Source organism: Chlorocebus sabaeus, chromosome 11 (genome assembly GCF_047675955.1).
Source record: "Chlorocebus sabaeus isolate Y175 chromosome 11, mChlSab1.0.hap1, whole genome shotgun sequence".
Taxonomy (NCBI): domain Eukaryota; kingdom Metazoa; phylum Chordata; class Mammalia; order Primates; family Cercopithecidae; genus Chlorocebus; species Chlorocebus sabaeus.
This window is the reverse complement of record NC_132914.1, coordinates 31,703,631-31,846,573: the sequence shown is the minus strand read 5'-3', so window position 1 is coordinate 31,846,573 and position 142,943 is coordinate 31,703,631. Positions and strand designations below refer to the sequence as shown.

Genomic DNA, 142,943 nt, shown 5'->3' with positions numbered 1-142,943 from the left:
TTAAGCATCACTATTCACAGTAGCCAAAAGGCAGAAACAACCCAATGCCCATCATCTGATGAATAGATAAACAAAATGTGGTAGTATAGCCATACGGTGGAATAATAATTCAGGCATAAAAAATAATTCAGCCAAAAAGGAATGAAGCACTGATACGTGCCACAACATGGATGCATTTTGGAAATACTATATACTAAGTGAAACAGGCCAGACACAAAAGAACACATGTGATATGATCCCATTTATATGAAATGTCCGGAATAGGCAAATCCATAGAGACGGAAACTAGAGTAGTGGTTGCCAGGCAATGGTGGTAGGGAGGAATTGGGAACAACTGCTGATAGGTATGGAGTTTCTTTATGGGGCGATGGCAATGTTCTGGAATTAGGTAGTGGTGATGTTTGTACAGCTTTATGAGTATGCACAAAACATTGAACTGTACATTTGAACATGGTTAAAATGTTAAATTTTGTGTTTTATGCATTTTATCTCAAAATATTGCAAAAAAAGATTTAGCTACAAGGGTGTTCACTGAATTGTTTCTCATATCGAAAAAAAAGGAAGAGAAAAAATTTAAAGCGTTCAGTAGGGTACTACTTGAATAAATTGTGCTAGAGTTGTATGTACACATTTGTAGAAATGAACTTATCGATGTGAAAAGACGTTTATGATATCAAGTGAAGAAAAACCAGTTCTAAGATAATATTTAAGGAATGATCCTATTTTTTGGAAAACAAAAAACAAAAAACAAAATACACTAGAGAGGAGTGAGTGGAAGTCCATACACTAATGTGTTAGGGAGGCCAGGCACGGTGGCTCATGCCTGTAATCCCAGCACTTTGGAAAGCTGAGGTGGGTAGATTACTTGAGGTCAGGAGTTCAAGTCCACCCAGGACAACCTGGCGAAACCCTGTCTCTACTAAAACTACAACAATTAGCCAGGCGTGGTGGCAGGTGCCTGTAATCTCAGCTACTCAGGAGGCGGAGGCAGGAGAATCACTTGAACCTGGGAGCCAGAGGTTGCAGTGAGCCGAGATGGTGCCACTGCACTCCATTCCAAACGACAGAGTGAGACTCCATCTCAAAATAAATAAAAAATAAATGTAATGTTAGGGAGCCCTGGATGGTGGATCTCCTTTTCTTTCTGCCTTAGTGTTTTCTGATTTTTCTACAATAAACTTAAATTGTATTTTTAAAACATTATGTTAAAAACAAACTTTTTAAGGATCCAGAAGGATTATTTATCATGCAATGGAAAGGTGATTCCAACTGTAGCTCTAAGACTTCCCTCCCCAGGTTTCCTCTCCTCTTCTTTTCCATACAGATAATAGTGAAATAATTGGCTAGCATGGAGGAGATGAGAACTGCTGAAGGTCTGTGCCACCTCAACTCTCTGCTTGTTCAAAGCTGTGTTTTCTTATGTGTCAGGAAAGGTGAAAATTAACAGGAAGGAGAAAGATCTCTAAGTAATAAAGAAATCAATTTAGAAAACATCATCAGGCAAATAGTACCTAAACTGCTCGACCACTTGCTGCTTGACTATTTCCTGAAGGTTCTTCTACTTCCCCTGGTGAAAGAGGTGCAAAGGGACAGCGTGTCGGTAATAAAATTGTTATGGCCACAGCTGGGAATGCTACTGTAATTGGAGGTCTCTGAGCACTTTCCTACAATTCCAGTTCTAACATGTTTAAAACTATGTTGTAAACTCTGCACCAACATTGAAACTTAGCACCTTTAACTGCAGTCCAGAGATTAAACCGTTAAAAATAACACCTTTTGATTAGAAGAGAAAAATAAGGCTAAACATTTCTGGAACTTGGGATATATTCTCCCATATCATTTTGCTTTTTAAAATGAGAACTTTTACATGATAGATTTTCTTTTTTTCATGGTATACTTAGCACACTTAAAAACAATGTAAAACACTTACTATTTTAAAAAAGCATTTTTAAATGACGTATTGATGAAAGCTGAACTTTTTTTTTTTTTTTTTTTTTGGATGGAGTCTCACTCTGTCGCCCAGGCTGGAGTGCAGTGGCACAATCTCGGCTCACTGCAAGCTCCGCCTCCCGGGTTCACGCCATTCTCCTGCCTCAGCCTCCCGAGTAGCTGGGACTACAGGCCATGCCCGACTAATTTTTTGTATTTTCAGTAGAGACGGGGTTTCACTGTGTTAGCCAGCATGGTCTGGATCTCCTGACCTCGTGATCTGCCCTTCTCGGCCTCCCAAAGTGCTGGAATTACAGGCGTGAGCCACCGCGCCTGGCCTGAAAGCTGAACATTTCTAAAAACTCCTAATCAATTAGAAAGTTACTTTTACGGCTGGGGACGTTGGCTCACGCTTGTGATCTCAGCTCTTTGGGAGGTCGAGGCGGGCGGATCACCTGAGGTTAGGAGTTTGAGACCAGCCTGGCCAACAGGGTGAAACCCCGTCTCTACTAAATATACAAAAATTAGCCCGGCCTGGTGGCCTGTAATCCCAGCTGCGTGGGAGGTTGAGGCAGGAGAATCACTTGAACCCGGGAGGCGGAGGTTGCAGTGAGCCGAGATCATGCCACTGCTCTCCAGCCTGGGAAACAAGAGTGAAACTTCATCTTAAAAAAAAAAAAAAAAGAAAAAAAAAAGTGACTTTTACTATCAGCTGCAAGGCAAATAGGAGACATTTATCAGCTCTTTACTAGCTGTGTAACTTTGGGAAATTTACATAACTTTTGTGCCTCTTTTGTTTTCTGAAAAATGGGAATCATAATAAAACCTCCCTTACTGAGGTAGCCATGGAGGAGCAGCACTCAGATTTCCCTTCAAGAAAGGGCTTGCTGTTCAGCCATTAAGGAGTGCAGTGAGCAGATGCCTTCAGCCATTAGCACCTTTGAATCTTACTCACCTTTGGAGGTGAGACCTTGATCTCCTGAGGTAGCCCCCAGCTAGTGACTGAGCTCAGTGGCTTCCGGGCATGGGCACTGCAGCCTGTGAAGAGACTCCTCTACTGGCCAGCTCTTGTCCAGAGTTGCTGATCACATTGGCCCAGGCTTTGTCAGGTCTGCAGTGCCGTCTGAGGCTCTCCCTGCCCAAACCCACTTCCCCTCCTTTCCTTTAATAGGTGTCAGATCTGCAGCAGGGTCTGAAGAATTTCCCTGCCTAGACTTGCTTTTTCCGACTTCTATGTTTCACCAGTGCCGTCCCACAGTTAACCTCTTGTACTCCTAGCTCCATCTGCTTTCAGAGGACCCAACTGACACGCTCAGGTGTGTCATAAGCCACAAGTGTGACAGCACATGAAAATGCTGGATGGTACCTGGCACACAGTAAGGCTTCAGTGACTACTATCACTGGCATTATGTGACTGATCGGCTTTTTATTATAAAATGAGGTTTTGTTTTTGGTCACTGCTATTTTCTCACTTATTCCTGATTTGGTTTCCACTATTCTTTTCTACTGGCATATAAATGTAAGACTGTGTATATACTGATTACAAATTTTAAATAAAAGTTTTATTGTTGATGTACATCTATGAAGGAAAAATTTAAACACATATTGGCTAGCATTTGGCAAAGAAGTTAGAGAAAAGAAACCGAAGAGAATAGAAAGTATACCGTGAAGATAGTACATTCTGTGAGGACAATTTTATTTAGTATTTAAACAGTGTTATATGTGGTCTCCTCTTAACCACGCATTCACACACACATCCCCCTCCATAAGAATTCTTCGTCAGTATTTTTTTTTTTTTTTTTTTTTTGAGACAAGGTCTGGCTCCGTCACCCTGGCTGGAGTGCAGTGGCACAAGCAGGGCTCACTGCAGCCTCGATCTCTCAGGCTCAAGCAATCCTCTCGCCTCAGCCCTCCAAGTAGCTGGGACTACAGGCACGCACCACCACGCCTGACTATTTTTTTTTTTTTTTAGTTTTACTAGAGATTAGGTCTTGCTATGTTGCCCAGGCTGGTCTCAAACTCCTGAGCTCAAGTGATCCTTCCACTTCGGCCTCCCAAAGTGCTAGGATTACAGGCGTGAGCCACCGCAGCCTGCCTTGTCGGTATCTAAAAGTTCCATTTTTAAAATTATTGGGTTGGTAGCTTAAATCCATCTCCTGCTAGAGTAGGCATGCTTTTTATTCCTTAGAAGGTTTCAAACTTGGGCTTTTTCAGCCTGTTTACTTTTCTAAGATATTAAGTAGATTGACTAGATTTTTCTATGTCATTGCCAAGTTTATTGACTAGTTATAGAAGTCATTTAAAAAATACCTCCCGTGACATGATTCCCATCATTTTCCAAATTGGGAGCACCTAATGGATACTGATGGATGACGCCAGCCATCAGAGGCTTTAGAAATCTCTTGTGCTTTTTGGCAAATCTGACGCAATATAAACAATGCAAATTGCTTGTTGGATATCAATGTATGCATTTGAATCTGTCTCTTTTTGATGGTGGAACACACTTTGTTTGCATAAGATCTACCAGAGAAGCTGGCCAGCAGGTTTTTACCTGAACATCCCTGGTAATGGTAACTAGCTGGAATTTAAGAAATTCAACTTTGTCAGAAATTATTCTTTTCAAAAATACGACCCTAGAGACCATCGGATAATATTTTGGCTCTTTGAGTCTTTGTGACTAATATTAAGCATGGCAGGCATTTTCACATCAGGTCAGTCTAAACAGAGGGTCAACCCTTTTATTCTTGCCTCTAATTTTTTTTTTTTTTCCTTTCTTGAGACAGGTTCTTGCTCTGTTGCCCAGGCTGGAGTGCACTGGGGTGATCCTGGCTCACTGCAAGCTCCACCTCCTGGGTTCAGGTGATTCTTTTGCCTCAACCTCCCGAGTAGCTGGGAATACAGGTGCCCACCACCACGCCTAGATAATTTTTGTATTTTTAGTAGACATGGGGTCCGCTGCCTCGGCCTCCCAGGGTGCTGGGATGACAGGAGTGAGCCACCGCTCCCGGCTCCTCTTTTTCTATAACACGCTGGTTCTTCCTTGCCACCAGGCATCCTGGCTAGAAAAGCAAAGAGGATGAGGCATATTCTTATTCAGTTTCCTTCTTAGTCACAGAGCAAAAGTTCCTCGTGTATGGGAAAGGCACAATACTAAGTTTCTCAAGAGCAGTTATTGTAAATGTAATTGCATTTTTCACCATTCTTAGCATTGGTGAGGTACACATTACACTTTCTGAAAAATTTAGGGAGTGTGTTAAAATTATATATATATGTATATGTATATGTGTATGTGTGTAAATTGTGGAGTGAGCTATAGTAGTTTATTAATTTTTGTGTGTTCATTGTGTGGTTAAATAAAATGTATACAACCATAAAATGTGGATTTGATTATCTTAAACATGGAGAACTCCTGACTCTTTTTTTTTTGGAGGTAGAGTTTTGCTCTTGTTGCCCAGGCTGGAGTGCAATGGTGTGATCTCGACTCACCACAACCTCCACCTCCCGGGTTCAAGCGATTCTCCTGCCTCAGCCTCCCGAGTAGCTGAGATTATAGGCATTCACCGCCATGCCCAGCTGATTTTGTATTTTTAGTAGAGACAGCGTTTCTCCATGTTGGTCAGGCTCATCTCCTGATCTCAGGTGATCTGCCTGCCTCGGCCTCCCAAAGTGCTGGGATTACAGGCCTGAGCAACCGCACCCGGCTAGAACTCCTGACTCTTTAGTATTATCTGATTTATAATTTTTATGAAATCTTTTAGAGACAAGGTCTTGCTGTGTCACCCAGGCTGGTGTGCAATGTTGCAACTCTGGCTTGTTTCACCCTTAAACTCCAAGGCTCAAACGATCCTCCTGCTTCAGCCTCTCCAGTAGCTGGGACTACAGGCACATGCCACCACACCTGGCTGGTATTTTAATTTTTTGTAGAGACAGGGTCTCATTATGTTGCCCAGGCTGGTCCTGAACACCAGGACACAAGCAAGTCTCCTGCCTTGGCCTCCCAAAGTGCTAGGATTACAGGTGTGAGCCACTGTGCCCAGTCATGTACCTTCCTTTAAAAATTTTTTTACTTTGAGAAAAAATTTAAACCTGGTTGGATGAAGCCCACCTAGGTTATAAAAGATTATCTCCTTTATTTAAAGTCAATTAAGTGTAGCTGTTAACCATATCGACAGAATACCTTCACCTAGATTGGTGTTTAAGTGAATAAATTGGGTACTATGACTTCGCCAATCTGACATACAAAATTAACCATCACAAAGCATATTCAGTTTCTTCTCGTTGTCAAGGAACAACAGCCATTTGCACTTTCTATTTGTTCATTCATTTATTCAAGAACTGTTTTTTGAACACCAGCTATGTGCCAGATACTGTGATAGATGTGTGGATACATGTTCTAAGATCCAGACAGCTGACTTACAGATAACTGTTACAACAGAACCTATTTATAAGTTAGGACCCTATTATATATAAGGTTATACCTTCTTTTTGAGTTACTTTATCTTCCTGCAAGACATAGACAGAAATGTATTCATTTTCATGACTTTCATCAGTCTCCTTGCTTAGTTCTTTGTCAAGTACATGTAAATATCTGCCAAATAGCTATCAAAAACAACATTTGGCCAGGTGCGGTGGCTCACACGTGTAATTCCGACATGGGATAGGTGGGGGCGGGAGGATTGCTTGAGACCCGGAGTTCTGGCTGTAGTGAGCCAGGATTGCACCACTGAACTGGGTGACAGAGCAAGACTCTGTTTCTTTAAAAAAAAAAAAAAAGTTTAATTTAAACCAATAGTTTTACCAGGACGATTGAACTCAAGGGTAATTGAAGTGGAAGAAAAATCTCTGCCCCATGTGGCAGCTGATTTCCAAAAGGGGCAAGAAAGGACAAGCCCCATTGCATAAATGTTTTTCAGGCCTCTGCTTGCATCTCATTTGCTAATGTCCCATTGTCCAAAGCAAGTCACAAGGCCAGTCTAGGTTCAAGGGGTGGGGAAATAGAGTTCATATCCTGGTGGAAATTGCTACAGATAATTTGTGACCATTTATTCTTTGCCATCTACTGCAATGGTTTGAAAGAAATATGAAGCACATGACAGCAGGTTGGCAGATGGTCAGAGGGTCACATCAATGGAGCCCCGCCGGGCATATTCTAACATATATGGATGGTGCTTTCTAGGCCATACTGTGGTACCTGGCCACTTTTTAACATAAAGGGGGAAAGCTGCTGATTATATAATTAAATCAGACAAACCACATCATTTAAGCATTAAAAAATCTCCTTTGAAGCCTGAATTATTGGTTTTCCCATTATATCAGCCAGACACCTTGCCAAACGGTGCCTTTTGTTTTATAGGCATTATATCTACAATTTAGATTACTGCATTTTCCCTTTATTCCTGTGCTTATAAGCATACCCTGAATCCCTAAAAACAAAAAAACAAAAACCCGATTTTCTTCTTTTTCTTGATTATACACCTTCTAAAAGATTGCTTTGGGCTGGGCGCAGTGGCTCATGCCTGTAAACCCAGCACTTTGGGAGGCCGAGGTGGGCGGATCACCTGACATCAGGAGTTCAAGACCAGCCCGGCCAACATGGTGAAACCCCATTTCTACTAAAAATACAAAAATTAGCTGGGTGTAGTGGCGGGTGCCTGTAATCCCAGCTACTTGGGAGGCTGAGGCCGGTGAATCACTTGAATCCAGGAGGCTGAGGCTGCAGTGAGCCGAGATCGCGCCATTGTACTCCAGCCTGGGCAACAAGAATGAAACGCTATCTAAAAAAAGAAAAAATTTAGATTCAGAACAATGCATTCTATTCTTCCAGTAATAGCTTTTTATGTTTTCTTAAATAAGTAAAGTGGAAGGTATGTAATAGCCACTACTGCTTCCTCCCCCTGGGAGAATTACTTAGTTTTAGTAACTTAACATGTCATGCTTTAAAAATCTGGCAAGAAATGATGAAAATATACCCTTCAACAAAGTTCCACTGACGTGAACTGAGTTGCTAAGATACTTAGCCAGGCAAATTCAATTATAAACTTAGTGACTCAACTGCACACTGATTTTCAGGATCTTGCAATGTCACCCTACTGACCTGGAAGAATGAATGCACCTTTAATGAAGGGGGAGATTACTTGCTTCCCATTAGCAGGCTCAAGCTCAGTATTTTCATAGCATGTGTAATAAAGCTTTGGAAAGAACACAGTTAAAGTGATGACCATTAGCTGGAGTAGGAAAAGATTCAACTCAAACATATTTCGGTTATCTTAAACAAATTATTCCCTGAAGTGTACACACATGCAATTAGTTGCCTTTCCCAGTGAATGTTGTACAGCCATATGCCCCAGAAGAATTTGCCTCCATTCAGTTACAATTTACAAAAGGCATTTTTCAAACATCTCGAGCGATATACATAGCTGGGAAGAGTGTTAATTGCAGAAGTACTCTGATTTATCAAGCAAATAACCATGTGAATGTGCTTTGTAAACTACAAGATACTCTGAAAATATCTGTTGTCATTCTGTTTGGGTTTTTTTTTTTTTTTTTTTTTGAGACAGAGTCTCGTTCTGTCGCCCAGGCTGCAGTGCAATGGGGAGATCTTGGCTCACTGCCGAGATCGAGGCTCTGCCTCTTGGGTTCAAGTGGTTCTCATGCTCGGCTTCCTGTGTAGCTGGGACCATAGGCATGTGCCAACATGACTGCCTAATTTTTGTGGTTTTTGGTAGAAACGGAGTTTTGTCATGTTGGCCAGGTTGGTCTCGAACTCCTGACTTTGAGTGATCTGCCTGCCTTGGCCTCCCAAAGTGCTGGGATTACAGGCATGAGCCACTGTGCCCAGCTGTCATTCTGTTTTTTAACTCATGTATGTAATACATACAGATTAATATGTTACACCTTCTTCAAAATGACTTTGCAATTGGTTAGACTGAAAAATGAAATAATTTTGGTAACACTCTTCCAAGATCAGTGAGTTTTTCTGTTGTTTTCTTTCTTCTTACCATTAGACTATAGGCACAATGTCTCGATCGTATTTACAATTCCTTGGAAGAATTATTTCTAATTATCTATGTAATATACACCTATTTTAGAAAAGTTTAAAAATGGAGAAAAGTATGAAAAGTAAAGTAAATAATAATGAATTATTCCATCACCCAGAGGTAGTAGTCATTAATATTTAGTCCATTTTCTTCTCATCCTTTTTCTGCACACATAACTATATATGGAAATATGAAAATGACATGTATTTTTGATGTGATTGTATAAGAGGCAATATAGAATACAATTGAATATTGGAGAGATGTGCCATGATTTACTTAACCAGCTCCATTGCTGAGTATTGTTTACAAATTGTTACTATTACAAATATTATAATGAATATCTTAATGCATAAAGTTTTATCTGCATTTCAGATTATTTGGTTAAATTAGATTCCTACAAAGAGATTCTGTTAACCATTCTCCAACAGTATGGTCCCCTTTTCTGTTATTACTGCTGTTGTGCGAGTACCATCCCCTGAGCCGCCATTCCCACTTCCCACTGAACGGAACTTTTTTGTGTTATCTGTATGATATTGCAAAAATGATGAAGTGTGATTTCTGCGGCCGGCCATTGTGGCTTTCGCCTTGATCTCTCTGTGCTGGTTCCCTTGTTCTGGCAGAAGACTTCAGCATTCCTTTGGAGAGGTCCATGTGGTAAGGACGTGAGGCATCCGCCAACTACTATGTGAATGAGCTGCCTTGGGAGTAGATCTTCCAGCCCTGGCTAAGCCTTCAGACATCCGAAGCCTTGGCCACCAGCTGGAATGAAACCTCATGAAAAACCCTGAGCCAGAACCATCTAGGCCAATATGCTCCCAGATTACTGTCTGGTAGAAACTATGTGAGATAATAAATGTTATGGTCCTTTAACATATTTAAATTGCTAAATATTAGGGTTCTTTATTATGTAGCAATATATTAGTAATATATAGATAAACTGGGTCAAAAAGTAGAGTATTTAAATATGCTTGATTGTGTTAAATGACTTTCCAGAAATGTTATACTGATTAACTCTTAATAGAAGTATGTCTATTACAGTCATGCCTGTAATCCCAGCACTTTGGGAAGCCAAGGCAAGAGGATTGCTAGAGCCTAGGAGTTCAAGACCAGCCTGGGCAACATAGTGAGGCCACATCTATACAAAAAATAAAAAAATTAGCCAGGTGAGGTGGCACACACCTACAGTCCTAGCTATTTGAGAGGTTGAAGTGGGAGGATCACTTGTAACTGAGAGGTCAAGGCTGCAGTTAGCTGTGATTGTGCCTGGGTGACAGAGCAAGACCCTGTCTCAAAGAAAGAAAGGAAGGAAGGAAGGGAGGGAGGGAGGGAGGGAGGGAGGAAGGAAGAGAAAGAGAAAGAGAGAGAAAGAAAGAGAGAGAGAGAGAGAGAGAAAGAAAAGTATTATGTTTACAGTGAATGTTTATAGTTTTACACCTTCATTACCGTTGAGTATTTATATTTGCAATCTTTATAATTTCATAGAAAAAGTTAGGACATTTTGCCATTTAAAAGTTTTGCTTGTATTTGTTTTGTAGTGAGGTTAATTTTTTTTTCATGTTTCTTTTTATTTATATTTCCTCTTCTGGGAAACCTCTTTATATATAATTTGCTCAACTTTCTGTTGGGGTCTTAGTGTTTTTCTTAGTGATTTGCATAAGCTGTTTATATATAAAAGGCATTAATCATTTGTCATGTTTGTTATAGATATTGTTTTCCAATTGGTTATTGTTTTTTGGTGTCACGTTTATATACAGGTGTGTGTCATGTTTATATACAGGTGTTTTAAATTTTTATGCAGTTCAGTGGATTATGATATATATATATATATATTTTTTGAGACAGAGTCTGGCTCTGTCACCCAGGCTGGAGTGCAGTGGCGCGATCTCGGCTCACTGCAAGCTCCGCCTTCCTGGTTCACGCCATTCTCCTGCCTCAGTCTCCCGAGTAGCTCGGACTACAGGCGCCTGGCACCTCGCCCGGCTAATTTTTTGTGTTTTTAGTAGAGATGGGGTTTCACTGTGTTAGTCAGGACGGTCTCCATCTCCTGACCTTGTGATCCACCCGCCTCGGCCTCCCGAAGTGCTGGGATTCCAGGCGTGAGCCACCGCACCGGGCCGTATCTTCTTTTGTGTTTAAGCTTGAAGGTGCTTTCTTTTGAAGAGAAGATAAATGCTCATAGTTTTTGGTTTTATTTTATATTCGGATCTTTAATTCATCTGGAATTTATTTATTTATCTTTAGAGACAGAGTCTTACTGTATTTTCTAGGCTGGAATGCAGCAACTATTCACAGGTGTGATCATGGCACACTACAGCCTTGAATTCCTGGGCTCAAGCGATCCTCCTGCCTCAGCTACCGAGTAGCTGGGACTACAAGCATGCACCACCGTACTCGACTTATTATTTATTTTATCACCAAATAGCAAGCCAATTTCTGCAATGCTATTTATGAAATAAATGGAATAATTTCCTTCTTTCCTGTTGATTGGTAATTATTATATATTAAGTTGTTTTAAAATCTTGTGACTTTCTGTGCTCTCTATTCTATTTCACTGAAAGCTATTCTTGTGTCAATGTGACTCTATTTTAATTACTGCAGATTTATAATTTGTAATAACTGGAAGGACTAGTTAGTAGAATGACTTTAAGAAATATAATCTTTCAGCCTGGGCAACATTGCAAAACCCCGTCTCTCCAAAAAATACCAAAAAATTAGCGGGGTGTGGTGCGTGCCTGTAGTCCCAGCTTCTCAGGAGGCTGAAGTGGGAGGATTGCTTCAGCCCAGGAGGTTGAGACTGCAGTGAGCTGTGATTGGGCCACTGCACTCCAGCTTGGGCAATAGGGTGAGACTCTGTCAAAAAAGAAAAAAAGAAAGAAGGAAGAAAGGAAGGAAGGAAGGAAGGAAGGAAGGAAGGAAGGAAGGAAGAAAGGAAGGAATGAAGGAAAATAAATAGAGAAAGAAAGAAAGAAAGAAGAGAAGGGAAGAGAAGGGAAAGAAAGGAGGGAGGGCCGGGCGCGGTGGCTTACGCCTGTAATCCCAGCACTTTGGGAGGCCGAGGCGGGTGGATCACGAGGTCAGAAGATCGAGACCATCCTGGCTAATACGGTGAAACCCCGTCTCTACTAAAAATGCAAAAAATTAGCCGTGCGTGGCAGCGGGCGCCTGTAGTCCCAGCTACTCGGGAGGCTGAGGCAGGAGAATGGTGTGGACCCTGGAGGTGGAGCTTGCAGTGAGCTGAGATCCGGCCACTGCACTCCAGCCTGGGCGACAGAGCGAGACTCCGTCTCAAAAAAAAAAAAAAAAAAAAAAAAAAAGAAAGGAGGGAGGGAGGGAAGAAGGACGGGAGGGAGGGAGGGAAGAAGGAAGGAGGGAGGAAGCAAGGAAAGAAGGAAGGAAAGAAAGAAAGGAGGGAGGGAGGAAGCAAGGAAAGAAGGAAGGAAGAAAGGAAAGAAAGGAAAGAAAGGAAGAAAGGAAGAAAGGAAGAAAGAAAGAAAGAAAAAGGAAGGAAGATCTCATGGTCTCTCAGAGCCACAGAGCTTTCCAGAATGCAATCAGATGTTTAAGAGTTGGGTGGCCCGTCACTAAAAAATATGAGAGAAGGCAAAATTTCATCAAAATCAGTTTTGTGGAGCCGGCCAGAGAAAAACATTTTAATATTCGAAGAGGCAAAGAAATGAAAAATCCAATCAAGTGTTCTATCAGAGGCAGGTTAGAGGCCGACTTCTAACAATAAATGGAAGAAAGAGGGAATTATATGATGTAAATGAGTTCTGCTGCATAAACAATGTTTGGTCCACAAATTAGTCTTCATATTTTTGTGTATTTTTGTCCACATATGGAAAGTTTAAAATAATTGAACAGTAAAATTATCTGAGCCTGGGAAATGCCTAATAAACATTTCTTTGATAACTTAAACATTTTTTTCTTTGGCCGTAAGTTTTAGATTTTCCAATTCTTGAGTCAATTTTGGCCATTATATCTTTCTGTTAATCATCTAGTTTACTGAGATTTCTGTTTTATCTGCATATATGAATAATTGTTATTTTATCATTAAAAATTTCCAGACTATGCTGATTTCTTATTTTACCTATGTTTTTTTCCCCCGTCCCAAAACGTCTGCTATTGGGTTTATCATTTTTACTGCTTTTATTTTCTTTAAATTTATTTTCATTTTCTCTCTTCTTAGATTTGTTTTAGCTATTCTAATTTTTTGAGTTGAAGAGTTAGATTTTTTTTTAAAGAAGAAAAACATTTAAGGTTATGAGTTACACTGTAGCTTGACTATAACCCCTAACTAAGTTTTCTATGCATTGTTCTCATTTTCATTATTATTGTGATTTTCTTGAGACAGGGCTGGACTGCAGTGGCATGCTCATGGCTCACTGCAGCCTCAACTTCCCAGGCTCACGAGGTCTTTCCACCTCAGCCTCTCTAGTAGCTGGGACTACAGGTGTGTACCACCATATCCCACAAATTTTTTGTAGAGATGAGGTCCCTCTATGTTGCCTAGGCCAGTCCTGAACTCTTGGGCTCAGGTGATTCACCTGCCGCAGCCTCCCAAAGTGAGCCACTGCGCCCAGCCAATTTTCATTATTTTGCAAATAGTTTGATGTTATATTTATTTTCCTCTTTGACTTAATATTATTTTATTTTTTAAAAAAGAAGCTCTGACCAAGCAAATGACTAGTCTCTCTCTTTATTTGTTTTAGTAGAACTTTTTTTTGGTTCTTTTTTGTCCTAAAATAGTTTCTGAAAATTAGGCCATAGAATAATTTTAGGAAAAACAACAGAAGTCATTGCATTTGAATCATTTACTTCACTTATTTGATCCTAGTCTTATGTGTCCCAGATTAAATCAACCGGCTTTGAAAATCTGAGTTTTATGCCATTTAACTCTGAATGAAGAGTACAAAGTGAAAGACTTGGGAAAAGGGACGAACTTACCCCAAGAAGCCAGGGGCTCCTTGCCTGGCAGATGGCCAGAGAGAACTGCACCACCCTCCATTTCCAAGTCCCTAAAGGAGAGGCTCAGGGGCAGAATGAGAAGTCTTCCATGAAGTTCAACCCAAGTTGAACAATTACATGTAGAAGAGAGCGAGCAAATAGAGAGCGTACTGAGTGAAAACTGATTCTGAATTCTACAAAAATGCAAGGTCTTCAATCTGGACCCTACTCTAGGAATTGTGCGGGCTGCACTAAAACACCCTGGTGATCTGATGTTTAGGAAGAAAGTTAAAGAGTTGATCAGATGGATGGTTCATGGTGGGTGATTCCATTCCAAGAGCCCATTGACCAGCTTTGGTTTTGGTTGTATCATAATCTCCAATTGTTAATCCTATTGACAGAGTGGAATATTTCAGTTAATAACACAATATAATTAATAGAGCTATCATTGAGCCCCAAAATGGATTACCAATTTTAACATAATTATTACAAAATATATGCTAACCCTCAAATAATACTATGCATGATGTGACCTCTCTTTGATTTGGAAGAACCTGTAAAACCTCAGAGGGTGTCAAGACATCACTTAGAGTATCAGTTGTGATTATTTGGAAGTATAGATGTATCAGATGATAGAAATGACAAGCAGTACTGCTCAGAAGGGAGTTCCAAAGAGGATGACCCCCAAACGGAACCTCCTGCAGCTGCATTTAAAGAATTCTGTGTTCATGTGTGGTACATGCATTTTAAATTCCCAACATTATTGACATCTGGTCACCTCATCTTTGCATATCGTCCATTTTATTCCAAAAGCCCTTGGCATTTTATCTGGGATAGCATGGGTAAACTGAAACATTTGACCTCGACTTTCTCCTTTTGTCTTTCATCTGTTTCTGGTTCATTGGCTGGGACTTGCACCTACGGGAGGATGTCTCATGCAGACTTGCACATATGTAGGGAGTGTTGCATTGAAGGTCTTTGCTGGACCTTCTGTTCAGAAGGTGATTTTCAAAAGGGAGCAATGCTGCCAATGCAGCTTGCTTCTCTTGACAGATTGAGAAGCCCAGATTCAAAAGTTACCTGTCATTTAAGCAAGGAGTTTGTCAAGCGATCATGGTTCATTTTATTGAAAAGACCTTAAGAAGTTGTAGGATTTATTCATAGATTGCTGAGAACAATGGCAATATTTTTATTTTTACAGATTTTGCACTTCTGATTTTAGGTTAAAGGCTAACTTGTTTTTAGTCTGCTTAGGGGATTGTGACTTGAAAATTTTTATATTCTGATGAGCTTTTTGGTAGTGTCCACAATGTTTAAAATATTTCCTAGATAAGATCCATGTTCTCCATTTATTGATGCATTGCAGACCAATTGGAGTGATGTGTTTAAGGAAAATTCTTCCTAGTTTAATAAGTAAGCTAAAAGCTTTATTTTATTTTAATTAAAATTAGTCTGCAGATACTTTCCTTCACTTCTGTAGGCTCTTGGAAGATAAACATTCAAATAGTGAAACAAACAATAAATTAAATAAAAAATAAGCATGTTGTATTGTCTTAATTTCTGCCTCAGAATTTGTGTTTTGTCTTTCTGTCTTTTTTTTTTTTTTGATGTCAAAATAGATGAGATCGTATACTCTATGGAGTATAAATTGTTACTGAAGGCTTTATTTTTGGTAATGAATAGGGGTAAGAATATCTCTGTGATGATTAAAAAACATGGAATTATCCAGGAAATTTTCCTTACAAGGAATTAAAAGACTCCTGTATTTAAAAAAAAAAGAAAGAAAACAAAAAAGAAAAATATTAAAAAAGTATTTATTTGTAACTAGTTCCATCTGGTGAGAATTGTTTAAAATTACATGATTCATTTATGAATCTCCTTTGAACTAGTAACATTTTTTTGAGAGCCGTTTTCCATTTTAAAGAACTATAAATCCTGTAATTTTATGTTTTATAGAGTACCTGATTATAGACTAGAAGATTTCTAGTTATTATAGATCCTGTTTTAGAAATTAATTTATGGTGAAAAACAACTCAAAGATATACCTAATGAATTAGTCACTTCTCAACATCATCACTGCAACTTTTTGGAGAAGCAGTAAAGTGGACAGTAAAGCTAAATCCTGGTAAAATACTGACTCTTCTTGAGACGAGAAGTGGGCGTGGGGCATAATAGAAAGATGGTGATGAGATTGCTCCAGACTTTAGGATGAAAAGAATAACCTTGTTAACAGTTCACAAATTGCTTGCATTTGCTTTTTAATTTGCTTTTTTGGACATCTTTGAGGTAGCTATTTCAGTCGACTATTGAACAACACGAGTTTGAACTGTGAGTCCACTTTTACAGGGATTTTTTTCTCTTTTTTTTTTTTGAGACAGGATCTCCCTTTGTCCCCCTGGCTGGAGTGCAGTGGCGTAATCACCGTTTACTGCAGCCTTGACCTTCTGGGCTCAAGCGATCCTCCTGTCTCAACCTCTCCAGTAGCTGGGACTATAGGTGCACACCACCACACCCAGCTAATTTTTGTATCTTTTGTGGAGAGGTTTTGCATTGTTGCCTAGGCTGTGCGGATTTTTTTCAACAAATGTTACCCTAAGTGTGCCTGCCTCTCCTGCCTCCCCTTCCACCTCCTCCACCTCTTCTACCTTTACCACCCCGAGACAGCAAGACCAACTCCTCCTCTTCCTCCTCCTCAGCCTACTCAGTGTGAAGATGATTACGATGAAGACCTTTATGATTATCTACTTCCACGTAATGAATAACAAATATATATTTTTTGTTTCTTGTCTTTTTTCCTTTTTTTTTTGAAACAGAGTCTCTGTTGCCCAGGCTGGAGTGCGGTGCCATGATCTGAACTCATTGCAATCTCTGCCTCCCGGGTTCAAGTGATTCTCCTGCCTCAGCCTCCCGAGTAGCTGGGATTACAGGGGCCCACCACCACACCTGGCTGATTTTTGCATGTTTAATAGAGATGGGGTGTCACCATGTTGGCCAGGCTGGTCTCAAACTCCAGACCTCAGGCGATCGGCCCTCCTTGGCCTCCCAAAGTGCTGGGATTACAGACGTGAGCCACTGTGCCCAGTGTAAACATATATTTTCTTCCTTATAATTTCCTTTTCTCTAGCTTACTTTATTATAAGGATACAGGATACACATCACATACAAAATATGTGTTAATCGACTGTTTCTGTGGGAAGGCTTCTGGTCAACAATAGGTTCTTAGGTTTTTTGGGAGTGCCCTCTAGCCACCACACTGCTCAAGAACCAACTGTTTTCCCTTATTTTGCAGGTCAGGAAACAGTCTCAGAAAGGTGAGGGCTGCTCTCAGTGCCGCCGGACATTGTGGATGCTGTGGGTGCTGCCTGGATTCCCCTCCAGGACTGAGACACTGCTCATTCTCCAGCCGCTGGGGGAGCCGCTGTCTGGCACCTCTCACCTGTGCTATTTTCCCAGTGTTGCTTTTAGCCAAAGAAAGACACTGCCCAAGATTAAGCTCCCTCCCTAGGGACCTTGCACGTCCAATGACTGGCTCCTGTGAGGTACCGAGACTTGTCCACCACGCCTCAGTTTGCAATATCTCAGAAGGGCCATCCCAGATCCAGAGCTCCTCATGGACCTACTGAGGCTCAGCTCAACTTTTCTATCTGCCAAATTCTTCGTCTTTCACCGCTTACAGGTGCTATTTCTGTGATTACTCTCCAATAACTTCCGTATAGAAATCTCAGTGTCTCAGAGTGTGTTTCAGTGAACTCCACCTGTGACAGCTGGTACTGGATGTGGTCCTAGGAACCGACTCTAAAATAGGATGTTGTTGCTGCACCTGGCTGGTTGTAATAAGGACCCCATCACCAGTAGTAGGTGGAGCACTAGTTGTCCCCGGCATCCATGCCAGTGCCAGTGTTCACATGTTTACAGTTGGCAAACTGGGACGTGATACTGGTGGAAGGGGATATGCTGGCAAGTGTCACATCTAGGAGGTTGAGAGTTTCAGGGGAAATTAAGTAAATACAAGACTTTTGGAATTAGATGGCTGTTGTTGGAGGCTATCCATGCACTGGAGAAAGACAATGACTGCCTGGGTTGGTTACTCAATCATGTGAGGGGAAGTATGAAGCCAGAACTTGGCTGCATATAAATAGAATCTCATCTCCGGTAGCCTAGGGGCAGTAAAGCTAAGAAATTATATGAATAGCAAAGTTCCAGAAATTGTTGAATTCTTAATTCTCAACTCCAGCCAGTTCTGCTATGTGGAGGTCAGGGTACTGATTTGGAAGCAGTAAGATTCTGAGACTTTGGATGGGGATACTTGGGTCCAAGCACTAAAAAATCTTGAATTATCAGGTTCCACTGGACCTGTGGGCCTGCAGAAGTGACCCACTCCTCTCTGTTAAAGGCTAGAGCCTCTGACTTATTTGACGATCACATGGAGGATCCTATCTTGCAAGAAAATCCTAGTTTGTTTAGGATGGACCGTAGAATTGCGTAGGCGAGTAAAAAGTAGCGCTCCGGTTTGATATGGGGCGGAGTGCTGAGGGGGTTTGCTGGGGGGTAGTTGTGTGGGTCTCCTAGGAGGTCAGCAGAATTGATAAGAGCAAGAGAAGTAGAATTAAGCCTAGAATCTCTTTAATTGTGTAATAAGGGTGAAAAGGGATTTTGTCAGAATCTGATGAAATTCCTGAGGGGTTAATAGACCCCGTTTCATGTAGGAATAAGAGGTGAATGGCTACTAGGGCTGTAATAATGAAAGGTAAGATGAAATGAAAAGTGAAGAATTATGTAGAAGTCGCTTTGTCCAATGAGAATCCACCTCAGATTCACTGTACAAGGTCGGTTCCAATATATGGGATGGTCAATAGATTTGTAATTACCGTTGCACCTCAGAATGATGTTTGGCCTCATGAAAGTATGTAACCTATTAATGTTGTTGCTATAACTGCTAATAGAAGAATACTGGCAGTATTCCAAGTTTCTAGGAAAGTAAGTGATGCCTAGTATAAGCCTCGACCTACATGTAAAATTAGGCAGATGAAGACTATCAAAGCCCCATTAGCATGTAGCATAATTATAATTCAACAATAATTTACATCTCAGCAGAAGTGAGTGACCGAGAAGGCGGTTAGAGTATCTGACGTGTAGTGTATAGCTAAGAAAACCCTGTGATGCTTTGAAGGGCCAGTCAAATACCTAGAAGCAAGCTGAGACTTTACCATGCTGAGATGTTTGATCATGCAGGTGGCTCAATAAGTGATTGATAATAGAGAATGTGTTTTTCAGATGTTAGTCATTAGAGTTCTTAGAGTTGAAGCACGACAAAGATTTCTGATGTCATTAGTTATGGTTATATCCCATGTAAGAATTATGACATACACTGTATTCTTATTAAGTATTATTCTTATTACAGGCTTTATGGGGTTTTCTTCAAAGCCTTCTCCTACATAGGGAGGCTTGGGATTAATTATTAGCGGAGGTGTGGGTTGCAGTACTGTGTTAAATTTTGGTGGAATTTTCGTAGGTTTAATAGTTTTTTTGTTTTTGTTTTTGTTTTGTTTTTTTTTTTGAGACGTAGTCTCGCTCTGTTGCCCAGGCTGGAGTGCAGTGGCACGATCTCAGCTCACTGCAACCTCCGCCTTCTGGATTCAAGCAATTCTCCTGCCTCAGCCTCCTGAGTAGCTGGGATTACAGGCATGCGCCATCATGCCTGGCTAATTTTTGTATTTTTAGTAGAGATGGGGTTTCACCATGTTGGTCAGGCTGGTCTCAAACTCCTGACCTCATGATCCGCCCATCTCGGCCTCCCAAAGTGCTGGGATTACAGGCGTGAGCCACAGTGCCCAGCCTGGTTTAATAGTTTTAAATTTTTTTTTTAGGGGGAATAATGGTTGTTTTTGGTTATACAATGGCAATGGCTACTGAGGAGTATCCTGAGACCTGAAGGTCAAGTGTGGTTATTTGGGGTGCCTTATTATTATGGCTGCTGTAAGAGTTGGTGATAATTATGTGATTAATTGATTATAATGGGCTGGAAATTGTAACTGATCTTAAGAATATGGAAAACTGGGTGACTTTTGAGGTTGAGGAAATAGCATTACTTCGTGAGATTTCTATGGATGTAGCTGCCTTGTGCAGTGATGGGTGTTGGTGGGTGGTGGTTGCTGGTTGATTTCTGTTAGTGTCTTTACTGCGATTGCGATTATGTGAGGGAATAGGGTTAAATAATTAAGAATAGAGTTAGAGATGGAATAAGGAAGGAGAAAAAGTAGAGCATAATTAGATCTTTCTAGGTAGATACAATGGTGGAGGCTATCATTCGAACCTGGGCAGTATTTTTTGGTATCGATTTTTCTAATCAAATCAGGTCTAGTAGAAGAGAGGTTAGGTTTTGACTTGCATGTAAATTTGAGTGCGGTGTTGTGCAATGTATTGTGATTGGATAAAATCCTACTATGTTGGAGAAATTAAACATTTGTGATGGGTGCTTGAGTTTGAGGTTGTTAGTTATAAGGTTAAGTTCTATTTCTAGTGAGAAGCTTAAAATAGTTACGCTGAGGGTTGTGAGTTTGAGGTGAAGGGTCATAGTCATTTGGGGAATTGATATTGGAATAATATTGTTGGAGATGGAAAAACCCGGCAAAAATAGTACCAATTGTTAGGCATTTGATTGAATTGATTAGGAGCGGGTTGTTTTTGTTGATGAAAATTACAGCCATGAAGCGAGGTTGTCCTAACAGTGCAAAGAAAATAATTTGGGTGCTGTAGACAGCTGTTAGGGAGGCGGCAATGACGGTAATTAAAAGGGCTCAGACGTTGGTATACGACATATTTGCGGTTTCGATAATAAGATCTTTGGAGTGGAAGCCTGTTAAGAAAGGCATTCCTGTGAGTGCAAGGCTGCCGGTAACAAGTGAGGAAGAGGGCCTGCAGACATGACCCACTTCTTTCTGTTAAAGGCTAGAGCCTCCGGCTTATTTGAAGATCATGCGGAGGATCCTGTCTTGCAAGAAAACCCGTGCTCTGCTCAGCATTCAGCTCTACCTCCTGCCTTGGCCATCAGACCCGAAACTAAGGTCAAGTTACAACATAACCCAGCCACAAAAGTGCTAGGCCTGCTAAGAAAAAAAGAAAACCTTGTCCTAAAGTAGTCGTAGGCCTGGTCAATGTGAACCATCAGGAACTGGGGGATTATGTACGGGACTGGATCCTGAGGGTGCTGAACCAAAGGAAACAAAATACTAATTGGAAAAGGGAGAACTTTCTTTTACGGTACGGAATTTACACCCTGACACGTTCCCCGGGAGTGGGCGCCAATGCACTACTACACTACAACCTCTAAGAGGTTGCCTCTGAGAGGCTTGAAAAAGTATTGACCCACGTTAAGTGAGGTAGAATTGGAAGAACTGCCACAGCAAATGGTGAAGGAAGGAATCAGAATGTCCAGAGCAGTGGGCATGCCAAACTGGTTAGACTGTAGAGGCCAGAAAACCCACCCTCCACAGTGTTCCCTGGGAGGGCCCAGAGCATACTCCGTTTACTGGTGTGCTAAGGTGTGGCCTGGTGAGGAGGGCACCAGCATCACTGAGAAGACCTGGAGTTGCCGTCCAGCATTCCGAAGGGCAGGCTGATGGCAGGAGATGCTGTTACAGCACTGGGCTCGCTGCCAGCAATGGGGATGACAGGGTCCTGAAATAACAGAGGCTGGGGGCAAAGCCCAATGCTGCAAGCCAGGTAGGTACAGCTGAGAGTGCATTGGCTGTGAACACTCATGACAGGATATCTGGATCAGGAAGGGCTTTCACCCCACCCCAGAATCACACCACATTGCCTCAGTGAAGCTTGAGAGTCCCTGGGTGAGATCTCTATTTTTATTTTAAATTTCAGTTGTTGATTCTGGTTTTCTGGTATTATGATTTTTTATCAGACAGACGTCTTTACAGCAGGCCTTTTAACATCTGGATTTGAAGCCCCAGTGCCCTGTGTCATCTATCGCATAGAACTGATCAACTTCACCCTCCATGCATCTAGATCAATGCCATCCTTCTGGATTCTAGATTTGCCATTATTTTATTTATTTATTTATTTATTTATTTATTTATTTATTTATTTTGAGACAGGTCTTGCTCTGTCACCCAGGCTGGAGTGCAATGGCAAGATCTCATCTCACTGCAGCCTCCGCCTCCTGGGTTCAAGGGATTCTCTTGCTTCAGCCTCCTGGGTAGCTAGGATTACAGGCGCCCACCACCACACCTGGCTAATTTTTGTAGTTTTAGTAGAGACAGGGTTTTGCCATGTTGGCCAGGCTGGTCTTGAACTCCTGGCCTCAAGTGATCTGCCCGCCTCAGCCTCCCAAAGTGCTGGGATTACAAGTGTGAGCCACTGCGCCCAGCTGATTTGCCATTCTTATGGGAATTAAGAAATAGTCTCTCAAATTAAGTCGTGTGTTCTGGGTCAGATGAGGAAGCCCAGTTGAGAAGAGTTGCAAGCTACCTATATCCTTAACCTTTCAAACGATTACTTTGCCTTCTTTCCTCTGAAGACTCAGTTTCCCTTCAAATCTCAGGTTTAGTTTTTATTGTTGTTGCCATTCTCATTTACCTTCGGTTTCTCAAGCTTTAAATTGCGCTGTTGTCCCTTCCATAGCTTTCATCTGTCTATTCTCTCAACCTTTGACAAAAATCCTTCCTCCCTTTAGGATCACAAGAACTCTCTTGAACTGTCTTCTGTTTACGAAACCTTCTTTTTTATTTTTTTCAAGTCTCGGATATGTATTGATTAGTATAATCTCCAAAATAATACATCAAGATGATTTCATGTATTTAGAGGAGAAATGTTTCCTGGTTAAGTGGGAAATTGTGCGGATGGCTCCTGGAAGACCTTCATTCTAAGCAGCTTTAGAGTGAAACATTTCATTTAGAAATCTGGGCCTTCTTGCTTCAGTTTGCTGTAATCCACATTCACTGAGTTGAACTTGTGCTGATCATGGGCACCCAGTTTGTCTCAGGGTTTTGGGTTATTCTTTCTGCCCCTACTAACATCTGATTGAACAGTGCCAGATGCAAGACATACAGTGCTGCTCCAGGACCTCCAGCTCCAATAAATATTAAGAGGAGGATCACGCTTGGAAGCTTCTTGGCCTGGCCGAGGATCTGGTGGAGCATGTTTGCAGCAGAGGTCTGACTGGAAAGGAGAAATGCTATGAAGGCTTCTTAAGAGACGCTTTCCTTGAAGGCTGTATCTCGACTGAGCCCCTTCCCATTCTCTTTCCTAGTTCTTTCTTTGCCTTCAGGGCACTGATTATTTTGTAACACTCATATAATGACATATACATAACCTGGTTAATTATGCCTATATAAAATTTTATGTAATTATTTTTATGAGTAGTGGATATAAATCTCATTCCTCAGACTCAGGTAAGCAAGAAGTGCAACTTAAAGTTTTTTTTAAGGCCAGGCATGGTGGCTCACACCTGTAATCCCAGCACTTTGGGAGGCTGAGGCAGGTGGATCACCTGAGGTCAGGAGTTCGAGACCAGCCTGGCCAACATGGTGAAACCCCATCTCTACTAAAAATACAAAAATTAGCTGGGCATGGTGGCGGGTGCTTGTGGTCCCAGCTACTCGGGAGGCTGAGTCAGGAGGATGGCGTGAACCCGGGAGGTGGAGCTTGCAGTGAGCCGAGATCGCACCACTGCACTCCAGCCTGGGTGACAGAGTGAGACTCCGTCTCAAAACAAATATTTTTTTAAAAAATTTATTATTTTTTCGAAACAGGGCCTTGATCTGTTGCCCAGGCTGGAGTGCAGTGGCATGATCACATCTTAATGAAGCTTTGACTTTCCGGGCACAAGCGATCCTCCGACCTCAGCCTCCTAAGCAGCTGGGACCACAGGTGTGCACCACCACAGCCAGCTAATTTTAAAATTTTTTGTAGAGTCAGGGTCTCCCTATGTTGCCTAGGCAGTTCTTGAACTTCTGGGCTCAGGCATTTCTCCTACTTTGGCCTCTCAAAGTGTGGAATCATAGGCCTGAGCCACCACACCTAGCCAAGAAGTACAAATTTAACATTTTTCTGTAACAGGGAACATTTCTGACTCTAAGCCTTCGTTCAGCCCAGGCATGAAGCTTAATCCCAGTCATATCTGTGGTTCTCTACTGCTGCCTCTGCGGTTTCATCAAGTTAAGACAGTTTTGTAGAGCTGCCACGGTGGCAACTGCTCCTCCACTTCCGCCAGGCCCTCCATCTGGGCTCAGGCCTGGGTCCTCTTTCCCACCTGCACTCCCTCCCTGGCTAATCTTCTGCAAGTCTTGGACACTAAGTGTCATCTTTGCGTAGATTTGCCCCTAGCCTCTAGGGCAGACTTCTCCCCAGAACTCAGGATGGGTGTATCCATCTGTCCACTTGGCATTTCCACCTCAACATCTAATTTCTCTTTTCTTTTCTTTTCCTTCTTCTCTTCGGCGTGTTGTCCAGACATCTAATTTCATCTTGGATTTACCTGAACAAAAGAGAACTCTTGATTTCTACCCTTTGCCTTGCCCCTCTCCCATTTTCTTCCGTAGCTCCAGCTGGACACTCATGAGCTCTCCCTGGTGCCTGTTTTCCCCATCCAGGCATTCGGCAAATTCTTTTGGCCCTACTCCCAAAATATATCCCCAGTCCATCCACTATTCTTTATTACCAGTGCTTTCAATCTAGTGTAGAGTATCACCCCTCACCTAGAATACAGGAGGATTTTTCTTGTCTTTTAAAAAAATTTTTTTTTGAGACAAGGTTTTGCTCTGTGGCCCAGGCTGGAGTGCAGTGGCGTGAATATGGCTCAATGCAACTTCAACCTTCTGGGCTCAAGCAATTCTCCCACCTCAGCCTCCTCACTACAGGCACGCATCACCACATGTAGCTAACTTTTAAGTTTTTTGTAGAGACGTGGTCCCACCATGTTGTCTAGGCTGGTCTCGAACTCCTGGGCTCAAGCAATCCTCCCACCATGGCTTCTCAAAGTGCTGGGATTATAGGCATGAACCACCGCGCCCAGCCCCTTACTTCTCTTTCAGCTTCTTATAATCATTATTCCACACAGCAGCCAAAGCGTTTTGCTAGGACTAAGAGTGGGACTGAAATGATGAGACTATGTTGTAACTCAGCTTAATAGCCTCTACTTCCTGCTAAACTCAGAATACAAACCTAAGCTCTTCCTCACGGCCTTCTGTTACAGTGAACTGGGGTCTGCTTGCCTGGTGCAGTAAAACCAGATATCTACACTGAGGTTTTGCAGTGACAGAAGAGTGTTCATTTGCAGGGCACCAAGCAAAGAGGACCAATCAGTTAAATGCCCAAATCCTGACCTCCCCAGTGGCTTGCAGGCAAGGGTTTTTAAAGGCAGGAGTAAATTTCAGGAAAGCAGAAGCTACAGGCAAAATCATAAATCAATGCATGGAGATTACACATTGGCTTAGGCCTAAAAGGGTACGATATTTTGAGGGGGGCTTACAGGTCACAGGTAGATCTGAAGATTTTCTGATTTGCAACTGGTTAAAGAAGAGAAGCTTTGTTTAAAAATCTGGGGTCTGTAGAAAAATGTTAACTGGCTGGGATGGGGTGTGACTTTCTCTAAGCCCCATCAGGAAGAAGTTTAATGTTCAGTTTCCCTCTTATCTGAGGTCTAAATGCCACTGGATCTGTTCAGTGTGGGTCCTCAGTGGGGGTTTCTGAAAGACAACTCAAGGACGTATGTTAAGATGTTGTCTTTAGTTCCTACAGGGAAAGCAAACATCTCTGAAACTCGAACGTCTTTGGCTCTTGTTTTAGGCTGTATTACCTTCTTATTTACTTCTAGGGCTAGTGAGGTGCCTGGAATTTCTCTTGAAGGAACTCAGGGTTTTTCTTTATTTTCATGCTTGGGGTTGTCAGGCTTCTAAAAAAGGGGTCCCTGTTGCAGCTCAATTCTTTCCTTGTCACTCCACAATCCTGAAGGGTATAGGGGAACAGACCACTCTGGCTACTTCCTGCTGAATCAGAGCAAAGACTGGGGACTAGGATACGGAGAGAGAAAGTTTCTATAATAGCATGGAGTTCAGAATATTCACGAGTCCCAGGCATGGCACCGTGGTGCTGAACTGCCATTGTATTAGTTGCTTTAGTCATAGCTTCACTACATTTTAATGCACATTTGGTCATAATAGAAGGCATAAGCACAATTAACAAGACTGACATGCCTAATTTTAGCAACCCAGAAAACATAGACTGTTTTCCACGAGGAATCCAAGAAAACAAAAAAGAAAACCAGTCTTCAGAGACAGTCCGGGAGGGCTGTTGTACCCATGTGGCTGGCTCTCTAACTTTTTCTAGATGAGTTTCTACCTCCACAGATTCGTTTATGTAAATATAGCACGTGGTATTTGCAGCCATACATACTCCTCCCTGCTCCGCTAAGATGTAATCTAGGGCCATCCTATTATCTAAGACAACCTGACCGAATACATTAATTCCTTTCTGCTGGGCTGTGATTGCAATTTCCTTGGCAAGAATTCATGAAGTGAGAGATTTTGAATTCTGTGCTCATAGGGCACCGTTCTCCGCCAAGGTAAGTTTATCTGAAGAAATACCCAGCTCCATCTTCTTGGTACTGGGCAAGTATGAATCTATGTATCTCCAAAGTGAGTTGTGGACCATGTAGTTTTACCAAGTAATTTTAGGGAGGTTTTCCAGTGCTTGGTTTCAGCAGTTTTGTTCGTAGAAAACTGGGATAAATGAGTATCCTTACAGGTGAGTTCCTCCTATATGCTAGCTGTCAATACATTCATATGTCCAGAGGGTTTCTTGTTATCCCCTACAAACAAATAGATATTCTGAGGATGCACAGAGGGACCCAGAAAGATTGTACAGATTAAGTTTAGAATCTTGTAGCAGGGCTTCGTGGATTGGATTAAACCAAGGATCTGGTAGGTCTATTTCTGAGTGTTGCTTTGTAGTAAGGAGTTGCTGAATTTAACTCAATCCAAGATAAAGCTTGGAGGCATTCCCGAACAGGCTGTTAGGGAATGACAGTAATAAGAGTAAGGGCTTCTAGAATTCCCGTCAATCTGATAGTAAACTAAACAAAGGGGAGGCATATGATTCCTTCTTCAGCAAACTTGATCAAGGTAGCTCCTAGAAGCAAAGACATGTAATGGTATTTTTCTCTTATGGGATATTTTGTAGTTGAGTCAGAAAATGAGAAATTAGACAGTGAGTTAATTATAGTGAAATCAACAGACTTGGGGTGGCTGAGGCTGGAGGATTGCTTGACCCCAGTAATTTGAGACCAGCCTGGGCAGCATAGTGAGACCTCATTTCTATTAAAAAAAAAAAAATTAGCCAGGCATGGTATGTGCCTATAGCCCCAGCTACTTGGGAGGTTGAGGTGGGTGGATCCCTTGAGCCCAGGAGGTCGAGGCTGCTGTGAGCTGTGATGGTACCACTGTACTCCAGCCTGGGTGACAGAGTGGGACACTGTCTCAAAAAAAGTGGCAATAAAGGCACTTTTGTTATCACTGTGTGTGGGGAATGGAACCCCAAATCTGAGGACAATTTCTTTCAGTAAAGCTTTTATTTCTTTTGAAACCCTCTCAGTGTGGCAGGGAAATGCTTGCACCTGTCCAATAAATGTGTCCACCATGACTAACAACTGAAATTTTCTTTAGCTCTTGGCTTTACATTTGCCTGTGTGGAAAGAGCAGGTGCCAATCTGATGAGCTCTGGGGTTGCAGGGGAGGGCGGGTTGGCCCAGCTGCCTGCAACAGCACTTAATTTGGGAGAGCCCAGCCGATCCTCTCAAATGGAGACTTGCTGAGGCCATGACTCGTGTTTCTGAGGCAGCTGCTGAAGCTGAGGAGGGGTGGAGGTGCCTGACCCAAGCTCCCACAGCTACTCTGTCCCTGTGACTTGAGGCTGCAAACTTCCCCAGAGCTGAGGGCACGCTCTGCTGCTCTGTCTGAACCCCCAGCTCTGCCTCCCGTGCAGATACTGTGTGAATCTGAACCAGTTGCTTAATGTGTCTGAGCGTCACCCTCCTCATTGGTAGAGAGAAGACAATAACACCTACCTGGAGAGATTGGTATGATAATTTAATGTTAATTACCGTTTATCGAGTACTTTCTAAGAGTGCAAACACTTTATAAACACTTTACAAACATGATTTCAACAGTAAACCTGAGAGAGGCGGTATACATGCCATTTTACAGCTGAAGCAGCTGAAGCTCAGAGAGGCTAGGTAGCTTGCTCTGGGCGGCACAGCCGGTAGGTTGCAGAGCCCATTCATACCAGCTGTCTTCCTCTTTGCTGCCCTCAGGTTGCTTCCTGCAGTAGATGAGACGAGATGTGAAGAGCACTCGGCCTGCAGTTGACTGGATCTGAATCTGACAGATCCTGTGGAATTTGCTGAGAGATTGGTTGGGGCTTTCTGGGCACTAGAAAAAATGGGGATGGGGGAGAGAGGAGATTAGTAAGGCTGGGACTGTGCTCCCCAGCTTTTGTAGGGGAATCGTCCAAGAGTCCGGACCATGGAGGATTTTTGGTAGCAGGCTGTTGACTCTTTTCCAGATTCAGTCAAATCTGAATCTGGGGGAGGGTAGGTAATGGCGCCAAAGGACACAGCTTGTTCTGCAAGTTTGTGAAAAGCTCTGCAGGCTCAGATCCCGACGTCACTGGATGTGCTCTGGTTCCTTGTACTGTAGGGAACATTTGAGAAATGTCATACGGACATGCTCCTACCATTAGGGAGTGCCCAGTTGTCAGACAGACATGGGCACACATGTGATTGGGAGCAGCAGCCAAGGCAGCGAGCAGTGCGGTGTGAGGATCTGCAGGACAGGCGGTTGCTGCAGGTGACTCATCAGGGAGGGCTTCCTGGAGTAGGTGGGGCTGTGCCTGAAGCATGGGTAGAAGTGACCAGGAGAGGGATGGCAGCTGAGGTAGTGAAATACATCGAAAGGGAGGGCCCTTCCCAAATTTGGGCCAAGGGCTCATTGTATTATCCTAATCAACGTCTCCTTCTTCACATTTTTAAGTATCCTATGTTGGCTGCTGCGATAGGAAGCCACTGACACATAGTCCTGGGTCCTGCCTCCTGATGTCACCAGACAGACAGGCTGGTGACCACTTATGTGAAATGTCACCTGCAAAGCATTTTACGAAGCCATAAGCAGCAGAGAAGTTTCTGGTGCCTGTATTTTCCACCTTCTCCTTGTACGAGGGCTACCTGTTGGCCTCGGAACAGAGGGTCTCTCTGGCCGAGAGACCTCAGAAGTGGCTTTGCCAAATCCCTTCCTTCCTCCCTCACCAAGGACACTTCCAGTGGACAGCCAGAGCCGCTGCAGCCTGTCCCGCAGGCTGCCGTAGAAGGGCTCGTACACTTAGCCCACTCTTCTTTCTCTGAGCTTGGCCCGCCCTCCTGGTTGGGCTGGAATGGAAAAACTGGCTTTTCTCTCTGGAACAAATGGCAGTTTTATGGTTTAGGGTTTCACCTCTCTGCAAATCTCCCCCATCCCCAGGCACAGAGAGGGCAGAGTCAGCTTGCCCCCGCCTTCCAAAGCTGGGAGAGGGCATTAGCACAACTCCCTCCAGCTGTCCCTGAGTCCACACAGCCAGCTGCTGCCTGCTGCGAAAGGACATTGATGCCGCCGCCATCTGCAGCTCATTTCCCTGGAATCAACTTTGCAAACAACCTTTTTAATCACGTTTATGACCTCAGCATACATTTACTGCAGGTTGAGTTTCCAGTGATGATGAAAAGCTTGGCTATAAAGCCAGCAGGTTGGGTTTCAAAATCTCAGCCTCATTGTGGATCCTTCTCTACCTTCTTCTCTTCCTTCCCTCCTCTTCCCTCCCCATCTCATCCTCAAGAGGACTAGGATATTCCCTCATTTTCCCATGCTGTTTATGGTTTACAAAGCACTTCTATCGTTCCTGTAGAGAAGATGCATTATGTCCACTCTATAGGTAGAAAAACTGAGGGTCAGAGAGGCCAAGTGATCTGTCCAAGGCTCCTGGTTAGAAGCAGCTGAGCTGAGCCTGGAAACCCGGTCCTGGGTCTGCATCCTTTGCTGCCCTCATTCTGTGGAGCAGCCTTGGTCTGGTGGCATGCCAAACGTCCTTCCTGGGCATCTCAGAGTCCGCTCCTGCCCCACCCCTGGGACATACTGGGCTGATCAGTCTGCAGCTGCCAGGAGCCAGCATGCTTTGTGCTGAATTGTGGTTTGCGGCTTTTATTTGTTCCCATGATGCCCTTTGTGAATGTCATTGAGTTTGTCAGGGCCGGCTCCTTCTCCTTGGCAAGCTAGGAAAACCGAACCCTAGATGGTGCTCTTCCCCGGAAAACTTGGCCAACTCTCCCCCTTCTCATGGGGAGAGCCCTGGCTGGGAGTCGGGACTCCTAGGTTTAGATCCCAAGGCCAACTAGTCTATATTCCCTGTTTTAGGGTAAAATCCCTTGCCTCATTTCCTCATTCAAGAATGGAGGTAAAGGTTACCTCTTCAAATCACAGTCCCTAGTGGGGCAGCGTGAGGTCCACTGGGAGAGTTAGCAGGGGTCATCTGAGAGCAGCAGCGGATGCACTGTTTAGTGCTGAGCTGTTAGGGAGCAGGGGCCGCCGAAGGCCTTTCACCCACGGGCATGCTGGCTGTGCCTAGCAAACATGAGTGACTGGTGGGACTGGCCCGGTGTCCGTACAGCACCTTCATCCCCAAGCTGTTTCCTCACTTCAGGTTCTCTCTGGTTTCCCCCAAAACATGACTGCCCCAAAGGAATGACCTCCCAAAGGAGGTCGGGTGGCCGTCTTCTCAGCCTGGAGAGCGGTGGCGGATTCTGCAGGCAGCCAGTATGGCAGGATATGGCTGGCATTAGACCGGAGGGCACATGGATTTGTCCCTTGATCCTGCCTTCTGTTTTCCAGGCCTGACTCTGTCATCCTGGGAGAGAAGAGGGCAAGCACACTCTCCTCCCTCATGAAAAAGAGGGAGAAAGGCAAGGCATGGAGGGGTGCGGGTGGAAAGAACGTGGCAGGGCTGTTTTCACATCCTTGCTGGGAACGCGCGGCGGGAGACTGTCTGGCTGGGATGTGGCCCCTGTCTGAGCCAGGCCTGCTTGTGCATGCTGCCTTCCTGACTTCAGCCTCTACTGTCTGTGAAAGGCACACACTTGTACACATGTGCAGAGGGGACATCCCCTATTGGCCTAATTTTTACCCTCATTAATATAATCATGATGGCATCTATATTCCCATTTCCCCAGCCCTCCGTGGTGCCCTGCCAGGCCACCATGTCCCCGCTCTGCTACCTGAGGTGGATCCTAGCAAACAGGTTCTGAGGGACGGGGGCTCTCCTTTTTTGCCTTGTAGAAGTAGTAGCAGCAGTGGCTTCTGAACATCTCTTTCCTGGCTCTGCTGGGCTTTCATGTGATGTGAACTGGGCAGGGGTTAGTTGCATAGGTGCAGACAGAGGCGTCGCTGGGGCCGAAACCCAGGAGTCCTGGTTCCCGGTCTGCTCTTCTGGACTTGGTCTTCTTGGAGGGTTATCAGAGCTTCTGACAGGGTTTTGACAGGGAGGGTGAGGAAGAAGGAGATAAGCAAGGAGCTGAGTGGGAGTGAGGAAAACAGCCAAGGGTGTGGAAATTTTGAAATGGAATAAAGGCAAAAGAACGCAGCCATAGCTATAGGGCAGGAACAGGGAGGGCATCGCCAAGATGAGAGGTACAGAGAAGTTTGACAAAGAGGGACAGGCATCGTGATCTTATGTAGTCCCCCGGTTTCTATTACTCCCCTTTTTCCTCTTATCTTTTTTTTTGTGTGGGAATTTTTAAACATGCACAAAAATGTGGTGAATAACGTAGTGAACCCTTTTGTCACCCTCACCTGGCTGCCACATTCTACTGCGACTTTATTCCATCTGCTCTCACTCCTTTTTTCCCTCCTGGGGCATTTTATTTATTTGAGCTGAGCTCCTGGAGATGAGCTCATTCTGTTTCCCAGTTTGGAGTGCAGTGGTGCGATCTCAGCTCACTGCCACTTCCACCTCCTGGGTTCAAGTGATTCTTGTGTCTCAGTCTCCCAAGTAGCTGCGATTACGGGCACGACACCACACCTGGTATTAGCCAGCTCTCATTTTCGGAGGAATATACACTCCCCACTGCCAGCCCTCGGAGAAGGGAAGCAAGAAGGATCTAAGCCACGAAGCTGCTCACTGTGTTTTGGGATTTTTCTGAATGACTTTCTTCTCTCAGTCCTGTAGCTGCAGCCAGAGCCAGCCACCACTGAGAGCACCAGCCTTTTCCCTGGTGGGGCATGCTAATCCCTCCCAGCATCTCTCCTTTCCCCAGCTCTGCATTAGGATGGAACCTCTTACAAAGCAGGAGGGGTGTTAGACAGCCTTCGGCATAGGGGGATGCTGAGCGTATCCCTGGTCTCCTGGGGAGGAAAAGCCAGGGTCTTTGGGTCCAGTTCCCTGCCTTCCCACGGTCAGCCCTCAGAGGAGAGGCCCTCTGTAACGTATACTCAACGGCAGTCATAGTATGCTGTTTTTGCCTTTCTTTTTTCTTTATTATTATTATTTTTATAGAGATAGGATCTCACCTGGTGTAGGGAAAAGAGAGATCAGACTGTTACTGTGTCTATGTGGAAAAGGAAGACATAAGAAACTCCATTTTGATCTGTACCCTGAACAAATGTTTTGCCTTGAGATGCAGTTAATCTGTAACTTTAGCCCCAACCTTGTGCTCACAGAAACATGAGTTGTATGGAATCAAGCTTTAAGGGATCTAGGGCTGTGCAGGATGTGCCTTGTTAACAAAATGTTTACAGGCAGTATGCTTCGTAAAAGTCATTGCCATTCTCCGTTCTCCATTAACCAGGGGCACAATGCACTGTGGAAAGCTGCAGGGACCTCTGCCCTGGAAAGCCGAGTATTGTCCAAAGTTTCTCCCCACGGAGACAGCCTGAGATATGGCCTTGTGGGATGGGAAAGACCTGACTGTCCCCCAGCCCGACACCCATGAAGGGTCTGTGCTGCGGAGAATTAGTAAAAGAGGAAGGCCCCTTGCAGGTGAGAAAAGAGGAAGGCCTCTGTCTCCTGCAAGCCCCTGGGAACGGAGTGTCTCAGTATAAAACCCGATTGTACATTCGTTCTATTCAGAGGTAAGAGAAAACTGCCCTGTGGCCGGAGGCGAGACACGCTGGCAGCAATGCTGCTCTATTACTCTTTACTGCACTAAAATGTTTGGGTGGAGAGAAGCATAAATCTAGCCTACGTGCACATCCAGGCATAGTACCTTCCCTTGAACTTATTTGTGACACAGATTCCTTTGCTGACATGTTTTCTTGCTGACCTTCTCCCCGCTATCACCCTGTTCTCCTGCCGCATTCCCCTTGCTGAGATAGTGAAAATGGTGATCAATAAATACTGAGGAATTCAGAGACCGGTGCTGGTGCGGGTCCTCCGTATGCTGAGCGCCAGTCCCCTGGGCCCACTGTTCTTTTTCTATACTTTGTCTCTGTGTCTTATTTCTTTTCTCAGTCTCTCGTCCCACCTGACGAGAAATACCCACAGGTGTGGAGGGGCTGGCCCCCTTCAACCTTGTTGCTCAGGCTGGAGTGCAGTGGTGCAATCACAGCTACTGCAGGCTCAAATTCCTGGCCTCAAGTGATTCTTCTGCCTCAGCCTCCCTAGTAGCTGGGACTATAGGTGCACGCCATCTCGCTTTCCAAATGCGCACGGATTTTTAAGCTGATAACTGCTAATATGATGCAGCCCTCTACTCCAGCACTGGTGGAGTATAGCTTGTCAAAAGGTTTCAGGAAAACCTCTTTGCAGAGGGTACTAAAAGCCTAAAGAACTAAGGCTCAGGGTACTAAAGGCCTATCCTCAGATCAGTAACTGCACTTCTAAAACTCCATATTAAGAAAATAATAAGAAAAGCTATCAAATATCTTATGTGTTAGAGTGCTCATTAAGGAGGAATTTATAATAAAGGAAAATTAAAAACAAATATCTTACATTAGGGGAACATTTTATTTATTCATTTACTTTTTATTTTTTGGGACACAGTCTCACTATGTTGCCCAGGCTAAAGTGCAATGGTGTTATCTCAGCTCACTGCAACCTCTGCCTCCCAGGTTCAAGCAATTCTCCTGTCTCAGCCTCTTGAGTAGCTAGGATTACATGTGCATGAAAGCATGCCCAGCTAATTTTTGTATTTTTAGTAGGGATGGGGTTTCACCATGTTGGCCGGGCTGGTCTTGAACTCCTGACCACGTGATCCATCCACCTTGGCCTCCCAAAGTGCTGGGATTACAGGCATGAGCCACCGCACCTGGCCCATTGGGGAACATTTTAAATATAGTATGTGCATGGATGAGTGGGTTTGGGAAACTATTCAACAATACAGGGAAAATGTTCTCAATTCACTGTGAAGTTTACATACTGTGTATATATATGTATAATTAGGTTATGTATTACCAACATACATGCCTTATAGTTTGCTCTTTTTATTGATTGATTGATTGATTGAGACAGGGTCTGGCTCTGTTGCCCGGGCTGTAGTGCAGTGGCTCCATCTCGGCTCACTGCAGCCTCAATCTCCTGGGCTCAAGCCTCAGCCTCTCCAGTAGCTGGGGTTACAGGTGCGCACCACCACACCTAGCTAATTTTTGTGTTTTTTGTAGAGACAGGTTTCTTCATGTTGTCCAGGCTTGTCTCAGACTCCTGGGCTTAAGCGACTCACCCACCTCAGCCTCCCAAAGTGCTGGGATTATAGGTGTGAGCCACAACTCCCAGCTTTAAGTTTGCTCTTTTTGGTGTACAGTTCTTGGAGTTTTAAAAAATACATACGGTTGCAGGTGTTTCAATGTAATTTCAAGTGAGGAAAAATAGAATACAGTATGTTCCTAAGTTTTGAAAACATACATGTTTTCTTCATATGGCTGGAAGGAGAGCACTAAAGAGTGATCAAAGTAAGTGGGCCTGGCTTAGTGGCCCTGGAGAAATGGCGTGCAAATTTTTAAACAAACATTTTCCTTCTGGGCCTCAGTTTTTTTCCCTGAGATACCATGAGTGCCCTCAGTCCTGCTGTAATCAGTGTGGTGGGTGTGGGCTCCAGGCCACGATAGGTCCTGACTATGGGCAGAGGCCCCGGACTTGCCAGTGTGCCCCATGGGGCTGGAAGGTGGTGGGGCATGGCCAGCCTGGGGCTCTGGTGTGTGTCCCTTGGCTCAGTATAGAATAAAAGGCTGCCAGCCGGGCCTGTGTCCTGGCTGGAGAGCAGTGGAGGGCGAAGTCCTCTCCCTGCACGCTCCTCACCGTCTCTGCCAGGCAGCTGCTTCAGAGCCGGGGCTCCGGGAGGCAGGGGGCTCCTACAGAAGGAGAAGTCTGCCCGTTCCCCTAAAGAACTAGAATCCTCCCTCTTCTTCTGGGTGGGGTCAGCTAATCAGGGGAGCGAACAGTCTGTTGCCCAGTCCTCTTGCTGCCTCCGCCTCCTCTGGTTCCCGAGGCCGGCTTCATGGATCCCCTCTCAGAGCTTCGTTGGCCCCGTGAGGGTGGCGTTATTCTTACTTTGCTCCCAGCAGGGAGAAGCCTTCGTGTGTAGTTGGCTAAGCATCTAGAAGCTGCTCTTTCAAAGTCGCTAGCTGGGGTGGGATGGGATGGGCTGCTTTAGGGCAAGGATGCCCCTGCCAGCAGCCTGGGAAGGCTGCTTGCCCTGCTCTAGGTTGTTGTGGGCATGACCCAGGCCCTGGACATGCCTTCTGTCCAATGCCTGGAGCCCTGGGATGCCACCCAGCCTGCCCGCTGTCCCCTCCTCCATCCACCAGTGAGCATGGCTCCCATTCTGCAGATAAGGAGCCACAGCCTAGACATGCAACACAGCCTGCCCAGGCTCCCATGGCCAGTTCTGGAAAGAGCCCCGAGTAGAATCTGGGTGCCCTGATGGCCAGGAGTTTTCTTTCCCCTTTGCCTACCAGCAGAGGACGTAACAGACGAACAAGGAGCTCCAGCAGTCACTGGGCTTGACCCAGGCCCAGGGCCCTTCCCTCTATGGCGGCTACTCCCTTACCTCACACACATTCCCAACTGTGCAGAAGTGAAGTGTGGGCCTGTCCTAGAGGGACTATGAGGCAGGGCATTCAGCCAGGAGTTCTGTGGGAGAACTGGGACCCCAGAGGCCTCCTTGCACAGCCTCTGAATCAGCCTGAGAAAGCTGGGGTGTGGGTGGTGTATTTGGGGGAATGAAGGAGGCTATCATTGATGAGCCTTAAAAACCAAAGCAGAGGGCAGGCACATTGGCTCACACCTGTAACCCTAGCATTTTGGGAGGCTGAGGCAGGCAGATCACCTGAGGTCAGGAGTTCGAGACCAGCCTGACCAACATGGAGAAACCCCATCTCTACTAAAAATACAAAATTAGTCGGGTGTGGTGGCATGTGCCTGTAACCCCAGCTACTCGGGAGGCTGAGGCAGGAGAATTGCTTGAACCTGGGAGGCGGAGGTTGTGGTGAGCTGAGATTGCGCCACTGCACTCCAGCCTGGGCAACAAGAGTGAAACCCTGTCTCAGAAAAGCAAACAAACAAACAAAAGCAGAAAAAAATAACTGAATACAGAGGCATCCCTGCAAGCCTGTCATAAGGATGCTTGTTTCTCATGAGCTTTTCCACCTTCTTCCTTGTTGTGAGTGACTGCACAGGGGTTGATTTCCACGTCTTGTTGTCTGCTGGGCTCAGCCATCATGTGGTGATGACCCCGCTGCCGTGGCAGTTCCCATTTGTGGAGCATCTCTCATAGGCCAGGCGTGGAGCGGGGTGCTTTACTACCTCACTGAATTTCCAGTAAAACCCCAGGAGGTGGGGGCTCCTGTTTGCTGTTCCTATTTTGCACATAAGGGGGCTCAGAGAAGTGGAGTAACTTACTCGGGTTTCACAGCAGTTTGCGGGGCACCAGCTCTGGCTGAGGCCCTCACTCTTCCCTCAGGGCTGCATTGATCCCTTCATCCTCACATGGCTGAGCCCTGAGCCCAGGAGAGAGAGCTGTTGGCTAAGCAGCTTAGTGTGCACCCAGATCACAGCAGAAGCAGCCAGGCCTCTGCCCCTCCATTGTCACCCTTCCTGGCTCCCTTTCCATGGGCTGGCCTTGCCCGGGTTTGGCTGAGGAAGTCAATGAAGGCCCCATTGGTTTCCTGTTTCCTCTGAAACGAGCTGTTGGGCAGACGGAGAGCCTGAGCTGGGTGCCAGTGATGGGCGGCAGAGGGGCGAGAGGTGACTGAGCTTAAGGGCACGGCCTTTGAGAAGCCAGCTCTAATAGTGCTGTCCTGAGGCTCCACTGTGCTCACAGGCCCTCTCGCTGGGAACCAAAGGCTCATCAGTCAGCCTTGGCTCTCAGTCATAGCTCTCTGGTGCAGGCACCTGGGGTGAGGCTGTCCTTTCAGCTTGCCCACTGGGACAGCTGGGTGTAAGTGTTACAGGGCCTGTCGGGGGTCCCCTTGCCCCAAACAGTGCACTCCAAGGGGAGGGTGCTTACACGATGCTGTTTTTGACCCCAACGGTCTGTGCAGAGGCAGGGAGATGACTATGTCTGGGACTTAGCCTTCTTGACCCAGACTCCTGTCCCCTCCCCAGGAGACTATCAGCTACATGGACCCTGGTCCCTGTGGGTGAACAAGTCCAGGCTGGCCTTATCCTCTTCCTGGGCCTCCTTTTCTTTCCCTGGAACTTCCAAAGCCCCTCAACCATTTCCTCAAACCTGTGGACATCTCGGGAGGTGAGGAAGGTAGAAGTCCCACCCACTACCTCTCTGTCCCGGTGGGCAGGAGGCCAGGTCCTTCTCTGCCAGCCACAGCCCTAGAGCTGGGTGCCAGTCCTCCCTCAATGGCACGAGGTGCACAGATGGGAGGAGGGGAGGCAGCTGGTGGTGTGGGCTGGGAACTCTGGGAAGTGATCTGGCGAGCTCTGCTTTGGGAAAACATGTCCTCCAGTCACCTCCTGCCCACCAGACCTTGTGCTCACAGATAGCGCCAGTGGCAGCAGGTCCTTCCAGAGGGCGAGGCCCCAGCCGCCCCTGTAGCCGGGACTGTGTGGTGGCTGGTCTCTTTAGTCACAGCGTGAGAGCCGAGTAATGCGGGCAGAGGGTTCACAGGGGCCAGTTCCTGCTGGAGTAGCAGAGAAAGGAGGGCGCGTGGTTCACTAGGCTTGCACCACCCCAGCCAGGCTCAGGAAACGATTCCTGCGGAGTCAGGAGCCTCCAGGGCTTCCTTGCCAGGGCTCTCCCTCCCCTTCCCCTCCTAGGGCAGTTGACCTGGCCTCATCTCTCAGCATCCAGCAGTCTGCCGTGGGAGCTTAGGGGCCTCTTTGGCCGAGCCGCTCTCCCTCTCTGCGCCTTACTTCTTGACCCTAAGAAGACGGGCACTGGGTCTTTCCAAGGACTCTGGTAGCTCAGCTCACCTAGGTGCTCAGTGATCCTGGGAAGAACAGGAACCACCACCCGCGCCCCTGGCCCTGCTCCCCTCCAGCACCCGCGCCCCCGGCCCTGCTCCCCTCCAGCACCCGCGCCCCTGGCCCTGCTCCCCTCCAGCACCCGCGCCCCCGGCCCTGCTCCCCTCCAGCCTAGGCCGTTGCTTCTGCGGCTCTCTGGCAGCCCCTGGTTCTGGAACTCAGCACACACAAGGGCAGGGCTGGCTTAAAAGTTTTCATTTTAAGTCTTTTAAAATTAAAGCATTTTATTTTAAAGAAATTAAAATTTCTTTCATTTCTCTGAAGGAATGAGGCCTACCCACGCTGGGTAGGCAGCTCCATCGGGCCCTGTTGGCATGGGCCGTCTGTGGAGGTCAGGAGCGCCCCCGTGTGTCTGCTCCCGTCCACAGCACATTGTCGTTCTCCCCTGAGTTTATCTGAGCTCTCCTGGTCTCAGCCATGTTTTATCCTGTGTCACCTGCATAGTAAGGAGCTCCTTGCCTTTGCCCATTGTGTAAAACTCAACTGCCCTTTATTTGTCCTCAGATCATTCTTTTGAGCTTCAAGGGATGCCTGGGGTCCTGTTTCAGGATCTTAGACAGGTCTGTGTCAGTTCTCTTTATTGTCCTCTGTGATTTTGCAGACTTGATTCAATGCCATCAGTCCTGTTTGTCCAGAATGGAGTTCCTGGCTTTTTAGTATTCACCTGTCATGTCTCACCATTTCATATGCCTCTTGGGTGTCTGGTGTGTTTCATGTGTCAGAGCGAGTCTCCCCAGTAGAGTTGGGGTGCCCTGAAGGGAGGGCCATTATCCCCCCTTTCTAGATCTGCCCATAGCCACACATACAGGAAGACCTTCCCAACCGCACAGATAGACTCGAGAAGCCCCGTCTCTGCTCCCATGCTAGTCCCAGCCGGACCACGCTGAGGTCAGCTTCTCAGTGGCCACAGACATTGCCCGTCCCAGGTTGACTCAAGGCGCCACGTCGGTGACACCAGAACCCTTTCCCGCTGCTGTGGCAGGAGTGCTGGAGGTGTGCGGAGCTGGGCTCTTGGACTTCTGTGTGATGGCTGGCTGCCAGGCTCAGGGAGCAGCCAGGTTAGTGGCCGTGATAGGCATAGCAGCCCTGAAGAAGGGCCTCGGATGCTGGGAGGGACTGAGGCGATAGGGTGGCCTATGGGGATGGCACCGGGCTCTCTTCCAGGTACCACCTCATCTCCTGTCTGCCTCCCTTCCCTTCTCAGCTCCCTTTCTTCCTCATCGTTCTCCTCTTCCTTTCCCGCTGTGCTTTGGGAGTTATCTCAGTGGCAGGCATGCCCTCCTGCCACGCCATCTCTAGGGGAGAGCTTGGAAGAAATTCCTCATTGTTGGCTTCATACTGCCACAGGTTACTTAGAGGCTGGGGCATTTCTGAGATCAAACGCTGTCTTTAGAGGTGGTCAGAGCACATTGGTGGCATGCAGAGCCACAGCAGAGACCACCTCCAGGACTAAGGAAGGGAGATGACAGTCAGTGTGCACTTGCTGTGTGACACACGCTGTCTACAGGGCCCGGAATCTGGCAGCACAGGGAGCTGGGTGCTGTGGCCTTCCCAGCAATGAGCTGCCCTGGAGATGAAACCCCTGCGCTGTGACACCCTCTCTGGTGTGACTGTACCACGGGGTCTGAAGGAGGAGGGGGCAAGGTCGAGGGCTCTGAGTGGCTGATCTTGACAGATGATGGATGTGTCTGAGAGGGGAGAAGGCAGTTAGTGTTTAAAAATAAAGTTTATTTGTACAGGGCATGGTGGCTCATGCCTATAACCCCAGTACTTTGGGAGGCCAAGGCATGTGGATCACTTGAGATCAGGAGTTCAAGACCAGCCTGGCCAACATGGTGAAACCCCATCTCTACTAAAAATACAAAAAATAGCCTGGCATGGTGGCGAGCACCTGTAATCCCAGCTACTTGGGAGGCTGAGGTAGGAGAATCACTTTAACCCAGGAGGTGGAGGTTGCGGTGAGCCTAGATTGTGCCATTGCACTCCAGCCTGGGCAACAACAGTGAGACTCCGTCTCAAAAAAAAAGTTTATTTGATTTATAAAACTAGCTATAGTCATCAGAGAGTACATGAAAGAACAGCAAGGCATGAAAATTACATGAATTAAAACCACTTACAACGCCATCATCCGGGGTAACCAGTGTTTATCTTTTGTTGAGTTTCCTAGGCGTGTGGGGGAGGAAGTTCTTTCATTGCACCTTTAGTGTAAAGGACACCTTTACTTTACACAGAGAATGCTGGGTTCTTAGCCTTCCTCCCTCTGACGGTACCAGCTGTCCACCCCTGGGGACTGGGCAGCCTATCAGCGCCATGCTTGAACTCAGAGCTGGGAGGGGAGGCCAACCTGGAAAGGGGACCCTGCTCCCGGGAGGGAGCTCCTAGTGCAGTGTGGGAGCCAGTAGTGAGGCAAGGCTGGGACTGAAGCTCACAGGACAGCCCTTCCCGGAGCAGAGGTCTGGCAGAGGGCCAGGCAGTTTCCACCCAGACTTCTCATGGCAGGGACCTCACTGCTCAGCCATCATGTTAGCCCGCTCTGAGTCCCTGGGTGAGTGAGCTTGAGGGATAGGTTTTTACCTTGTAGTTTCTAGCACTTGGTCCCTGTTCTGCCCCCCAGAGCCTCATGGAGTAAGCCCAGACACTGTAAACCTGGCCATCCTCTCACACTTAAAACTCTGCATTCTTCTGCGTTCCTTGCCAAAACCCTCTCAGGCCAGGCACCTCTAGTTCCCACCCAGTTCCTGTGGGGAATATGATTTCCACACGCCTGGATGCTGGTGCAGCCAGAGAGAGGTGAAGCCTGTAGCCAGGCTTTGTGGAGTAGGTGAGACTGGAATGGCGTTTGGAGGGCATGGTGAAGGCAGTGACACAGGGAAGCTCATTCCAGGCCACAGAATGGCGCAGGAATGGCCGTTCATCTGTGGCAAGTGTATGCACAGGCCTGTGTGAGCAGGGGCTTACCCTGGGGCCAGGGAGAAATCCCAGCTCCTGGGCTCCCCCAGCCCTATGCCCTTATCTAGCCATTCCTGCCCTCCCAGAGCTCTGGGGGTGGGGACAGAGCCCTCATGCTGTACACATGTGGAGAGCCTGCCACCAACTGGGTCCTGACCGACTCGTGCAGGATCTTCTTGTCACCATGGCCAGAGGCAGCTGCTGATTTGGGACGCATCCCTCGTCCAGCATCTTATGGTGTGCAACCAGAAACAGAACCCTCCTGTTTGGCAAGAGCATGGGTCTTGGACAGCAGCGACCACCTGTGTGAGCCACTGGTGTGAGGTTAAATGGAATAGAGCATTGGGAGCACCCAGCGCAGAGCCTAGAGCCCAGGCCTGGTTCTGGAAAGGGCAGTAGTGGGAGTCATGTCCTTCCCTTTGAAGTGCAGGCTGGGCAGGGGCCTGCTTCTCTGCTAGGCCCAGCCTTGCATTCTTGGGAGCAGGTGCTGACTGCCTCCAGGGCTCCAGCCTCCTTTCCCAGCCCTTTCAATGCTCAGAGGCTCTCTTCCTTACCCTCACCCCTGCTCTTCCCACATCCTCAAAGCTGAGGGAGTCTGCTTATTCTGGAGGTGAGGAGCAGTCAGGGAGAACTGCCTATACGTCAGCAGAGAACTGGACAAGAGTGCCTAGCCTTGCCCCTGGGTCAGGCCTGCTGGTGCCTTCTACACCAACCTTGTGCCTGAGTGCCAGGTTTCCAGCTAAATGCTCAACACACTTCTTCACGAAAAAGAGAGCTGAAATGAGTGACTGTGGGGTTCTGTCTTGTCCATTCTGATAATGATGACAATGATGACAACAGCATCCAACACCTGTAGAACATTCACTAGCCACCAGGCACTGTTTCTTATGTTAACTTAATTTTTCTTTGCAATGATCTTGAAGGGATATATTTAACAATATAAGAAAAATGAGTTGCAGATGAACTTTGAGTCACCAAGGGCTCTGTTTACAAGCATGCCTCCCCACCATCCTGTCCTTAAAATAGTGATTCCAAGTCAGTTTTCATTAGTGATCCATGAGTGATGGCCAGCATGCAGCACATAGTTTCATGTGGACATTTCTCTCTCTGGTTTATGACCACTGCACGGGGTGGATGCATCATGCACCATGTGTGTTGACTATTGAGTGAAATGTATTTGTTGCTTTCCAGGGGACAGAGGAGAGGCTGGAGGGAGGGCAGCAGCTGTCCCACCACCAGGAGAGCTGTTCTGGCGCCAGCCTCCCCATCCTGGGGGTTCCCTGCTGCAGTCTTCAGCTCCCCTTTGTCCCCCAGAGGCCAAAATAGCGGTGCACAGTCAGGAGAGACAATGAGGAGCAAGGCATGTGGCTGGGCTGGAGGGCTGATGGTGCAGGAACAGTCAGCCTTGGGCCCTCTAGCCTGGCTCTGTCTGTCCCGCCAGCTCCAGGCTTTTTATAAAGAGGCTGCGTTAGGTGAGCCTGGAGTGAGCTGTGCATGGACCTCATCTGACTATGGCGTGCTGACCCTTCGCAGAGGTAGTCTAAGGAGACAGGGACCCTGGGCCGACCTGGATTTGAATCTCCCCAGCAGCTGACTGGCCCTGCCCACGGCCCACATCAAGTAACGGGAGAAACTGATCAGGGTAACTGAAAAAGGAGCCCAACTCAGCTCTGTTAAACTTTTCTCTAGCGCTTTCTTCCCTCTCAAGCCTTTGCCACCACATACCTGAGATTGTCCCTGTGCCACCCCAAAGGCATGTGGCCTTTGTAAGCTGGTATAGGGAGGGCAGCACGGGGGCCTGTGTTAGTTTCATGGAATCACCAATGGGGTTTCCTTTTTTTTTTTTTTTGGTGGCACAGGGGTCCTGTGCAGGTGTGGGCAGCGTGACAGAGTCCCTGAGGCCAAGGCCATAGGCCTGGTGCCTGGCGTGCGCTGTGATGGGAGGTGTCGGGTTCCTGCGGGAGGCAAGTGGGTTGTCAGTAGTTAATGCCGGGCGGCGGTGAGAGTCGCCTCCAGTGTAATTGCTGATTTTGGGAGTGCCTTGGCTAGGGCTGGGAGGGATGGAAGCGGTTAAATGTGGCCTCATTGGCTGATTGGCATTTCTTGAGTTGGATACTAATTCCTTCAGGAGGTCAGAGAAGCTCCCCAGCAGCACCCCTGATCTTGACTTTGGAGGCCAGGTTCAGTCTTTCAGAGGGACTACAGAAAAACCCCTAAGTTATGACTATTCCGCGTTGCTTAAAAGACAGCCTCCTGAGTGGCTGGGATGACAGGCATGCATCACCACACCTGGCTAATTTTTGTATTTTCAGTAGAGACGGGATTTCACCATGTTGGCCAGGCTGGTCTCAAATTCCTGACCTCAGGTGATCTGCCCTCCTCATCCTCCCAAAGTGCTGGCATTACAGGGGTGAGCCACACCACACCCGGCCTGGTTGTTTCTGTTGAATAAACAAGAGCAAGAACAAATTTATTGCTCAGATCTCATAGGAAAATGCACAGTGTTTCTTTTTGCTGTTCTCAATCTGTTTCTGTTGTGTTCATTGAACTTTGTTCTTAGCTTCTCTTGCCAGCTCACACCTTGACATAGGTGCCCTCCTGACCCCTCTGTTCATCTTTCTAACACGACCTTGTTTCCCGCTGCCAGGTCTTGGTGGTGGGAGTGCTTATCTTTATCATGAAGAGTTGGAGGAGTGGAGGGAGGGCCTGTTGGGATCTACTTTGATTTTATTTATTTTTTTGAGACAGAGTCTCACTCTGCCACCCAGGCTGGAGTGCATTGGCACAATCATGGCTCATTGCAACCTCGACCTCCCAGGTTTAAGTGATCCTTCCACCTCAGCCTCTCATGTAGCTGGGACTGCAGGCACGTGTCACCACACCCAGTAAATTAAAAAAAAAAATTTCTTTTTAGAGATGGGGTCTCACTATGTTGCCCAGCCTGGTTTCAAACACCTGAACTCAAGTGATCCTCCTGCCTCAGCCTCCTAAAGTGCTGAGATTATAGGTGTGAGCCACCGTGCCCAGCCAGAGATCTGCTTTAAAGCTGCCCACCCTGAGCCTACCCCAGCCTACACCTGACCAAAGGCCTCACATGACTCTGTTCAGTCTACCTATGGGAAGTGCCTGAACTCAGAAGTAATTGATTCTGATTTATAGCCAGGTTGGGGTATAATTAGCAGTTGTGATTTAATGTCGCTGTGGCCTGAAACTTTGCCATCTTCTCCCTCTCTGTTTGTGTGTATTTAAAGCAAGACTGTTTACAAGCATGCCTCCTCGCCATCCTGTCCTTAAAAGAGTGATTCCAAGTCGGTTTTCATGAGTGATCCATGAGTGATGGCCAGCATGCAGCACACAGTTTCATGTGGACATTTCTGTCTCTGGTTTATGACCACCAGCTCCCAAGGTAGGGTGGGGAATTGGCACCAGACCTTGACCCCGGGGTCCCTGAGCAAGTCACATCTCTGAGCCTTGGTTTCCCACACCAGGGGATTTGGATCATGATGTCATCTCACAAGGGGATGAGGGGCAAGTAACAGCACTTCTCAGGCCCAGCTCACATAGCACTTGGTGGATATCATTTCTTTCCTGCGCTCTTCCCTGAGAGAAGTGGGGCCACTCTCACGGAGGCAGAGGTGCCTCGTTCCAGCTTCTAGCTCTGTGGGCAAGTCACTTAGAGAGGCCTCAGCCTGCTCATCTGTAAAATAAACTAATAGCAGTTGTCTTATGTATCTCATACAGCTAGAGGGAGAACTAAATAGAAGAGCAGTTATAGGCTCTTAGGGCTGGAAAGGGCTTTGGATATTATTAGTTTCAACTTTTTGTTTTATGGATGGAAAAACCGAGGCTGAAAGGAGTGAATGATGCCCAGGATGACGCGTCCCGTTAGCAACGTGTGGTCAGGGTGCTGTGCTGTTTGGCCTCATGACACTGCTTCATCTAAAGGCCTACTTGTCTGTGAACTCATAAGCATATGCAGAGAGGCTCACCTCTCTGTGTGTGGCGGTGGATGGACAGATGGCCCCTCTCCTGCCATCTGCTCTGGCCTGTACAAGCCGGGCTGAAGGAGGTCGTGTATCATCGCACCAAGGTGGGGAGGCACTTCTGTTGCTGGGCTGAAAACATGTCTTGCTTGCTGCTTCCCTCCTGCGTGGCTCACACAGCCCATATCTGGCTGTTTATGAACGAGATTCCCTCTGTGCCCAGCATCGTGCTTGATGCTAGGACACTGCACAGAGAAGTCTGAACAGAGGCTCCTGTCCTCGTGCGGCCATTTGTAGCCAGAACAGGCGCCCGGCAAAAGGTCAGTGCTCACAGGGCGGGAGAAGGCTCTAAGGCTGATGAGGGTACAGCCACTGCGGAGCAATAGGGGGTGGGCAGGTCCAGAGGAGGAGGTGGAGCTTCAGCCGGCCGTGAAGGCCCCAGATTGGATTGAGAACAGGGCAGAGAAGACAAGGAAGGCTTTCTGGGTGAGAAGACGTGCTGTGAGCAGGGTCTGGAGGCAGAGGTGTGGAAGGCGCATTTGCGAGAACCATGGGTCATGCTGAAGAGCGAGGAGGCTCCGGGGGAAGAGCATTTTGATTTGCGGGGAGGTTTTAAAGTGTTAGTCATTGGGCAGGCAGTGTCTGAGTGACTTAGCTCGTCTAACACAGTGATTGGGGTCATTGTTTTGGCTCAGAGCATTGCTGAAAGCCTGGCTTACCTGTCACTGTGGCCCTTGGCTTACCCACCTCAAGGATGTAATGGGGCCAGAAGGAGGCAGGTGACCTTCCGAGTCGCTCCTCCTCTTAGAAGCCTGGGTCGAATGGCGCACAGGAAACTCAGGGAAGTGCGTGGGAACCCAGTCTTGCTTTAGATTCGCATTGGCCCCTTCTGTGTTGCAGTGACTTCCCATCTCAGTCACTATCTTAATTTATTGATGAAAACTTGTTTCACAGTCCAGAGCACAGATGGCAGCAGCTCCCTGCCAAAAGAAAACATGCCTGCAAATTGGAAAAGCAGGCTGCCTCCCGGGAGGGTGGTGGAGGGAGGAGAGCCTGTCTAGCCAGACGCTGCTGCTGGTCCTGGGCGGATGGGGCTCCGGGAGGCCAGCAGAGTGGCCCCCTCATGGGCGGACTGGGGCCGGAGCAGCTGGGGCAGTGGCAGGACGTCCTCACCTCTCTCCACTACCAGCTCCTGACTCATGGCTGCCCTGCTTCAGCCTGGTCTCCTTAGCCTGGGGCATTTAGCCTGGGGCTGCAGGCACCATCCACAGCAGCACAGCACCAAGGAGGAAGGACAGGGAAGGGGCTCTGCGTGCTGGGAGCAGGCATGACTGGACTAGGAGGAGCTCCGTGACCTTGGACATGTTTCTCTGGGGAAACTGTGGACAGGCAGCTTTCAGCAGAGGAACCTGAATTGTTCCATGCATAGCTTCAAATATTTAAAGGCCTGTTTTACTTGTTCTTGGTAGATTTCTTGAGCAAAACTAGGACTGATGTGTGTTAGCCACAGGGAAGTAGACTCTTGAGTTAATAAGAAAGAATTCTTGACTAAAGTTAAGCAAAAAAAAAAAAAAAAAAAAAAAAAAAAAAAACGGAATAAGTTGTTGGAGGGTGAACACTCAGATCCTGGGGGACTCTGTGTGACCGCCTCCCCCTCTGTGGTTCTAGGGAGCTGTGGCCCTTCTGCCTACTGGGTAACTTTGACCAAGATGTCTCTGCCCCTCCATGTGCCTCCATGCGGAAGTGGAAGCACCTTCCGGTTCTCCCTCCTCCCTGGCCCCTGCCTCTACGGCTGTGAGAATGACGACAGAGCTGCGGGGTCCCTGGAGGCAAGGGGTGCTGAAATACAAAGCAGGGCCACTCCTGAAACTGACATGTTGTCCCTGCTCCCTGAGACGAAGTTCTTGGCAGGTTTTCTTCTCCCAGGGCTGGGCAGGTTCATTACTAGCAGGCATGTCAGGCTGTGAAATTAAAGCCTTAAAAAACAAAAAGTCTTCCCATCCACTCATTTATTAAATGTTATTAAATGTTGAGCCTGGCCCTAGCTCGCAGAAAGCATCGGGGAGTGCTGAGCCCTAGCATTTGAAAATCTCCTGGAAGCAAAGAGGGGATGAGGGTGGCAGAGGGGCCGAGGGGTCGGGGTGGGGGCCACCAGAGACACCAGACTGGGTGTCTCTGCAGAGAGGCATGAGGCAGTGGGGATTAAAATAGCCAGGGGATGTGATGGGCTGTGATGCAGGCTGGGGCAGGTAGGGCAGGCGACCTACCCCCGGTCAGTGAGGAGCCAAGGGTGGCTGAAAGGGGAGTAACTTGGGGACCCTGGGGTTTCTGGGAGTGGGGAAGGTAGGGTGCACAGAGGGCTTTCTCTGGGTTTGTGGGTCTGGGTGTGGCCCAGTTCCTGTGCTGTGGTCTGCTCAGGACCCCCACCTGTCCCCATCATTCATTTATTCATTCCTCAAGCAAATATTTATCTGGTATTCAGGCATGTTCTAGACCTTACAGTGGGGGGAAAAAAATGGGTAAGATACGAACCCAGGTCTTGGAAATGCTCTTGTTTTTAGAGAAGGTGGGCAGCGAGTCTACACAGAAGCCTAGGAGGGTTCCTAATGTGCTGCTCTGGGCCCAGCCCCAGCACAAGAGGTCACCCCTGGGGAGGGGCCACCCCTACACCAATGGGAGACTGGTGGCAGCTATGAACGGCTATGGGCAGTGGTTGTCCATGGGTCCTAAGCAGCGTGCAAGTGAGGGTAGAAGCTCAGGAGGGAGGGCAGCTTGAGGGGAAATTGTGGGCCCCACCCCCAGAGAGATGGGATGTCTGCATGACATATACATATGGCAGAAACATATATTAAAACTACAAGTCAATATGGTTCAAACAAAAGAAGAAAAAAATGCCATAGGGATATTGGGCTAATTAAAAGAATTAATAAATGACGAGTCTGAAGCGCGGGCTCACTATACAGTCATGGCCTGACTGGCCTCAGTTTACCTGCTGTGCATGTGTTGAATGGGCCTGTGATGATGAGGGAGACCTGAGATGCCCGTTGGCTCAGGACTCCTCTCTACGCCAGGGGTCTGCACTTTCTCCCTCCTGCAGAGTCAGGGCAGGGCCCAGACAGGATCACCCTAGGAGGAGGACCCAAAGGAATTGCCAAGGGTGAGGCCCCAGTCTGGGGATTTAACCACAAGCACAACAGACCCAAATCCTGGCCCTTGAGGAGGCCATTGGCAAATCTTCTCAATGTCATCTTCTCAAATTTCAACGTGGGTTTATTTGGATCCCTGAATTAAAGTTAGTTTGAAAATGCCCTCAGCTGGTGAAGGCGGCAGGGGAGGCTTGATACTCAGGCTGGCCCCTAGGCCTGCCCCTGCTTGTAGAAGGGCACTGATCAGGCCTGGACCACACTGGGATGGTTGGCGACTTCTGGCTGGTTGGTGCTGACATTGGCTGGGGTCTGATCCTCTGAGTCACCCTGCCTCGCCCTAGATTCTCCTGCTGTGGACTAGATGATAGCTTTGGCCATGTCCACTGAGACAACTCTGTGATTTTGAAAGGGAATTTTCCCGAATGCCACCAGCTAAGCTCTCTGGCTCTGAGCTTTGGCTGTGCTACCACAGGCCTTGCCTCCTTCCTGTACTGGGCGTCCTCCTGCCCTGTTCCTCCCTCTTCCTTCCTGCCACACCCAGGGTGACCTCTGCTCACCATCTTCTCCATTCCAGGGACATTTTCCCACCACACCAGTGGCTATCCCCACATGCACTAGGAGCCCTGTGACACCCCGACTTGTGGGGCGGAGGTCAGACCCAGAGTGCTGAAGTTCCTGTCGAAGGCCCTTCCGTGTGTCTTTCAGATCCTGGGCATGGCCTTCTCCATAACCATTGCCCAGCACATCCACAGGACTGGTAAGAAGTAGGATGTGTGTGTGGGCTGGCCGGAGTGTCCCCACAAGCCACTCCCCACTCTCCACTCCCCACTCCTCTGCTGGATGCTCTGTGGAGGGAGAGGATTTGAGCTTTGTGTCACTGGTCTACACTCTCCAGATATGACCCCTGCGCCCACCCACCCCTGCCTCAGCCTCAGCCTTCTCAGTGGTGGAGGAGGAGGTGTCAGCACATGGAGACCTGGGCATGGGACACCTGGATGCCTGCATCTGTGTCTGCGTATTTGCCAGAGATGATGGGGTGGGCGGGGGGTGTGCTCTGGAGGAACCACCCCCACTGATGGGTGTCTGTCCCCTGCCTTTCCTCACACTGACACTTTGTCCCCCCATGGGGCAGGGAGCACAGTGCTTCCACCTGCGGAGGCTGCTGCCATCCGTGGCCGCCGTGGGGGAGTTGGCGGGGCGGCGTCTGCCTGCCACCGGGCAAGATCCCTGGAGCACCTCACCAGGTTTTTTATACCTTACAGTGTAATTTGTTAACTTTACTTTATTGTGATTAATTGTTCAGGAATACTACCTCTGAGGTAAGTTAAGGGTTAGCTTTCTGATTGATAACTTTTTACTGTGTTGATTTCTTTAATGGCTTAATTTCTTTCTTCCCTAAGTGTGGGGGATGGGTGGGAATACAGGACGTCCGTTCAGTCTCAGTCAGGCCAAATCACTGTGCAACCCCCACAAGGCTCTCTGATGAGACTCACCAGCCTTTGCTCAGAATGCATGGAGAGGACCCAGGGGTCCTGCCAGGCCTGGCATCTGCAGACAGGAGCCTGGGAGAGGCAGGTGGAGAGAGGAGTGGGAAGGAGGCTGGAGGCAACTAATCACAGGGTGATGGTGTTTGCTAACACAGCTCAGATGCCACAGCAGTGGGGGTCCCCTGGGGGCTGGTGAAGCACTTTGCCAGAAATGCAGCAGAGCTGGCAGGGTCCCTATGCTTTTCACTGAGGAGCAGTTGCTGGGTTTTTCCTTCTTCCTTCCTCCTGCCCTCCACTGGCATGGGAGGCCGCCTCTTCCACCACATGCGGGCCTTCTCGAGACAGGCTCTGCACACCTTTCAAATTTCTCTCTAGTGTGGATGCTACTCACTTTCTCCCCTTGCTTCTGGGTGGGGAAACTGTTCTTAAGTTTTACTACTCAGACAGCGACAGAGGACCCATCAGGAGGGCAAGTGGGAGTGGCGCCCCTGATTGTTTCTGCCAGCTTCACCCAGCCACAGGTTACCTTGCTGGGAGGGAGGGAAAGATGTCCAGTTTGGTCCTAGGATCCCTATCTCCTTCCCAGGGCTCATTGACATCATCAGTGGGTGGGTGACAATCACATCCTCTGTGATCTCAAAGAGAAGAAATACAGAAAGCCCAAGAGAGATCGGACTGGCCCTAGGCTACCATAGCCCCAGAAAGAAAGAGCTGGAGTCATGGCATGCACACACCCGGATGTGTGAGATGAACAGACAGGGTTGGGTATTCAATGGCAGGATGCACCCCTCAGAACTGAGGCTGGTCTAGTGTAATGTCTTGCAGTTAAGAAAAAGTCAAGAATCTATGGGACTCAGCGTGCAAAGGTTATCCACTAACCAGGATCCAGTGCACGTCACTGGGTGGGGCCTTGGTGGGTGGCTGCCCTTCTTCCTACAGTTTGGCTCCTTACCCTGGTTTCCCAACCAGACGAGGTCTCTTCTCCATCCTCCGCCTGCCCGTCTGCTCTCAGGGCTGAGTCATGGCCACCCAGCTTCTTGTCACTCCTCTGTTCATCTTTAAGTAATACATAACTTGGGACCAGGAGGCTATAACTTTTGATGTGTTCAGGATTCATATTTTTGGCAGATGGGAACGGATAGTAGGCTGGTCTTAGGGTGCTGGATGGGGTAAAGACAGTGTCTCTGAGGCAGGAGCCATGGTGCTGATGCAATATGAGAGAGGCACACATTTGGGCAACACTAGCCTTCCCTAGTCCTCTGGCTGGTCTTCCTGGTCAGGAGTCCTCCCCGGGAGCCCCAAAGTGCAGATTCCAGAGCAAACACGCTCTTGTAGACAGATGCTCACCAAACAAGTGCTCAAGTCACCTAGTGGGACCTGGAGCATCATGTGTTTCTGATGTGGGTGTGTGTGGGGGGGTAGGTTTGTTTAAGCCATTTTTAGCTTTTGTTAATATCAACAGCAACAGTCCAGTGCATTGGGAGACGTGTGTCCTCCCTGAAAATCTTGTCTCTGGAGTGCTTTAGGGGCATCCTCTGGCCCTGGAGCCTTTGCTGCAGTGTCTGCCCCCCCAGCCAACCCCCACCTCATCTGTCCATTTGCAGAGCCTTGTTCACAGGTCCTTAAACTGCCTTCTTGGCTCACCCGGTGCTTGGCCGTTTCATCATTTGGCTGAGTCTACATTCGGTGGAAGTCTCCATGCATAGAGTAGATGTTCCTCCAAGCCCCTTGCCTGTCCTGCGGAGCGGTCCCCACACCTCCCAGAGGGCCACATCCTGTGAAGCCAGTGAAGGTGGCTCAGTGTCCCTCCTCAGTGTCCCTCGTCAGTGTCTCCTGACTATGATCTCACTGGGGCAGAATTCCCCTGAGTGAATTCCCTCAGTCTCTGCTTCCCTTGCCAACATCAGAGTTAGTTCAATCAGGTCTGATGCAACCAATTTACAGACTTGTCTCAGAAAGTCCCCGTGAGTTTGTCGATGATTACAGGGGGATGTCTGATGTGGACTCAGCCTTTCTTTGCAGTCATCTCACAGAGGGGGTGAGCAGGCCGGGGGTGAGAACTGCCTCCGGGAGGCTGGCAGTGGGCGTCAGGGTGTAAGTCTCTTCCCCGCAGCCCCCAGCTGGAGCGGTGTCACCCTCCCTCCTTCTAACATGGGCCTGCATCTTGGGCTCTCTGGAGAGGTTGCTGCCCTGCTCTAGAACCTCTTGTAGATGTTCTGGTTTGACTTGAAACCAGATGGCCATCCCTCCAGGTTTTGGTGGCCAAAGAGCAGTTCAGGTGGATGGAAGTGACTGTCCCTTCCTCTCCGGCCCCTGTATAGGTGGAGATGCTAACTAGCAGGGACATGGCACAGGATGGGAGCTGGGTGCCAGTTGCATGGGGTCCATTCTTTGTCTTGCAGACCCTCAGAGTCCGGTGTGCCCCTCTGCTGCAGTGAGGCAGTAGTCCAGGATGGGTTCCTGCTCCAAATGGGCACTCTGAAGAGGCGGGGCCTGAGGGGCATCCCGCTGTCCTACTGCAGTAGAAGTCTCGCAGTGGCCTTGGTTGGGTCCTGGTGTATGGGGTTTCCTTGGCTGTCACAGTCACAGTGACACATGGTAGACGACAGCAGCTGAGAATTCCCCTTGCCCTGGGTCATTGCTGAACCACATGTCCCCGGAGAGGAGGCAGGCATAAAGAACGAGTGTGCACGTGGGTCTGACAGCAGTTGGAGGTGGGCATCTTGAAACCCCTCTGCACATGGAGCTCTACCTCCTTCTCTCCTCAAGGGGGTGGCCAGGTCCACATGGAATTGTCCCAAGGCATCAGCTTCCAGGGCCCCATCCTGCAGCTGCCGTGTCCCAAAGCCTGCAGAGACCACTCTGTGTCTGAGGGGACCCTCTGACACAGGCCCAGCTGGAGCAGGGTCCCTGAGAGCCTCCCCAGGGGATTTGCTGAGACAGACTCAGTGGCTGCAGGATGTGGACTGGTCATGGCAGAGGGGCAGGTGGCCCCCATCATCTGTGGAGGACCAACCAAGTCATGGGAATTTTGATGGAAGCCACCTCATCTCTGCTTGTTCTTGCTCTGGCTCCTGCCCCCAGGTCTGTGGACCCACTTGTGTGCTTGTGGCTCACAGGGCAGTGGAACGCACTGGCCTCTCTCTTAGCACTGGGCCCCAGTCACACAAGCAGAGCCGTAGAAGGCAGGCCGTCCTGGCTGTGTATGAGAGGGTCATCTTCCTTCCCTGGGGACGTCTGGTGACTGGGCTAGAGTCTTCTGGGATGCGTCCATGGGAGTGGCTGGGATGACTCTGGGAGCCCTCTCACTGTTGTGCGATGTGGTGGGGGAACTGCCTCCCCATTGGTGCTCAGCAAAGCACGGTTGAGAAAGGTCAGCTTACGAGCTGCAGCAGAACCCTGCCAGCCCTTCATGTGGCTAACACTGGTGCCTGCACACACAAATGTCTATTGGCTCAGACTTACTGAATACTCAAGTAACTCATGCCAAGCACCTAGACAACAGTCAAGGAAGATGCAGACACAGTCCCTGTAGCTTGCAGGGCCAACCGTCCAGTGGGGACCCCAGAAGAGTGAACGTGATTGCAGGTCAGTGCTGATGGTTATATCCACAGGCTACTGGCTGGCCATGTGGGAGAGGCCGTGACCCAACCTGAGGAGGAGGAGGCCCTCCAGAGGAGGTGATGTTGATGCTAAGAGCTGAAGACAGGATATGTTAGTTAACCTGGCAAGGAGTGGAAGGAGATGTGTCCTGTGGATGGATGTGGTCCACAGAGTTGAAGCACAGAGGGTGAAGGTGGACGGTCTGGAGACACTGCCAGATCACAACCTTGAAAACCTGGCCAAGGAGCTTGACGTTTAGGCTGAGAGCAATGGGAGCCATGGAAAGGCTTTCAGCCCAAATGTGATGGGCTCAGATCTGGCCTTTAGAAAGTTGGCTGAAGCTACAGTGTGAAGAGTAGTCAGAGGGACAGGGGAGGCTGCAGGGAGATCAGGCACAGGCACTGCAGTGATTTAGGTGAGAGATGATAGAGCTGCAGGGAAGGGCAGTGGGGTGGAGACAAAGCCAGCAGATCTGAGAGATGCACAGCCTTTGTGGTTAACTAGATTTATTGGTGGGAGAGGAAGCATTTTTGCCATTCATCCAGCATAAATGGGAAGATGACTCATTGTTCATACAAATGGACGGATGAACGGATTTTCTGGGCTCGGTGCTCCTGTGCAGGAGAGGACAGAGACCAGCATGGTGTAATTAAACCTCTTCTTTTGTGTGTATTGAGCTTCATAGCCCGCAAAACATTATCAAGGTTCCTCCAGACCAAAACTATCTTATCAGCCATCACCACACTTGAACTTTCACCATTAGACATGTACTGTGGCACGGATGGAAAGGGCACTGGTTTGGGAGTTGGAGACCCTGGGTTAAATTCCCACTCTGCATTTGGTGTCCATGTGAACCTTGGGCAGTCATTGAACTTGTCTTGGTTTTGTCATCCGCAAAATGAGAATAATGCCTGTTTTACAGAGCTGCTGTGGGGATTGAATGAAAGTATGTGTCTAGAGGCATCCAGCTTGTTCCTAGACCAGGATAGGAACTTGGCAAGAAATTGGTTGGACACGAGTCCCTAAAAAATTAAAGTCAGGTCTTCAAGGAAGAGCATCCTCCAGGCCGAAAGCCGGGGATACAGGAGAGTGGTGTGGGAAGGGGGTAGTCGGGGAAGGGGAGTTGGTGTATTGAGGTGGGTGAGCTGCTGCCTGCAGGAGCTCAGGGAACAAGCTTCCCTAGGCCTCAGTTTGCTCTGGGTTAGCTCAGCAGCAGCACTCAATATTCCACAGAAGCAAGAGGGAAGCCAGATTAAATAAATGCCATTTTGGACTCAAAGATATTGGCATTGGGATGGCCCCTTCTTAAAGCATTCATCAATTGGGAGGCTATTGATTTAGCCATCTTGCTTTTGCTGAGTTTAATGACAGCCATGAGACAGCCTAGTGTCTCCTCAAGCTAACAGAAAGAGTAACAACACTCCACAGGGCACACTTGAGCCAGGCTCTCCTGACTGAGGCTGCTATTCGGGACTTCCCCTTTGTGGCCCCAGAGACCATCAGATAGCTGAGAACCAGCGGGGACAGACCTGGACACTAGTTTCCCTTGGCCCTGTGAGAGGAGAGAGGTGAACTGGTAGAGGAAGGCTGCACACTGGCCTGTGGTTAGTACCTGTTGCCTAGAAATGTTTCTTCTGGTTACTGAATTCTGGAACTTACCCATGTCCAACATCCAGAGCAGGGCCAATCCACCAGTGGGCAAATTTCTGGAATCCCAAGACAGACGGTCCCCTATTAATGATGGTTCAAATGGTGATTTTTTTCGACTTTATGATGGTGTGAAAGTCACATACATTCAGTAGAAACCGTACTTTAAGTACCCATACAAAAACCATTTCTGCTTTTCACTTTCAAACTAGTATTTAATAAATTACGTGAGACATTCAACACTTTGTTATAAAACAGGCTTTGCGTTAGATGACTTCGCTGAAACGTAGGCTAATTTAAGTGTTCTGAGCACATTTAAGGTAGGCCAGGCTAAGCTAAGATGTTTGGTAGGTTAGGTGTATTTAACATGCATTTTTGACTTTTCTTTCTTGATATTTTCTTTTCTCCTTTCTTTCTTTTCTTTTCTTTCCTTTCTTTCCTCTTTTTGTTTCTTTTTCTTTTTCCTTTTTTTTGGTTGACAGGGTCTTGCTCTGTCATCCAGACTGGAGTACAGTGGTGCAACCATGGCTCACTGCAGTCTTGAACTCCTGGGCTCAAGCAATCCTCCTACCTCAGCCTCCATAGCAGCTGGGACCACAGGTGTGTGCCACCATGCCCAGCCAATTTTGTTTATTTTTTGTAGAGGCGGGGTCTCTGTATGTTGCCCAGGCTAGAACTCCTGGACTCAAGCAATCCTCCCACCTCAGCTTCCCAAAGTGTTGGGATTACAGATGTGAGCCACCACACCTAACTTAGTTACAATATTTTTAACTTACAATGTATTTATCAAGATGTAGCCCCATCATATGTTGAGGAGCATCTGTATATTCTCAATATATTTCTTTTCTTTGGTGAGAGACCCCAGTTCCTAAAATGACCCAACCTTCTTATTTACCAATAGGAAACTTGGGGAGAGGATGTTGAATTTGACCTCTGGCCCCTAACTCAGGGTTCTCTAAAGTAGAATTTGGGCTTCGTGAACTACAGTGTGTTTTAAAAGCCCAGTGGAAGTTGCTCCTTGTCCCCATCATGGGAACATTAATGTTCTTGCCTCTGGCTGGCTTTGTTATGCCCTTAGTGCAGTGACGTTGTTTGTACCTTGCTGATGGAAAGGGCTGGATTCCTGTTTCACTCTTTCCCTCTTGTCCTCTGGCCTGATGCAAAGGCTCCCACCAGGTTCCTGGAAGGATTCTCCCCTTTCTGCTCAAGTCACTGCCAGACAGGGTTTCAGCTAGAGACAGAAGCCAGAGGGTGGCAGGCCAGCCAGCAGCCACCAAAGGCACAGCTTCAACAATGGCATCATGCTGCCTGCCTGGCTGACATGGCTCTTATTGGCTGTTGGGGCTGTTAGGCAGCAGTTGTAAGCCAGTAACAGCGCTGCCTACTTGCAGCAGGAAACAGCCTGGAGGGCACCTGTCCCTCCTTAGTACATTTGCGTTGGATGATTTGCACACACACATGCACACACTCATAGTGATGGTGGAGGGGAGCAGGTAACTCACTCCAGTGGGACAGATGACCGTAAGCATGCCCTAGGCTGGCTCCATTCCCCTGCTCAACATCTAAACAGTCAGGCGGCCACTGCTATGACCGTTCAGTGAACAACTGGACCTTGAGCAAAGAGGCCCTGTGGACACAGGAGAGCGACTGGAGCTCCCCTGCAAAGTGGGTCCCTGCCTGGGGACCTCCCCAGGTGGATCAATGTGCTTACACCGCAAGTGGCAGAGCCCTGCTGGGTTCTCAGCTGCCTCCCTGACCACCCCCATCCCTGTGTCTGGGGATCCCCCTGAGCCCAGACTACCTGGGTACTCTTCAGGTTCCTCACTGCCTGATGTGGTTTGGCTCTGTGTCCCCCAAATCTCATGTCAAATTGTAATTCTCAATGTTGGGGCAGGAGCCTGGTGGGAGGTGATTGGATCATGGGGGCGGATTCCCCCTTGTTGTTCTCATGATGGTGAGTTCTCATGAGATCTGGTTGTTTAAAAGTGTGGCACCTATCCCCTCACTCTCCTTCTCCTGCCACCATGTGAAGAAGGTGCCTGCTTCCCCTTCGTCTTTGCCTTCTGTCATGATTGTAAGTTTCCTGAGGCCTCCCAGCCACGCTTCCTGGCAAGCCTGTGAAACTGTGAGTCAATTAAACCTCTTCTCTTTATAAATTACCCACTCTCAGGTAGTTCTTTTTAGCAGTGTGAATACAGATGAATACACCACCTCTCAAGCAAGTTTTCTAGACAGAATAGTGAATGAAATAATATGACCATTTTATGTCATAGAAGACAAAAACACGTACTTTCTTGTAGCTCTGGACTAGGCAACTATTAGTCCCCTCAGCAAAGATTCATCTTTCTGCATTTGCAATGAAAATGTGTCCAACTCCAGGTTTGGGGATGAGGACAAATCAGCTGGTCAATGGTGGAGAAACCCTGTCCCAGTGGAGTGAGTTGGTCTGGGGGTGCGGCTTGCAGGAGTGTGTGTCTCACCAGACCGAGCCCCCTGCTCCTGACTTTTTGCCACACTCTGCATCTGCTGCAGCCAAGCAGAGGGTGCCGCCTGCAGTGGAAGGAGCTCACTGCAGGTTCATGAACAGATGCTGGTTGTGCGTCATGGTAAATGGTATGAAAACATGACTGACCGAAGGGAGGAAGCCTGAGGAGGAATACAATTTAAGTACATGTGTTTGAGCCGGGCTCTCTGTTGCAGCCAGGAGTTAATGACACTTGTGAGCAGGAGAAGTCAGTTCAAACACAACAGTGATGCGGGCTGACAAAAGAAGGGTAAGCAGGACCCTATCCAATGTGGCCAGTGGCTTACTCATAGGGAAGCCGTGGCTAACATAGCAGCTTCACGATGTAGCAGTGGGTCACAGTACATTTGATGAACTGATGGCCTGGGGCTTCCTTGCAGAGGAGAAAAACAACCAACAGAAGGTAGTCCTAGATACAATTCCTTTATTATCATTATCATGCCCTGTAGCACACGAAGCTGGGCTTCCACCGAGTTCAGGTAAGAACAGGGGTATGTTTACAACGAGAACAATTTATTTATACACCTAGGTTAAGACATCTGTTTCTAGAATACTGTGATGACCCACATCCATGGGCCAGCTGGTTCCAGGAGTCCATCCGGCCTCACCAACATTGGGCTGTCTGGAATAATGGCTGGCACTTGCACAGGGCAGGGCATGGGGAGCAAGCCTCAGGTTTATAAGCAGGGCTGGGCACTGCTGAAATAGGGGAAGGGAGCAGCCAGAATGTAGCAGGTTCTCCCAAGGCACATAGAAGTTGGTGGGAAAATGGGGCTGGGGTGTGTAGCTTGTCCCCTTCCAGGAAGGGACCCAGGCACCTGGTCTCCTGGCCAAGATTACAGGCCATCCAAGAGTCCTCCAGGGAAGAGCAAGCACTGCACAGACACACAGCAGAGAGGCTTTCCTGGCTGGCCATGAGCTGACCATGATGACATGCTTCACTCCCAGCCCCTAGTGGTGGAGCGAGTCGGGAATCTCGGCTGCTGCAGGTGGAGCTCAGCTGGATAGCCTGAGGTACTCGTGAACCCCGAGCGTTGTGACACATAAAGGAGGGTGCCTGCATCTTCCTTTAGGGTTTGGTCTAAAGCAGTCGTTCTCAAAGTGTTTGGTTCCAGGGCCAGCAGCTGCAGCTCCTGGGAACTTGTTAGAAATGCAAAGGATTGGTCTTGCCCCCTCCTGATGAGAAATTCTGGGGGTGGGGCCAGCAATGTTTGGAAAAGCCCTTCCAGGTGATTCTGATACTCACTGAAGTTTGAGAACGACTGGTTTAGACGCTTGGTCACCATACCCTCAGTGGATGTGAGCCTGGCCCAGCAGCCATGCAAAACACTGGCATTCCCTCCTCAGCCCCAGAGTGGCCAGTATCTCAGAATGTTTTCCAGGTGGGTGACAGGGTGGGCGGTGATGACAGCGACTGTTCCCACTCACTTCTCCAGCCTCAAAACCCTGAAGAGGGCCCAAGTAGCAGATTCTGAAACCAAAGCTGGCTCCAGGGCAGGAGGGCCCCGAGGCACATCACAGTGATCTGCCATGTTCCCCCCATACCCCACAGGGCCGTGCTGAGCCCTGCTGGATGTAAACACCTCTGGCCGTCCACGGCACAGGCTCGCTGAGAGAAATCACACAGGGTCCACCCCAAAGCCCCAGCAACAGCAGGTGCTCCACGCAGGGGGCTAGAAAGAAGGCAGAAAAGGGCCTCACCTGAAGGGGAGGTGGTCAATGCATCCCGAGAGTGCCCCTTCCTGCCTGCCCAGGGTGGCTCTGGGAGTGGGTGTGACCTGAGGGGTGACCTCCATGTGGACATGAGATTCTGCACTCTGCATGAAGGCCCTGAGGGCTGAGGGACAGTCCCTGCTATTGCTTTGGGGTTAGTGTTGGTACTTGGGGTGATGGGCTGGGTGGTCGTCATGAGCCTTGGCCCTTTGGGCTCCTGGCTGCTGCCTGAGCCCCTGTACCCGGAGGGCCCAGCTGTCAGCCTGAAATGAGCCAGGCTTCCGCATCTCCGGCACATGTGCCGCAGGTGCTGCTTTGTGACGGTGCCCCCCGAGTGACACTCTGTTCCTTACTGACAGCCTGATGGCTCATTATGGAGATGGAGAACTGGGGGACACTGAGGAGAGGGGTTCCCGGCCCAGCTTTCCTTCCTTCTCCCTGGCTGGGGGTGGCAAGAGAACAGCCATGACCACTGACACACAAGTCTTAACTTTGCCCAGCCTTAATTTCCTCATTTATAAAATGGGGGAAGTAACGCCCTCTTACTGGGGTAACTGCAAGATAAGTATTTATGGTGACAGATTCTTAGTGCACGGCAGGACCTTGGTAAACACAAAAACATGCCTGGACACACTCCTCACTTACTGTGCCTGAGGGGCCCTGGACATGGGGCTAGGGTTAGGGAAGCAGGAGGGAGAAAGAGAAGAATGGGCACAAACATTCCACTCCCTCAGCCACGGCCACGTTTCATTCTCACCGGCTGTCCTGACACAGGTCACCCGGGGGACTCGGGGACGCGCCCTTCTCCCTTAGTGTCTGCCCCTGCAAGCTTAGGGAAGGGCAGCATGGTGTGCGCAGGGCAAGGATGTGCCCGGGCCAGCTGGGTGGGATCCCAGCTCCTGATGCTGCTTTCCTGGGGCCCTGGCGTGCAGGGGCCTTTTGCCCACACAGGACTGATGGTGACATTCCACAGGCATGTCCTCTCTCTCCAAGGAACTCAAGGCTGTACCAGCCTCCAAACAGGGGCCCGGGAGGAACTGAACTGGACATGAAGCTGTACCCTGGTCAGCAGGAAGGGCACACCCCACTGGGGACCACATGGTTGGCTCTGGACTCCAGCCGCTGTACACTCCCAGGCAGAACCTGCCCTATCATGGGCCTCCGTTTCCTCTAACCCTGTCTGATCTCCCAGGCTGTTGGCATGGCCCAGGAGGTCAGATTTCCAGGCCCTGGGTTGTTCTACCACTGTCTGCAGCTTGGACAAGCCATTCTCTAAGAGGCAGTCTGGCTGGACGACACACAGGGCAGGAATCACAGCTAATCCTGCCCCAGTAAGGCTGGACCAACTATCCCATGGGGCTGGGGCAGATGGGGCAGGCTCTCCTGGGCCTGCCTTCAGTGACAAGGCTGCGCACAGGGCACCTGCCTGCCACCTGTCTTTCATCTCCACTAGGGCAGACAGGTAAGGCCCCAGCACCCATGCCCACTGCCGCCTCCCCTTGGCACCCCGGCAGGAAGAACATGGCTCTAGCCCAGTACCCCCTCTCTCTCTCCACTCTCCCTCTGTAGTAAGATTTGTCAGTTGTGAGCTCATCCTTCAGGGAGCCTGGGAGTCACAGCCAGTTTTCGATTATCTGCACGAATTCCAGGAGGTTGGAAAGCAGCGCGAATCATGCACTACACCATTTCTCTCTGCCTCTGTGCAGTCTGGGATATCTGGTCTTCCTTTTAATGAATTTGCATTGGCAACTCCAGGGCCTTTTGGGCAGGGGAGATAAACCAGCCTAGGCTCCAAGAAGCCACTGGAGAACACCCAGAGAAGAGGCAACCGGCCCCGAGGCTGGGTTTCCCTCTGTCCATGCGGGTACTTCCTGTGCTGAGGATGCAGCTTCTGGACAGTTCAGGGCTCTGTTGGGGTCAGCACTGCGTGGCCTTGAGGCCACTCCTATGTATGGGAGAGAGAGCACCCCTGCCCCAGCACTGGCCTAGGTCAGCAATGCGCTCACCACAGTGCAATCTGGATCAAGCAGGGAGGCGAGCTGGGACCTCTCTCTGTCTTGGCCTTAGCACAAGGTGCCCCCCTTCGTAGAGGGGAAGAGGGTCCCGCTCTGGGGAGAAGTGTAGGACCTGGGGAGGGTGGAAGCCAGGTATGGTGTTCTTGTGTAGTGAATGGCCTGCCCCCTTGTAATAGCCATTTGGGGTTCCCTATGGGTGTTGTACAAAAAGCTGCCAGCATGGAAACTCTGTATTTTCTAGGATTTTCTTTCTGTTCTCCCTTATTACTGGGGAAAGTTCTTCCTGAAAATTCCCTGCTGAATTTAGTGATGCAAGAGAGAACCTGGGGAAAAAACTCTGTCCACTCTAGGATGGGTGGGAAGGGAAGCAGAGCGGGACCCCCTGGAGGCAGTGCGGTGGCCACGGGGTCAAGGAGAGGGCCCCAGGAAAAGTGAGGTTCAGGCAGATGCCCCTCTATTCAGAGCTGCTGCTTCTCAGCGGCTCCGACTTTGCAGGGTTGCGAGTTGGTCCACTCCAGATGTTTGCCACCCACCAACATTAGGAACTGAAGATGGTCTGCAAACCTGGTGTTCCTGAGAATCAGGCCTCGGAACAGGAGATCCCTGGGGGGCATATCACTAGAGGCCAGAGCTTGGGGCCATGGTCTCCCAGGGGGTTTCTCCCGGGAAGGCTGCTAGGCAGGTGCAGGGCTCTGCTCCTAGTGCAGCATGTGCTGGTGTGGCCACCTTACCCCCTGCTTCCTGCCAGGGCGGCTCTACCCAGCCTGTGGCTGCCCTACCCAGGCCTCCCCACTCCCAGGCCCTGCAGGAAGGAGTGAGGCCAGCAGGACATGGCTTTCCAGGTGAGGCAGTGTGGAGAGCGGGCAGGTCAAAGGGCAAGGTCTTCCGGAGGGGGGTGTGGGGGGGAGTCAGCCCTCCCTGCCCCACCCATGCATTTTTCAGAAACAACAAGGTCAGGGCTTCTGAGCTTGGGTGGGGGAAGCCCCTGCTGAATGCAGGAGTGCCAGGGTTCCTGGGTTTTCTGCCCATTGTTCCAGGTTCAGGGGTTGGGAGGGAGCAGAGAACCCAACTGCCACCATCCCGTAGTCCACGGGTGCCCCTGTGCCTGGTGAGGGGCTCTGGTTGTCTCCTGAAAGGATCATTTCCCTGCCCAGGATCTGGCCATGGGGGCTGAAAACGGAGGAGAGGGGGCCGAGGGTCCCTGCCTGGGTGGGCACAGTAGAAGCTATGGTCTCAGGCACTTGGTGGATTTGCAGGAGCTGGGCACAAAAGAGGGGGCATCTATGGTCCTAGTGGAGCTGGTGCTAACTCTGCAGGCCTTGCAGACGGCATGTGGCCACCTGTCGTCCTGAGGGGCAGTTGGAAGAGGAGGTGGTTGGCCGTTAGTAAAAATGCCGCTGGAGCCTCCGGTGCAAGCAGCAGGTGAGAACCATCCCGCAGATCTGCCAGGTGGAGAGAGCAGAGGAGCAAAGAGAAGTCAGAACTCATGGAAGCTGCTGGCCCCCAGGGCCCTGGAGCAGTGCTGCTCACTGGAATCCCCTGGGGCCTGGACAAAGGGCAGATTCCTGCTCAAAAGGTCAGGGTGGGGCCTGAGATTCTGCATTTCTGACAAGCTCCCAGGTGATGGCGGTGTGCATGGGGGAACCACATTCTGTCATCTACTATCCAAGAGCAGGGCTTTGCACACTTTAATGGGCATGAATCATCTGGGGACCTCCTTATTACAATTCTGCAGGCCTGGTGGCAGCCTGAGGGTCTGCATTCCTAGCAAGCTCCCAGTTGATGCTGCTGGTCTGTGGTCCTAGATCTCCAGAGACGGCCTGATTTAATTAGGCCCTGAGAGTAACATTTCCACTCCCTCACCAGAGCTGTCTGAAGTGGACTGTCTCTCTAGGAAAGAGTCTGCCTGCGTTTTGCTGTCCTTGGACTCCAGAGCAAAACTCAGGTCCATCTTCGATGCTCTGGCTGGTGTACAGGAACCATGGGGGAAACTGAGACTCTGGGAGGAGCCCGCTGAGCTGTCACCCTGTCAGTCAGCATAAAATGATAAGAGCCGGTGAGCTCACCCTGTCAATCAGTGTCGAATGCAGCACCAAGCCCAGGCCCCGGGAGTCCTGTCTGCCAGCCCTTCTGTCCGTATCCACAGGCTAAACAAGAAGGGGCTGGATCATCTGGTCCAAAGCAGACACAGGCCTGGGAGGATCACCCTGCACACCCCTTCTCACTTCTCCCACTTCCAGAATGCAGAGGAGCTTTATTCTCCCTCCTTGCTCTTCATGGCCCCCCTCTGCCTTCTTCCTCCTCTTCCTCTCCTCCCTCCCACCCAAGGACGCATTGAGGGTCATGTGATTATGATCCTGATAATGACGATGGCATGTTGTTGGATCTCGGCTGTCTGCACACAGGAGGGGGCACTGGACTACAGCAACCCCATGACTGTCCCATGGTACCTGGGGTGAAGGTGGCTCCCCTAAGTATTGAAACAGTGTCCTGACTTTGCTAGCAGCTGCTGCTGCCCTGACCTTGCTGGTGCAAACCTGGACGCAGGTGGAGCTCTATCCAGCGGGAGGAGAGCAGGCTGGTGGAGATGTGCGTGTCCCATACCCAGTCTCTGACAGGCTAGCTGGGGGAGGTAGTATGGAAGGGGTCCATCTCCTTCCCCTCCTTCCTCCTCTCCATCCCTCCCAACCTGGAGGACACTGTGGAGCCTGAACACTGCTTTCAGCCTGCAGACTTGGTGTTAATCCACCTGGGGCCTCAGGCTGAAAGGCGGCTTAGGAGGTTATCTCATTTCCCGCTAGCTTTACGCAGGCAGCTGTCATGCCGTTCCACCCATGCAGGTGTCCCTACCTCATGGTTTGATGATTTTCCTGTGGGGTTTTCTGGATCTTTCTTATCTGTGCTAAGAGGGAGGCCAGAAGGGAGCTGTTTGGCTGGCACGGGTTTGTGCTGGAAACCATGTCTGCATTGCCTGCAGTGTATGTCTCCTGCTGGGGGAGGGCTGGAGGGGCTGTGCTCCCGGGCAGACAGGGTCCTGCATGAGCTGGGTGTTCCCAGGGAGCCTCCCAGGACAGGCACAGTAAGGGGCAGAGGTGTGTGGGCCAGACTCTCATCACTGCATCCACATGCACACACACACATGTGCACACCACGCCGAAGCATCTGGAGGGGTACAGGATGCCACTCAGTCTGGTTCCTGAAAAAGGATTGCCATCTCCCTCCTGACAGAGGACACTAAGAAACCATCACGGGCCGGGCGCGGTGGCTCAAGCCTGTAATCCCAGCACTTTGGGAGGCCGAGACGGGCGGATCACAAGGTCAGGAGATCGAGACCATCCTGGCTATCACGGTGAAACCCCGTCTCTACTAAAAATACAAAAAAAAATTAGCCGGGCGCGGTGGTGGGCGCCTGTAGTCCCAGCTACTCGGGAGGCTGAGGCAGGAGAATGGCGTGAACCCGGGAGGCGGAGCTTGCAGTGAGCTGAGATCCGGCCACTGCACTCCAGCCTGGGCGGCAGAGCGAGACTCCTTCTCAAAAAAAAAAAAAAAAAGAAACCATCACGGATGGCTCCAGCAGCCAGCAGGGGGCACGCAGAGACAACACAGGGCCAGCTAACCGCAAGCGCTGGAAGTGGCAGATGGGGTCGGGCCCAGCTTGGACGCCCAGCCACACGGTGCCTGGTGCTGTCTTCTGGCAGCTGCCTGTGTGTGACACTTGGCCACACATGGGACATTTTTAACAGGGAGGCCGTCCTGCCTTCAGCTTCCTCTGAGGCTTCTGAGTCAGCACCTGGCTGTCAGCAGAGAGCATGAAGGAAGGGCCAGGGAGCGTCCAGGAAGTCATTCCAAAATGATCATTCGGTTTCCCTTTTAATGACCTGCAGATCCCAGTCTTGACTGTCTTGTGAGTTTTCTATGCTCTGAGACACGTTTGCATTTGCAAGGTGAGCATGTTGGAGGTGGGCTAGGTTCTACTCGAGGCTACACCAGTGGCCTGTGTCATCTTGGGTACAGTTACCTCCCTCTCTGAGCCTCAAATCCCCCTCTGCCAATAGGAAAATATCCAGTCTGTACACTGGTTTAGGGTCTTCCTTGGCAAGATTCTTTAAAAACTAGAATAACAGAAACCAACAGCACAACACCCAGTCCTTCCAACACCCCAATCCTTTGAGAGGCCAGGCAGGGTAAAGACCCCCGATCCCCCCCTGCAAGCCAGGGCTTTGCACATGCCATTCCCTCACCCTGGCTCTTTCCCCTCTATGGGGCTTCTTCAGGACTTAATGAGATATCACTTCCTCCAGGAAGCCTTCCCTGACCTCCCATGACTGGTTAGGGCCACTGATGTTTGCTTCCTAAACCCCAGGGCTCCTGCTAACACAGCACTTAGCACTGCACTGTGACTGCCACACACTTATCTGTCCCCTTCCTTCAAGTAAAATCTCCCTGGAAGAAGGGACGGTACCCTGCCTGCAATGGGGCCCAGGCACTGGGCACAGCTCCTGGCACACAGAAGCTCTGTTCCAAAGTAAACACAGCCTCCTCTGCTGGCTGCCTGGGCGGAGGCTCCTAGGACGCTGATGTGAGGAGGGCTGCAGGAAAAGGCCTGGGCTACTCTGACATTTTCAGTGAAATGTTCCCCAGCCAGAATATTCTAGAAATTAGCTTCTAAAATTACCTCAAAGTGGAGTGCCTCCAGAGTCTACCCACAAGAGGGGAAGCTGGTGCAGAGGAAGCAGGCCCATGAGCTGGAGACCTGGCCAGCTCTGCCACAGCGGCTGTCACCTTCAGCAGGTGACTTTCTGGTGAGGCTTGATGTCTTCACATGTGTATGAATGAGATGAGCCCAGGGACTCTGAACCCTAAATGCACGTTTGACCCAGCTGGGAGGCTTAAAAATACCTGTGCACAGACCCCAGCCCAGACAATCCAAGCCAGTCTGTGGAGAGGGGGCCAGAGCAATGTGTTTTGTTTGTTTTGTTTTGTTTTAGACCGAGTCTTGCTCTGTCACCCAGGCTGGAGTGTAGCGGCACAATCTTGGCTCACTGCAACCTCCGTCTCCCTGGTTCAAGGGATTCTCCTGCCTCAGCCTCCCGAGTAGCTGCGATTACAGGTGCATACCACCATGCCCAGCTAATTTTTTGTATTTTTTAGTAGAGACAGGGTTTCACCGTGTTAGCCAGGATGGTCTCGATCTCCTGACCTCGTGATCCGCCCGTCTCGGCCTCCCAAAGTGCTGGGATTACAGGCGTGAGCCACTGCGCCTGGCCGCAGCGGTATTTAAAAACCCGATTCTAGCATGCCACCAGGACCGGTGGCACTGGTCCAGGTAGTCTGTAAGGCCTTTCCAGGCAGAAGAGTCTGATCGGGGAGTATCTCAGCGCTGTGATGATCCTGTCCAGGTCTGAAACTGCCTCTGGTGTGCCGCTCCATGACTGACGTGGGTGAGAAGCCTGGGAGGTCCCTGCTGAGGGGATAGGTGCACTCCCAGAATACAGAACCTCAGCGTGGAGGGGCCTCTGCCCCTCCTCTCTGCAGGGGATCCTCCCTTCAGCATCCCTGCCCCCAGCCTCTGCCCTAACCTGCAGCCACAGGGAGTTCAGTACTCTGCAAGGGCCACTGTTTAGCAATTCAAATTGTTAAAAAGTTCTTGAATGTGTCTCCTTGAAACTAATTCCACCTACTGTTCCCCTTCTGCCCTCTGGAACCTCCCAGGAACAGTCCCTCCATTCCCCACATGACTGCCTTGGGCATTTCAAGACCACGAGGGTGCTGCGTCTGCTCCCCATCTCCTGACCTCTCACACACCTGACTTCCGGGCCCCACACACCCCTTGCCACTCCCTCTGCATCTGCCCACACAGTGGCATCACTAGAGCGCTTCACGAGTACACTGATGCCCCGGTGCCAGCCCCAGACCATTTTGTTTCATTTTGCTGCGGGTAGCCCAGGCCTGGGGTAGTCTTGTCTTGTTTTGTTTGAGACGGAGTGTGTCACCCTAGAGTGCAATGGCGCGATCTCGGCTCACCGCAACCTCCGCCTCCTGGGTTCAAGCATTTCTCCTGCCTCAGTCTCCCGATTAGCTGGGATTACAGGTGCCTGCCTCCACGCCCGGCTAATTTTTGCATTTTTACTAGAGATGGGGTTTCACCATGTTGGCCAGGATGGTCTTGATCTCTTGACTTTGTGATCCGCCCGCCTCAGCCTCCCAAAGTGCTGGGATGACAGGCCTGGGGTAGTTTTAAAGCTTGTCAGGTGATCCCAATGTGCAGCCGAGGTTGAGGTCCCTGCCTTGGGGGCTCTGTGGAGGTCTGCTCCTACCTGGAGGGTGGCCCGAGCTGGCACTGCCCACACCCCGGCTCTCTCCACGATTTGTACCAGTGCCGTTCCAGGCCACATCTTTGGGGGCAGCACCCTATCACGTAACTCAGGCAGATGCCCTCTCTCTGTTACAGGCTTAAATGCAAAACAAAACAAAGCTCAAGTGCAAGGACTTTAACTCTGTTAAGTGTTTCAGTCTTCATTTCAGCACATCTTCACATCCAACAAGCTCTTTTTTCAATACTAGCTTTATCATACAACAGACCGGAAACGCTAGGTAAATAGTTTAGCATGCTTCCTGGGTCTTTGTTGAGGTCACCAAGAAAAATGAAGAGACAGGTCTGAGGCTGAAGGGCCACAGCCCACTCCTGGAGACTTTCTGCCAAGCTGACGTGAACTCTCTCATCTCCCTCTCACAGCGTGGTCAGTCAGCCTGCCCTGATTTCTCCTGAGCATACAAGTGTCTGGTCCACATGTCCACAAGGCAACAAGTGATGCACTGCCAAATACCTGGCTGAAATCAAGGTGTGCTCCCTGCGTTAAATAAATATTCTGTTTAGTTTTCAGTGTTCACAAACTATCTGCTTTAACACTCCAGGTATTGCAGGACATCAGTCTCAAGGTCACTGGTTCCTAAGATGAGAACCTCACTGAAAAATCATAGAATGCTAGATCCAGAAGGTCCCACAAAACAGGCTAGACCCACAGCTTGCAAGCTGTATTGGAAACGCTTGCGTAGCTCAGGGCCACCAAGGGCTGTGAGGGGAGGTCCTGATGCTAGGCTTGTGTCTGCCTGGAACGGCTCCACCTCCTGTGGTTTATGTACTGGGCTCCTACATAAGATTTCCATTGAAAAGAGGATGCCGCTGCTTTGAAAAGGCTCACAAATATCCAATCTGTCCATTTTACAGGTAAGGACACTAAGGGTTCAGAGAGGGAATGAGATTTCCCTGAGGTCACACAGCAAGAGGTGGGGCTATGTTTAGAAATCAGGCCTTGTAACTCCCAAGCAAGATTTCTTGCAGTAGCTGGGAGCTGGGGAACATTATGACACCATGTTGGGGTGATATTTCCCGAGCCTTGGGGGGTCTTGGAAGTGCCAGGCTGGGCATGTAGGGGAGATAAATGCCTGGCGTCTGCTCACTGGGAGGGAAACTATGACCCTGGGGAAGAGACTGGTATGAGCCCTTTCTCAAGGCTTATGACCCACCTGGGACGTGAGCAGTGTAGTGCCCAGCGTCGGCTGGCAGAGGGAGCCCTAACCCGAGGCTTGGCTGCTGCAGGGCTGGCTCAGCGGGCCACAGCGGAGAAAACTGGGCAAGAGGTTGAGAGCCACCAAAAGCCATTCCACAGCAACGGCGAAGGAACACAGGCTGCGCAGTGGGGGTTGTGAGTGGGCAGGAGGCGTGGCAGGCCTGCAGGTCCACTGCTCAACAACCTGACCTTTTCAACATCAGACCTCCACCAGTATGGTCGACCTTGACGGCCGGCCCTGGGCATCCGCAGCCCCACTCCCTGCCCTCGGCCTCACTGACCTCGTCTGCAGCTTCTACAGGTTCTTGAGGCCAGAGAGGTGAGGAAGAAATAGACAGAGTGGCCCAGGCCTGGTCAGTGTCCACACAGAGCAGGACCCCTCAACACCTGGAGTTCACAGGTTTCTGGAAGGTTCAGCTGCTCTGTGCTGCTGAGCATCCCTTCCCCTGTTCCCACTGATGACTTCCCTGGGGTTCAGCACAGGGGACAGGAGGCCTGGGGAAGTGCAATAGAGGGGCAATGCTCATGCTACCTGGGCTCCCTGGCCCTGCAGCTGCGTGAGGATGACGAGGAGCAGGCTGGTCTGGCCAAGGAACAACAAGAGCTTTTTTTTGAGAGATGATGTGCTTATGCAGAAATCACAGAAATGATGGGTATCATTTATTGAACACCTGCTATCTGCTCAGCCATGAGCTGAGTGACTTACATGGATATCGCTAATTCCCACCACCAGACAGCAGATAAGGTATAACTAGCCCCATTTTACAAATGAGGCTCAGAGATGAAAGAACCGGCCCTAGGTCACACAGTTGTAGGTGGCAGAACCAAGATGGGTGTCCCTCCAGAGGCGACGGACCCTCCTCCCCGTGTGTGAGGCTGCAGCTAAGGCCCTCCAGGCCCACAGATGATGTGGGTAGGTGGCACCATGGTCTCCAAGGACCCTGCACTGGAAGTCTCTCCAAGCCAGTCAAGGCCACTGTCCCCTGCTCTCTTTCCCACAGACCTCTGTGTCATGGTAGGGAGTTCGGGAAAGCAAAGAACCAAAGCCAGGAGACCTGGGTGCTGGTTCAGGGTGTGAGGCCCTGGGTAACTCACCTCTCTGGGTCTCAACTTTCTGATCTGTAAAATGTGGAGAGCAGCTGGGTGCCATGGCTCATGCCTGTAATCCCAGCACTTTGGGAGACCAAGGCGGGCAGATCACCTGAGGTCAAGAGTTGGAGACCAGCCTGGCCAACATGATGAAACCTCAGCCTCTGCTAAAAATACAAAACTAGCCGGCATGGTGGCGTGCACCTGTAATCCCAGCTACTTGGGAGGCTGAGGCAGGAGAATCGCTTGAACCTGGGAGGTGGAGGTTGCAATGAGCTGAGATTGCACCACTGCACTCCAGCCTCGGTGACAGAGTGAGACTCTGTCGCAAAAAAACAAAAAACCAAAAAAACGAAGAACACTACTCCTTTTCTGGCCTGAGTCTCAGGCTGTTGTGTGGGTTCAATGAGAGGAAGTATCAGAAATCCTCTGAAGTCTACATAAAACTGCAGAAAGACAGTTTCCACTTCTGGAGGCCTTCCTATGTGCCAGGTACTTCGTAAGTGGGTCACAGGCATCGCCTCATTCAAGAGCTGGGGAAATGGTCCGCATTTTGCAGATGAAGAAGTCAATGGACAGGGAAGTTAAATAGCTCAAGGTTATCTAGGAGCAAAGCCAGGACTGGACCCGGGCCTTCTGAGACCAAAGCCTCTGTTCCTCCCCTTCTCTAGACGGTGCTTAACTGTGGAGTGGCAAGGGCTGCGCAGGACAGCAGCACTCCTAGAAGGACAGCCCGCACTCAGCTCCTGCTGAGCTGAAGCAGCCATGCACATGAGGTGGGGACTGCAGGGGCCCTTGCTGCTGAGGAGGCCTTCCTGGCTCCCCTCCTTCGGACCCTTGACTAGAGCAACCTGAGAGAGTCACCCTGACTTCCTGGGTAGCAGCTAGGGGAGAGGGTACAGGGAGAAATGGGAGCCAAGGACATTGCTCATCCTAAGAGAGACAGCTGGATGCGGCACACACACACACACACACACACGCACACACGCGCACACACACACACAGTCACCACCCTGGACACCAAAATCCATGGATGCTCAATTCCTGATATAAAATGGTGCAATATTTGCATATAACCTCTGCACATTCTCCCCTATATAATACCTGAACCTCATCTCTAGACTACTTATACTACCTCATACAGTGTAAATGCTATGTAAATAGTCGGTATATTGCATTACTCAGGGAATGGTGCCAAGGTTTGTTCAGTACAGATGCAATCATCCATTTTTTGGAATATTTTTGATCTACAGTTGGTTGAATTCATGGATGCAGAACCCATGGACATGGAGGACTGACTATACACACACAAACACACATGCACACACAAAGGAATGAATGCAGATACATGCACACTCACACACACATGCACAAGCACCCCTAAACACATATACGTGCATACAACCCCAACCCCATGGACCCAGAAGCATGCAGACACACGCCCACAGATGGCTTGCACACTCGCCCCTCCGTGCACACCCATGGGGTGCATGCACATACCTGAGCCCACACTCACACTCCTCCCAGGTCCCTGTTCCCGACAAGTTCATGTTGTCCCCCAGCTATTTTCCTTCATGTTCTCTGGGGGAGATACTGACTGTGGGATTCAGCCTTGGTTGCAGAGGGAGGGGGAGAGAAGAAGAGAGCGGAGTAGGGTGCGGGTGTGCAAAGGGTCAGTTATTTCAGCCCGGGTGGTTACTGAAGACCTGTGTCAATGCGAGACGGGTTCAGAGCCCTTCCACCCCCGCCCGTCCCTGCACTGCAACTCACCTGCAGGCAGGCCACCCCGATGCCCACAGCCCCCATGAGCAGCAGGTGGTCGGCCAGGAACTGCTCCAGCTTGGTGAGGCAGCCTCCCTGTAAGAGAAGGGCAGGTGACGCGGCCATGGCCCAGGAGCAGGAGCTGGTGGGGAGGGAGGGCGGGCGGTCACTGCCGCAGAGGCTGAGGACAAGCCAGAGGACTCACAGGCTGGACCCAGCCTTGAACTGCCCACAGGCTACTTGAGTGGACCCAGGGGCATCCGTGGTGTCCTAGACTCTCCGGTATGAGCTGCTTGTCCCAGGGCTTTGTAGAGACTCTGGAAAGCCCCAGGCACTGTGGGCTCGTGGCCAAGGAGCACATGTGTCCTGCTTTCCCACACCCACTTGCCTGATCCAGCCTTTCTGGGGCTCCTGAACGGCCAGGCCGGGGCCCTCTCCTCACCCCCACCCTGAGCTTGGGTGCTCACCTCCACCTTATAGATGTTGGAGGGGTGGACCCGCTGGCCGCAGCGCGTCACTGCTGTCTTGCAGCAGCTGTCGGGCACCCGGCGGCCCTCGGCCTCCCGCGACAGGATGTACGTGCTGTGCTGCCAGTCGGCTGAGCTGTTGCTTCCACAGCACTTGAACTGGAGGCAGAGGCAGAGGCAGAGGCTGGAGGTGAGAGGCCTGCGTAGGGTTCCAGGCTGCAGGACACATTATTCAAATACTAACCCAACCCCTACTTGTCTATCTGAACCATGGTTAGTTAGTATGTGTATAATGTGTTTTCCCTTCCCATGCTTTGAGAAGAGAGCTGGTCGCTCTAGGGCCCTTCTCAGACTCAGTGCTGAACTGCCTGCAGGACACCTGCTTCCCAACTTTTTAGCCACCCAAGTCCTTCAAGGAGGCTATGCTAGGTGTCTTGGGGGCAGGCCGGGTCTGCAAGGTGGGTCCCCAGAGAGTGAGGCTGTGGACCACTGGGTGGCGGAGCCCAGGGTGGGGACACAACCACAAGGCAGGGGAGTTTCCTGGTCATCCAGGGGTCAGGATGTGGGGACAGGGATCTAGCCTGGCCAGAGGCTCCCAGGCCCCCATTCAGGCTTTGAAGTCTCAGAGCCCCAGATCTGCTCATGGCACTAGGAGACTAGTGTCAACCAGAGGGGCTGTCATGAGTGCTAAGACCTGGGGTCATCTGCACCACCCCAGGGCAGGAAAGCGCCTACCCGGATATAAAATGATTCCAAGACAGCAGACACTGGTTGCTTCTCGCCTTTCCCAGTTATGGCACTGAGATTCAAAGTTCCCACACGGGACAGAGGACAGGGCTGCTGTGGGGCTGCTGCTGGTGTGTGTCTGGAGTTGGGGGGTGGAGGTACGTTTAGTCCAGCTACCAAGAGTTTGCTAGGCAGCTACTATGTGCCTGGAGTGAAGCAACCTGAGTAAGGCATGGGGCCTACCCTTGGGTAGCTTAGCATCCACTGTCCGTAGTAGGAGATGACAGAAGCTTGTGTGTGGCACAGAGGCTCTGTCCAGGGCCAGGAACAATCCACAGGGATGAAGAGGGGCCCCAGGAGTTGAGGAGAGCATGACAGCACACAGACAGAGCAGGGACCGGCACAGCGTGCAGGAGTCACGTGGGAACTGCACATTCCACGTGACTGCCTGTCTGTGCTGGTGCCACCTGATGGCTGTCATTTGTAAAATGCTGACAACAAAAGTACCTCCATGCCATGCTGTTGTGAGGACTGAAAGAGGTGATTCACATAAAGCACCTAGAAGAGAGCCCGGCGCTGAGTCAGCGGTGAAGGAGAGACACCTGCTTCCACCATCACGCTTGTGTGAATACAGCTTCGTGTGTCTCTGTCATTTACATCCACGTGGTGGTGGATGCTGACCTGGGTGCTGGCCCTGGCTCTGCAGCCACTGCTTTCTTGGGCTCAGTCTCCTGCCTGAGATGTAGCCTGGGGTTCTAAGTGTTCCCAGCTTATGTGAGGGCTGTGTCCGCACGCACAGCCACCCTGCAAGTCTTCGTCAGCGACACAGCCTTCGCTCTCAGCTGTGCCTTTCCTTATCTGCCCCTGGCCCTGACCTGCCGCTTCCACCCTCTTCACTTAAGCAAACCCTGCCTCTGCCCCATGAAGCCCTCCCTGCCTTGGCTGCTCTCTCTTCTGAGGCTCCTGCCTCTTCTGAAGGTGGCCCAGCCTTGCACTGCCTGCACATTGCCTGCTGTGTGTCCAGCTTCCCTGAGGGCAGGGATCCTGTCCTATTCCTCTTTGTCTAGCACAGTTCCTCACAGGTGAGGCCCAGTGAGTGGAGTGCACACTGAGTTTCGCACAGGGCTGGCCAGCAGTGTGTGCTGCCTCCTCCTGGTCCTGAGCTAAGCCCGTGGGGTGCCAGTGTGCCTGTGGGTGTGTACTTGTGTGTACATGCATGTCCCAGGCCACTACTTCAGAGAAGAGACTGCTCTCTGCAGCACCCAGTGGGAGCTGGTCCTGAGTCTTGGGGAAATGGGGAGGGGCCTTCCAGTTGATCCATGACGCCCCTGGGGCTCAGAGCTCCCCACATCTACTTCCTCTACTTGCCTGATGTTCCCCGGGGCCAAGAGCAAGGCCTCAGGTCCAGGGGATGGGGGTGGGGAGTGGGGTGGCAGAGAGAAAGGGGACCAGAGTGGGCAGGTGGGACTGCTTTGAATTTTCTGACATGGACACATTCGGATCCTAGAGCAGCGCTGTCCGGGAGAACTTTCTGCAATGAAGGCAGCGTCCTACATCTGTGCTGTCTGATCGGAGCTCACTAGACACATGGGCTAATGAACACGAAAAATGCAGTTGGTGTGACTAAGGAATTGAATGTTGTATTTAATTGAGCTGGTAATAGCCACATGTGGGTGGTGGCTGCCATACTGGACAGGACAGCTCTGAGGTCCATTTGCCCATCGTTTATGTCTGGTCAGGCCGGTGGGTGTCCCTGGAGGGATTTGCTGCATCTCTTCTTGGAAAGGAGAAACCCTTTCTGTCCCCCAGCATTCTGTCTGATGGCTCACACTGGAGGGTCCCTGTGGCAGCTTAACTGAAGTCTCTCTGCTGGTTACAGCTCAGTCTTACGGAGCCGCAGTAGCCAGCCCCCCGGGGAAGGAGGAAGGCAGCCCCGTGGATAGAAGCAGCCTGGACAGGAGCTTCCTGGGCTGGATCCTGGCAGGAGATGGAGTTCTCCTGGCACAGCCGGCTTCCTGGCCACAGAGGCCCCAGAACGGGAAGGCAGCAGGGGTGGGGCCTGGAGGAGGTGGTCGGAATAGGAGAGGAACCAGGCTTCAGCAGGTACTTTTCATGGCAGTGGGGACATCTACAGATGTGACCATGTTTAATGCTCATATGCCCTAAAGAGGCTTCATTTTAAGGATGTGACATCTGAAGCTCAGAGAGGGTAAGTAACCTGCCTAGGGTCACCCAGACAGGAAAGAACAGTTAGGGTTTGAACGCATGTGGGCCTGGCCTTCAAGGCCATATGGGGCATGGCTTACATCCTGCTGGAGCCGGTCTACTGAGGTGGTGATCTGCGTGGCTCCAGGCTGCCCGTAGTTCTCAGCCAGAGTCTTGTTCAAGTGCTGCTTCAGTTCATCACTCAGCTGAGGAGGGTAAGAGGGAAGGTGCCATCAGCAGGACCAGCCCCATCCCCGCCCTGGCATCAGGCCTACTCACAAGCCCCCCACCCCCCAGCTAATTCTAGAACACTGTGGACTGTGGATGGTGTGATGCAGAGGCTTCTCAGCAGTGTAAGGGACCATCAGCCAGAGACAGTGCAGAAGACAGCTATGGAGAGGAAGATACAAAAACTGGGCCCCCACTTAGGGCAGAGGTGGGATGGGCAGAGCTGAGAGAGGCTGGGGAGACAGCTCAGGTAAAGGGTCACATCCAGAAGCTGGTGGGAGGCGGTGGTGAGGCCAGACACAGGGTGCTTTGAAATGTCTGTTGATCTTAACTGTGATCATGAGGTGATATTGAAAGTATTTATAATTGTTACCCTCTGGGCATCGTATCAGCACTGGCTGGAAACAACCAGCAGGGTCGCACTGTCTCTACCAACCAAACATTACTCTGGTCATGACCTCAAATTCCCGATTCAGCGGGCTCAAGGGTGGGAGTGGATAGGACTGACTCTGGGACTCACTCCATCCTTTTTCAATCCAGGCAGGCAAGGCCTGATCCTGTTTCAGCGTCTGGCATGTGACCCTGGCCCAGGCCTTTTTTCTTGGATGTCTCTGACAGATGGATTCATCCTCTAGACCATCCTTGGAAGGGGAGAGGGATGACCCAGTGTCCCACGGGAAACCCCCGTCCCCAGCTCCCACATGGAAGACATCAGCATCCACACATGCAGCGCAGAATTGCTGGAGCCGGGACCAGCAGCTGGGATGCAGATGTGTAGGAGGATTGCCAGGGCCTGGGAAACAGGACCACCCCTGCGCCCGCCTCAGCTTCCCTCATCACAATGCAAACCTCCCTACCCACATTGCGTCTTCAGGGCACTGACAGAGGATGCAGGAGGAGGAAACGCCACTCACCCTCTGGTAATACACATGGGCCAGGACTCCCGCCACCAGCTCAACCAGGAAGATGACGAGCAACAGGCAGAAATACTAGGAGCAAGGAGAGAGGACGGTCACCACTGGGATCAGGATGCTGCTATCACAAATGTTCCCCCACAGTGGTGGGGGTGGTAGAGATACCTGCTGGGACCCCTATCATCCAGACCATCTTCCTCCTGGATGTACCAGTCTCACTGGCTGCCAGTACCAAGTTCCCCACTTACTCCTTCCCTCCTTGGTCTGCTGACAATTCAGTAATGCATCTACCCATCCAATATGTATTAAATACCTGCTATATGCCAGATGCCAGGTAGCGTAAGACAACTATTACTCTCAAAGTTATTGATGGTGGGAAGACAGATGAGTGACTGCAATGCTGTGTTATAAATGTAACTATGGGGTAAGCTCTAGAAATGGTGGGAGGCTCCTGGTAGGGTGGGGCAGTCAGAGAAGGCTTCCTGGAGGTGGTGACACCTAAGTAACATCTTTAAGGACTGAATAGGCATTTGCTAAGTGAAGGAGGGAAGCACATTCCAGAAAGAGGGGAGAACAAGTGAAAAGCCATGGGGCATTTGTGTTCAGGGAGTGGACAGTACCCTTGTAGTTGGAGTGCAGGGACCAGGGTGGACTGTGACAACCAAGGCTCAGGAAAAACCAAATCAGAGATCCAGGGGAAGGTAATTCCTGTGCTGTCTTTCAGCCCTGATGCCCATTTCCTGTTCTTCATGGCCCTGCAGGGGTTCTCATTCCCCTCACCACTGCTCTTCCCACCTCCCAGGCCTGTTGCTGCTGCTGGCTTCCCAGTCCTGCACTCAGTGGGACCTGTAGAAGGACATGGGTGCTGCTTCCTTCTCACTCCCACCTGGCTTGCACAGTCAGGGGGAGCTCCTGAGACCCTGCTCGACCAATTCTGCTTGCAGGAGCCAACAGGCCTAGAAGGCATGTTGGGCTTCCCTCTCTCCCAACCCTGGAGGAGCGGGGAGAGGGGGGATGAAGCTGGCTACAGGCAGCCATGGAGCTCCCAGGCAGGGACAAGGGAAGAGAAGAGAGGAGAAGAGAGAGGGAGAGAGGGGGAGAGAAGGGGAGAGAGAGGGAGAGAGGGGGGAGAGAAGGGGAGAGAGGGGGAGAGAGAGGGAGAGAGGGGGAGAGAAGGGGAGAGAGGGGGAGAGAGGGGGAGAGAGGGGGAGAGAGGGGGAGAGAGGGGGAGAGAGGGGGAGAGAGGGGGAGAGAGGGGGAGAGAGGGGGAGAGAGGGGGAGAGAGGGGAAATACTAAGGATCAAAACCGGCCCCACTGTGGGGAAGCTCAGCTCGACTCAAGAGCACCTCCCACCTGGGCTGCCCCCAGGCACTCCCCGCCCACCTGGCCACAGCAGGGCAGCTGCCCATGGTCACTGGGATGGCTGGATTCTAGGGAAGGCCCAGCCTGTGGGTGAGACTGAAACTCTAGGCTTCACCCAGCAGGGAAAGGAGTGTGAGCAGGAGGTACATGGTGGTGGGTGGTGGTGGGGGATGCCCAGGACAGACAGGGCATTTCAGAGGCAATGCTAATCCATGGGCCCATGGGACTCGCCCAACCATCTCCTGTACCACTCAGCAGGGAGCCTGGCATGGGCAGGGATTAAGGAATATAGGAGAAGGGCCATTTCTTTTCACAGGGAAAGAACTGTGGTCCAAGAGCAGGGCTTCCTTTCAAATGAAGTGTGTTACCCACCTCCTCATTGCAATTTTACTGTGTCCTATAGTCTCCCAGTATCAGGGACACAGGGAAAGTTTCCAGTTTCAGAATAACAGTGTCAGGCCTAGCCCTATCATTTGTGGGGCCTGAGGCCAAGAGCACAAATGCAAGGTCCCGGCCCCTTCCTTTCCTGCCCCAGGCTCTTCGCCGCACCAGGAACCACCTCCAGCTCTGTCTGCCCCTCCCCCAGGGTCAGATGCCCCTTGGCAGGGGGTGTGGAGAGGGCTGTGTGTGGTGCAGGCTAGAGGCACACATGCCAGGGGTCTAGTCAGCCTCAGGACATGCTTGCAGGTGCTGCGTGCAGGTTGTCTGGACAGAGGATTCACACTCCTGGGTCCCTAGGAGGAAGTCAGGGAGTGGTGGGAGGGAGTTGCAGATTCCACAAGGACACATTCCCTCCACCCTACGGACCTGCCCCTGCCTGGGGAGGAGTGTGGATGAAGAGAGCCGCAGGCCCAAGCCTGGGTCTACCTGTACTCAGTGGGATGCAGGGTAAGCTGCGGCAGGAGGCTGAAGAGAGGGTCTGTGGATGGTCCTCCTGCTTGAGGAGCCTCTGAGAAGTAGGGCCCAAACACCGAGGAAGGCTGGGGGAAAGTCAGTGAACGTGGGTTGGGTTCAGGCTCCACCACATGCCGGCTCTAGCTGGATGGCTGCTAGTACTTTGGTGCAAATTAGAAAAACGTGGCTCAGGAAGAGTTGTATGGGCCGGATTTCAGCCTTCTTTGGTCCCCTCGTGTAGGACGCAAACTTTAGGTTCAACAAGGACCCAATGAGAGGGGAAATGTACTTTCCAGTGATCTGACCTGCCTCCTGCCCTCGCAGAGCTCCAGGTCCCACAGCATGAGGGATGCGGTCCTTGTCAGCCAGTGGGAGGCGCAGCCAGCCCATGCCAGAGTGTGGTCCCCCAGGGAGCCGCCCAGTCCATCAGACAGAGCATGGCTACACATTCACCCTCACCCTACCCAGGGTGAGGCATCCTTGTTTCTGAGCCTCCTTGACTCAGGGGCTCTCCCCTGCCATACGCTGCGGGGCCCTGCGGCTCCTCTGACATGCGCGCCCTTCCTGCCTGCTCCAAACTTCCCTCCACCACCCCCAGCTATGGTGCTGAGGCCGGCTCCCTCCCGCTGCACAGGACCTGAAGGCACCGATGCCAGGCGTTCCCAGAGACCTCCGGGACATGGGAGGAAGAGGTGATGGAGTGTCCCTAACTGACAGGAGCACCCAGGCTGCTGGCAGCTAGGAGAGCCACATGCTGGCATCTCTCCACCTTCCTTCTCCCCATCGCCACTGTGGGCCGTGAGTCACGTCCACAGGATACTCCTGGATAGCTGGCAGTGTCATGCCGCTTCTCAGGAGAAGCCACTGCCCCAGTTCCTACTGAAGACAGGGTGGCAAACAGGGAGGATGGGGAGGTAGAGATACCGAACCTCACCCCTTGGTTTAGCGGCTGGCTAAATTGGTACATCCTACCCCTGTGCATCCTATCTGCACAGGCTGGTTCAGAGGCATCAAACAGGCTATCTGACCTGCTGGAGTGACCTCCTCCAAGAGGAGGGGGAGCGCTTGGCAGGGGCAGTGGTGTGTGGGGATAGCCTTCTCAAGCTCCAGTGTGTAAAGATGCCTGAAAGGGGAGTGAAGGCCTGGCCTGGGGCTTCGAGGGGACTGAGGCCGGGTGCTGGTGGGCACAGGCACTGGCTCCAGGCAGCAGCTTCCACAGCAGGGAGGCTGCAGGTGTGACCCACCAGGTGTGTGGTCCACCAGGCCCAGGAGCAGGCAAAGGGTCCCTCATCAGCTACAGCTTCAGCCGGGTGAGGTCATGGGCTCTGACAGAGCCGTCACCTGTGCCCCTGCACCCTGCACCTTACCCAGCCTTTCCTAACTCCCTGGGTCCGGCGGGATCATCTCAGGGCCCCTGCGGCACACACTGGCTCTGTGTGCAAAGCTGAGAAGTGTTCCTGGTGTTGCTGCACACAGGCCAAGTGTCCAGCCTTCGGGCCTTTGCCCTGCCTGTCCCCCTGCCGAATGCTGGCGCCTATCTCTCCTTCCACACCTGGCTCGGCTCAGTCATGGCTCCACGAGGCCATCCCTGGGATCCCTGGGCGGGAGCAACTGCCACTCCCCACCCTCTGAATGCCTGCAGCACGTCATCTGCTCTCTCCTGACACCTGCACTCTCTGCTTTGCCTGTCTCTCCTCTGCCGGACTGGGCTTCACCACTGTGTCCCTCCCCTGCCTGCTATGTGGTTCCTCAGTGTAGGTCATCACTGGATGAGTGACACAGCTTTACCCATTGCTCTGTAGCACTGCTCTTGCTTCAGGTGTTACCACTCTGTCCCCTAGAACGACTGTGAGCTTTGGAGAAACAGGGACCACATCTGAGGTTGCTTCTGGCTCCTCCACAGTGCCTGGTATGGTGCTGGGTCTAGACACACACTTAGCAGACATCCCCTGATTAAGATGCAGGAGTGCATTTTCAAATAAAGTACACCTCTGAGACAGCAGAAACTGGCTGGAGCATACCAGCCCCATGCTGGGGGCAGTAGCTTAATCTTTTTCTGATCTGAGAGTAGCATAGCAGTTACCTTAGTTAAATTTACACCAGTGGTTCTCAACCTGGCACAATTTTGCACCCAGTGGGTATTTGGCAAAAGGAGTATCTAGAGGATCGAGGCCCAGACGCTAAGCATCCCATTGGGTGCAGGGCAGTCTCCTGCAGTGCAAAATTATCTGGCCCAAAATGCCAGCAGTGCCGAGGTGGCAAAACCCTGGGTCACACATTTACCTTCAGGTTCTCAGGCTGATGCTGGGACTTGATTCGCTTATGTGTCCCTATGCACTGTGGGAGCCACAAAAATAAGATCCAAGGAATGTTAGCTAGCTCCCCAGCAGCTGGAAACGGAACATGGACAGAAGCATGTGCAGCACTGTACCCGCCTGGGAGGGCGCCTCTGCGGTAGGAGGCTGCTCGCCTTGACAAAAGGATCAGGGAAGGCTATATTGCTTCAGCTCACGATCCTGATGGGACCCTGGGGGCTGGAATTCCACGAGGGAATTCCATGAGGCCAGGTACAACCCGAGAGCTCTCAATGTTTCCTTGGGGATCATCTGTTTTCTGAAGCAGCCATGGATTCCTTCATTTGCTTCAGTGAGCTGGGGAGGGGTGTGACGCCATAAGGTTTGTGTTAGGGGTTGACTCTAGGAAGCATCAAGAAGGTTCTGGAAACACCTTTAGCCTTCTTTAAGTTGGGTTTGGTATTGCTTTTTGAATTATTATACAAAAGTCAGTAATAAGAAATTCTCAGCCCATATTTCCATGTAGTTAGAATTCACTGGACCTCATGGTGTCCTGCTTTTCCTAGCTCACTGTGCCAGGGAGGGCCCCCGCTCCACCAATAAAGCCCAGAATTCTCTGCAGGGAGCCCCCAGAAGCACTGGCCCATGGCTTAGGAGGCAATACCCCAACTCAGGGCGGGCTGGCCTTGCTTCTCAAAACTTGGTAGAGCAGCAGAGGGCAGGCAGGTTTTCTGTAGTGGGAGCAATAGACAGGCATCCCTTCCAGCAAAAGAAAAAAAAAAAAACCCTTCCTTGGCAGAGGCAGTGCCTTACTCATCTGCACAGCCCTGGAGTACCAAGCCTAGCTTGGCACATGGTTCCCACATGTAACAGTAACAGCCCACATGTACAAGCTCTCCCAGGTGCCAGCCCCCTCCTTATAAGCACATTGCATGGCATCTCCTGTCCACCCTTGGAGATGAGTACTAAGCATTGCTCATCACATTGCCACGTGGGCACGAGCATCAGCCTTACTTTATAGGTGAGGACAGGAGCTTGGAGACGCTAAGTAGCTTGCTGGAGGTCACTTAGCAAGTACATGGTGAGTGAGGAACAGAACCCAGGAGTTCCAGCTGCAGAACCTGTGCTAGGACCTGTCCCCACTAAATGGGGGAGGGATGGACGGATGAGCTCCCTGGGCTCACTCAGGGTGGATTCAGCACTTTAGGGCAGGTATGGTTCAGGTGAACACAGGGGTGTCAGTGCTCCACAAGGGACAGAGTGTCAGGAGAGGTGACGAATGAGTAGGTGAAGATGGAGAGAATAGAGGGAAGCCCAGGGAAGCCCTCCCTGCACCAGTGGTGCAGGCAAGAGGTAATCCAGGTCCCCCGCCCCGCCCCGGGCAGCTGGCCTTCCTTTTTGCCAAGAATGGCACAAGAGCAGCTTTCACCTGCTCCTCAACCCCTTGGCTCATCCTGGGTTCATGGCCATGGATTCTAATGCCTGTCTCTGCCCCCTCCACCCTTCACTTTATTCAGCCCAGCCCGCTCTCACCTCAGAAGCTAGTCACTGTTGTACAAACCTGAGAAACACTCCTGTGCGTGCACACAGAGCCGTACACAGTGAAGCCTCCAGCCTCTGCGCCTTTTGCTCTCGCTGTTCCTCCTGCCCAGAATTCCCTGCCCCGACCCCATCTGTGTTCTATTTATTGGCTGCTCAGCCACCAACACTCTCAGCTCAGGCACAGCCTCCATGAAGCCTCCCTGAGCCAGAAGTTTCTGAGCCATGGTCTCACTGTTAGCACCCTTGTTTCTGAGCCTCCCTGACTCTGGGGCCTCCCTGCTTGTCTCGCTCCCTGGGACTGTGTACACGCTGATCCCTGCTTGCCCTCCTGGCTCTGATCTTTACCTGGTTCTGCCTTCGTGGTCCCTGTGCCCTTGGTATGACCTGAACCTACCCCACTGACCTCCAGCTCCACTCTGGTTTCTGTGACTGGTCTGCCCCTGCAGATCCAGGGCTGCCGGTCCTTCCAAAAGTGACCACCTATGGTCTAATGGAAACAGATAACGAGAATTCCAAAGAAAGCTCCTGTAGCATCTGCCCCAGAGCCCTCCATAAGAACAATCCCATTTCAAAATATGCCAAACGAGAGCAGTGTGTTAAGCATAGAATGGGATCCAAACATTCATCTTTCCCCATATAGCAAAGTGATTTTATTTCCAATTAATTCTTTAATGCAATAGTTTAAACTAGAAGCAAAACTGGATATTTTCTAAAACTATAGATCCAAAGTGAAGCATAGCACTCTCTGAACCAAACTAATGTTTTCTTTTTGTTTGTTTGTTTTGTTTTTTTAATACAAGGCCTTGCAGGAAATATGCAGAAATATTTCACTGTGACATTAAGGTGAGTAATTAGAATTGAGTCCTTTTTATTTTATTTTTTTGAGATAGGGTCTTGCTTTGCCACCCTGGCTGGAGTACAGTGGTACAATCATGGCTCACTGCAGCCTCGAACTCTTGGGTTCAAGTGATCCTCCCACCTCAGCCTCCTAAGTAGTTGGGACTACAGGTGCATACCACCATGCCTGGCTAATTAAATTTATGTATTTATTTATTTGTAGAGATGGTGTCTCACTACATTTCCCAGGCTGGTCACGAACTCCTGGCCTCAAGCAATCCTCCCAGCTTGGCCTCCCAGAATGCTGGGATTACAGGCCTGAGCCACCATGCCCTGCCAGAAATTGAAGGCTGGACTTACATTGCCTGGGGCAAGCTGAGCCCCAGATAGAGATTTTGGGGCAGATTCACTGGTGCATAAGAGACAGGGCAGCTCAGCATCAGCTGGTGCCATCTTTGAGGTAAGTTTGAAGAACTTTATGAAACTGGAGTTTCGAAATTTCTCCATTGGATTGATTCTACCACAAAGAAGGGAGCTTCACTGAAGCATTCCTCATCTGTGTCTCCACCCATTCTGCATAATTAGAGATAGTCGGGGTTTGTGAAGCTTCCTGCCACGCCACATCCAGTCAAGGCAGTCCAGGCAGGTTGGGATGAGAGGGAGGTACTAGCCTATTCTCAGAACAGTGCAGCAACAGCCAAAGAAAACCCAAGACCTTGCCAAGGTTAAGTTGCAGGGAGGAGAGCCCAGCCCGAGGCTCCCAGCTGGCTGTGTGTGTGAGAGGATTACAGAGGGAGCCGGAGGGAGGGTCAGGGAGGGAGGGTCACTCCCGCCAAACAGGAAAAGTGAAGCCAGCTTTTTCAGTGGCAACGGCCTCAGGGTGAATTATTTTCTGGCAATTAACCATTAACTGCAGTCGGCTCAGAGGTGCAGCTGCCAGGCCCATTTGTGCAGAAAAGAGAGGATGTAGATTTGGGAGCCTTCAGTCATTCCTGTAACCAAGGGTCACTCTTAGAAAGATGGAGGTAACCTCTACCCGTCCTGGCCCCAGCCCAGGGCTCAACGCCTGGGTCGTCCAGCTGCAACCACGCCAAAGGTTGGGATTCAGCCATTCCACCTGGAAGCGGCTCTACAGTGAGGGCTCAAGAATGTGCTCTGGCCAATGTGTGATACTGACATGTGGTTCTGGGAGCAGAAAGGGGGGCTAGAGCTAGGGTGCAGAAAACCGGTGGACACAGTAAGTGCATGCTGGAAGAGGCAGGGAGGGACAAAACTGGGTCTCGGGGAGGCAGCAAGTCTTCCAGAGGCACATCAAGAAAATGTGGCTGAGGCCCTTCAATGTTCCGGCCCAAATGTTGGGGGTCTAAGGAGATCACACTGTGTGTGTTCCAGGGGGTGGTGAGGGTCATGGAAGGAGAACACAGTTTCAGAACTCCAGGCCAAAGACAGGCGTTTACTAGGATTCAAGCTGGGACGACTGAGAGCCCAGTCTGAACAGGCTGAGTGACAGTGGCCCCGCAGATTGGGCATTAGGCCCTGGTCAGCTGGCTGGGGTGATGAGGGCCAGTCCCCCTATAGGCAGACACGGCGCAGGGAACTCAGAGGATGCTGGTGTTCAGTGGATTCAGGCATGAGGAAAGTGACCAATTGCTACTCTCTCCCAGTGCCCTGGAAGTACCCAGACTTTCCCATTGGCTGTCTTCTTGGAGGCTGTGGGAGAGACAGTACAGCCTGAAGGCACCTGTGCAAGGAAGGAGCAAGGGTAGGACAAAGAGCAGTGGCAGGGACCCCGGGACAGGGCTGGTGATGGGTCCCGAGCAGTGGTAATTAATTCTAGGACAGGACTGGCTATGGGTGGAAAGGGAAGGCTCCCAAGAACGAGGAGACACCAGGCTCCATGGAACAGGGCAGCCTGGAAGTTAGGGAAAGCCCAGAGAGGTCAGAGCCTCTGACCAAATCCAACACAAATTTAAACTGCCTGCATGGTTCTTTGCCTTTTAATACAGGCGCCTCGTGCTCCTCACTAGACTCTAAGCCTAGAACTAAGTCAGGGTCCCTTTTTCCTTCCTCCCCTTTTCACCCTGCCTTGGGGCCAGGAGAGCAGGACTTGCCAGGAATGTGCTGGAAATGCTTGTTGCTATTGATGAATTAGGCAGTCCCATCCATGCAATATGGAGCATCCATTGCAGAAAACTGGAGGGAGGCGGTGGTGGAAGCTAATTGGCCGTAGAACCACCCCTTCGAGACAATGCTCCTGGACTGTGGTGATCAGATACACCTGCTGCACCCCGAAAAGGGTGGATGTCAACACAGATCCTATGGGTCTCTTGAGCGGCCTGCTCTTGGGGATGTTTGCATCCTGCTTCCCAAGGATCCTTCAGGGTTCTGAGGCCACCTGGTCCATTCCCCTGCCTGCATTGCAGAAGCCACGCTGGATCAGGAAAGGCTCATGCTGGAGAGCGGTCGGGGTTCCCCAAGCCCTGGCTATAGAATGCTCCCTTTGGAGCATGGTGGGGTCAGCGGACTCAAAGGTTAAAGAGCCACCAAACAGATGAGGCAAGGCCCACTCTGGAGCTGGGTGGTTGGTGGAGCAACATAACAGCACATGTAGGTAAGAAACGAGCCAGGGAGGACACAGTCCAGTTCCCAGGCATGGGGACCCAGGCTCTCCTCACCCTGAACTTCCCATCAGCACCAGCTACTTCAGAGGATGTGGCCCAGCTCAGGCTGCAGGGCCCTGGGAGCCATGGCCCTCAGAATAACTCTTATTTATTTAGGTTCTTCTTAAGGGAGCTTGGTCATGGTTATGGCAATAGTGATGTGGATGTTCATTAGAGCCACATTTTTACTGTCTTTTTATAATGTGGTGATTCACTTCCTAAGACCTGAAAATACTTCTTCATTAACCTCACACGTCATCCTGTATAAAATGGCAACACAAGGAGGCAGGCAGAAGCTGAGTGACTTACCCGAGATCCCAGAGCAAGCTGGGCAAGGTACACGGAAACCAGCTTTTGAACCCGAGCCCATATATTTTCACCTCTGATTGTGGACTTTAGTGCCCTGGTTGACCAAGTCTTGGCCTATTTGATGGAGGTGTGGCAATTCTGGATCCTCTTGTTTTCAGAAATTGGTTTTTAGAACTTCTTACTTTTTAAATCCATCCCCCAAACAGAAAAGAACGCCCAATAAAGACCCAGTTTAGTTTGAATCATCCACCATGATCTTCATTTGGCTTAAAACATAGAAGTTTTCAGAGCCTCCATTCAAAACTCTAAAAATATCCCTCTCTTTTGATCTAGGTGGCCTCTGTCCTGGTCTTTGGCCCCAGGCTCAGACGGCCTGAATGATCTCTCTCATGCAGTCTTTGCTAAAAATGATCGGGTGTGAATAATTGAAGCCCCACTCCTGTTCCTGCTCGGCAGATTTCCGGTGCCAAGCTGATCATCATTTCAGCACTGGCAGAGATGTGCTATTTCTGTCCCTGACAGCCACTTCCTTCTTGGGAAAGTGACCGTGAGGGGCTACAGGTGAGCGAGGAGAAAGGGCTGTGCCAGGACGGACTTCGTGCCTGTGTGGAAGCTGGATGGTCTCCCTCTGGGTCACTCCTTGGGAACTTCTCCCACGCTCCTCCCGATCCAAGGTAGACGCATGTCATTCAGATGCCTGGGCTTCCATCTTTCCCTCTCCTCCTCAGGGACCACTTTGTCTAGTGATAGACTCGCTGCCCTTCTCCTTTGGAGCTTCCCTCACCTGTCGGCTGATTCAAGATTTCACATGGAAGTGAGACACGGAGGGGACAAAATGAAATGGAACCAGAAAGGAACTGCTGAGAGGCATGGAGCACTTTTACACTGCCTTAACCACACCACGTGACTCTAAACAGGAGGCTGTTTAGATTCCTACTGTTTAAAATTCCTACTTGTGTTAGCCCAAGAAAGGTTGTACAGCCACCTTCTTGGTTTAAACAATCAAGTGCTCGATGTTTCAGGGGCTGTTGGGCCAGGATGTGAATTACTCAGGATCCCCAGCTTTACCTCTTGCTCTGTCCTTGGGCCAGTTCTGTCACTGGTTCTTTCAGAGGAGTAGACAAAGCAAAGAAAGCTTTCTAGGCCATGGAGTTTGCTGTTTGCTATTGCCCTGGCAGAGATGCCTGTCTCCACAGTCCTGCATTGGTGGCTGAGTGCATGTGTGCATGCATATGCATGTGTGTGTGTGCATGCACACTTTTTTCTGACCTCAGTTTCAAGCTTTTGCCTCCCTGATGTGTCTGTTTAGTGACTTGGACCAGAGAGATCGTCAGTACTGTGTGGGATGGGAGTGAATGCAGACAAGTCTCTACAGAAGAGGGTAAAGTGGAGCTGAGAAGAAGCAGGGAATCTTGCACCAGCCTGTCCAACGGCTGCTGTGCCCCTCCCTGTCTCAAGCCCCAGAGGGATAAGGCTCACTTTGTTGACTCCCTGAAGTGCAGAAGGGTAGGGCAAGAGGTGCCCAGCGAGTCTTTAGGCAAACACAAGGCCCTGACCTTTACTGACTCTCCACATCTCTCCTGCATGGCCCAGGCACAGGGCTTGGTTCCCTCTGGGCAGGCCGTCTAGATTAAGTTACAGCTAGGTTGAGATGCAGAGGCTGAAGACATTCATTCTTCATGGATCAGCCTGGATGACTGGACAGATCTCATGAATGGATGGTGTGAGAGGAAGTGTGGAATGGGAGGCTGTGATCAGTGGCTTGGAGAGCACAGCGTGGTCAGGTGCTAAAGCTTAGGCTTCCCTTCTGGCCTTTGAGATGGCCAAGGAGAAGAGCTCCTATGATTACACTATTCTCCAAAAACTCCAATAATTCTGAGTGTCTCCCACTAATGCCTGGGTGACCCACACACTCACCCAGCCACTGTCGTTCAGCCTGTAACCTTTGGATGGAGCACTGGACTCTGTGACCCTCAGGGTCCCTTCTAAACTGAATATGCTCTGACCCAGGTGTGCTGTTCTTTCCTTACTATAATGGGAGCAAGGAGGCACTGAGATACCTGAGGCTTCTGGGGTCCCCCCACCATACCCCCATATCTTGCCCTAGGGTTCTGGGCTAGGTGCTGCAAGGAGCCCTCCCTTGTTACCAACCAGATCTCTGAAAGCCACTGTTCCATGAAGACCTCTCCAGAGATGGAGGGCAGGGTGTGCCCTGCACACATCCTCCCCCTTGGCCTCTGGTCCCTCTGCCTCCCATCAGGCTTGTCCTCCCCAGGGAAGCAGACTCTTAGAGGTGATTCCAACAGATTGTAATGCACAGTCCAGCTCCAGGCATTACTTGCTCCACATCTCAGCCCAGTTTCGTCATCTGGAAGATGGGAGTGAATATGACCTCTTTGGATGCAGAAGAGTGAGGTGGGTGACAGCGTGGGCTTGGAGGCAGACCACATGCCGCTCACCAGCAGTGTGTATCATGCATTTTAAAACTTGGCATTTCTTCTGCCTCCATATCCCTACATGCGGGCTGTGCGCACCTGCTGGGGTGAGCAGATACACCAGTGTGATAGGGCGGGCCCTGCTACACGTTCCCCTGCTACCCTCCCCTGACTGTGATCTAGTGATATTCAAATGCACCAATGGAATCCCCTCCTGCCTTTTCTGATGGTGCCATCCTGACCCCCAGTGAAAGGGTCTCACTCACTGTCTGTTCCCTGCCTGCTCGGGGAGCCCTAGTTCTCCACCCGTGTGACCCCCACCCCACTCCTGGTGGAGTGTGCAGTGAATCTGTCTAGGACAGGGTGTCTGATCTTTTGGCTTCCCTGGTCCACACATAAAACACACTAATGATAGCTGATGAGCTAAGAAAAATAAAATCACAAAAAAGTCTCATGTTTTGAGAAAGTTTACGGATTTGTATTGGGCCGCATTCAAAGCTGTCCTGGGCTGCAGGCGGCCCGTGGGCTACGGGTTGGACAGGCTCGGTCTAGGACCTATGAATCTGGTAAACTGTTGTCCTGTGCCTCTCCTGTGCCCCCTCTTGTGGCCACACCTGACTGACCATCACCTAAAAGAACACAACTACCAGGTGACTCTGGTAAACTGCTTCACCTGCCTCTGCTGTTTCTTCCCCGTCCATACACAGAGTAAGAGTTGCTGCTCTTCGGGGCAGGGCGAGGACTGAGTGAGCTGATGCGCATGAGTGTTGAGCACAGCACTTGCTTGGCACAGAGTTCAGATTACCGGGACTTTGCAGGTTGCTGTAGTGAGGATACAGGGAGGCGGCTCTAGTAAATAGTGGCCATTTGTGTTCTAATTGGGCTCAGGGAGGAATGAGGGCCTGTTTCCCAGTGCTGCAGAGGAGCACTGGCCTTTAGTGGCTCTATAGAACCAGGACAGATGGCTCTGGGTCAGAAGGAAGGTGCTCGGTGGGGGCTTCTGCATTCCTTCTTGAGCTGTCCAGAGGTGAGTCCTGTCCTCTCTAAACTAGATGACCTAACGGAAGGAAGGAGGCAGGTGAGGGCACGCGGCTTAGCAGCCTGCTCATGGGCAGACCTCCAGGCCTGAGGTCCAGAGGCCCAGCCTGAAGCCTGAGGCCAGGCTGAAGGCCCTGCTTGCTAAGGGGTGCAGAGCCAGACAGGATACAAACAGGCTTGCTGACACTGCAGAGGAGAGGGGTTCTCTCTCTGGGCCCAACTGCACTGATCCCCGTAAACCTCATGGCTAGTCAGTGCCACCCACAGGGAATATCCCTAGACACCCTACATGCCTGGTTTTAGTCAGTCATGTCACTTGCCTTCATCCAGCTACGTTGGTCAGATCTGGGATGGGCTACGTGGCTCTCAAGGACCTCAGCTGACCGACCTGCATTGCCCTGCTGGAAATCCTCATGGTAGGCCCCATGTGGGGGTGGGTGATGGCGTGGCTGGCTCTCAGCACACATGTCCTACCTGCTGGAAAATAGCTCAAACCCCAAACTCTGGGGGCCTTCACTTTAGGAGACTTAGGAGATAAGCAACCAGTTTTAACACATGAGCCTAATTTAGATTCTAACTCAAATGTAAACACAACAACAGCTTATGGTTCAATTGGGAAGATGTGAAGCTGCCTGGGTATTTCATGATATTAAGGAATGACTGTTAATTGTTTTAAAGTGTGATAATGGTAATGTTATCACGTTTTCTAGAAGAGGGTCTTAAGTTTTAGAGGTACACACTGAAACACTAACAGATGACATGCTGTCTGGGACTGTTTCAGAACCACCCTGGGGTTAAGAAGTGGGCAGGATGCAGGTGAGAGAGTGGATGGAACCAAGATCGGCTATGAGATGGTAACTGTTGAACTTTGGGTGAAGGGAAGACAGAGCTTCATGAAAAACACTCTTTATTTCTGTATATCTTTGAAAACTGCCGTAATAAAACCTAGAAGGAGGAAGGGGGAGAGGAGGAAGAAGAGGAGGAAGGAGGGAGAGGAAGGGGAGAAGGGGAAGTAGGAGGAGAAAGAGAATGAGAAGGAAAAGGGATAAGGATGAGGGGAAGGGTAGAGAGTAGGGGAAGAAGGAGAGGAGCAGGAAGAAGAGGAGAAGAAGAAATGGAGGAGGAGGCAGAAGGGGAGTGGGAGAAGGAGACAGATGGAGATGTGGAGAAGGAGCTGCCACTGCAGCTACTGAGACGGCCCTGCTTGCTTGGGTCCTAAGAACCCGGAGACCGTGGCAAACACCAGACCCAGGAGCAGCCACCCCCTCTCTGGCTCTCCCACAGCCTCAGCCCCTCCCACTCCAGGGCTGGGGCCCCTCTCGCTTGCTGGAAACCTGACTGGGTGGTGCAGGGCTCCCCCTCCCTGCCAAGCACGGGGTGGGCACTGACCGTGGAGAGGCAGCCCTTCTGCTCCCGGAGGATGGCACCGAAGCCCAGGAAGCCGGTCACCATGACAAGTGCGCCCGCAAAGATGAGGATGTAGGCGGAGGCGGCAAAGGTGCTGGAGGCCAGGACGCTGAGGTAGCCACTCTTCTCCACCAGGGTCCAGATGCCCACAGCCAGGACGGCTGCTCCCCCGACCTGCGGGAGACCACTGGGTTAGAGCAGGGGGTGGTGGGGGCCTCAGCAGCTGCCATTTATTCAATGCCCACAGGGCGCCAGGCACTTCTTTTGCACTGGCTCATTCATTCCTCCAAAGGAGGCGAGAATGGTATGGTTACCCAATTTTATAGATGAGGAAATCAAGGCTGAGAGAGGTCAGGAGACTTGTCCAAGGTGAGCAACCTGCAGAGCCAGGTTTGGAATCCAGGTCCGACTGTGAATTCGGTGCTTTTTACCGTGGTGGCCTATTGCATATGAGGCCGGGGGAGGGGACTGCAGTTTCAGGGATGACCAACGTATCTGAGTCCCTCTGCCTCCCCAACTTTTCACCTCCCCAACTCCTGCCACCCTTGGTTCCTCTCCCCTCAAAGCACTCCTTCCCTCTGTCCACTCTTCCCTGGTGGGGCTTGTTCCAGCACCGCCCCTTGTTTAATCCTTATGTTTGCCCATTTGGGAAGCACAGCTGGGCTTTTTATCCCTACTATACATGGGAAGAAACTGGGACCCATGGAGGAAAGGTAAATTGCCCGAGGTCCTGCCTCTAGTTGGGGGCAGGGGTAGGGGCAGAGGCAGGACGAGAACTCAGAGCCCAGGCCCTGCCCACTCAGTCACGCTGCCTCCATGATTGAAGAGTCAGGGTGCTTGACAGGCTGGAGCCGCCTGGGACTGCAGGAGGAGAAACTTTTTTGCTGTCTGATTCTCCTTTGGTCCCGAGAAGAAGGGAGGGATAGGACCCTCCTGACTTGCAGATCGGGGGACGCCTCCTTAGAAACTGGAGTTGGGAAATAGGGCAGGGATGGCTCGGCTTGGCTGATTCTATTTGCAATGAAGCCAAGTTACGCTTTCTGTGACTGTTGGACCCAGCAGGGCATAATGTGTGTGTATGCACACATGCACAGCATCTTCAGCGTGCCAGGTGGGGAGTACGAGGGTGTTTGCCCAGGATTTGGGGACAGAACCCCTGGGACCTCTGACTGTCTCTGCCATCTGCTCCTGGGAAGGTGGACTTCTGCCGGCTAGTCTCCCTGCCCCCATTTAAGGATGGGTCTCTTTCCTTTAATGGGTGAGGAATGCTTCCTCAAGGGGTCCTGGGTGTGGTCAAAGCTAGAGAAGTGCCCTGGGCCCTGTCCATGCCCCCTGAGCCTTGTTGCTGAGAGGAGCTCCCCATTTGCCCCAGGAAGACTCCACACAACCTACCCTGTCATTTCCCAGTTCTCCTTCTGGGCATTCACAGACATTTGTGGATCTAACACACACATATTTACCATTTTCTCTTCTGAGCTTTGCAACAGTTCTGTGAGCATGCGGCAGGGTGGCAGGGCACATATTCTGCATTGTGCAGATGAGGAAATTGAGGCTTGAAGAGAATAAGAATGTGCCCAAGACGACACCATTAGAGTTTCAGAACTGAGATTCAAACCCACGTCTCCTGAGAGAGCAAATCCACGACTCTACCCAGATCCCACAGACTGGGCTGGGCCTGCTCCTCTACTTCTCCGTTTGTAACAGATACTATTTCTTCAAAGTGCCATTTTATCTCCACTGGCACCTCCACCAGGTGGAAGAGCCAGGCGGAAGGACACCATCTGGGCTACAGCAAACAGAATGGGAGTGCCTATCACGCAGATTTCTTCAATTCCATGATGCACACATTTTTCTCTCACATGTTAACATCTCTAAAATTGGGATGTATCTTCTGACTGATGGTATTTTATAATTATACTTGGCAGTTTTTCTTAGTGGTACAAAAAACAATAGTGTATCTTACTACTGATGATATCTTACCTTCAGTGAAATCCTAGAATAGGTTTTAAAATTCTCTGTGGGTATAGGTTATCTGTGGCTCACACAACCTCCATGACCAGTGAGGGATTTCCTGAATTTGGGTCAACAGAATTGTGTAAAGTGAGGGTTTGCAGCCAAATATCCTGCATGGAATTCTTTTTGCCCCCTTCAGCATGCCTGGAAGGCTTGGGTGAGGGTCCCAACTTTGCATAACTAGCGGTGTGACCTCAACATAGTCCCTTAACCTCTCTGGACCTCAGCTTCTTCATCTCCTAAATAAGGGATGTATTAGACCATCTATTAGATGGTCTATTAGACCAGTGGTTCCCAACCTATAACTACTAAGAACCCCTTTGATTACTTTTCCCCATGGATCCAATGTTTTGAGGGCCTCCACCCCTCTCCCAGGCTTATCTAGGTGGTCCCCAGCCTATAACTACTGGGAAGCCCTTTGATTGCTTTCCCCAGGATCTAATGTTTTGAGGGCCTCCACCCCCTCCCAGTCCTTAGGCTTAGCTGTAAGGAATGAGAAGGTTTCATTCCTTTGGAAGACCTGCTTGGGACATGGTCATCTCTTTAGAAAACAAGCTTTTCTCTGGGCAGGAAAATGAACACTGCTCACTGTTGGATGGGTCACCAGAGGGGTCACGGGAGGACAGAAGTCAGCAGCCTAGGTTCTAGTTCTGACTGTGCGCCTGACTAACCACACGCAGCCCCTCTAAGCCTCAGTTTCTTCATCTGTAAACTGGGGGCACTGGATGGGAACATCTCTGAGGTCCCTTCCACATGGTTAAACTGTCCCTCTTAGTACCGGAGGTCAAGCTTCTGCCAAAGAACCTCCGGCAAGATGGTTCTGAACCAGTGGCTCATGGCTGTCACTCAAGCCACCTGGAAACTGCCTAAGCCAGTAGAGAGCAGCAGAAGAGGCAGGAAGAGGGACTGATGGGGTGGGGAAAGATCTGACACCACTGAGCTATTCAACAACCATTGGCGTACAGTTGATTCAACAGTATTTGGCTCTTTACAGAAACTGGTATGGTATTCCGTGAGGGTAATAACTACATTTTCCTTTTCTTTTTTTTCTTTTTTTTTTTTATTGCTCTGTCGCCCAGCCTGGAGTGCAGTGGTGCGATCTCGGCTCCCTGCAACCTCCACTTCCCAGGTTTTCAAGCAATTCTCCCACCTCAGCCTTCTGAGTAGCTGGGATTACAGGCATGCACCACCACACCTGGCTAATTTTTGTATTTTTAGTAGAAACAGGGTTTCACCAAGTCAGTCATGCTGGTCTCGAACTCCTGGCCTCAGGTGATCCAGCCGCCTCGGCCCCCCAAAGTGTTGGGATTATAGGCGTGAGTCACCAGGCCTAGGTAATAACTACATTTTTCAAAGCCACAGCCTGTGGCTGACTAGCTGGCAAGCCCTGCAGAGGGTGAAGCCAGGCAATGAGGATGCAAGCCCGCCAGGAGGGGCGGAGCAGGCCACCCCTGCTGTGTAATTTTAGGAACTTTCCATTCATAGGAAAGAAACATGATGGGGTGAAGCATTAACCTGAGTGGCTGCACATGCCTCAGGGCTGAGAGAAATTAGGCAGCAGACCTGGAGGAAAGCAGGCAGAGGGTATAAAAGTAATTGTAGGCGTTTTTCTTTGTGTCTTGCTACCACAGGGCTTCCACAATGAGGGAAGGAAAGGGATGGGGCAGGAGCCAGGACCACTTGAATCCCAATACGGAAGGATCCTCTGGGGAGGGGAGTTCTCCACCCTCAGTGAGGAGGAGCCCATGGCTCAGGACGCGGGAAATGCACAGGGTGACGGAAACGCACAGGGTGACGGGAAACGCACAGGGTGACGGGAAACGCACAGGGTGACGGGAAGTGCACAGGGTGATAGCAGACTTTGTGTTTACTGGCCACCTGCTACATGCCAAGCCCCACACTGGACTGAAAAGCCTTCGGGGTTGGACAGGAGCTCACCCATGGGAACCACACTCATCGTCTGTGCTCCTCCTCCCTGCTCAGTCTCATCCGTGGTGCCATCACCCAACCAATCTCAGACACCGCAGGGTCACTATAGGCTCCTCCTCCTCTCCATGACAACCATGTGCCAATTCCCCTCTCCCCTCAAACCTGTCTCCATCTCCCTGCCACACTGCCCAACTTAGTTCCCCACCACAGTCGGCTGCTGGCTCCTGACTCCTGCTCCACCAACAGGCTGATCCCCCAAGGCACCCCCGGCTGAGAAGTCCCCACCAGCTCCCACGCCCAGGGCACCAAGCCCAAAAACTCTTTCACATGGCCTCGGGGCTCTTACTGTCTGGCCTTAACCTGACTTTTTGGCATCATCTTCTGGTATTTTCTTTCCCCCACACCTGGGTTTTTTTTTTTTTTTTTTTTGAGGCGAAATCTTCCTCGGTCACCCAGGCTGGAGTGCAATGGCGCGATCTCGGCTCACTGCCACTTCTGCCTCCCAGGTTCAAGCGATTCTCCTGCCTCAGCCTCCTGAGTAGCTAGGATTACAGGGACGTGCCACCACGCCTGGCTAATTTTTGTATTTTTTTTTTTCCTGGGTTTTAATCACTTTGAACTAAGTAGTTGCTTTTTCCTGAAAACAGTGTGGTTACCTAATAATTCAGGCACTATTAGCAGAGTGGTAAACAGGGTGAACTCTGGGACGTGGCGCGGTGTCTGAGTCCAAGCCCCTCTGTTTACTGGCTGTGTGGATTTGGATAAGCAAGGCAGCCTCTGTGGGCCTCAGGGAGGCTCTTATTCCTGCCCACCTTTCACACATTGTTCTCTCTGCCCTTCCTCTTCCATTGAACTCCTACACACCCTCTAAGGCCCATTTTGAGATTTTGAGTGTGGCACCTGCTCTGACTGTCCTGGGCAGGTGAGTTCATCCCTCTCCTGCAAGCCTGCGGTGCTGCTCACTTCACAGCAGCCCTCGGCACTTGGGGCAGGGGGCCCCTCACTCCCCTCAGAACACAGCCCAGCACATGGCCTGGCACCCGGGAGCCGCCCCAGTGAGTGTGGGACTCAGTGGATGGGGCTCTGCAGAGGGCTGTGGAAATGGCACCTGCTCCCCTACCTGCCTCTGTCTGCTGAGCTCCTAGGGCAACAGCTAGTGTTTCTCTTTCCTGCTTTATGGCTGTTTTGATTTTTAAAGGGGCAGTCTACAAAGTCCCAGCAGTCCCAGTGAGGAATGGGCTTTTTCTCTGGGACATTAAGAAGAGGCTCCTGGAAAGGCTGGGGTTGCGCCCTAGGTATCTTAAGGTCAGACTGATGCTTGGTTACTCTCATTCCTTCTTTCAACCAATACCCACTGTGTACCTGCTATGATGATGCCAGGCTCTTGGGCCATCATGGGGCCCATGCCTGACACTGCCACTGCCCCTGCCCCAGGATCACTTGTAGGACACTGGGTTGAAAGACCTGACTTAGTAATCACCAGGGTGACTTCTACTATGAAGGAGAAGTGAATGGGTCTAATTTGGGGAGCAAACACAGCGTGGGGGCTCAGGGAGAAGACTGGGAGACCAGGTCTGAACAAGACTCAACTTCTTTTAAAGAATGGTTTCCCATTCCCACATCAGAAGAGTCAGCTGAACCCTGGGCTGCAGTCCTGATACAGCACGGCTGAGCCCTATGCCCACACGCAGGCAGGCACCCCAGTCCCACGCCCGAGCTGCCAAGCTCTCCAGGAGGGCACACAAAAGCATGCATCAGGTGCTGCTGCTCACCCTCCTCATGAACGACCTTCTCTGAGCGCCAGGCATGCATTTCTCTCTGGCTCTGCCCATGCTCCTGCTGCCTCGGTTTATGGAATCTTCAAGGATAGGCTTGTCATGCTAAGGGCTATTTTCCACTTTGAGGCATCCTTGTTTTTGGCTCTCTGCCTTTAACCTCAGAACACTACCTCCTCTGCTGTCTTCCCCACTCCCATCTACCCCTATAATAAGAGCAAAATCTCATGAGTCTTACTGAAGGGTGGAGCTGGGAGGGAACATGTGATCATCTGTTCATCTTCCAAACCCAGCTCAGAGCCCAGAGGAAATCTTCCTTGGAGCTGTCCCTGCCCCATCTCCCAGCAAATCATTCTGTCCTCTGTACCAACTCCTTGTCTTGCACATGTTTCTATAATTACACTCATAGTCTATTTATTTTATTGGATACCTTGTGTGTCTCCTCTTTTAGCCTCTTGATTAAATCTCATTCATCTTAATATCCCTAGCAGAGGGCTACACATGGATGGAAGGAAGGAAGGAAAGAAGGGAGGGAGGAAGGGAGGGAGGGAGGGAGGAAGGGAGGAAGGGAGGACAGGAGGACAGAAGGAAGCAGGGGAGGAAGGGAGGGAGGGAGGAAGGGACTGATTGATTTCAACTCCTTTTATATTCTGGATGGAGAAACCAAGGCCTGGAGAGAAGTGACTTTTCCACAGTCACACAAGAAGGCCAAAGGAAGTGTGGAGAGCAGAAATTAAGAATCCTAATGCTGGGCCGGGCGCGGTGGCTCAAGCCTGTAATCCCAGCACTTTGGGAGGCCGAGACGGGCGGATCACGAGGTCAGGAGATCGAGACCATCCTGGCTAACATGATGAAACCCCGTCTCTACTAAAAAAATACAAAAAACTAGCCGGGCGAGGTGGCGGGCGCCTGTAGTCCCAGCTACTCGGGAGGCTGAGGCGGGAGAATGGCGTAAACCCGGGAGGCGGAGCTTGTAGTGAGCTGAGATCTGGCCACTGCACTCCAGCCTGGGCGACAGAGCGAGACTCCGTCTCAAAAAAAAAAAAAAAAAAAAAGAAAAAAAGAATCCTAATGCTCAGTTTAGTGCCCATTTAACCAACTGGGCTGCTGACCCACAACGAAGCTGCTTGGCCTGGGAAGCCAAGAGCTACAGCAGAGCAGCTAGAAGGCGTTACCCTAGGCTTCGTCCTGACTTGTCTCATCTGCCATGGCACTGTGCAGACCAAGTGCACATCCCCCTCAACTGTGACTCTGTCTCCCAGCAGATCCTGACAGCACAGAGGGGCAGAAGACCATGGTGGGGGGGCGGTGGTCCCAGGCCATTCAGTATCTCAGGAAGGGGTGTAGCAGAAAAGCCATCACCTGTTCTTTCTTAGATGGCAAGCCTGGAAAGTGGGCAGTGGCCACATTCGGTGGGATGTCGATGTATCAAGAGAAGGGTTTGAGCCTCGGCAGAAGGTGCTTCCCTCCCACGGCCTCCCTGACTCCCGAAGTGATGCTCTCAAGTCATGTCACTCCCCTGCTGGGGCTCGAGTCCTCTGTCTTCTCTGCTACCCGTCTTAGCCCCATGTATCCCTGGTCCCTGAGGAAATACCAAGGCCTCAGCTAATGCTCAAGGGTGGGACACAGCTTCTGGAGCAGAGGCAGCCTCTCCAGGCAAGGGAGCAGCTGCTTCCTCAGTGCTCCCCATAGCCTGGCGGAGCGCCTGAGAGGCTAGAAAAGTTTTGATTATTAACACAGCCAAGCAGTTGAATAAAATAATAAGTTAGAGAACACCATTGCAGGGGCGATGGGAGCCATAGGGAGCCATGGAAGAAAAGGGAGGGGAAAGAAACACATCTCCTGGGTGGCCACAGAGGAAACCCTGGACCACATTTTCTTTTACGGTTGTAAAGGAGGCAAGAAAGTGTCAGCATTTTTGGTTCCTTCCCCGCTCTGTAGGATCATCCAATCAACACCAGCTTAACTGAAATTCTAGGTGGTGGAGGCCAGGGGGGAGGCGGGAGTGAGGGACAGGGTGGTGGGGAAGGATTGCCACCTGAAGTCTGACCTCGTTCAAGTGGAGGTGAAGACGACTCTGAATTTTTCAAACTTTGGAATGTGACCCATTAGGGTTGTGATATAAGTTTAGTGGGTTGTAAGCTGCACTAAAAACAAAAAGAAGGAAATAATCAAAATAGAAAAAAAATCTGAGCGCATCACGCAACATAAGGGTAAACTTACTTTGGTGAACAGTGTTCCACATAACTATTTCTTATGCTTCCACGTATATCTTACATGGGACATGATCCCAAAAGTCTTAAAGCCAGAGCTATTGGAGACTGAGGTTGAACCTTGGTCTCTTGTTTACAATGAAGAGCTCTACCATCCACCATCCACATGTCCCAGATGCCTTTTTAGGTTAAGGACTCAATCTTGACAATTTCACCTTTTAAATCCCTTCACTCTCTGCAAATACTTAGATCCCCATTGACACTCCCACAGTGCAAGTCACCACCATCTCCTGCCCTGATCAAAGCAAAGTCTAGAGGGAATGTCAACAGTGGCTGTTCCTGGGGTGGCCAGTGGTTTGGGTTGGACTGGGTCCCCCAAAAGATATGTTGAAATCCTTACCCTTGGTACCTGAGAATGTGGCCTTATTTGGAAATATGATATTCACAGATGTAATCAAGTTAAGATGAGGTCATTAGGGTGGGTCCTAATCCAACATGACTGGTGTCCTTGTAAGAAGAAAATGTCATGTGAAGACAGAGACAAACAGGGACAACAGTGTGTGATGACAGAGGCTTTGGAGACTATAGTGATGCAGCCACAAGCCAAGGAGTGCCAAGAATCGCCAGCCACAACCAGAAGCTGGGACGAGGCAAGGAAAGATTCTACCCAAGTCTCATAGGGAGCTTGGCCCTGTGACACCTTGATTTCTGACTTTTAGCCTCTGGAACTGTGAGGGAATAAATTTTTGTTGTTTAAAGCCATCCAGTTTATGGCACTTTGAAATGAACATGTGAGATAAAAACAATTTTCATTTTATGATACTTTTTAATATTTTAGAGATTATCTGTAGTGGATACATAAGACTTTTATAATCAGGAAATCAAGTTATTCTTAAAAAGAAATGCTTACTTAGCAAGAATCCTTATCGCCCTATTGGATTTGTCCCTCAGAATGGAAACCATCTCTACCACGCAGTTTCCTATCCATATCAACACAGCTTTATTATTGCACCATCTTCATCGTCACGACTTCAGTATTGCAGGAAACTCTCGCCCAGGAAGGTAAAAGTGACAAATTATTTTATTATTCCTTTCAGGAACTTTGCAAACATTTAAACAAATAGCAGATTGCACAACTTTTTAATAGATAGCATCTAATGACTGGTCTATTCTCCAAGACTCTTCAGAACTCTTGCCTTGCCATGTCTACCCACCCTAAACTCTCACGTCATGGTCTTTTCCAATCATAAGCAAGCCCCTGTAGGAAAGACCCAGAAAACTCAGACATGTCCCCCACCTTTGCATTTGCCTTTCTGAGTGCTTCTAAGACTCTGTCAAGTGTCTTCTCCCTTACCATGGTAGCAGGAAGCCCAGCTATGCCTTATCATGGGTTGATTGGCTGGTATTTTTAGGCATTTGACATCTAATATATTCAAAATACTGCGTTTATTGAAGGCAACCCCAACAGGCTAGAATTTATCATTGAATTGTAGCTGAGGAAACAGATTCCTGGAATTTAAGTAGCCTGCCCAAGGCTCCACCATTAGTAGTCAGCAGAGCATGGGTCCAGCTGCCTGCAAAGCCTACACTCTTGTCGCCCTTCTACCTTCTCAAATTTAGTGAGACTGTCGTAACAAATATATACATTCCAGTGTCTATTTTTGGGAACTGATGGTATTCTGCTCCCAATTACCCAGATGATTGCTTCAAGTGGACAGACTACACCCCTCTGGAAGACCTCACCCAGACAGGCTCCTGAGGGGAGTCGCCATAAAGATCATTTTCATCACAGGCAGCAGTAGTCGGAGCCTCCAGGACTTCTGTTTCTCTGCCCTGGGCCTGGAGAATGTTAACCATGAAAGGCGAATGGACTTCAGTGGAAAACAAGTTATTATTTCAGGCAGTCACATTTTCCAAAAGGCACTGGTGCAACAAGTTAGTGGGGAAGAAAGAACTGGATCCTTCGTACAGTAGGGCTGGAACACAAAGCTTATTGTTATGTTTGTGCCTCTATTCAGATGCCAGGTGGTACGATCTCCATGCCAACCTGCAGACCCAATTCTTCTCTTCCTTCTCAGTAGCAAATGTACATATTTGCTTTAAAGTGGGAAGAGTTCATCCATGGTTGATCGTTGATCTTTGATTTGGAAGATATCAACCTCAAAGTGGTGACACAGAAAAAAGGTGGCTTGACTCATTCAGTGTTTTAGGAAGAGGATGTGTGTGCAAAATTCACTCACCCAGAAGAAGAAGTTGAAGACAAAGAGTAAGTACTTCAAGTAGACGATCAGCCAGTCGTCCTGCTCAGTCTTATAGTGGGCCATGGCTGCTGGGCCTGCAGAGAAGACACATATGCTGGGCCAGGGAATCACCAAGAACCACCTTGTCTTTCCCAGAGTCAGAGCATCTTGGCAAGGTTCCCTTCAAAGGGCTCATTAACCTATCTGCTGGGGGACTTTGAGGCTATGCATGGGTAGCATGGAGCAAAGATCTGGGAATTGCTAAGGACACCAAATAGAGGTGAAGTGGGGCAGAATCTTCCAGAACTTTAGATGTCAGTTTTGTCCTCTTGACAAAGGTCTAACCTACAATTCTGCCACAGACTTTGCGTTGGTCTTACTGTATTCTTAATCGCTTTTCCTGTCTCATCAGGGTTGCAGGACACAAGTTTACCTGTCTTACACACACACACACACATTCAGCATCACTACTTTGCATAGGAAACTTGCACTCTGCATCATTTGAACAGGACTCTGAATCCACAGGTGTGGCATGAACCCCAGAGCAGAGCACCTGTGCTGGAAAGGGCCCCAGCGATCACCCAGTCCACCCGACCTGGCTGCTGCAGCTTGACTTTCCAGATGAGGAAGCAGGCCCAGACAGGCCTGGTGGTTTGGCAGGAAGAAGTACAAGAGCCCCTGGAGTCTGACTCCCTGGGTTCACACCCTGATCTGTCACAAGATGTGTGATACGCCGGGCACGGTGGCTCATGCTTGTAATCCCAGCACTTTGGGAGGCCGAGGCGGGCGGATCACGAGGTCAGAAGATCGAGACCATCCTGGTGAACATGGTGAAACCCCGTCTCTACTAAAAATACAAAAAATTAGCCGGGCGTGGTGGCGGGCGCCTGTAGTCCCAGCTTCTTGGGAGGCTGAGGCAGGAGAATGGCATAAACCCGGGAGGCGGAGCTTGCAGTGAGCCGAGATCGCGCCACTGCATTCCAGCCTGGGCGACAGAGCGAGACTCCGTCTCAAAAAAAAAAAAAAAAAAAAAAGATGTGTGATACTTTGGGCAAGTTATGTGACTTCCCATCCCTCAGCGTTCTCATCTGTAAGTGGGGATAATGACACATATATCATAGGGTTGTTTTGAAGATTAAATGAAATAATCTATGTGAAGTGTGTAACATAGTCCTTGGCATATATAAGTGTTCAATCAATGTTAGCTATTATTACATGTCACAGAACTGGGGTGACGGCCTAAGACTCCAGTCCTAAAACTCCCGTCTTTACCCCAGCACCATGCTATCTCTTGTCCTGACACCCACTGATGGACTCTCTGGGAAGTATGACATCAACAGTGGTGATAAAGGCAGAGAGGGCCACTGTGCCTTGTTTGCTTCTCTGTCTGAACCTCAGAAAGTCTGAAGCCTTTGTAGTTTCCCCTTCTTGAGCTACATTTGCCCCTGGGAACGTGCACACCCACACTCACAGAGTAGTTGGTCTTTAAGAAATTACTCCCATTTTGGGAACCTCTTTTATTTCAGAACCATAAGCAATGAGGCACGGCTTATGCTTATTCAGGCAGACGATCAGCCAGTCATCCTGTTCAGTCTTATAATGGACCATGGCTGCTGGACCTCCAGAGAAGACACATGGGCTGGGCCAGGGGGATTCAGCATTCCTGTCTCTTCCTCCATTATTTCCAACCCCCAATTGGGCCCTCCTTTCATCCTGTTCTTGCCCCCTGGGCTGGTGCTTGGCCGTGCCCCAGTTATTTCCTCTGAGCTACTGTTCTGCCTCTTATTTCAAGCTCATGGGCTCACTGAGACAGGAAGAGAGGAAGAGAGAAAAGACAATGTGGCTGACTTATTTGTGATTTCTATTTGCAGACTTTGAAGAAGGTAATTTAAGACTGCGAGTCTTCTCCTTAAAAAAAGACAAAACTCATTTTTCTCCAATTTAGTTTTCGAGGGAGGGTGGTAGAATAAATACAGAAGGAGAAAAAAAGGAAGTCTGTAAGATATGGCCGTGGATGGTGTCGGCCAGGGGATCTAACGGGAGCAATTTCACCGTCATGCAGTCAGTCCTGACAAGACAGCAGGTGCAGCATCTCCTGGGCCACCGCAGGCCCTTAGCAAGTGGCATAGTTTGTGGGGCCTGGCCACTCCTGTCTGCAGTCTCTCTCCCTGTGCACACCCCTCCCCTCCCAGGCAGGGCCACTGGACTTCTGCCCTAGAACCTTCTCTCTACTTGTGGCAAAGGGGCCTGATTCACTCACTCAAACCACAGAGTCAGGGCCCTGCCCTCTAAAGGAAAATTGTATTTTTTAAAAAGAACTTCAGGCAGAAGACAAGGCTTAAGGAAAAGAAACCATTCTAATGGTAAAATTTCAGTCATTAGTGGTAGGGAAGATAGAACCACAAAATGTCAGGGTCAGGGGAAACCTTTGGGCTCACTTAATTCAATCTTCTGCAGAAAGAATGAGGAATTTTACATATTTAAGATGCGTATTTAAAAATGACTTTTCTAAGGTCACATGGCTAATCTGTAGTTGAGTTTCCTATTCTCCACCATTCAGTGCTCCTTTCCCCAACACCACGTGTGGGGCCCTGTGCTGGGGGTGACAGAGGCCCCAAAGAAGTGTCAGTACCAGCCTGTAGCCAGATGACTGGATCTGAAAGCTAGCTTTGTCATTTTACTGGCTGTGTGACCTTGGGCAAGTTATTTAACCTCTCTATGTAGCTAATATTTATGGAACACTTACTATGTGCCAAGCACAGAACTAAGTGCTTTACGCTCATGATTTCAGTCCATCTTCCCAATACCCCTGCGAAATAGGGTTATTCCCATTTCATAATATAATCAGGTTTAGACAGGTTAAATAATTCAACTAAAGTCACATAACAAGTAAATGACAAAGTCAGAGCTGAATAAAGAATCTCTGCTTCTGGGCTCAAGCTTTTACCCACTGTGCAGTACTCACAGGATGAGATCTACCAGGGCAAAGGAGGAAGGGGAGGGACCAGAGACTGCTGGTCCCCCTAGTATTTGTTAGAATAGAACCTCTCAATTTTAGTTAGATACTTAGTCACCTGGAACAGAAAACATTTCCCAGACTCCCGTCCTGCTAGAAGGAGGATTCACTGCTGGCCGGTAAATGGTATATAAGAAGTGGTATAGGCAACTTCTTACAAGGATCATTTTTTGATATATGTTTCACAGGCATTCAAAAAGCATGAGAATCCTGTCATTATAGGGTACAAATTCTGTATGTGTCAGTTAGATCAAATTTGTTAATTGTACTTTTCCCATCTTCTATATCCTTACTGATACGTTCTATTGGCTATTGAAAAAGGTATATTACAGACTCCCACTATGATTTTGAATTTATCTATCCCTTGCTTAATACTGTTAATTTTTGCTTCATATATTTTGTAGATATTTTATAGAGTGCAAAGAAATTTGGAGTTGTGATATCCTTCTGGTGGATCAAACTCTTCATCATTAATAAATGTCATTCTTTATCTCTAATAATCGAGGTATCCTTAATGTGTGTGTGTGTGTGGGATGTCTCTCTTCACCCTTTCTTTCTGTTGGTTGGAATGCTGATGTTATGGCTGGAGCTCAAGCAGCCATCCTGGGCCATGAGCTGGAAACCATGGGTTCAAGGAGTCTGGGTCTCAGATGAGTTTAGAGCTGCCATACCATCCCTGAGCTGCTTACCTCCAGACTGAGTTTACAAGAGAGAAAGACAAACTTGTAGCTTCTTTCGGCTACATGTTTGAATATGCTATTGCTCACAGCTAATATCACCCTGACACAGCAGAGGAAGCAGTGGGTACTAAGGTGTGTAGGAGCATCCCATGCTGGGGCATGGCAGGTCTTACACAGCAAGACCAGAGATAATGCCGTGCAGTGGTTGCCAAGCAATTCTGACTGTACAACTGCCTCCACTAATTTATTGATAAATATTATTCATGTACTATTATCAATCTATATGCAGATATTCAAAGTTTAATTCTGCACTGTTTAAAGGTAAAAATAATTAGGGATACAGATTCCAGTAAGTCCTCCCTGCACCCCAGTGTACTGTCTGTCTCCACTTTGGAGGCCACTGGTACAGAGCATGAGTGGAGGGAGTGAGAGCTGAAGGATATATAGGGGGTCAAGAGTGACCTTACGTGCCAAGCTCTGAGACTTGGATTTGCATCCTGAAGATAAGGCTGACCCCAGGATGGTGGTGCTTAAGTCCAAGAAAGAGAAGGGGGTGGCGGATGGAGAGCAGGGCACAGACTCCTCAAGAGCATAGAGAGGAGGTTCCATCAGGCAGGCAGTGTGTGTAAGAGGCAGGGCAGGAAAGATTCTGAGGAGGAGCCCTGCTGTCTAAAAAGAGAGCCAGCGGAGGAAGAAGAAACCAGGCAGCAAAATGGTATGCGAGGGAGAGGGTAGAAGGAGAACCAGGGGAGTTCAGGGTCCTGGAAGCCAGGGAAGACAGGGTGGTCCACAGTGCCACATGCTGCCAAGAGGTCTCAGTCAAATGAGGACTAGCAAGGACTCACTTTCATCCATGGAGGACAGGTGGGGGGTTAGGGCTGCACCATGAGGTGGGAGGAAATGAGACCGGGAGGTGGATATTTTCAAATGACAAGGCCAGGAGGGAAGCAGCTAGGTGGCCTGGGAAAGGAAGCTGATATGGTTTGGCTATGTCCCCACCCAAATCTCAACTTGCACTGTATCTCCTAGAATTCCCATGTGTTGTGGGAGGGACCCAGGGGGAGGTAATTGAATCATGGAGGCCGGTCTTTCACGTACTATTCTCACGATAGTGAATCGGTCTCACAAGATCTGATGGGTTTATCAGGAGTTTCCACTGTTGCATCTTTCTCGTTTTCTTTTGCCGCCACCATGTAAGAAGTGCTTTTTGCCTCCCACCATGATTCTGAGGCCTCCCCAGTCATGTGGATCTGTAAGTCCAATTGAATCTCTTTTTCCTCCCAGTCTTGGATACATCTTTATCAGCAGTGTGAAAATGGACTAATATTAGTAAATTGGTACCAGTGAGCGGGGTATTACTGAAAAGATACCAGGAAATGTGAAAGCAACTTTGGAACTGGGTAACAGGCAGAGGTTGGAATATTTTGAAAGGCTCAGAAGACAGGAAAATGTGAGAAAGTCTGGAACTTCCTAGAGACTTGTTGAATGGCTTTGACAAAAATGCTGATGGTGATATGAACAATAAGGTCCAGGCTGAGGTGGTCTCAGATGGACATAAGGAACTTTTTGGGAACTGCAGCAAAGGTGACTCGTTATGTTTTACCAAAGAGACTGCCGGCATTTTGTTCTTGCCCTAGAGATCTGTGAAACTTTGAACTTGAGGGTATCTGGCAGAAGAAAGTTCTAAGCAGCAAAGCATTCAAGAGGTGACTTGGGTGCTATTAAAGGCATTCAGTTTTATAAGGGAAGAAGAGCATAAGAGTTTGGAAAATTTGTAGCCTGACAATGCAGTAGAAAATTTCATTTTCTGAGGAGAAATCCAAGCCAGCTGCAGAAATTTGCATAAGTAATGAGGAGCCAAATGTTAATCCCCAAGACAATGGGGAAAATATCTCCAGGGCATGTCAGAGGTCTTCATGGCAGCCCCGCCCATCACAGGCCCAGAAGTCTAGAACAAAAACAGTGGTTTTGTGGGACGGGTCCAGGGTCCCTCTGCTATGTGCAGCCTAGGGACTTGGTATCCTATGTCCCAGCTGCTTCAGCTGTAACTGAAAGGGGCCAACGTAAAGCTCAGGCTGTGGCTTCAGAGGGTGGAAGCCCCAAGCCTTGGCAGCTTCCACATGGTGATGAGCCTGTGGGTGCACAGAAGTCAAGAATTGAGGTTTGGGAACCTCTGCCTAGATTTCACAGGATATATGGAAACACCTGGATGTCCAGGCAAAAGTTTGCTGCAGGGGCAGGGCCCTCATGGAGAACCTCTGCTAGGGTAGTGTGGAAGGGAAATGTGGGGTTAGAGCCCCCACATAGAGTGCCTACTGGAGTGCTGCCTAGTGGAGCTGTAACAAGAGGGCCACTGTCCTCCAGACCCCAGAATGGTAGATCCACCGACAGCTTGTGCCTGGACCATGTGGCTGGAAAAGCTGCAGACACTCAATGCCAGACTGTGAAAGCAGCTGTGCCCTGCAAAGCCACAGGACCAGTGCTGCCCAAGACCATGGGAACCACCTCTTACATCACTGTGACCTGGATGTGAGACCTGGAGTCAAAGGGGATGATTTTGGAGCTTTAAAATTTGACTGCCCTGCTGGATTTTGAACTTGCATGGGCCCTGTAACCCCTTTGTTTTGGCCAATTTCTCCCATTTGGAATGGCTGTATTTACGCAATACCTGTACCACCATTGTACCTAGGAAGTAACTAGCTCACTTTTGATTTTATAGGCTCATAGGTGAAAGGGACTTGCCTTGTCTCAGATGAGACTTTGGACTGTGGACCTTTGGGTTAATGCTGAAATAAGACTTTGAGGGACTGTTGGGATGGCATGATTGGTTTTGAAATGTGAGGACATGAGATTTGGAGGGGCTGGGGCAGAATGATAAGGTTTGGCTGTGTCCCTATCCAAATCTCAACTTGAATGGTATCTCCCAGAATTCCCATGTGTTGTGGGAATGACCCCGGGGGAGGTAACTGAATCATGGGAACCAGCCTTTCGTGTACCATTCTTGTGATAGTGAGTAAGTCTCACGAGATCTGATGGGCTTATCAGGGATTTCCGCTTTTGCTTCTCTCTCATTTTCTCTTGCCACCACCATGTAGGAAGTGCCTTTTGCCTCCTGCCATGATTCTGAGGCCTCCCCAGTCATGTGGAACTGTAAGTTCAATTAAATCTCTTTTTCTTCCCAGTCTCAGGTAAGTCTTTATCAGCAGTATGAAAACGGACTAATACAGAAGCGCTTTTGTGTTGTCAGGAAGGGAGGCTGGAGCATGCCTAGAGCACTGGGAAAGGCTCGAAAGCCCACTTAGCTCTGCTACCTCTAGGGAAAGGGGACAGGGCTGAAGGAGGGAGAGAGGAGGAGCTACTATTGCTAGCAACCACTTCCAGCCCTCCTCCTGGCTGCCCAATGAACTCCCCTGTCTAGGACCTTGTTGTACCCCACAATTTTTCTTTGCCTAGAGAGTGATACACGAGGTGGGCATGGTAATGGCTGCAGTAGCCCCTGGAGAGAAGCAAACATATGCCACTTGAGGTGGGTTCATCTGCCCCCACCAGTGAACGGAAGGACCTGGACTTTGGATAATCCCCTGAAATTGTTTTCGCTGAGCTTTGAGGAGTGTCTTCTGATTTCTGGGAAGCAGACTGGCCTTCTTAAGTGGGTTATTTCTGTTCACAGGAATTGGGCTTCTTGAACCAATGGGAGGAGGTGTCCCTAAGGGGCAAGAGCCAGAGAGTGGGGGGCAGGCAAGGCAGAGACTCCCACCCAGGGGTGGTAATCAACACTGGACACAGAATCACGGACAGGCCCAGGAGGACAAAGGAGAGGGACCATACCCCCACACCCCCCACCTCTGTGAAGCTGGTCTTTTCTTTGGCCTCTGAAAGGCCCTGCTGCATCCCTGCTCCAGGTCATTCACGCTGTGATCTGAATCAGAAACACCTGCTCCTCTCTGCCTGTCCAAATGCTCAGGGCTCAGAGGGATCCCATCCTCTCTGAAGGTGGCTGTCCCCACCTTCCCAGATCCCCAGAGTGGCACCCAGTGTCCGTGGACCACAGCAAGTGATTTGGGTCCTTTTCAGTACCATATTTACTTAGCAGGCTGACGGAGTTTGTGGGGTAACCCTCTGAGCCTGTTGGCTTGAGCTGGGGCAGCTGAACCTCACAGTGCAGTCAGGGCCCTTTCTCTGGTCTGCCCTTCTTTGCTGCCTGTGCTTCGTGAGGTATGTTACTGTCTTCTCGGGGTGTTTGTTTTCCCAGCTATCAGCAGAGTGGTTCTCCTGAGCAAGTCTCAGAACTATCTGGAGGGCTTGTTAAAACACAAATTGCTGGGTCCACCCCCAAAGTTTCTGATTCATTAGGTTTAGGGTGAGACCCTGGAGAATTTGCTCTCAGAAGGGTGACTAATGATCCCCATTTGCCCAGGACAGAGGGATTTCTTGGAATATGGTAATGCTGTTCAGTGCTAAACCTGGGTAATACCGGAAAACCAGGATGGCTGGCCACGGCTCCCAGATGCTGCTGGTCTCGGGACCACACTTTGATTCAATGTTCTTCAAGGCCCTTTCCAGTTCTGAAAGTTCACGACCTCACAGTGTAAGTATCCTTCACATCTGAAACTAACTGAGTGGGGCGGAGCACAAGGGTGGCCGTGTTCTCTCATGCTAACTCACATTTAGGACACAGTTCCTGTTGAAATGTCAAGGATTTCCCAGATGTCCTGGTAACGGGCCTCAGTGGGCCTTCTTCCAGGCTGAGGTTCTGATTGTAGAACAAAGCTGGGATTCAGGGGGAGCCAGCAGGCCCTGGGGGCCGTTACTGTCATAGGCAGGACTCAGGCCATAGGACATCTCAGAAAAGCAACCGCAGATGCCTTGATGGTGAGGTGATGGATTTTGGCGACTTTCTTCAGGGCCGGATGTGTAATGTCATGGGCTGTGAGACTTGGGGATCATTGTGTCTCCGGCTGGATCCCCCCTTCCCTAAGTGAATGAGGGTCAAAGCACAGAGAAGACAAGGGACATGTAGAAAGGGCCCAGCTGGCTGGCCAGATGTGCTGGGAGTCCCAGTGAACAGGGCAAGGCTCCGGCCAGGGCCAGCGACCAGAAGCAGAGGGACCACAACTACTGGCTGAGCGAGAGAGCTGAGTCCTTTAATGGTGATGGGTGGCAGGGAGTTGAGGAGTGCTTGGGAGCTGATTTTTATAAATCAGACATAAATACAAGGCATTTTCAGGCCCTGGGCCAGCTACATCCTTTACACACTCAAAGATGTGTGGAGTCACCAGCAGGTGCCAGGCCTGCTACTTAGAACCACTGGACTTAACTCCTTCAGGAGCTGACAGAGCCATGCAGGGTGGGCCACAGGCATATAAACAACCCCCAGACACGGCAGCACTTTTGAGATGCTGGCCTGCGTTGATAATGGGAACACAGAGGGAGGGGTGTTCATTCTGCCAGACAGGGATGGTGGGGGCAGGAGGATGGCTAAAGGAAGGGGCATTTAATCTGGTCCTTGAGGACAGGCAGGGTTTCTGAGGGCAGAAAAGGAGCAGGGGCTGCCCAGGCGGAGGGGACAGTGTGAGCAAAGGCCTCAGGGAATGGCCGGGCAGCATGGGCCAGTGCAACAGGAAGCACTGGCAAGTCGGGTTCGGGTTAGGGCCTGGAACAGTCTGGCTGGCCTCACTTAGTTGTGACTTGCCTCCCTTTCTCCACATCCTCTACTCCTGGGATCTCATCAGCTTTTTAGCAAAAGCTCCCATTAGCAAAAGCTCAGGTTGGGGGACTCTGAGTCTCTATTCCCTAAGCGGGGAGCATCCCATACCCAGGGGAGGGCTTCTGGGGAACTTGTTGCTTCTAAAATAAAAACAAAGCTGGCATATTTCACTTTAAATAAAGTCTTCCAGGTTCAACCATATTGTCACAAGCAACAGGATTTCCTTCTTTTAAAAGACCAAACAGTCTTCCATTGTGTATATACACACATTCCATTTATCCATTCATCTGTTGATGGACACTTAGATCGATTCCATCTCTTGGCTATTGTGAACAGTGCTAACATGGACCTGGGAGTGCAGATATCTCTTTCACATACTGACTTCACTTCCTTTGGATACAGACACAGAAGTGGCTTATGTTAAGCGAAATAAGCCAGGCACAGAAAGACAAAGAACATACAATCTTACATGTGAAATCTAAAATCATTGATCCCATAGAAACAGAATGGTTGTTCCCAGGGGCTGGGGTGGTTGTGAGGTGCATTAGGGAGATGATGGTCAAAGAGTACAGAATTTTTTGACAAGCGGAGTAAGTTCAAGAGATCCATTGTACAACAAGATTATTATAGTTAATAATATATTGTATTCCTGAAAAACACTAAGAGAGTGAATGTTACATGCTCTCACCACAAAACGATAATTCTATGAAGTACCACCTATGTTAATTAGACTTAGTCATTCCACAATGTATATATGCTTCAAAAATCCTGTTGTACATGGTAAATACATACAGTTTTATCTGTCATTAAAAAAAAAAAAAAAGGAAAACTCCCCACAAAACTAGTGTGTTTGCCATAGGGGATAAGCTAGACCCCACTCTGCATTCCTTCAGTTAAGTAAGTGCCAGTTTCTACCTCCGAGTTCTTGGCCAACAAAAGGTCATGCCTGCTCGATGGCCAAAGACAGCTGGAAAGGAAAAAACAGTCTAAATGATTTAATTTATAACTTAATTTAGGCCTCAGATGAAACTTGGTTACAGTCCCTGCATGTGGATTTCCACACCCCATGCCAACAGCCTTGTCCTTCTGTACCCGTTTCCCTCTTATTTAATTTTCACTTTCCTGCTCCATTCCCGATGAGTGGACACTGTGACTGTCCATATTCCTGAAGCTGTCATAGAAGTGAGACTTCTTCAGACTCTTGGAATGGGGTAGCTGGAAGAAGCCAAAAGGATCCTGAGCTCAGCTCCTTTGTGTGAGAATCAAGGAAGCTGAGCCTGTTTGGTGGAGCTTGGGGTCGGGGAACAGGACGTCACACTGTGGCCAAAGTCACACTGCAGATTAGTGGCAGGGCAGGATCTGGTTTCCTGTCTCCCAGGCCAGTGTTCTTTCCACAGCTACCAACAACATTTTCATTGGCAGATACACTAATTATAAACATAAACATTTACTAAATGCTAACTACATGCTAGGCATGCCGCAAACCAAGTGATGTATGTGCATTAATTAATTTAATCCCTAAAATAATCCCATGATGGAATTATCATCCCTTCTTATAGAGGAGAAAACTGAGGCACAGAACAGTAAGTGGAGACCCAGACACATGAGAGCAGATGTTTGAGACCCAGCAAGTGAGACCTGGACACCCAGAGCAGATGTTTGACTTTTCCTTGCGCAGATCTAGTTTGGGTTTCTTGTAGTTTCTTTTAGCTTGGTGGTCTCTGGTGGAAGCTAAGAATGAGGGGATCTGCCCTGGGCAGAGACCCCAGTCGGGGCTGTGGGAGGCAGCAGGGATAGTGTTTTCCGACCCTTAAGGGAACCTGAGTCAGCAGGGCCATGATGGCTGTCACTGCAAAGAAACCAACTGCTTGGAGAACCCTCTGGAGGGAATCACAACTTCTCCCTGGTCCTCTGTCTCCTTGACTTAGGCCAAGAGATCCAGTGGCTGCCAGTGCCACAGTGAGGCACAGGCTGGGCGGGGGTCTCTGAGCAACCGCTGGCCTTTTCTATCACCATGTAAATGAATTCAGGCAACTCTTTTGGACTAAACCTGGGGTCAGATTGCTAAGTACAGAGTCACGTGGATGGTGCTGTAAGCAGAACTTGAATTAAAACCCTAGCACTAAGAATTCTTTGTCTCTATGCCCTGAGAGACATGTTTTCCTAAGTACATGACTATTTTTTTTTACTTTATTTGCAAGTAACAAATTGCATTCTATGTCTTAGTCAGGACTCTGCTCCTATCATTAGGCAAGTGGTTTGACTGGTCCTTATTCTCTAGATGCAGACATACAGACAGAGTCCCTGGATGGTTTGCTATGTGTGTTTCTCTTTCTTTTTGGTAATATTCCAATGCCACATACATGCCATGCTTTTCCTAGATCCTTTTTTCTTTTTTAAAAAAGCTGCAGTCTGAAATGAGAACTTCTTCAGTGCTTGTGACAAAAATCAGTGACGAAGCAAACAGAAAATAGCAACTGAGTTGGCAAGTTTGAAGATCTGGGTGTGAGTACCAGCTGCCACCTACAGCAGTGTGAACCCCGGAAAAATCCCATGACCTCCAGAGCCTCCCTTCGTCCTCTGTAAGATGGAGACGATGCTGGGCCAGCTTTGTCTCGCTTGCATGGTGACTGTGAGGACCAACTGGGATGGAGAATTTGTGAGAACAGTGTGTACTTCAATTTTATGGCACCAGTGCCAGACAAGGGTAAAGGAATGATTAGATCCAAGTTTCTAAGAGCTTCCCGATGAAAGACAATGGGAAAAGGTTGGGTAACCCTAAAAATACATCATTCAGAGCCTGAATCTGATGGCTGGGATGCAGTCTCAGCACCTCTGCCCCTCAGCCCACCGGCCTGCTAGTGCACTCTATTCAGATGGTTGTGAGGGGAGACCCTGTCCCCAGGTGGCCATGAAAAATCTACTTGGAGAAAACCAAGACCTGAGTTTAACAAAGCAAATTGCTTCTGACAGGAAAGTCATTTAAAAGAAGTGGGAAGAAGGCAATGGCTACAGTGATAAGCGCTGTAGAGTGAGAGAAGTCCCTCATCTCTGTTTTCAGCATAGCAGCAAGGTGCAGCAAAAGGAGCACCCTTGGTGGGGTTGGAAGGGGTGCCCCCAGACGGGGCTGCAGCTGGGGTGCTCCGTGGGTGGGGTTCCAGGAGGCAGCACTGGCAGGGCCTCTGCCATCCCAGCAGGGCCAGTGAGGTCATCAAGTCCAGAAGCTGACAGCTGTCTTGGTGCTTGGGTCACCTCTACACATTCCTTCCCTTCTCAATAGGCCCCCAAACACTACTGCAACTTAAGAGGGGCTAGGCCTACACCCAGGCACCTGGGTTCTAGTCCAAGTTCTATTTCTAACTTGCTCCTTGCTTTTGGGCCTCAGTTCTTCTCACCTATAATACTGGAGTGACCACCTTCCTTACTGGGTTGGGTAAAAATGAGGCCTGATTCCAAGACTTACTGCTGGCACAGTAGTTTCGGACCATTTCTGCATCACCGAATGCTCTGTGCATTTTGTGTGCCTAGGAATAACCGTGGCTAGTGTTTATCATGTACCATGCATCAGGCACGGTACTAAGAGCAGTTGTCCCGCAGTATATGCGGGGGATTGGTTCCAAGATCCCCAAGTATAGCAAAATCCACGCATACTCAAGGTTGTCAGTTGGTCTCATAGAACCCTTGCATGTGAAAAGTCAGCTCTCTGTGTATATGGGTTTTGCATCCTGCAAGTACTGTATTTTTTATCTGTTTTGGTTGAAAAATATGCACATACAGGTGACCTGCACAGTTTAAACATATGCCATTCAAGGATCAACTGTACCTTGTAACAGCGGTCCCCAACCTTTTTGGCACCAGGGACTGGTTTCGTGGAAGACAATTTTTCCACGGATGGTGGAGGTAGGGGGAGGAAGGTTTTGGGATGAAACTGTTCCAACTCTGATCATCAGGCATTAGATTCTCATAAGGAGTGTGCAACTGAGATCTCTCACATGTGAATTCATAATAGGGTTCGTGCTCCTATGAGAATCTAATGCCACTGTTTATCTGACCAGAGGTGGAGCTCAGGCGGTAATGCTCGTTCACCCGCCACTCACCTCTTGCTTTGAGGCTGGTTCCTACTGGGGCATGGTCTGGGGGTCAGGTACTCCTGCCTTGTAAGCATTATCTCTTTTAATCCTCGCCTCATCGCACATCATCCACATGTTACAGAAGAGGAAAGGGAGACAGAGGTTAACTCTGGTTTACACCTGTTTTGGACATAATTATGAGCAGTGCTTCTATTCACTTAAAAAACATCCCAGGTTGGCTCTTGTTACGCTGCTTGTCAACAATATTCAATACTCCTCAAGCTTCCAAACCTGTCAGATTCCCTCCACACTCTATGTCTTTCTCCAAGCCACTTCTTGCTCTTACATCCCAGGGTCAACAATCCCCATTAATGAAGCCTGAGGCATGCCCCTTAGCTATATTATCTGATAAAATCTGAGTTGAGTTCTGGGCCCTGAACACCCAACAGAGTACCTGATGTATGAGTGTCGGATGCTGAATGAAGGAAGGAAGGAAGGAAGGAATGCACTAAGGAGCCATGTGAATGCTCATGAACTCTTTGAGAATCACATAAATATTTCTTATCCCACTCAGGCTCTCACCTGGTTCCCCAGGAACCTAAGTCAAAGATATTGGAAAGGAGAGAATTGAAACTCAGGCCATCGCTTCTATGGCGTGCGCCTGTGGGAACGTGCAGGATGCATTTCTGTGTAGATAGCTTTAGTGCAGGCACCAGCCAGTTCTCCCAACAGGGCCCTTTGGGAGTCTTTCACAAGCCAGTCCAGGGATTGCCCCTGTCGTTTTCTCCCTGAGCTTTCTCTGCACTCTCCACAGTGTCTTCTCTTTTCCCTCGTTTTCCAATTTCAGCCTCAGATGAGAGACACAGACCTATGTCCATTGTATATCAAAGTAAAAAATTCTTTTGAAAATAATCCAAACAAGGCACCAACATGAACAAGACAGTTCCACTGATGGGAAACACTTGAGGGCATAATCAGGCCCTTCTTTAGAGGAGTGAGACCTCAGAAGAAACCCACAGGAGGGGGCAGCTCTGACAGGGATTGAAAATGAATACACAGTCTCCTCACTTCTCCTAACCCTTTGCCCACTCTTTTTTTTTTTTTTTTTTTTTTTTTTTGAGACGGAGTCTCGCTTTGTCACCCAGGCTGGAGTGCAGTGGCGCAATCTCGGCTCACTGCAAGCTCCGCCTCCCGGGTTTACGCCATTCTCCTGCCTCAGCCTCCCAAGTAGCTGGGACTACAGGCGCCCGCCACCTCGCTCGGCTAGTTTTTTGTATTTTTTAGTAGAGACGGGGTTTCACCATGTTAGCCAGGATGGTCTCGATCTTCTGACCTCATGATCCGCCCGTCTCGGCCTCCCAAAGTGCTGGGATTACAGGCTTGAGCCACCGCGCCCGGCCCACTTTTTCTTGCCTTTGCTCCAGCCCTTAAAAATGGACCCACAGCAGAGGCCGGGAAAGCCCAGAGCCCCTAAGGCCCACCACAAGTGTGACCTCAGTGTTGACAAACACAAGTGGCTCCCTTCTCCTGCTGTAGAACTGAGCGTCACAAGCGGCAGAGCTGTTAGAGATGGAGCGCGTGCATGTGGCTGAATGTGAAGGTAGATCATTACATAAACGAATGCCAGATCTAAGGAAGGTGCATCATCCTGCCTCTGTTTCAGAAATTATGATTTCCTAGTTATGAAGACAGGTGTTTTATGGCCTTGAGAAACCATCTCTCCCAGACTCTGGCCAGTAGTCGAAAACCCAGTCCCCTGCAGCTTCAGCATAGTGGTCGGGCCCTCATCTGGTCCAGGTTTCTTACTTGTCTCAATAACTCAGTGAGGCAGGTGCCATTCCTTCGGGATTTACTTTTTATTTTTTTTTGATGGAGTCTCGCTCTGTTGCCCAGGCTGAAGTGTAGTGAAGCAATCTTGGCTCAATAGAACCTTCGCCTCCCAGGTTCAAGCAGTTCTGCCTCAGCCTCCCGAGTAGCTGGGACTACAGGCATGTGCCACCATGCTCACTACACCCGGCTAATTTTTGTATTTTTAGTAGAGACAGGAGTCACCATGTTGGCCAGGCTGGTCTCGAACTCCTGGTGTCAAGTGATCCACCCACCTCGGTCTCCCAAAGTGCTGGGATTACAGGTGTGAGCCACTGTACCCGGCCCACTTCTGTTTTATAAACAAGGAGGCTGAGGCTCCTTTGGCAGACCTGGGAATCAAGCCCAGGTGTTGCTGATGCCAAAGTCAAGGTCTCTCGAGTTTGGGCTTTTAGTAGGCTCTGAGGAGGGAAGATAAGCTGTCCCCATCCAGAATTGATTTCTCTGTCCAGGCTTGGTCCTTGGAGCACTGAGTTGCTTCCTGAGAAGCTGCTCAGAGCAAGGATGGAAGCTTCAGGGGTGACCCATTCAGGGTGAGCTCAGGATCTGTAAGGCAAAGAGCAGCAGCAGCAGAAGGCCCAACACCCCAGGCTGCTGGGGTTCCCCTGAGGGTGGGACATGGTTGAGACACATGAGAATGGCTGCCCCTGGAATTGTGCAAGGCACAGTCTGTGCAGGTGTGCACAGCTGCCCTGCAAGTGCCCAGCTGCTCACTGGACAAGCTGCTCATCTTTCTAGCTCTGATTTTTAATAAACCAGCACCCCTTCTAACTACATATCCTTCCCTGCCCAGCCTGGGTGCCTTCCTTTTGATGGGGTCAGCTGGGGAAATCCTGATGTTTATTGGAAGTTACCAACCAGGGACTGGGCAGCACAGTATATAGTGGGTGAGCAGTTGAGGCAGGTGTCTAAGGGCTGGGTTGCTCATGTCCAGTGAGGGCGGACAGACATTTGGGGGGTGGTACACCCAATAAAAGACCCCCATGGATCTCTTTAAACAGATAAGCTGTAGTGATCTATAGGTAGATATTTTCTTTTCCTTCTAGAGGATGGGATGTGGCATTAAACTTAAGTTTGATTTGTAAGGGAGCCAAGACTACTAATGGTCTCCCGGAAGATTTTTCTCCCCTTCTTCCCTTAAAATGGAGTCGCAGCTGATGTGGCCACCTAACAAGCGACTGCATTCCCCAGCCCGTCTAGCAGCTAGCTCTGGCCATACAGTATTCTTGACAATGGATGAGTGGAAGTAGTACTCCACCCTTGGACCTTAAAATACTGCCCATGCACATTGCCACAATCTTTCCCCTTCCAGTCTTTCCCTTGCCACAGATGTGTCTGAAATCAGCTTCAACCATGCAGACAAGGACAGCACCTCAGAGTGGTGGTTCTCAAAAATCAAGGGTACATTAGAATCACCTGGAGGGCTTTCAAAACTACAGTGCTCCCCTACTACAGATTCTGAGTAAGTCTGGGGTGATGCCTGAGACTCTGCATTTCTAACAAGTTTCCAGGTGAGGCTGATGCTGCTGGTCTAGGTACCATACTTGAGATCACGCCCTACCCTTAGGGATGGCAGAGAAACAAGGGCAGGAACCTGGCTCCCTATGTGACTGTGTGGAGCAGAACAGCTTGCCTAGCCTGAACTGTTATATGAGAGAAAAAGAAACTTCTTTGTTCTTTAAGCCACAGTCCTGTTGGGTTTCTGACATGCAGCTCAGCCTTTGTTTTAATTGACTCTTATAGCTGGGGGTCAGAGTCTTCGTACAAATGTCCCTGCTCCACTACCCCCGTCCCCTCAAAAAAATACTGCTCTAGCTCCACTTCTAGAAGCAACAAATTAGTCCTGAATAAGACTAGTATAGTGAGCCAGGACACAATCTCAGCTGTTAAGATGCAACAGTTCAACCTAATGACCATGCATACTTTGACCAGACTTTCTCAAGTCACACTTCCCTAGATCCTGTTTCCCTCTTAAGTTGTTGCCAGATCTTTCTTCCTCTGAAGCCTCACTTCTTCATCCATTCATCCTGCACCCCACCACTGTCTGACCTCCTCCACTACCCACTCATCCCAAAGTCACTTCTAATTGCCAGAGCCAAAGGTGGCTTTTCCTATCTCCTCCTACTTCATCTCTGCTGAATTTGAAAAGTTGGTCACACCTTCTTTTGAAGCTTTCTTTCCCCACTGCTGGTTTCATGTTACCATTCTCATTGTATTCTTCTCCAAGTTTCCAATTTGCCTTGATCTGAACATCATAACCAAGTCTCCGAAACTGTCCTCTCTTCCTTGGCCTCATCGACTGGTCCTCTTCCTGGTTTACAGCTTTAAGGCTGGCATTCCCTCCAGGGTGAGGTGGGGAACATTTTGTGCTTTGTCTCTCGTCTCCTCTTTGCCACTCCCATTCATGCCAAACTCCACCCATCTCCAACAAGCTGATGACTCTCAAAGCCTGCTGGGCTCCAGGCTCATGCCCATGACCACAGGCCCCCTAACATCCAGCATGCCCAAAACTAAGTCAATATCTTCCCACTGCAACCCATCCATCTTGTATTCCTAATCTGTGACACTCCATCCACCTATGCAGTGCTCACTCCTTTCTCTCAGTGTTACCACTTCCCACCCCAACACTAAGCCATTCCTTTCTGCAGCTCTTCTCAACGAACATCTTGCAAACCCACCACTCCACTCTTCTCCCTGATGCTGCCCTGCTGAGGCTGCCCTCCTCATTTATCATTGTAGGGGTGTGCTTGGTGGTTCAGGTATCTGTTTTCTCCCTTGAAATTAACCAGTTAATTATTAATTCATTGAACATCTGAGGCCTCGTATGTGGCACACAATGTGCCAGGTGCTGGAGATTCCCAAAGACAAAGAATGAGGAAAAGAGAATGAATGAAGCTGTCCCTGACAGAGCTCAGAGCTGGGGAAATGGACACATCAACATCACTGTAGCACAATGTATGCAGTTCAGGGAGAAAAATGTGTGCAGGAGTGCTGAGGAGGCAGCTGTGGGCAAGGGTTTTGAAGGAAGAGCAGGAATTAAGCAAAGAAGGTAACAGAGAAGGTATGTGCCAGGCTCAAGATTTCAGGATTTTATTTTGTAAGCAATAGGGCACCACTGGGCTTTCTGATCCAGGGAATGAGACTTAAGAGTCACCCACCACTTATGAGGTTACATTAAAGAAACCTAAATGGTTCAGCAGGTTATAAACCAGAGCTGGCGTTAGGGAATAAGCATCCATTTAGATGAGTTCTAAAACTACTTCTCTGTAGGGATGATCGGGCATGTGTTAATTGATTGCCCGTGATTCTGCAAGACTATGGCAGAGACCATGTCACCTAGGACAGTCAAGGGCTGTCCAGCCTGGCCTATGGTCAGTCCATGGCAGCGGACCCAGGCTGCCTAACTGCACCAATGGACCCAGCTGGGGGAGTGGAGGAGGCTGCTGGTGACCCTAAGCCCATGCAGGAAAATCACTGCCTCTTGGCACTAAGAGCACAGGGTTTTAACTTTCACACAATGGGTTGCAAAAATACTTTCCCAAAAGAACAACGCAGTCAGGTGTGGTGGCTCATGCCTATAATCCCAGCACTTTGGAAGGCTGAGGTGGGCAGATCACCTAAGGTCAGGAGTTCAAGACCAGCCTGGCCAACATGTGAAACCCCGTCTCTACTAAAAATACAAAAATTAGCCAGGCATGTTGGCGGGCGCCTGTAATCCCAGCTACTGGGGAGGCTGAGGCAGGAGAATCGCTTGAACCCAGTAGGTGGAGGTTGCAGTGAGCTAAGATCACGCCATTGCACTCCAGCCTGGGAGACAAGAGTGAAACTCCACCTCCCAAACAAAAAAAAAAAAAAGGGAGAGAGAGAACAATGCATTGGCTAATATACTTACTGCTCCCTTGAAGCTGAGCTTAATTATAGTGAAGGATACAGTCTATACTTTTTCCCACACTCAGAGAATGATCTCTGTGATAATTTCCCCAGTCTTCTTGACTGAATGGATGTATGATTTCTGTGGAGAAGAGCTGCTCTTTTCTTCACCCCATGGAGACATGTTGTATGAGGCCCTGTCTGGGTGGGAGCTGCTTGCTCACCTCCCTGCAGGGAAGACCGGTGCTTGGCACAAGGGGAATTTGGCTGGGGAGAGTGTGTGCTCTCGGATCACAGGAGAGGGGCAGGGGCTGAGGGAGTCCTTGCTTCCCATGATGACCAAGAAAGGGGAGTTGCCAAAGTGATGTGAGGGACATCTGTTGACAGCTGTGTTGTGTTTATAAAGGCAATGGCACACAGATGGGGGTGGGGACAGGCAGAGGCCTAGGTTTCAGAGGCAGAGGTCTTAGATTTAGGAGGTCCCTCTCTACTTGCCAGCACCTCAGGCAAGTCACTGACCCTCTCTGTGACTGAGTTTCTTTACTTGTATTCTGAGAAAGTTATGGTAGTAGTAGATTCTTTCAAATAAATTTTTATGTAGAGCAGGGGTATCCAATGCTTTGGCTTCCCTGGGCCACATTGGAAGAATTGTCTTGGGCCATGCATAAAATACCCTAACACTACTGATAGCTTACGAGCTAAAAGAAAAAAATTGCAAAAAAACCTCTCATAATATTTTAGGTTTCCTAATTTGTGTTGGGCTGCATTCAAAGCTGTCCTGGGCCATGTGCAGGCCGCAGGTTTGACAAGCTTGATGTAGAACCTCAGTATATAAGGCAGATAAAGCAGGATCTCTTTTGTTGAAGGGGTGTGTTAAGCCTCCCCAGCCATGTGGAACTGTAAGTCCAATTAAACCTCTTTTCCTTCCCAGTCTCAGGTATGTCTTTATCAGCAGTGTGAAAATGGACTAAGATGCCAGAGACACTGAGCCTGGATGGATTCTCTGGAGCCTGTACCCAGGCCTTGGGATCTGAGTCCATGTGACCACAACAAGACACACATGGCTGCCAATTCCAGCAGGTGCAGAGCAGGAGTCCTCTGTGGTTGGCTCTCCTCTGCCCCTCAGGCATGAAGCCAAGACAGAAGCATCTGAAGTGCATCTTCCCAGTCACCCCCGTCCACCTGAGCCTGGCCCACCCAACAGCTGGGGGCTAGTGCCTTGCAGAAATTTGAGGCGGCCAGGGAGCTGGGTAATCATGACTCTGAGAGCCCGCATCCACAGTCCCCCAGAGAGCCAGGCCAAAGTGGATGACACCTCCAGGTTCTGGGGACTCCCAGGTTTGGATTTAGGACTGAGATTGGAGCTAAAGGTCCATAGGCATCTCTATTCATGGGGGCCCTGGTGTGTGTTCACTGCTGTGTGTAGGTGTGAAGGGAAGGGGTATAGGACATGGCCCCTCATGGCTGTCTAGAGGACACGGGAGGTATTCCAGGCCCCAAATCAACAATGATCTCAACTCAATCTGAATCAAGAGCTCACCATCAGGCTTGACACAGGGGCCCAGAGTCTAAGACACAGGGGCCTCTACAACACTGCTGTCCCTTCCACTGGAGAAGGTCCCCAGAGCAGCCTGTCCCAGGTCCACAGCTGCAGCCACTACAGCTGCAGCCACTGTTTGCTTGACCTGACAATTTCTGAGAACTGGATGGGCAATGACTGGTTGGATGCTGCAGAGGACACCCATGAGCTTCAGGGAGAGGTCAGTGCAGAGGCTCCTGCACCATCCCGGACAGAGGTAGCGGGCAGCTTTCCTCCGTTCTCCCACCCCCAGTGCTGACAGGAGGGAGCTGGAAGGGGGAACATAAACGTGAGCCTGGTTCTCTGATGTTTGGTTTACGGGTTGGGCTGTCACATACATGGAGAGAAGATTAATGTCTTACTGGCTGCAGGACCTTGGGCAGGTCACCTAACCTACCTGAACCAGTGTCCTCCTGATTTGGGGGTTGGGCTGTCACATACATGGAGGGAAGATTAATGTCACTCTTACTGGCTGGGGGACCCTGGGCAGGTCACCTAACCTATCTGAGCCAGTGTCCTCCTCTGCCCGGTGAAATTAGAGGGCAAGGATCACCCAGACAGTGACCGTGATGCCCCAGCCTGTGCCTGAATTCAGTCAGTGTTGGTTGGATGTGCAGCTGCCTCTCCCCACTAGAGCAGCAGCTGCAGCCCAGCAAGAGGATGGTGGCAGTTTGTCATCCTGTGGCTCTGGCCGGGGTCAGCCAGGCCGGAGGAGAGTCCAGCCTGTGGGACGGAAAAAGAAGCTCTCTCACAAAAGCCTTCATCGTGGACCACATCATTTCACGCTTAAGGACATTTACAACCTGTCCACTGGGAATCAGAAAGCCAGCGTCATTCCCTTCTAGGCATCAGGAATTGAATTTCAAAAGCCAAATGACTTAAAATCTCACCTCCTTTCCCAGATAGGAGGATTTGAACAATTTCTCATTTGCTTTCAAAATAGTCCCTATCTTGTCTCTGGAACAGGATACCGTGGCGTAGCAGTAAGCCTAAAAGACAATTCCTTCCATGGAGTTATAACTTGGGGGCTCCTGAAATTGTATAAAACATTTTTACCATCTATGGCTGCGGTTCCATAGGTTTTAGTAGATCTCCAAAGGAGTTTGTGACACTCTCATGCAAACAGGGTATGAACCACTGATGTCCAACCCTTCCTCCTTTTTTGGGTAGGCACAGACAAGGCCTGAATTATCAACTCTCAAGAGCAGGACCATACGCCCAGCACAGTCGCAGAGACCTAGCGAGCCCCAGGGATGCTGCTAGAGGAATAAAAACAGTTGAGTTAGCGATGCTGAGTGCATTGATGAGTAGTTGAGAGCAGTAATGCCACTGCTCCGGGAAGAACAAAATGCATGCGCATATATGAGCTATGAAATCGGAATTGTGTAGTTTGATGATTCTACACAAGTTAAATGCTCAGTCTTTTAAACTGGCATTGCACAATATTAAGGATGAACAGGAAAATTCATGCTAATAATTTAAAAATTTAATCTTTCTTTACTTAAAATATCATTAAATAGTAAATAAAAATACCACATGACAAGTTGAGAGAAAGACCATGGAAAAAAGGAAAAGGCTTATATTTATAAAGGTAAAAATATACCTTTAATGGTATCTTTTCCTGCATTTGAGCTAGGGTTCCATGTTTTCATTTGGCACTGGTCCCACAAATTACCTATCTGGCTCTGGTTGAGGAACTTCTCCCTGAGGCACAGTCTCGGTGATGACCGACAAGCACCTTCCTAAAATGTCCATTCAATGAACATTTATTGAATTCTTACTGTTTGCCAAGCTTTGCACTAGTTGCTAGGGATACAAAGTTAATAAACATAATTTTATTCTCAAGTAGGATAGGATGAGGACTCTAATTTTTTTTTTCTATTTTTAGAAAGAGTCTCACTGTCACTTTTTTTAGAAAGAGTGTCACTCTGTCGTCTCACTCTGTACCTAGGCTGGAGTGTAGTGGCGCGATCTTGGCTCACTGCAACCTCCATCTCCCAGGTTCAAACGATTTTCCTTCCTCAGCTTCCCGAGTACCTGGGATTACAGGCACCTACCACCACACACAGCTAATTTTTGTATTTTTAGTAGAGACGGGGTTTCACCATGTTGGCCAGGCTGGTCTTGAACTCCTGACCTCAGGTGATCTGATCACCTTGACCTCCCAAAGCACTGGGATTACAGGCATGAGCCTAGGACTCCAACTCTAAAAGCACAGCATAGGACCGTGGTTTCCAACTATCAAAACCCTAGTGCTTATCTACAAAAGGCAGCACTGGGAGAGAAATCTCTTTACTGCATTTCAAGAATGCTCATAGAAACTTGAATTTCTACCTGACAAAAAGGCTTCAGTCAAGCTACCACACCAGCTATGTGATTAAATGTTTGCTAACTGTGCCAGACCTCAGACAAACCAGACAACACCAGTTTCCTTCTGTCCTTTGTCCTTTTTTCTGCTGGGCTTTTTAAACACACTGGAATCTGCTAGCAAATGACCTAAACTGATATATATCAAGCAGAAAGGAATCAAACTATCAGTTATAGGGTCTTTGATTATTAATCTTTTTAAGATGGAGAAATACATTCTCATTTAAATTGAAGTTTGGCTGACAAACCCTTTCAAAACACGAAGTACATATTAAAAAAAAAAAAAAAAAAAGAATGCCTAAGCCAGGACAGGGCTGAGAACCGCTGGGGGATTTATCCCATACCACCATCAAGGAGGGTCCTCTACTCCCTTTCAAAACAGACCAGGGAACCATCAGAGCAATTCTCATTTCCTGAACCTCTGTAACATCCTCAATTCTTGATATTTTACAGCAAAAATCCTTAAGCCTCTAAGCAGGGCCATGTGCTTGTACGAGTGCTTGTACATTGTGCAGGGCACTGAGAGAGGGACGCAGCTACTTCCCTCTCCATAGTTGTGAGTGGAAGTCGCATGGCCAGTTGGAAAAGCAGCCCAGGGAGAAAGGGAGTGCTTGACTGGCCTGGGGCCTACCGAGCACAACGCCACGGACCCCCTGACTACTACAGGGGAGATCAGCATTAGACAAGGTCCCACAGTCGTTGCCACCCTTCAACGCCCCTCCTCGCTATGAGCCCTTTTTCAAACTTCTTCATTGCGGTCATCAGACACCTGGGTGCTCTGTACCTCTCTTCTGAGCTCAGCTTAGGCAGGCATCCATGCACCCTGCTAGGAGTTGAGGTCATTTCCTCGATTTACAGATGAGGAAATTGAAGCTTAACATAACACACAGAAGTTCACACGGAGAGGAAGGGGCAGAGCCAGGATCTGCGCCTGAACCATCTGGCCCTAGAGCTGGGCTCTCCTGCCACCCTTGCTGCGGGCTGCCTCTGCCTGCCCTCTCTGCACACCTTTCCTTCTCGGAGCTCCAGCTGGGGCTTGGGTGAGTGCCACTTAGTCTGCACTCAGCTGTTTTCTCATCCCTTCCTGGGAATGAGTTTAATGTCCTCAACAACGAGTGCTCAGAGGTCAGGGGCTAGGTCCTTAATGCATGTCTCAGGGCCTGGAAGTTCAAAGCTCACAGCAGGCACTTGGAAAACATACACGTATAGTGTATATCTGCTGCCTCCTCCCCAATTTCCTCTACCCTGTGGAGTGCCATCTTGCGAGTATAAACCTTTGAACCCAGAAACCCACCAGAGTCAGCCAGAGCAGGGCATCATCAAAAGGGAAGCAAAGACAGCATCAAAAGGAACGAACAGAGGGTGTAGTTCTCTACTCCCGACCCTTCTCTCCACTGCTCTCCACAGTCTCCCTCCTCAACAACCCACCTAAACCAACCAAACTGAACACCGCCACCTCCTCTATCACGGGCACGGTCATTAATGCTCCTCCTATGGGGCTTAGAAAAGGGTGGTAAATCTAGATTCTGTGCCCCGAACCCAGGCACGGTGTTGGACACAGCAGCTGTGCTGCCACTTCCAAGTGTATTTCTAGGAAAAGGCAACACAAGAGACTGTTTTACATGGAGGAGAGCTTGGAAAGCCCAGGAGGCATGGCTGCTGTAAATATAGGTCAGGGCCATCACGTGTAAATATAGCCAGGTTTCGTCACGTGGCTGTCCTCTATGCTCAGTAATCACTCAGAGACCAGAGTTCCTCAGCACTGGCAACTACTCAAGAAAAACAATGCTGAGTGGGCATCTACTGGGGGTGAGGCACGTCTGGGCAAGTATGCCTGGGAATACCCCCGATAGAGGATGATGACAGACAGAGTCACCCTAGATAGGTAGCTCTCAAATATCTGTGCACAGCTTGTCCACCTTGCAGATGTTTGGTGTCCTCCGTCTAGTGCCTGTCTCAGATATGGATGGGTTAGAGTTCTCACATAGCCCTTGCTGCTGTGTTGTAAGCAAAATCATTTCCATATTAACTCTGATCAAAATTCAGGAAATTAAACCAGTGGTATAAAAATAGCCATAGGATGAATTCCATGGCTAAGCAGAAATGGTTTGTGGAACAACCACTTTGTACCTCTAAATCCTGCCTATAATCCTCGTTGAGGGTCAAGTGCAGATTTCTTCCAGTTGCGGTACTATTATTTCTACTTGGAGTTGAAACGACCCCTCTAAGTCTTCTGGTGCAACAGTTTTTTAGTTTTATTTTAGCGAGAGAGCCTTTACTTCAAAGGAGATCCTATCTGGAAGCTGACATGTAACTTAGATGGACCCCGAGCTGCTGGTGTGAGGGAACTGGGGCCCTGCCAATGGAGCCTGCTCTTCCCTTCCAAAGCTCCCAGGAGTACAATTTGAAAAACACACATGCACAGCCCCTTCCTAATGGATTCACTCACTCGTTCACAAACAATAATATCTCTTGAGCACCTACTGTGCTCCAGGTGGAGCCAGCAGGTAACAGCACAAAGGCAGCCCCGCTTTTGGTGAGCTCACATTGTAGTAGGATGTGGCAAAGCTAAGTTCAGACAGGTCGCAAGCGCTAGGAAGGAACAACGATGTGATCATGGCTGGGAGGTGGCTACTTTGGATGGGGGATCAGAAAGGTCTCTCTGAGGAAGCAAAACACAGTTGAAATCAGAATGATAATCTGGAAAGATGCCCTGACTTGGACCAAAGAGGAAGCAGAACCAGAGAGGTGATGTGACCTTCCCCAGGCAGGGAGCTGAGCCAGGACCTGACCTGGGTTGCTGGCATCTCCCACCCAAGGATCTTTCCTTTTACAAACACTACTAAATAGCAACCACATGCAAAAAAGTCTCAGTGACAGGTGACATCCGAGGCTGGACAAACCACTCAACTACATCCTGGAATTCGGGGCCGTCTGTGCATGACTTTTGATGCCTCCCTCCTCCTTCAGCCCAGTCCAGGGTTGGCCTTGGGTCTGAAGACGCTGTAACCCAAGAGACAGAACTCGGTGGTGGACACTCCAGACCTGTGACCTTAGCTGGGAAAGCTTCTTCATCTCCTATCTCCCTGGCTGCAAACTGTGAAGGGTGCTCCTTACTGCTTCATTTGGTGGCATAAAGAGAAAAGCAAGTTGGTGGTTATAAACGTCCTGGGCTCATCTGAAAGAGGGCTCTCTGGAAAGTCAAGGTGCTCTAGGGAGACCTAAAGACATCCAAGCCAGTTTGCCTCTTGTTCTGCAGCAGGCACTCACACAAGAACTACGGGGAATCACACAGGCCTGTACATATTTTACACACGAGTCCAAAGGTGGGTGTAAAATTCCTATTATGCTGAATATCGTGGGAAGGAGCACACAAATGCCTCCCTCTTGTACCCACAAACCAAATGGCTCTGGGCCACCTAAGCACTTGCCAGACCACCAACTTGGCCCCTGTGGGCCAGCAGTGCCCTCTCACCCTAGGAGTCTTAAAGCATTTCCAGGCATTCATTGGAGCCTCCAGTCCCTTGGGAGACAGGTGGGGCCAGCGGTTATTAGTCCCATTTTGCACACAAAGCAACTGAGCCCCAGATGACCTATCTGTCCAGGGAACAATGCTACTGACACAGTGACAGCCATTAAGTTCTGATTCAAACCTGTCTCCAGCCTCTAACTGCTGCTTTCCACTACAATCCAGCTGCCCACAAATCGAACACAGACCATCCACTTTTGCCTAACACCACCCTCATTCTCTTCTTCACGCTCTCCTGCACACACCCTATGCTCCACAGTGCACTTAGGAGTTTTTCCATAAGCTGCCTCTTCTCCTCAACCCCCACCCTCACCCTCACCTCACAATACTTGCCAGGAACTGGAAACCTCTGGAACACTTATTCCTCCTGCACACACAGCAGCTTAGACTCAAGTTAAGATGCTGTCCCACCAACCCCAACTGAGCTGCCTCCCTTTCATACTTTCCAGCCCGTTCACACATGTGCACACTGCACATAACGCTGGTGAAAAGGATACACCCCAGAACCTTCCATGCCTTCTTTCCACATGGAGTCGCCCAACTGCACGTGCAAGGACGGGCACGAAAACACAAGTGACAGGGCCTACACAGCCATGTTGTCACAAATACACAGACGGGCCCAGAACACGGGGACATCCCTGCACAGGCCCTCTGAAAGCAATGTGTACCAGATACAGCAGCTGCCAGCACTTAGCAACCCCTGCGTTGCATGGCCTGTCTGCCAAGGCCTGTCTGTGTCTTGCTAAGGCGACTCTGGGTCTGTCATCTTGGTGTACGCACAAGAGGCAGCTACTCGAACTCAGGGTGGACAAAGAATGACATTTTCAAGAGGAACAGACATGCCCCGGGCACGCTGGACAGCACGAGGCCCTCAGAGGCCCAGAGTGCTCTCCCAAGGCACAAGTGCAGAAAGGCAGACTCAGGTGCATAGTTACGGACGCCGTGCTGCGTGTTCCGTGCAGACACCAATACCTGCTCACATGCCCCGCGAGTGTCCCAGGCATTCCTGCCTCCTCCACTCCTCATCGCCAGCCGGCTTCCCTCTGCCTGCCCGGGGGAAGCTTGGAACAGTCTAGCTCAGGACTGCGGGCGGGGCTGGCAGCGAAGGTGGAGGCGCCTCTCCCAGACCCCCAGCCTCTACCTTGGTGCCCCCACTTCCCAGGCGCGCTTCTGCACTTACCCGGTCAGGGGCTCCGGACGCGGCGACGGGAGCTGCGCCTAGAGAGGCGGAGAGCGGCGGCTCCCGAGGCCGCCCAGCCGCCCACCGCCCGCAGCCAACGCTCTTCCCTCCCAGCCCGGGAAGGTCAGCTTGCGGGCAGCACTGCCCGCGCCCCCGCGCCCACAGAGGCTTCCTGCCGGCCCTAGCGTCTCCCCCTCACCGCCCCGCCCTGCGCTCCGCCGCGACGCCCCGGCGCCGGCTCTCCCAGCCCAGCCGGCAGGACGCGCCCAGGAGCCCCGCACGCTAGCTGCCGGCTCTTTGTTTGGGAGTTTGCCTCTCTGCGATTCAGAGCACGCGGAGGGAATTAAGTCAGAGTCCGAGGCAGCTGTGCAGTTGCCGGGGGGATCCCTGCGGGGGGCGGGGCAAAAGGATCGACTAGGGGGCGGTGGAGCGACTTTCAAACTCCCGCCCTCCGCAGCTCCCCGCTTATGTCCCCCTGCCCTCTACGTTTGTCGGCCCCTGGGAGAGGTCGGCCTTTGGGGGTTTCCAGGGACTCTAGGGACAAGCTTGTCTGATAAGAGAGAGCCTATCCATCCCCCTTCCTCACCACCCCCCATCACTGCCCTGTCCCTGTCAGAGTCCTGTGGAGCATCAGCTTTACATTTCCTGGGCCCCAGGGAGAATCAAGGTCTCTCTAATCAGAAGCAAAATGGAAGAGCAGAGAGTAGAGTCCATCTGTTCCTGCTGAGCCCTTGTGAAGGTGCAAAGCTGGCCCTAACGGGACCGGCCCTAACAGTGGGGCATGGATTATGTATTTCCCAAAGTAACCAGGGCCTTGTGCTTATCCAACCGTGTTCTTTTGAAACTTAGCTGCAGTGAGGACGATTACCCATTTACCAGGTTGCTAGACCAGGGAAGCCACTGAAGGCAGGGAACGCTGACAAAGCCACTGCACCGGGAGCACCAGCGTTCTAAATACCCCAGCTGACTGCTGAGAAGGGCTTCGCAGAGGGGCCACGCGGAAGGAGATGATTCCAGTAGTCCGGTGAGATGGGGGATGAATGCGGAAGCTGCAGCAAAGGAGAGTCTACAGAGTGTGTGGTGCAGGAGGCGCACACTGGGGCTGTAACATTGTGGAAGTCTGGAGGAGCACCTGGAGTGATGTGACTGGGTTTAGTGTGGGGCAAGTTGGATTGGAGAAGCAGGCCACCTTCTTCCAGGGGCGGATATCCAGCAAATGCAATTGGAAAGGTGATTCTGGAGTTCACAGGAGAGGCTGTGAATTTTGGAATCATCTGGAGAGAAGTTGGAGGTGGAGGGAGAGGGTAGAAAAGGTAGAGAGAACAGGGCTGAAGACAGAACCTAGGTCTACCTAGAAGGAGCCCGTGAGAGGAACGGAAACCATCAGGAGAAACCATGAGGGAGGGTCAGGACTGTGCAGGGTGACAGGACTCAGGAGAAGAGGGACGTTCAGTGGGGGCCCGGACTGCAGGGACACCAAGGAGGAGGGCGCCCAAAAAAACTGGTTTAGATTTAGAAATTAGGAGATCTCTGGGTTAGTTCAAGATAACTATTTGAGTGGTGGGTTTTATAAACCAGGTTGCCACTCCTTGGGGGTGCATCTGTATTTCGGATCCAATTGGTTGATGGGGAGATACAAAGGTTCACCTCTTTGCTTCCGTTATGGAGGGCCCTGAAGGGCCACCCCAGCTCCATAACTTCCCAAAGGATCCGCCGAGGCCTCTGTGGAAAGCAGCACAGTTCAAGTTCATTCTCTGCCGAATCGTGTTTCCCTCACTCTCTCAAGGTGTTGTTTCCAAGAGTACCTCCCAGGAGACCTCCCACATACCACCTCCATCTCTGTGCAGAGTCTGTTTCCTAGAAATCCATTCGGAGGTACAGGGACACTGAGAAAGGGCGCGGGAAACAAAGAAAAGGTGGGAATGAGGTAAAATCCACCCCGCAAGAGCCTGCGGGAGTGGAGGTCAAGCAGCGACAGTGGGAGGGAGGCCTGAATGAGCACGGGGCCCGACGCCGCTCCCTTTGGCCTCTGAGGGAGCCGTTTAAACAGACAGGGATGGTCAGAAAAACTCAGAGAAGGTGGTGTGAAGGAAAGAGCCTGGGGAGTGGGGAGTGAAGAGGAAGCTTATTCATAGTAGAAGATGGATTTTCAAAAGCCAGAAGTAAGAAAGAAGAGTGGAGTAGGCCCGAGGAGGGGAGGAATGCTGGAAGAGGGTAAGGGTGAGGGGAAGTCAGTATTCACCAAAGTTAATAACATTGAAACAGCAATGAGGAAAGAGAGGGTTGGAAAACGGCCTAGAGTGACTTTTTTAGCAGCAGGAGAGGGTGAGTGATGAATGAAGCTCTGGGCTAGGGCATTCCCTCTCTAGTAGTATCCCCAGTAACATTAAATGTCTACAGTGGAGAACCGATGGAAATATAATATGTCGTTAAAAATTTTCCGTGAGCCACGTTTAAAAATGAATATAAAGAAACAGGTGGAAGTAATTGTAATGATATATTTTATTTAATGCAGTATATCTAAAATATCATTTCAACGTGTGTCAATATGAAAAATCAACGATAAGATATTTTACATTTTTTCCTACTAAGTCTTCCAACTCTGGTTATATTTTATGTGTATTGCACATATACATTCAGACACTACATTTTCATTGGAAATATTCAATGTGTATTTAGATTTCATAACATTTATGGTTGAGGAAATAGATTTACAAGCCTACGTTGCCACATACATAATTACGCTTTCCAACAATAGAATCAAATGATCAATTTTTAAATTTATGTTAATTAAAATTAAATGAAATAAAGAATCCAGCCCTTCAGTTGCATGTGGCACATCTCAAGTGCTCAGTAACCGCACGGGGCTAGTGGCTACCATATCAGAACACACAGGCCTAGAATTCTAATTCCTAGACTTTTGATTTTGGCTTTCTTTTGTCCTCACCTTTTATGAAGGAATGGACCTCTTCTCCTACCAGCATTGCACCACTAACAAGATCCTAAGCTATTCCATCTTATTTCACAAAACATACTGGAAGAAGGCGAGGGGGAAGATTGAGAATCTACCATCTAGGAAAACAGAGATGGGAATTCAGCTTGGACTGGAAAAGGTATGAGGAAGATGAGACAGGAGTTGGAAATATTCCATTTTGATTCTTATTTTGTGGTTGTATGAGGGGGGAGGATTCTCTACCAGGTTGGGCACTCCAGAGATAGAATGGATGGTGCTGCGAGAATGAACAGGACAACTCCTGTTTGTACAGGCTCCCATTTTAGCAGCTTCCCCATGAGCATGGAGCATTGGTTGAGTCACAAACACTAGGATGTGGCTAAGTCTGGGTCCTATATTTCCTGCATTAGCAAAATGGGGCGAATAATCCCTTATTTGGAAAAAAAAAATGGAAGGGGCTAAGTGAAATCCCCCAAAGGAGAGTTTGGATCCCAGATCTGGAGACCTATGCCTCCACTATAGTTTGGATATGGTTTGTTTGTCCCCTCCAAGTCTCATGTTGAAATTTACTCCCCAGTGTTGGAGGTGGGGCCTGGTAGGAGGTGTTCGAGTCATGGGGGTGGATCCCTCATGAATGGCTTGGTGCCATTCTTGCAAGAGTGAGTTATTGCTGTTAGTTCCTGTGATAACTGGTTGTTGAAAAGAGCCTGGCACCTCCTCCACACTCTCTGCCACCTCTCCCAACTTGTGATCTGCATGTGTGGCTCCCCTTCACCAACCCCCATGAGTGGAAGCTTCCTGAGGCCCTTGTCAGAAGCAATTATTATCACCATGCTTCCTGTACAGCCTGTAGAACCATGAGCCAAATAAAGTCCTTTTCTTTATAAACTACCCAGCCTCAGATATTCCTTTATAGCAACACAAATTGACTAAGACGGCCCCATATTCAGGCCTGTAGCTTCTCTTCTGTCCCCAGCAGGGTGCTGGCAGCTTCTGCTTTTAGGTGCCACATGCTCTGGCACCATTTCCCTGCCTTTGTATCTGACAGGGAGATCTGTCAATGGATGCAGTAGTAATGGAGTTTGTAGACACTCCTTTAGAAATTTAGAAAAAAAAAAAACAAACCAACTTAGACTTCCTTGTTTGTGATCTGAAATGACCTACATCTGTTGTAACTGAGTGATATAGTGTAGATCTTGTGAGACCCTGCTCCATGCCAGCACAGGGCCTGATAGCCTCTCTACCCAACAACAGTATCTATATCCATTCCTAGAAATGGAGTCATAGAAAATACCATCTTTTGTTTTGTGGGTGGCTACACACACACACACACACACACACACATGACAGTGAGGAGAATGTTCTGTTATTGTTGGCATCCCTAGAATATATGGCACGTTAACCTGGCATTCAGGTTGTACAGTAAACCCTCATAGGTCAGGAACTGTAACACTTGCTTTTCTCCGTCCTCTGAGCATACGCTTGTCTTTCAAAAGAAGTTCTAGTCACTACCTAGGAGGGTTGCAAGGAAATGAAGCTACTTCTGCCTCCCTGACATCCATGCTTGGTTAAGCTGCTGTCCTGATATGGCCCTAATGTGTACTCTTTGTATAAACTCCTGACTGGGCCATTCTGAGGAAGATCAGCTAGGTTCTTGGAGATATTAATAGAAAACATTCCCTTCAGGATACACATCAGAGACAGCTGGTCTGACTCAGCCTGCTTCTCTATCTTTAAAATGGGGTGAAACTCCTCCTAAGATTCTTTCTACTCTCTTAGAAAGTGAAAACTCGCCTTGGTTTTTTAATCCATGTGAAAAATAGAGCTAAAAAGCCTTTTGTTAGCATCTGTCTTTCTTCTAGAAGGACTGGGGAATGACCAGATGTTAAATATTGATCAGTTAGGCTTAGCTTTAATTCCGCCTGCATTTGGCTATGAACCTGATGACTGACCCTGCCGATTTTTGCAGTAATATCTGGTGCTTAATAGGTAAAGAAATGACTGCGGAATTGAACCTCACAGCCTCAGGTATAATTCCCATGAGAAAGATGTTACAAGTAGGAATTTTTCAACTGTTTTCAGGCATACTTCCAATCACACCAAGAACATTAGTTGCACTAATTAGTGCTTGAACTATTGATCTTCATTAGCAGTGTCAAAAGCATTGTTCAAATATCCGTGCTCTCTTGGCATTCTACATGAAGGAGCTTACAGCTTGGTTCTTTCCCGGGAGAACATTAGTGAGGGCAAAACAGAAAAACATATGTAGTATACAGGAAACATAAGTAGAGACAGCCGAGCAAATATATATATAACATACAAAATGACAATTACTTACAGCTGGATTTTTTTTTTTCTACATGTAGCACACTGCTAATCCTCTCTCATCTTCTCCAGGAAGCTTTCTAAAGCCTGCTTCTGTAAGGACACAGGTCCTCTGGACCCAAAGTCACATACTGGGAAGGAAGAGAAGCCTTTGGGTAAACATCATGAATTTCCCTGGAGCAACTATTCTATTTAAGATTTTATCTAAGATTTTTTGGAAAGAAGGGAATAGGTTTTAAAAAAAAATTTCAAAAGTGTAACATCTATCTATGCTCATTTTAGACAATTTGATCAGTATAAAATATTAAATAAGAAAGTAAAAACCACTTGGACTCTTACCTATCAGAAATGACCACTATATTACTGGATTTTGGTGAGTGTCTTTTAATTGTGTGTGTTTGTGAGTATGTGTTTGTAATCCAAATTTTTTAAAATTTGAGACTATATTCTAGTCAGCTTTTTATGTCAATGGATTTAAGAATATGTTACATCATTTTAAATGTAATGTATGGATATACCACACTTTATTTAACCAATACCCTATTAATGAATATTTAGTATGTTTTCTTTTCTTTCCTTTTTTTTTTTTGAGATGAAGTCTCACTCTGTTGCCCAGGCTGGAGTACAGTGGCTTGATCTCGGCTCACTGCAACATCCACCTCCCGAGTTCATGTTGATTCTCCTGCTCAACCTCCCGAGTAGCTGGGATTACAGACACGCACCACCATGCCCAGCTAATTTTTGTATTTTTAGTAGAGATGGGGTTTCACCATGTTGGCCAGGCTGGGCTTGAGCTCCTGACCTCAGGTAGTGCACCCACCTTGGCCTCCCAAAGTGCTGGGATTACAGGCGTGAGCCACACTCCTGGCCAGGATGTTTTCAATTAAAAAAAAATTTTGATGATGTTGTTATGAAACATTCTTTCATATATGTACTTGCCTACTTATTCAATTATTCTTTACGGCAAATTCTTAAAAAATGTATCACAGAAAGTATTTATTTTGGTAGCTGAACACACACACACTCATATAGATATATTCACACATACACATACACATGTATACATACATGTGTGTATATATAGGCATATTCACACGTACACACATGTATACATACATGTGTATGTATGTATATATATATACACATAAAAAGTCAAAAATGTTTTAAACTTAAATATAGTTGTTACTTCCTGAGAAGAGACTGGGATTGGGGATGCAGTCAGAGGAATTTGACCAAACCTATAATGTCTTACTTTTTTCAAGGGGAGAAAATGTATGTATAACTTAAAATTAGTTAAAATTAAGGGTAACAATAACCAAAAATGGATAAGATAAAGTAGTCATCAAGTGGCAATCACACATCATTGCAAATAAAACGATCTGCTTCCTTCTGCTGAAAAAACTTAACGGTAACTGCTGGAAGAATAGAAATAGGATGTGTAAATGTTAAACTGCTAACATAAAAAAAAAAAGGAACCAGGACACCTAAAACCTTGATTAATCCAACGAAAGTAAGAAATGAAAAAATTAAAAGAAACAACAAGAAAGCACAGCAACTAAAAAGTACAAGCATATGGACAAATAAGTCCAAATATGCCACTATTTAGAATTAATGATTAGGTTAATGTGTCTATTAAAAGATGGCAACTCTCTGGATAACAAAACCAAATGCAGTTATATGTTGCTTAAAAGGGACCCACATGAGAAAACGACACAGAAAGTTTCAAAATAAAGGAGTGGAAAAGATATATTAACTGAGGAAATGATGGCACCAAGAAGTAGATGTGCCAATATTAATGTAAGATAAAATGAATCCAAAGCCCAAAGAATGAATGGTCAAAGAAGACTATTTTTTTGTTGTTGTTTATTTATTTATTTATTTATTTAGAGATGGAGTCTTGCTCTATCACACAGGCTGGAGTACGGTGGCATGATCTTGGCTCGCTGCAACCTCCATCTCCCAGGTTCAAGTAATTTTCCTGCCTCAGCCTCCCGAGTAGCTGGGATTATAGATGCATGCCACCATGCCTGGCTAATTTCTTTTTTTTTTTTTTTTGAGATGGAGTCTCGCTCTGTTGCCTAGGCTGGAATGTAGTGGCGTGATCTCGGTTCACTGCAAGCCTTACCTCCCGGATTCATGCCATTCTCTTGCCTCAGCCTGCCGAGTAGCTGGGACTATAGGCACACGCCACCATGCCCGGCTAATTTTTTGTATTTTTAGTAGAGACGGAGTTTCACCATGTTAGCCAGGCTGGCCTCAAACTCCTGACCTCAAGTGATCTGCTCGCCTTGGCCTCCCAAATGCTGGGACTTCAGGCCTGAGTCACCATGCCTGGCCAAAAAAGACTTTTTTGATTTTGTTCATGTCCACCAATGAACCTTTGTGCATAGCTTCAAAATGTATAAAGCAAAAATGATAGGACAAGTAGACAAAAAATAACCAAGGATTGAGAGGTGCTTTTTCCAATACAGTAGCCACTAGCCACACAGTATAGCCAATCGTCACTAGGTTATTTAATACTTCAAATATGGCTAATCCACGTTGAAATGTGCTATAAAGTATAAAACGTATATTGGATTTCAAAGACTTGGTATGAAAAAATAAAGTAAAATAGGTCTAATATTTTAAAGTAAAATAGCTCTGTATATTTTGAAAAGATCATACTTTAGATATGAGTTAAATAAAACCTATTAAAATTATGAGAACTTATGAACACAAAGAAGAACACAAAGAAGGGAACAACAGACACTGGGGTCTTCTTGAGGGTGGAGGTTGGGAGGAGGGAGAAGAGCAGAAAAGATGAATATTGGGTACTGATCTTAATTCCTGGATGATGAAATGATCTGTACAACAAACCCCTATGACATGAGTTTACATATGTAACACACCTTCACATGTACCCTCAAACCTACAATAAAAGTTAAAAAAGATTGCAACCTAAAATAAATGGATAAATAAAATCTATCAAAATTAATCTCATCAGTTTATTTTTGCTTATTTTAAAGTGGTGACCAGAAAATTTAAAATAGCATATGCGTTTCTCATTGTATTTTTATTGAACAGCACTGAAGAGAATTTAAATGAACACAAATAACAAATATGGTATAATAATTATAGAAAAGAAACATTTTGACATCACATTTTATGTTCTTTTCAGTCATGCAATATTTATAAATTGATCAATCACCTGACCATAGGAAGATCTCAAAAATATGTGAAAACTAGCTACGGGCAGAGACTGTGATATCCAAAGACAATGCTTTTCCCAACTCAAATGGAAATCACTATTGCCTATGCCAATTTCTGTTGCCTTTCCCAGCGATTATGGGGAGGTGTCTATGCAGGTGGGGTCTGCAGATAGCATGACCCACATGGCAGGGATTCTCTATCTCTCTCAGGAGTCCATGGCACCAGAGGTCCTACTCTGCCTGTTGGCCCCAGCTCACAGGATTTATTGAGTCAGAACTCCCCTTTCGGAGCACAGTGACAACAGCTTGAGCCTAGGAGGAAACAAACGCCCTGTCTACAGATTGCTCCATGTTAATGGAGGCCTGGAAGGGGACAGGCCTGACTGGCTCAGCTGTTCTGAAGTATTCAACTGATGTTACTGAAATCCCAGGCTCTCTTCCCTACATGGATCTCATCGCTCTTAACTTGGGGTGCTCTGGAACTATTCTTGCCTTGTGTAATTCCTCCTACTCGTTTTGGCTTGGTGTTTTTTTTTTTTTCCTTTCTTTCTTTCTTTCTTTCTCTCTCTCTCTCTTTTTTAAAATCAATTCAGTCCTATCTTTATAAAAAATCATACTTCAATATTTCTAGTCTGCAGGTAGCATCCTTCCTTGATTTCCAGCCACATTATAAATCTATTTTTTTCAAAATATAATTTCTGTTATTTCATAGTACTTTGTGTAGGTGAAGATGTAGAAGCAGGTATGCACTCTGAACTCCTGATCCATTATGAGATACAAGTTTTTGTATATTTATCTCATAACCAGTCACCTTACTAAAAACACTTTTCATATTAAAATAAACACTATGTATCATTATAAAGAATTCATGCAAAATATTTTTCAGTGACATAAGAACTCAAATAAATTATATGGTTGTGGAGGGTTGCTATACTGCACGGTCCTTGTTACTAGGGATACTTTGAGTACAAAATTTTGGAAGCTCAATTAAAATAAAGGATTTTAACTGCCTTTAATTAGCATCTCAATCTCTCTTTCTCTTTCTTTCTCCCTCTTCCTCTCTTTCTCTCTATCTCCCCACCACCCAACCCTTTCTTTCTTCCTTTTTACTGGTTGCCCTCAACTACAGACAAAAACTACTTTATGGGCATGCAATCTGTGCAGTTACACAAGGCCCCACACTTAGATGGGCCTAGCACTTCATTAAATGCTCTACTGTTGCTGTCTTGGAATTCTTAATGATTTTTGAAAAAGAGGCTCCACATTTTCATTTTATACTAGTCCTTGGTATTTCTGCAAAACACCTATCTAGTGTTACACATTTTCTACCCAAGTTAAAAGATTAAAGCTTGTGGCATTTTGCTGAGCCCAAAGCAAAAATACATCACGTGTATCTTGGGAAAATTCTTACCTTTACTTCAGGATTGGTGGCGGTGGTGGGAGGTTTGAATTTGGGGGAAGGATTAGGACCACAACCATGTCTGTTAGGACTCTTTTGTGAGCTGACTTCACCTTCACCTCTTGATGCTCTTTTTCATGCTTTCCTCTCCAGTCCATATCACAGCTTGCAGTTCAGTACACACAATTAGTCTTTTCTTTCACACATTTGCCCAAGTGGTTTCCATTGCTCCCAGTGCCCTTTCCCCCCATCTGCTTGCTGAATTCCTATTTAATCTTCAAATTTTGCTTAGTTATCACCTCCTTTAGGAAGTCTTCCCTGGCCTCTCTAGGTAGAATTCAGTGACTTGTTTTTATCTCCAATGTCTAAGAAGAACTTAATCAAGGAACAGAATTTTTTTTATATACTTCTTTTGCACTAGAACCACTACAGTGATGGTTCCCAACTTTTGTTGTGTGTGTGTATGCACACATCACAGCATTAAAATACTAAAACACACTAAACAAGTCAGGAATAATTACAATACAATTACTACTGCAGTATAAATGATTTTCAAAGCAACTATAAAAGCATCCAACTATTATCACACTATCATTTGGTCTCCTTTTAATACTGGTTTTCTGTTCTGTTACATTTTTTTATGTTCCAGTAAACACCAAGTTGGCCAGATTTTACATTTCTCACCTCACATCACAACCAGCTTACCCCACGCTCCACTGTGATATGACTTGTTTGGGTCTGTGCTCCATTTGACAGGCATTGCTAACATGTATATCCCATTAGGATGAAAATGTATGTTAGATGTTAGTTGAAATTTGGCAGCCCACCATGACCGCCCCAGGATCACTTGCACAGATTGTTGACTGCACCAGGGTGCTCAGTTGAGGGGAAAAATGGGGACCAATGGTCAGTTTAATGTGCTCACCTGGCTATGTGCACCCTGGACTGCATCTGTCCCAAAGGCAGGCCTTTTACAAATTTATACAAAAGGTATCATTTGGACTAATGGTGTGGGCTCTGGCTTGGACAATCTTCGGTACCACAGCAGGTTCTTTGGGAACTGCTAGAGAGCAAGGGTTGGATTCTATTCACCTTTACTTCCCTAGCACTTAATATAGTGCTGGACAATAACAGAACTGAATACATGTAGAATAAATTATAAAATCATCAAGACACTCTGCTAATAGTATGCAACATGATTTGGGCCTAGTCTATAGCCTTGTTAACATAAATTTTCCAATCTGGTCTGCTGGTGCAGATTTAAGTGGCTCTTAAATGTGGTGTCCAATATACTAGTGTGACATGGTGAAAATTACAGCTGTCACCCCAATCCCTAATCCCCAGCCTCCAAGAATCATGCATAGCCCTGGATCCTTTGCATCTGTGCTGAAGTCCACAAAAATCCCTGGAAGTATGTTAAACTCTCAATTAGCCTTCATCAAGTGTGCTGTCGTGGAAAGAAAGGCCGGAGTCTGCTGACCAATGCACTTCCTTCTTATCAGACAGGAATTCCTGCGATCTCCCTCCCTGCCCTATTTCCCACATAGCACATATGTGATGAGTGCAGTTTTAGAAATTAGCACTTAATGAGAACTTGAACATTCTAACACTGGGCGATGGCTTAGAGGTCACCTAGTCTGATCTCACAATCGGGAGACTGATTCCTAGAGAGGGAGATGATGTCACATGGTCAGGTGTTGGCAGAATAGCCTCTGGAGCCTCCGCCTCCCTCCTGTGGTCATGTGTGTGCCTTACTCCTTCCTTTCATTCAGGTCTGCAGCAGTTCTCTTCCCATCTACCCCGAGCTGCCGTGTGGCCATTCCCTAGTCCTACTCTAAGAGGTGGCAGAGCCGAAGCCAGGAGGGTGGGCAGAGGAAACGGCAGCAAGGTCTATCTGCTCCCCAGTCGGCAGTGCCGAGGGCCAGCTTGGCTTCTGTCTGGAGATACCACATTGGCACTGCTGGATTTGTGCTAATGAAGAGTCAGAAAATCAGCCAGGCTCTCATGGGATACAGGCTGAGAGTGGAGGCCAGCAGCTGAGGCAGTGGGAGACCCACTCACATCGGGCTGATTGTTAAGTATGGTGCCCAGAAGTCAAACCCACACACTCTCTTCAATCACAGAGTTCCCATCACGTTCCTCATTTTGTCTCAAGCACCTGTTTCTGAAGCCTTGGAGGAGGGGCCAGCACACAGACTGCAAACGTGTCTTCTTGGAAGCCTGTGTGTGGGGTCTGGCCCAACCCCAGGCTCAGGACCTGCAGTGGCTCCGGAGAGTTAGGGACTTGGCTACCCCAAAGACTCCCACCCTCTGACCTCAGAGACCTCCCAATTCAATTGCCTCACAGGTCGGATGAGGAAATGGAAGTCCTGAGACAGAGAGAGCGAGAGTAAGAGCAAGAGCGAGAGTGAGCAAGAGAGACAGAGAGAGAGAGAGAGAGGCTAATGGCTGCAATAAGAAAAGGCAGTAGACTCAGGCCTCTTGACTTCTTGACTCTTTCCAGGGCAACAGGCTCCTGTTGGTTCTCGAGTTCTCAGATGGACTCCCCTAGTTGGTCAGCAAGCCAGGCTGGGGAGTTACCACCACCAAGTCTTTGTGGATTTTCATTCCTCCATTTAATAAATGTTTCAAGGGCACTTACTATGGGCCTGACACTGTTGTCAGCACTGGAAATACAGCAAAGAACAATGTAGATAGTGCCACAGCTCTCATTGAGCTTGAAGTCTAGTGGAGCACACAGATAATGAGTGACTAAACACAGAGAAACAAGGACATATCAGATAGTGATGAGTTCTATGGAGAGAAGAGACACAGAGATGTCATGGAGGGTGACTGAGGAGTGCAGGTCAGAATCAGAGTCAGGGAAGAGCTCTCCTGGGGATGAGATCTGAGTGATGAGAAGCAAATAGTCAGTTGATATGGTTTGACTTTGTGTCCTCACCCAAATCTCATCTCGAATCGTAATCCTCACATGTAAAGGGAGGGACCTGGTGGGAAGTGATTAGCTCATGGGGGCAGTTTCCACCATGATGTTCTTGTTATAGTGAGTTCTCATGAGATCTGATGGTTTAAGTGTGTGATGGTTCACCCCCATCTCACTCTTTATCTTCTGCTACCATGTAAGATGTGCCTTGCTGCTTCTTTGCCTTCTATCATGACTGTAAGTTTCCTGAGGCCTCCTCAGGCATGCAGAACTCTGAGTCAATTGAACCTTTTTTCTTGATAAATTACCCAGTCTCAGGTAGTTCTTTTATAGCAGTGTGAAAGCAGACTAATACACCAATGAAGATTGGTCAAAGGTAGGAAGCCAGGTAGGAGAGCAACTTCAGGAAGAAGGCACACAGGTGCAAGCCCCTGAATCAGGTATGAACTTGGCTAACCGAGAACCTGAGTTCAGCGAGCAAAGGCGAAAGGGGAGGTAAGCAACAGGCAGGAGATACAGGTGAAGGGCAGATACTATGTGACCCGAGGGCCAGGGAGAGGGGTTTTGTTTTTGTTTTCAATACAATGAGAGGTCACTGGAGGATTTCAAGGAGACAAATCCCATGCTCTCACTTAAATTTTGAAAAGATCATTCTGGATGTCATGGGAAGAACAGAAAGGGGCAAGAGTAAAAACAGGGAGATGAGCTGTCATGCCTGGATTTTCACAAGGCTGCTCCTGCAAGGCTGTGCAGGCTGCACACTGCCCAACTCCAGGGGTGCCTTTCACTTGAACAGCAGTAGGAATGGTACCCTCTGAGGCTGTGTGTAGTGAGCCGGGGGATTTTTGGTCCCTTATGAGGCTCAAAGATACCTTCTACCCTATGTTCTCATGTCAAAGGAGCAAA

The 142,943-nt window shown here is 49.1% G+C and overlaps 1 protein-coding gene across 3 annotated transcripts; it reads right to left on the bottom strand.

The window, feature by feature from the left end:
- Nucleotides 1-62,570: 62,570 nt before the first annotated feature.
- Nucleotides 62,571-129,693, bottom strand: TSPAN11 (tetraspanin 11). 3 transcript variants are annotated; one of them, XM_007968090.3, is made up of 8 exons: nucleotides 129,250-129,534; nucleotides 101,386-101,480; nucleotides 91,198-91,389; nucleotides 76,437-76,511; nucleotides 75,396-75,500; nucleotides 72,364-72,579; nucleotides 71,906-71,992; nucleotides 62,571-62,917 (listed from the first exon to the last, which is right to left on the bottom strand). In XM_007968090.3, exons 2-8 carry the CDS (start codon nucleotides 101,467-101,469, stop codon nucleotides 62,858-62,860), a joined length of 819 nt encoding a protein of 272 aa, XP_007966281.3. In that variant the 5' UTR covers nucleotides 101,470-101,480; nucleotides 129,250-129,534; the 3' UTR covers nucleotides 62,571-62,857. The 3 variants fall into 3 exon arrangements, with proteins under 3 accessions (XP_007966281.3, XP_007966283.3, XP_007966286.3); XM_007968092.3 differs by having other exon boundaries at nucleotides 72,364-72,522; nucleotides 129,250-129,515; XM_007968095.3 differs by lacking the exons at nucleotides 62,571-62,917; nucleotides 71,906-71,992; nucleotides 72,364-72,579 and adding an exon at nucleotides 74,569-75,148 and having other exon boundaries at nucleotides 129,250-129,693.
- Nucleotides 129,694-142,943: the final 13,250 nt, after the last annotated feature.

Excerpts from the sequence above, each read along its gene's own strand:
- TSPAN11 (XM_007968090.3), bottom strand. The coding sequence starts at position 101,469 with ATGGCCCACTATAAGACTGAGCAGGACGACTGGCTGATCGTCTACTTG. Across the intron at positions 75,501-76,436 it reads CCCATGTGTATTACCAGAGG|CTGAGTGATGAACTGAAGCA; the intron begins GTGAGTGGCGTT and ends TACCCTCCTCAG. Across the intron at positions 62,918-71,905 it reads TCGGGGTGGCCTGCCTGCAG|ATCTGCGGGATGGTTCTCAC; the intron begins GTGAGTTGCAGT and ends TCCACCTGGCAG.